The sequence below is a fragment of the Stegodyphus dumicola genome, chromosome 2 (assembly GCF_044657685.1).
Source record: "Stegodyphus dumicola isolate Sdum_Otavi_A_Nest chromosome 2, ASM4465768v1".
Lineage (NCBI taxonomy): Eukaryota > Metazoa > Arthropoda > Arachnida > Araneae > Eresidae > Stegodyphus > Stegodyphus dumicola.
The window spans coordinates 174,534,667-174,678,845 of NC_140769.1; the positions used below are offsets into that span (position 1 = coordinate 174,534,667).

General features: G+C 32.8%; 4 protein-coding genes across 4 annotated transcripts; 2 read left to right on the plus strand and 2 right to left on the minus strand.

Annotated features, from left to right (window-relative positions):
- The first annotated feature begins 14,560 nt into the window (after nucleotides 1-14,560).
- Nucleotides 14,561-36,955, plus strand: LOC118181545 (pancreatic triacylglycerol lipase-like). Its single transcript, XM_035350714.2, has 7 exons — nucleotides 14,561-14,779; nucleotides 18,623-18,894; nucleotides 20,007-20,153; nucleotides 23,975-24,083; nucleotides 29,991-30,107; nucleotides 34,509-34,619; nucleotides 36,571-36,955. The coding sequence occupies exons 1-7, from the start codon at nucleotides 14,659-14,661 to the stop codon at nucleotides 36,840-36,842; spliced, it is 1,149 nt and encodes a 382-aa protein (XP_035206605.2). The 5' UTR covers nucleotides 14,561-14,658; the 3' UTR covers nucleotides 36,843-36,955.
- A 6,583-nt stretch (nucleotides 36,956-43,538) lies between these two features.
- Nucleotides 43,539-58,735, minus strand: LOC118181538 (uncharacterized). Its single transcript, XM_035350708.2, has 4 exons — nucleotides 58,582-58,735; nucleotides 53,892-54,171; nucleotides 51,505-51,787; nucleotides 43,539-45,873 (listed from the first exon to the last, which is right to left on the minus strand). The coding sequence occupies exons 2-4, from the start codon at nucleotides 54,144-54,146 to the stop codon at nucleotides 45,467-45,469; spliced, it is 945 nt and encodes a 314-aa protein (XP_035206599.1). The 5' UTR covers nucleotides 54,147-54,171; nucleotides 58,582-58,735; the 3' UTR covers nucleotides 43,539-45,466.
- On the plus strand, nucleotides 43,542-83,542 carry LOC146998657 (inactive pancreatic lipase-related protein 1-like). Its single transcript, XM_085811458.1, has 7 exons — nucleotides 43,542-44,386; nucleotides 61,113-61,381; nucleotides 62,351-62,497; nucleotides 65,568-65,676; nucleotides 70,340-70,456; nucleotides 72,802-72,912; nucleotides 82,253-83,542. The coding sequence occupies exons 1-7, from the start codon at nucleotides 44,275-44,277 to the stop codon at nucleotides 82,504-82,506; spliced, it is 1,119 nt and encodes a 372-aa protein (XP_085667584.1). The 5' UTR covers nucleotides 43,542-44,274; the 3' UTR covers nucleotides 82,507-83,542.
- An 833-nt stretch (nucleotides 83,543-84,375) lies between these two features.
- Nucleotides 84,376-112,046, minus strand: LOC118181537 (pancreatic triacylglycerol lipase-like). Its single transcript, XM_035350706.2, has 7 exons — nucleotides 111,931-112,046; nucleotides 108,440-108,729; nucleotides 107,001-107,147; nucleotides 104,745-104,853; nucleotides 100,781-100,897; nucleotides 96,730-96,852; nucleotides 84,376-84,666 (listed from the first exon to the last, which is right to left on the minus strand). The coding sequence occupies exons 1-7, from the start codon at nucleotides 111,995-111,997 to the stop codon at nucleotides 84,401-84,403; spliced, it is 1,119 nt and encodes a 372-aa protein (XP_035206597.1). The 5' UTR covers nucleotides 111,998-112,046; the 3' UTR covers nucleotides 84,376-84,400.
- Nucleotides 112,047-144,179: the final 32,133 nt, after the last annotated feature.

A 144,179-nucleotide genomic window follows, 5' to 3' on the forward strand; every position in this document is an offset into this window, starting at 1 on the left:
TTTAATGAAGTTTTCAAAAGGCCAGTTTGCTAATACAAGAAAAGGAGGCATTTCAAGTAACTGGTCTTATACATCACAACAATTATTAAAAACATAATAGACCAGTCAGTTGAAAAGGATTTATTTAATTTTTTATCGTAATGCTTGATTTTCAAATATTGTGGAGACTTTGGTTAGAACAAAATTAGGAGCGGAAATGAAGTGAAGTTTAAATAAGAATGAAACCTTAACATATTAGAATATATGTGATAATAAAAGATAGAATATAAGTATGAAAATTATAATATTAATACATTTTTGTGATTTGTTATAACGTATCGAAATGAGTATTGGTTATGTTAAATTTTTATGTTTGTGGTGTCTTGTGCAAAATAGGCTTCCGTAAATAATCAAAGTAATTATTGTAAATCAGAACGCAAACATTTTTTTTAATTATTTGGATTTAATGTTTGAAATTTCTGTCTGAGTTTTAAGATGACGAACTGCGGGTATTTCAAAAAAAAAAAAAAAAAAAATTCTTACTCAAAATTTATGTCCGGTACTTTTGAAACTATGTCATACTAAATTAAAAGTTTAGATATAATCTGAATTGTTACAGGTTTCATAAAATAGCTTTTATTCCTTATTGCGTTAATGCTTTTCTCTTAAAAATGCGAAATAAAAGCTTAACTTTAATGTGTAATAGCCCTTTATGTCTTCTTTAAGTTTGTTAATTTCTTCGTATCTCTCTGATATATATTATATATACCAGAAGTATGTCAAGTATATATTTTTAAACTGGATCGTTTCAAAACTGGATCGTGTGCGATACTTTCTCGCACACGTTTTCTGTAACGTCAATGACGAAGGTACTTGCATAATGCTTCAACCAAGAATAACGTTAGAATTTGTGGATTAAAACCTATAGCAACCAATCTATTTGGAGTCGAACCGAAACTGAATCAGTCTTAACCAAACTTCTATTGGGAATCTGCAAAATTTCCTCTTAGTTTTTCTAGTTTGCAAATTTGCTGTCCGCTGCTGCTCTTTCTTTCTTCAATTTTACTACAAAAATGTAAAAATTGCTAGAGTAACTATCTAAGAAAAGGCGAGCTTTTTGTGTAAGTTTAGCTGAGTTTGTGTGAAAATGTTTATCGAGAACAAAAGGTGCGTTTAAAGGACCACGTTTACAACTCTTTCCTTAAGGACCAGCTTTCATTGTCAACACATACGTCGTCCCCAAAAATGCGTTCATTACAAATATAATGAAAAATTTCCTGATAACCACCTGCTATAACTGAATACTAGAGAATTCTACTTCTAGAACATTCCTCACAAAACAGAAATATACAATGAAACCTCTCGTGGCAGCAACCATCTGCAAATGATCACATCTGAAATATTTGTACGAGGAGGAAATACACAATGAAATTTTTCGTGGTGACCATCTGCCGCAGGAAGACTACATCTGAAAATAACAAATATTTTTGGCTACATTGCTATTTTATTTACAACATAAATAAAATAACAATGCTCACCATTACCATTCTGTAAAGCAATCACCTCCACAGCAGGCCAAATTCATTTAGAATAGTAGTTGTTGGGCTTGGAGAGATTTCCCTGTAAACTTCATCATATACACATTTGTTTTTATATACACATTTGTGTCATTTTTGTATTAAAGCAAATTAAATCTTAAGTTGAAACAAGAATCAGTATCCTTACAAAAGATCATATACTTGTAAGTATATTTTAGATGCAAATATGCACGTTATACATACATTTTTCTTTTTTTTGGGGGGGGGCAGTTTCATAGTTGAGTAAATAAAATTAAAAAAATTATCAATAAACAGAAAATTAAAAGAACATTGTGTTAACATCACTATTAAATACTTTACAAAAATCTTAAATTAAATAAATCATTGTCTTATAAAGTCTCTTTTCGTTCGTTTTTATACTTAGTGATGATGCTATGAGAGATAAGAATCTCCGCCTCGAAAGGTTTTAAGTGCTTATTCATAATAGCACTAAAGATCAGCTGAACTTTAGGTCAAGAGATTTCTGGGGATAAAAACATTCCATCGATTTAATCATATAATAAATAACTTATTAGTTCATGTTTGAAGGTCATGTGGTCAGTGGGATTTTCCAGACTCAGTATGATAATCAAGACAGAATCGATTGTTGAACCTAAAATTAAGATTATATCAAACATTCAATGTCATATATCAAGTATATACAAATATTTATGTAAACTCACATTTTTTCAACTAATGGTGCATTCTTTTATGCAACTGAAATGTATTAGAATATGTTAACAAAGGGCAGAATTATCTGGGTTGTTTGGTAGGTTGGTGTCACATCCTTTGAGAAGTCAAATGGATCCATGCGTAATTTCTTCATCTGAAGTAATGATTTAATTTTTAGGTAGCCTAAAACGAACGATAACATTTGTACAAATGACAATATTTGAATTCATAGCTTTGTGTTAATAGGAATTACAAAGTAGTGTAAATAATCACACAAAGCTTAAAAAACGTCTTATTGTAACTAGTGGATGAAATGTGGTATAATTAAATGAGAAAATAACGTTTTCTTTGAACTGTAACCGAGATTCTGAATTTGTTCTTTTTATGCTGAAAAAATGGGTTTTAGACATGGATATTAACTTGTAGAGACATTAGATATTTTTTTGAAAGCTGGAGTCGTGAAAAAAGAGAAACGCCTTCGCCGGAACTCGAACTACGGGCCTCTTGAATGCGCGCCGAGCGTGCTGAGCACTTCACCACGAAGGCATGCTAAGAAGGCCGGAGAAATACCTTATATACTCCCCCTTTTAAAGGACGACTGGGGTTAGGAGACCCAATCGCCAAATCCTGGGTGTCGAAAATCATCATCCACTACCGTTTTAGTTCGGGCGCCACCGTAGAGACATTAGGTATTTTCGGAAGTAGGAGTGATGAAAAATGAGCAACGCCCTCTCCGGGAATCGAACCAAGGACGTCTGGAATACGCGCCAAGCGTGCTGACCACTACACTACGAAGGCATGCTAAGAAGGCGGGAGAAATACCTTATAAACTTGGAAAATATTATGGAATAAAATTTATGTAGAAAAAGAAAATCAGTATTCGTAAATGGGCAATAAGGGATAAATTTAAAATTATTGGTAAACATAAAGATTAAATGAGTTTGATGATGGCTATATGAATGCTCGTATTCACGTTACACATGACGAACACCACAAAATCAGGCATGGGCAGTGGTCTTAACTACTCGGCGAATTCGGTAATTTTAATTTTATTTACTCAACTATGAAACTGGCCCCCTCAAAAAAAGTAAAATGTATGTATAACGTGCATATTTGCATCTAAAATATACTTACTTTATATGATACTTACTTTATATGATACTTACTTTATATGATACTTACTTTATACGATAGTTACTTTATATGATACTTTATATGATCTTTTGTAAGGATCACACAAAATCAGGCATGGGCAGTGGTGCTAACTACTCAAAAAAACGCGGACATGAAATGAAGTTATATACTAACATGGAAGCTATATGGAGATGTAATATGAAAAAAAAAAAAAAAAAAAAATACTAAAAAAAGCGTTCGCATCGACAACTGGTTTATTGCCCCCAAAATTTTATTCCTGATAGCATAAACTGATGTTGCAGATTTATGCTCACCTAAAAAAAAAAAAAAAACTTTTTTTATAAATATGAATATGTTATGAATATGTATTTTTGGGTATGAAGCAATTTCGTTTTCATTTTTTCTTTTCTTTTTTTATTTCCATTAAAAACTTTCGACATTCTTTTCTTCGCTATTTGATCGCCGGTGAAACCAGCAGGTACTCAGTTTTCTTCTGATACACATAAACTTTATACTTCCAGTGAAAAAAAAAAAAAAATCGTATTACTGTCTGTTAATTTCGAATGCTGTAAAAATTGGTACTTACGTAATATCCCGTCGAATGTGAACAATCAATCAATATTCGACATTTAGCCCTACTCTCCTACTCAAAAATAAGCGACAAAATCAAAACACGGAATAAAACAAAAACTGTTTAGTGTATATGCGTGAAACTTGTAGGGTTTATATTTATTTTAACTAACATTTATTTTAAGTTTAAACTATCTTTCCTGTCAAGCCTTACTTTCCCCTGGAATTGCCAATGCCAGAGTATGTAAATTTTAGTAGAACGCGCAAAAAATTCAAAGTTGTCAGCGGAAGTATTCTGAGTTAAATAGAAGGGAAACGAGTTCGAAAGTGTGCTTTCTTGCTTCACGAGCGTGGAGGTGGCTAGGTAGAAATTGAAGAACAACGCGTTTCGGCCTGTGTGCTTGCCTCAGTAGATAGTTAAATCTTTCAACGTAATATTCAGAAGTTTGATGAATTGTCAGCGGTATCTTAGAACGTGGTTAGGTTAGTTACGTTTTAGAGAGCCTCGTAGGTAGTCACTTCTTATTATTCATTTTTAGTTTCTTATTTTTATTTTACCGCCGGGTCGGCGTAGTTTGTGAGCGTCAAGAGCACGCATCTGTAATTTCTAAAGTTGAATAAAAAGGGATTTAAACCCTTCTCAAGACTTTGTGTACTTTCCAGTTCATAGCAGTCACCACTATTGTTGCGTGCAGGTTGGGAGCGCACAACATTACAAACTGATCAAAAAGCTTGATGTGGCATTATTAGATCACATAGCAAACAATAAAGCAAAAACATATAAAAATACATATATTACGACCATCGCGAAAGACCAAATGGATCGGATGAATGTGTAATGGAAACATCACGCTAATAACGGGTATGATATCCTCTAGCTGAAATGCAAGTTTTACAACGGCATGACAAGCTGGCAATAGTGTCGTTGATCGCTTGTTGTGTCATTAGCGCCCATCCCTGAATAATGCATATCGGAGGCACACTAAGAACTGCTATCCGTCGTCCTAACATGTCCCCCACATGCTCTATAAGATTCAGGTCCAGTGCTCTAGCAGGCCACGGCAGATGTTGAATTCTTTCTCGCTTCAAATAACTTAGCATCACTGGATCTGTGTGCTGGCGACGTTATCGTCCATAAATTTCTCAGAAATACCCATTGCAGCTGTAAAAGGACGTACAGGAGGGTGTAGAATTTAGTCGGAATAGCAGACAACTGTGACGGAATCACCAGGAATCACGTAGGTGCGGCTATTCATTGCTATCCCAGCCCATACAAGTAAACCCGTCCTCTACAATGGTCTCTTTCGAAGATTTTTGGAGCCTTTTAGCTTGTCGTTGTCTCTCATCATGTCATTTATATTCAGGAATCGTTCTGAATCAGTCGAGACTCATCCGTAAAGAGTACGTGGTCCCATTCCTCTGGTGTTCAAATGCGATTTTCTTGGACCCAATTCAACCGCTCTCTGACATACGATTGATACAGAGGAACACAAAACACAGGTCATCGGGTATACAGTCCACCTTTATGCAGTCAACGCACTACAGTTTGGCGGGATATGGACCTTTCTTCAGCAGAAGAGAAATGCGACGCCAGTTGTCGTGCTATTAGTGATCTAAGGGTCTTGCACTTAGCAATAAGAAACGATCGTCTACGTTTGTGGTAATCCTCCGGCATCCAGAGATTTGATTCCTTTCGAAACGATTCCACAGCCTATTTATGACACTACAATGTACATTCAGTTCTCTCACAACAGCGGATTGCCTTGCACCATCCCGAAATCCTTCTAACGCATTTCCTCTTGCAGATTTTGTCTTCAGCTGATGTTTTCCGCTTTGGCTATCTTGGAATTACACGGAACTATCGCTGCTTGCGAACTGACGCATACGTTCCAGTATCTTCCTTTTAAGACCTTGTACTGTGACTACGAGATTGCGTTTCACGCTAAGTTTGGTTTCCTTTTTGCATTTGGCGATGCATCTTCTACATCATATGTAAATTGTACGTTTTAATTTACTTTTTTACATTTGAATCTCTTCTTTTAGTGTTTGTTGCTTAATTTTGGAGCATGAATGCATTTTGGTAGCCATATTTAGCTAACCATAACGTATTCATTAATACTTATTTTTTATGGTAAGATCTCATAACTTTGAAAATAATCCAGGGTTTGCTGTTCTGTACAAGTCAAATTAAAATTTTAATTATTTTTCAATGCAAGGAAAAATAGAGCAATAAAATTTAATTTATATGAAACATATAAAATATATGTCTTAGTTATTTTAATAAACAAAGAACAAACTAAAACAGCAAGAGAAATTAAAAACTTTTAAAAACTTTTTCTTGACAATACTTTCTGTGAAAATAAGAATACATTTATAAGAAAAAGGAACAATACCCTTTAATTTAAGGTAGCTAACAAACAACGTTAGCGCATGCATCTTTCTGTATAAAAGATCGAAATGATCTGCTGGTTAACATATATATTATATATGAGAAAAATCATTTGATATTCTGGAGCATAAATGTAGCCAAAATACGGTGAATAATGCTAAAAGAAGAAGTAAACCTATCTGCCTGTAATGAATCAAACGCCCTTGTATAAAGTAAGAAATGTTGCAGAAAATTTACCAAAACTGTCGTTCTTTGAAAGCTTAGCAAGCAAGAATTGGTTAGTTGAATCATTGATTGCTGCAAAGCACATAAGGATTATGAGCCTAAAAGCAGAGTTGCCTTTGTGCAAAAATAATTCGAATTCATATCATACATTAAAAAATTTTTGAAACTTTTCATATATCCAGGTCTTGTGATGGGATTTCAAACTGGAGTCACATTTTCAGTATTAATTCTTACTGTATTACCTGTGTGCCTAACAGCGGGATAACTCATACATAAACTGAGAAATCAAAGCATTGAGTTTTACGATATTTAGGAAAATTTGTAGTAAAACAGTTTTTAATTTTAACAAGTGTCATGAGTTGCTCAGATTATAAAAGTTCACTGACAGTACTTGAAAGAATATGACATGCGTTCAGAGATTGCTTCATAAAATGGATCAAGGGTAAGATTTATTGTTTCCCCTTCTATTAGCTGAAATTATATGAAAAAATTGTTGCGTGCGTCCTACAGGTTCGTAATAGATTGAATGTCCGATAAATGATTAATAAAATTTATTCCTATCAAAAGAAATATAACACAACGCTGGAATTTTCCTCAGAGATATTCGTACAATATCACAATATCATGCAATATAATAAGTAGTTATACTTTAAACTACTAAAAATGTTAAAATAGAACTCAGCACAAAGAGAAAGCTAATCCGATTTCACGCTGAACTCTTAAAAAAAAAAAAAAAAAAAAAAAAAAAAAAAAAAACAGCAGCTAACTAAACAACTACTGAGATGAGATGGATCTTGGAATCATATGTTTGCTTCTGGCTTCAACTACTAAGAGTTCTTTTTAAAGAGAATTTTTAAAACCTAGACGTGCGTGTAATAAAATACACCACGCCCGAAGGCGAGAAGACTTGGGTAAACTCAGTAAATAAGCATTTGAAGGCATAATTAAGCAATTGATGGTAAGTCGAGGATAGCAAGCTTATGTCAATAGACAAGTAATGTTTGGCGATGCATGAGCAGAAGAAAAGCAACCTTCATCTATGGCAGCAGCAGTCAAAATTAGTGGAGGCATTGACAAAGAATCTCTAAGGACTCCTTAGAGATTCTTTGGCATTGAGGCTGGAGATATGTGACTAGCTCGAGCTATGTGATTTGTCAGAGCATTATTACGCGTGAGATAATCTTGAAGTACAAATTTGCATTTAAAAATAATAATTTTCCCTGTAACTTGTAAATAACTGTCATTTTAAAGTGAGAATTAAGTCCTAGGTCTTGTAAAGCACAGTAATTCATGTTCTCAGGCGAATTCAATAAACAAATAAATGATTTCAAATACAGTAATTGAATTTAGCACCACGTGATGGACGGCAGCCTATGAGGAGATGATGATATAATTTCTGAAGTTGCAGGAGTATCCGCGAACTAATTTTTACACACACTAAGAATATAACAAAGTCCTAAAGCTTTGCAAGAATACACAAGGTCCTTCCTTTGTAAGTAATTGAAAATTAAAGTCGAAAAATAGTAATAATAAATATGTACAGAACAAAGTCCATAAGCTTTGTCAGTAAAACAAAGTCCTATCTTGCAAGGTAAAGTAACACTGAAATACAATTCTACTGAGATGAGATTTATTTATTTATTTATTTCTTATTCACCGCAGATATACAACTACATTGAGTTTTGACCTGTTCAATCTGTGCAGCCTATGAAGGCCATTCACGGTTTTTAGTACATTAAGGTGCTACTGCACCTCGCCCGGGGGCGTGACATTAGAACAAGGTGCAATCATTCCGTGGCGAAGTCAAGCTGAATATACGAAAATTGGGAAATTAGTACTTGGAAAACAAAATCATCCAGCATTCAAGTCCATGCATGATGCATTCGGTCAGGATAGTGTGGTGATGGCGATAAGGAGCGCGCCTTGCGCCCTCCGATAAGTGTGGCAACCCTAGAGGAGAAATTTCTTACGAGTAGCGAGCATAGCGAAACAGGCAGGCTGTCGGGCAGTGTGCGCGAAGTTCCTAAATAAAGCTTAATTTTTATTGTGCACTATGTCTTGTTAATATTATATTAATGCAGTAAGAACATAATCTGTGATATGGAATTCGAGGATTGGTGGTAAAAACATAACCGGAAATCACCATAATGGTAACCTGGACTGTGTTAAATCGTATGAACAGTTCTCAAGCACTTTCGGTTTTGACTACAAGCCATCACTCAAGATCTCCAAATCAGAAGTAATGGATTACATCGGTTTTCGTCCTCCGGATCACAGATGAGTAGTAATTATAGATCATTTTATAATTCTGTTTTCTACTTATCATTTAATTTCATTTTCTTTAGTTAATTTTTTCCTTTTATTTTGGCTTAAAAACCTTGCACAATGTCTGATGTTTATGCCGTCCAAATTCCGGTTTATAACCGATCAGACCCATCTTTATGGTTTATTATGTGTGAAAGTACCTTTGCTCTTGCCACCCCCAAACCTATCACAGAATCCATTACTAAATATAATTATGTAGTTGCTCATCTTCCTCCAGATATTGCTTCAATAGTACGGAATTTACTTATGAAACCAGACCCTATTGATCCATATGCAAAGCTTAAAACTGAGTTAATAAATCGTTCAGGAGAATCTTCTCAGCAAGAAATTCGCCAATTATTATCTGGAGAAGAATTAGGTTCTCGAAAACCTTCCGATTTGCTTAGAAATATGAAACGTCGAGCAGAATCTTTAAATGTTCCTGATAACTTAATGTTAGAATTATTCCTTCAACGTTTGCCTTCGACTGTTCAGTCTATTTTGGCAGCGGTTTCCAATTTAACTGTAGATAAAGCTGCAGAAATTGCCGACAGAATTTTAGAAGTAAATCCAACCCCAGGGACTTGTGCCGTTTCTCGCACAGTCGATCAGTCTCTTGAGGATAAATTATTTAAACAAATAGAAAAATTAAACAAACGTATTGATCGCATTTCTCTTTCTCGTGGTCGCTCGCCAAATCGCGGAGATCGCAATAAGGAAAGAAGCAATTCCAAAAGGAGAGATTATTCTGTTTGCTGGTATCATAGACGTTTTGGGAAAAAGTGTAGAGATGACAAATGTACAAAACCTTGTTCATGGCAGGGAAACGAAACCAGCAAAGAATAGAGGCGACTTATTCTTTGCCTCAAGTTTCACGTCGCCTGTTCGTTCGTGACCGTAGAACAAACCTTTCATTCTTGGTCGATACCGGCTCTGACGTGTCCTTACTTCCAGCAAATAATTCTCAAAAACGGAATTCGTCCCAACAAACACTTTTCGCTGCTAATTCTTCTACTATTCATGTTTATGGTCAAAAAACACTTTCTTTGGATTTCAAATTAAGACGACAGTTTACATGGACTTTTCTTATAGCAAATGTTAGTACACCCATTCTTGGAGCAGATTTTCTCCATTTCTTTGAATTGGTGCCTGATCTCAGAAACAAATGTCTCAAAGATTTAAAAACGCATTTTAAAACCGTCGGTTGCGTGAAAAATGCAAGCATTTATTCAGTAAAAACTGTATTTAATGATACACCATATCACAAAATTTTAAAAGAATTTCCTTCAGTTACTAGATTACCAGATCCTAACCAACCTGTTAAACACAACACCGTTCATTATATCATAACTAAAGGTCCACCTGTGGTTGCAAAACCTCGTCGGTTAGCTCCAGATCGCTTAAAAATAGCAAAACAAGAATTTCAAACTATGATGCAATTGGGGCATTTGAGACCTTCGAGCAGCAATTATGCATCCCCACTTCACATGGTTCCAAAAAAGGGAAGTCTGGAATGGAGACCTGTAGGAGATTATCGAGCATTGAACGCTCAAACAATAAAAGACAAATACCCTATTCCATGTTTAGCCGATTTTACTGCTGCATTGCACGGTACTAAAATTTTTAGTCATGTCGACCTGATTAAGGCATACCATCAAATACCAATTAACCCAGCCGACATCCACAAAACCGCCATATGCACACCATTCGGTTTATTCGAAAGTATCCGTATGCAATTCGGCTTATGCAATGCATCTGCGACTTTTCAACGTTTTATAGATGAAGTCACGCGGGATTTAGAAGGCGTTTACGCTTTTGTCGATGACTTGCTCATAGCCTCTAAAGATTCTGAGGAACATTGCAGGCATTTGAAAGCTTTATTTTCCAAACTTCAGGAATATGGACTTTGCATAAATGTTTCAAAATGCACCTTTGGTCAAACATCTATTGATTTCTTAGGTTTTCACCTTAGTGAAAACGGAATTGAACGGAACGAAAACGGAACATCTATTGAACCTCTTCCTGACAAAGTCAAATGTATTTTAGATTTTCCTCAACCTACCACTCTCACTCAGCTTCGCCGATTTTTAGCCATGTTTAACTTTTATAGATGTTTCATACCTAAAGCAGCACATATTCTTTCTCCTTTAATAAAATTGTTAGAAGGCTATATTAATAAAAAGAAATCTCGTTCTCGTGTTCAGGATTCATCCCCACAATTAAATTGGAACGAGAATGCTGAACAAGCCTTTATTGCTGCCAAAAATGCCATTGCTCAGGCTACCCTTTTGAGACACCCTATTCCCGGAGCCCAGCTAAGCATCTGGGTAGATGCCTCAGACGTCGCAATCGGCGGCACACTTATGCAGTTGTCTCAACAAACATGGGAACCTATAGCATTTTTCTCTATGAAACTCAGTAAAAGTCAACAGAAATGGTCCGCGTACGATAGGGAATTATTTTCTATTTATTCTGCAATTAAGAAATTCCGACACATGTTAGAGGGCAGAAATTTTATAATTTATACGGATCAAAAACCGTTAATATACGCTTTTAAACAGAACCCTCATAAATGTTCACCTCGACAATTGCGCCATTTAGATTTTATTTCTCAGTACTCTACTGATATTAGGCATGTGCAAGGTTCAAAAAACGTCGTTGCTGACGCTCTTTCAAGAATCGAAATTGATTCCATAACAAAATCTCCATTTTTGGATTTTAAAAAATTTTCGGAAGCTCAACGGCATGATCCGGAGGTACAAGACCTTCTCAAAAACAACACATCATCTTTGAAACTGGAATTTAAACCGTGCCAATATTCTGATGGTAATATTCTTTGTGACATATCAACAGACATTCCTCGTCCATTTGTTCCGAATTCCTTTCGCAGACTCATCTTTAATCATCTGCATAATCTGTCACATCCAGGAATTGCAGCTACTACGAAGCTTATTTGTTCTCGATATGTATGGCCCGATATGAAACGTCATATCAAAAATTGGGTGAAATCCTGTGAATCTTGCCAAAAATCGAAAATTACTAGGCATACTAAAGCACCACTGGGCACATTCTCTCTTCCTGATGCACGTTTTTCAGAAATCCATATGGATATCGTCGGACCGTTACCTCCATCAGAAGGCAATGTGTACCTTTTGACTCTAATAGATAGATTCTCCAAATGGCCTGAAGCCATTCCCATCCCGGATATGAAAACGGAAACCATTTGCAGAGCCATCTTCAACTGTTGGATATCTCATTTTGGCTGCCCATCGATCATAACAACAGACCAAGGTTCTCAAATGAGATCCGCACTTTTTGCAGAATTCACGCGCATTTTGGGTACGAACAGAATCACAACAACAGCCTATCATCCAATGTCAAACGGCATTGTTGAACGATTTCATCGACATTTAAAATCTTCTCTCAAGGCTCACGAGACCAATAACTGGACTGAAACACTACCAGTTGTTATGCTTGGTATTCGGACAGCCGTAAAGGAAGATCTACAGTCATCTTGTGCTGAACTGGTGTACGGCACAACTCTCAAGCTGCCTAGTGATATGATAACGTCATCTAAGATATCTCCGTATGACACACAATTTATCACGAATCTTCGGCATAGAATGCAACAGTTGAATCCAATAGCAACATCTGCACATTGCCAAGAAAAATGTTACGTAAGTGCTACCTTAAAGTCGTGTACGCATGTATACTTACGTGTCGATCGAGTAAAGCCACCTCTGTGCCAACCATATACAGGTCCGCATAAAGTTCTTTCTAGAACGGACAAAACTTTCACAATTGATGTTAACGGTCTGAAATCTACTGTGTCTATAGACCGTGTGAAACCAGCCTATTTGCTTTCGGACTCTAATTTGCCTGAACTGAAAACAAATAAAGACTTAAAGACAGTTCAGCAGAATAAATCTGCAAACGAACTCTCTAAGACACAAACTGTCACCAGATCGGGAAGGCATGTTCACTTCCCTAAGAAACTTGCTTCTTACATAACAATTTAAAACATTTTTTTTAAATTCATATCTTAACATATTTCTTGTTATTTCATGTTTATTATATGTGTCAATACCTTGTTATATATTGAATTGCATTTTGATCTTTTCTAATTTTATATTCTAGTTTTGTAATCATAAAAAAAATACCCGACAGCACGGATACTCTGAGATAATTTCATAACCTATTTCGTTCCTTTGAATAGCCATTAAAGGAACTGGGGGGAAACTCTGTGGTGATGGCGATAAGGAGCGCGCCTTGCGCCCTCCGATAAGTGTGGCAACCCTAGAGGAGAAATTTCTTACGAGTAGCGAGCAGAGCGAAACAGGCAGGCTGTCGGGCAGTGTGCGCGAAGTTCCTAAATAAAGCTTAATTTTTATTGTGCACTATGTCTTGTTAATATTATATTAATGCAGTAAGAACATAATCTGTGATATGGAATTCGAGGATTGGTGGTAAAAACATAACCGGAAATCACCATAATAGTAGCGTAAGGTTACTGAGATAGGGTGAGAAGTCCAGCAGCGAATCAGGAGTAGAACCACAGCAGTGGGCGTGGTGAGATCACACAATACACAGTCCTTAACACATATTAATTAATTCAGAGTCTCTAGCCTGCTTCCAGGCAAATAGCCAATTTTGGCAGTAACACAGTACTGGTTAAATAAGGTTAGATAGAGCACAAAACACAACTTCATATGTACACTATTTACATATTTACATCACCACCGCGCATTATGGTGAATTGACCGAGGTCTCTTCACCACGCTGTCCACCGTAGGGTCATAATTACCGAGTTCTCTTAGCGTGTGCACTGGAGAATTAGCCATTTTTTCGAAGAAGTTGTGCGCCTCCATGAGGATTTGTTCAGGAACGGGCTTTATTTTCAAGTCTGCATGAATGATGCTATTTCGTACAAACCAGGGCGCGTTAGTGATGGCTCTCAAAATTTTGTTTTGAAGGACTTCTAGTTTTCTCCTATCCGTCTTATTGGCAATTGCCCACGCTGGGGCGGCGTAGAGCATAACTGGCCTAATCATAGTGAGATAGATCATGCGGTTAGCTTTTAAGCTCAATTTCGATTTTCTACCTATAACAGTATAAAGTGAGATGAGATGTTCTCTGTTTGGCGTTTTATAGCTTTAAATTGGTCGCGAGAGATTTTAGTAACTTCTGCTTCTTGAGATTTCTAGAAAGCAAAAGAGTAGAATTACGGTTACAGCATAGTAGTCAATTACATTTATGAAAATTAAGTATAAATTACCGAGATAAACTTTTATTCAAAGTTAAATGCACGTGCTTCTGTAATTTTACTTTTCGGGCATAGCTTTCTCTTAAAACTCACCTCGCGCTGCATTGCACGCAGAAGTAAAATAATTCTAATTATAATTCTATTAACTTTAGCTATCTAAATAAAAAATTCGTAACAATATTAATAATTTTTAACACAGCTACTTAAATGAAAATGAAGGTTAAAAATATTCTAAACACCAAGAAGCTAGTTTTGATAATAATTGTTTTGTATTTTAAGAATAACCAAAAAAAGTAATTGGGGAAAAAAAAAAAAAAAAGACAGGAAGGAAATGAAAAAAGAAAAAATGTGTATTCCTGACTTAACTCTCTTTGCTTCTCAATGTCAAAAGTAAAAAATAAAAAAGTCCAGCTCTCGTTAGTATTTAAAGGCGAGGTTTCATCCAATATGAAGCAGAAACGTGCTCGATACCGGCTGAGTTTACATAAGTTGTAGAACAAGCTGTTTATTGTTTTCTAAGTATTCCTAATTTTCATATAGAAAAAATGTTATTAGAAACGAGACGCACAATTCTTCTGTTAAGTGCTTTATTTGGCTTTGGCTACGCAATAATACCAGGACTGGAGACTATTGCTAAAGTGGCAGATAATTTAAATCCTCTAAATCGTAAGTGAAACAAAGTATATCATTATCGTATTTTGTTACCTCTGTTTTAAATAGGTTAGCGTAGTATCAACCAAAAAATACTGTAATAAAATATTCACAATATTTGAAATTGATATTACTTAAATTTATGATTTTTAGTTAAAATTTAGAAATATCCTTTAAACGCGGAATTTTATTTTGAAGTAATTGGATTTTAATATTCATTTGATATTCAAAATTGTATTATGACTTGTGATCAAAACGAAAGTGTAGAGATCAAAACAAAAAAACTTAACTTGGACGTCTAACAATTAAATCAAAATTTCCGATTTCTTCATAAACGTACTGACTTTATTTAAAATTTTACGTTGATTTTCGCATTTTAATGAAATTTAACGGTCATGTAATTGCATAGTTGTCAACTTCAGATTTAAGTTATCAAAATCATTGCGGAATGAATTTTTAAGATTTAAAATCAGTTATTGAAAATATAAAGTTCTGGATATTCGGTTTATTATGTAACTGTTCATCAAAAATTTTCAATGAAATGATTTTACTGATGGAAAATCTCTATTGTTTTCATACGAGCCCAAATTTAATAAAATAATATTCAGCCCCTTTGCAAAAGCTTTACAGTATCATATATTGCATAACTGCATATTGTTGCTAATAACGGACTTATGGTATGTCTTGCTGCAATTAAAGTTTCCGGCACTTAGTAACTGTTCGGAAATGATCTTTATTCATTATAAGTCTGTAATTTTATTTCGTTGATTAAAATGTCCATCAAGGTTTAATCACATCCCTTATTTCGAAGAACTTTCATAATGGATCTTTATTAATATGGATGGATATAATCTATAGTTTTAAAAGATGCTTATAAGAATTACATTCGAAACATTTTATTTAAATTTCAATTCAAATTTTAACTAATTTAAAAATTTTTCTGGAGTTTTTCATTTTTTATATTTGACACACATATTTCTTGGGTTTTAAACATTTGTGCGTGTTTATATGAAATTTGGAAAAAAAAAATTCAGTTTTCTCACAAGCTAGTATACTATACTAATAACTTTTGAAAACTCAACTCAGACTTTGTAGTTGAATAAATTAATATTAGACGAGTGATAATTTGTTAATTTTTAGACCTGATGTAATAGATTTTCTCTAAAAAAGCATTAACGTCAAAAACGATAAAAGATGCTGCAAAATATTATTGATAATAAACGGATGAATTATTATAATAAAACATATTTTTTTTAAAACAAATATTTGCAACGATTGATTAGTAACCTATGCTAAAAGATTCGCGCAGTAGGGATGTCTTCCACAGTCGCTTTCTAAGAAAACAGTTTTATATTTATGTTAACATGAGGGAAACCTTAAGACTCCTTACAAACTGCGATGTTCAAATATTAATGAAGGATTCATTGTTATAAATTATTTTTAGAGTAATTTCATAACTTTACATTCTGCGATAACCGTAGCTTTTCCAGCATTAGCATCACATACTGGAGATACTGAAGTAATAAAAATCAGCCCTGATTCTTGTTGTTTCAATATCTTCAAAATTTTTTCTTCGGTTTGTTAGTTTAATTAATATTAGAATCAGAGTTCTTAATGAATTCCATCTTTAAGCCATCCGCTTATTTAATTGCTTAAAAGTATTCGAAATTTGAGGCAAGATTCTGCAGATTACTGCAGTATTTGAATATAAGAAAAAAGTTTGATAAGATGTTCTGTAAAAAAGCCAAACGCCGTCTTCCACGCTGTCAAATGGAAGTGCCCTTTTTTATGCATCATTGTTTCTAAGTTACAACTCGATGGGCCACATGTTTCAAATTCTTCTCCAGTTCTTAACAGCACATTTTAGACAAGGCGAGGGAAAGTGGATCTCTGCCGAATCGTTTATTACTCTTACGTTAAAAAAAATAAGTTCCTTTATTTTTCTCCGAATTATTCAGAATTGTTATTATTTCTTACATTATCTCCTCTAATATACAAGAATAGAGAAAATTTTCGAAAAAGTTGAATCATTCTTGTCTTTTTGAGCATACACTAAATGTTCCACTATTTGTTTTATCAAGATTACTTGAATATGGTTTAAAAATATTCTTATCGTAAGAGAATACGTTCTGAAATTTTGGCATTTAATTAATGCTTGCTGTCTGGTACGAAATTACGCACTGTTTTCTTAACGCAGTGCTTGTTTGGATTTAATTTGCAGTTTTTTATTTATTTATTTATTTATTTTTTTTTTTGGCAATATACACAAAATGTTGCACTTGTCTTAATGCTATGACCTATAATCACTATAATCAAAACCTAGATTGTCCTTGTTTTTTTTTTTCTGTGCTCTTAATGCATCGTTGTTTTAATGGTGAAGTAGCTGAAACTTTATTTCTTCTTAATTTTTATGTGTAGGTGTGAATAAAAAATAAACTTTTAATTACACTTTGAAATAATCATTATTTTCTGGTTACAGGTCAGTCAGACTTGAACGAGCAAGAACGGGTTTGAGTTGCTGTTTCCAGTATTTAAAATAAATTATTAAAGTAAAAACATTTTAACAGAAGATACAGTAACTTATAAACTAATTCAGAGAAGGTTGCATACTGAGAACTATACGCGAAATGTGCTAAAGATTGATAAAGGGGTATTGATAAAAGAAAAATTATATGTTATCACAAATGTAATTATACTTTAAGACAGTTTTATGAAGAAATTAATTTAAAGTATAATTTAAAGGAGAATTTTTTTAGAAAAACACTGAAAATTTCAAAAATGAATACTGACTAATATATAATTTAGTTCAATTATATAATAGTTTGACCATATACTTATTTGAATTTCGGCAGTAATTTTTTTTAATTATTTCCATATGAATTTGCATTACCCGAAATTCCCTGTAAAATGTCAGTTGCCTTAAATAATTAAATCAGGTGATATTAAAATTATACTTTTTTTTTGTTTTTATTGCAACACTTGAATGTTTGCTGATTAGGTACTCGATGGAATTGGCCAAACAATTGGTCATTTGTCTGAACACAACGAATGTAACTTTGATTCCATTCTTAGAGATATATGGTGATGTCCCGAGTTTCGTTTCAGCTGCTGCTAAAAGTCGTCCTTACATACTTTAATACCCTTTACCTGTTATCAAATTATTCTTATTAAGAGTACCGATTTCATGTTTTGTATGTCGTTCCCTTCTATCTAGATAAAAGTTGTATAAGAGACAATTTAATGTTGTCAAACTAAGAATACATTTGGGTCTCTGTGAAATAAATTTATTAAGTTGGAAAACTTCTTATTGGTTTTACTATATATTTGATGTTTAAACTTGCAGCAATCTCTGCTATAAAGCTGTTCGATATGCTCTTGAGTATTATATTAAAAGGTACTGTATAAAATCAGATGCAAATGTCCCTAACACAGAATAACGCTCCTAGAAACAAAAAAGAGATTCTTCAAAAACCGAAATCTTTCCTCATAACGAAACGTCTCAAAATAACATCCCAGCATCCAAAACAGATAACATACTTACAAAAGAATGTCACTGTGAGTAAGTTGTAAATATATGCACAAGAAAAAATTAATTTTAAAGAAATCAAAAAAGCAAACTAACAACTAAAACTTTGAAGGTTTTTTAATATTTGCATAAATACTGAATAATTATGTTCAACGTATAAAAATAAAAATGTGTGATAAAATGTACATATGAAATTTGAACGATATAAAACTTGCTTTATATGTACATACACAATGATATTAATTTGACGAAATTCATTTACCGAAACGATCAAAAAGGATTTTTAAGTATAATATATAAATACTTACATAAATTATTTAATTTTCTTTCAGTTTTGTTTCAAAACAAGTGCATTGAAAATCTGGATTGCTTCTGCACTGGCCCCCCTTTCTACGATCCCATAAATAGACCAATCAGCCTTGCTCCAACAGACGATTTGCAAACCATATTCCATCTTTTCACTCCAGCGAATCCTGAGAACTATACTCTTCTTCAACCAACTGTGGAATCCATAGAAAATTCATCTTTTGATCCGAATCTGGAAACGAAGGTTTTGATTCATGGTTATCGCTCAGATTTGGAGGATGAACAGGACGTGAGATTCGTAAGAATTATTATTAAGAATTTTGTTAGCTGGTATTTTTATAAATGTGCTTTTAATGCAATTAAATTGCTAATCCTTTCCGTCACGTGGCAAACTATTTTCCATCCAATGTTGCATACAGGGCAGGGCAGGAAAAGCTCATGATATTTAAAATAAAATAATACACTAAGTATAAAAAAGCTATTTTTGTTCCTGCTGTAGATTTACTGTTTAATATATGTCACTAATAAAAAATCAAAATTAAACTAATTCTGAAAATGGCATTCTTCAAATGCCTTCCAATGTCGGCCAAGTTCTGTTTGCCATAATTTTCTATGACTCTACCAAAGCCACATTTCAATATCTTCGGATTTTAGAAATTCTGTCACCATTAACGCTAAAGTAATATAGTTTTCTTAAGGAGGAACACTTTAGAAGACAGTTACCGACATAAAAATGGTATTAAATTAACACCATACATGTCTTCATTTTTGCAAATCTTCGTTTTCATTCTCAGTGACATATACTAAGGTAAAATGAGAAACAAAATTAGAAAATGAAAATCTCACGAACTTTTTCGTTGATTTAAGATTAAAAAGAAATTTGCACATTCAGTTCTTTTTCTCCTTACCACCATCTTTTTAAATTTCTGCTAATGAGAATGACATTTTGTTCGTGGTGAAAAGAGAACATTGAGATTACTTTTAATTGAAATAATCCCAGCAAAACTTTAATTTTAACATTAATTTAATTATGAGTGTATTTAATTTATTTGCTATTTTAAAGAGAAATATTTCACACAAGTACTTAGTTTTCAAATGAGTCATGAAAATATGATTCTCTATATTTTAAAAGCAATCAAAATGCTGTCTTCGTTCGTTGATCTCAAACTTAAAGGATCTGCACATTTCTAGAGAATATCTGAATAAATGTTTGTAGGAAGAAAGATTGTGTTAGATTGCCCTGCATTTGCCATTTTGCTTGAAGCAAATACTAATTAACATGGTGATTATTAAATTTAAAGTAATGATGTATGTTTTACATCTAAAAAGACTCCATATGTTTTTGTATAATTGCATTAAAAATAATTCTAATAAATCATTTTTAAACATTTTATGGTACACATTTTCTAGCAAATGAAAGATGAAATTTTGAAAGAAGGCCCTTATAACGTCATTGTTGTGAACTGGACGTACAATAATGGCCCTCCTTATCTTCAGGCGGTAGCAAACGCAAGAGCTGTCGCTTTGCAAGTAGCGAATTTGCTGAACGGGATCATAGTAAGTATAATAAATTTTGTTTTTCAAATTTTTCATAGCAATGAATTAAATCAGCTCGCACCAGTTTTTCACGCACTGACGATTTTTCAAATAATTTCACTTTTGCCTTTAAAATAAGTTAAACCAGATCTTTCTTTCAAATTTATTAAATAAATTCAGAATGACCTTATAAATGGAAATCCGTTTCTAGAAATAACCGATCCAACACTCTTATGACAAGAAAATGTTTTACGACTAAATCACACTTTTACCATGAATCATGAATCTATAATAATAAAATAGTTTGTCTATGCGTATGTGCGTATCTCAAAGCATACAGATGAAGAGATCCAGGGTTATTAAATTTGGTCAACACGTTGTTTGGACGGTGAATTTATAAGGTATTTCTCCCACCTTCTTAGCGTGCCTTCGTGGTGTAGTGGTCTGCATGCTGGACGCGTATTCCAGAGGTCCGCGGTTCGATTCCCGGCAAAGGCGTAGCTCATTTTCCATCTTGCCTGCTTCCAAAAATACCTAATGTCTCTACAAATTAAATGTAGAAAGACTGTCGAATAATCTATCGTCCTGCCTGATTTCACAGTTAGATTTAGGGCAACAAAAGTATAGGTCAAATAAAAGTATATATTAACATGTTCGACCTGATGCTTACACGAAGTGAAAATTAAAAGGAACAGAGTTCCCCTAATTTGCCGGTAGACTAACAGCTTTCCAGCGTAAGTTCATATTAAATCAAATGTAATATATAATATTAACAATGCCTAGCTTAAGCCTTGGTTTTCCTTTACTAATCACTCACAAAGAATCAGAGCAATCAAATATTTCCCGAAAAGCTAATAGTAGCAAAGGAATTTTATTTAAACGAAACTGGCAACGTAAGCTGCGAAATGCTCTCTGATAAACTTTGAAACTTGAGATTTATTTATGCTTTAAGCTAATTTACATTCTGATGGAGGTCGACGAAAGTAGAAATACCCGAAAACCAAAAGGATAAGAGAACCCAATAATTAAAATAAAACTTTGAAAATTTAATCTTTTTTGTTAGAAGATGAAATGATTTTTTGCGGTTATTTTGCATATCGTTTTAAGAACGAATAAAAAGCGCAGAAATTCATTGTTAGCACCATGGGATAGAGTGGAACAAAATCGTTTGAATGATATTTATTCCTACTACAGTTTGCCGTTTTGGGAATTTTTTAAGCATTTATCGGTTGTTTATGATGATTGGATTTCCGTTATTTTAAAATTCTAACATAAAAATGAAAAGTATATGTTGTAAATTTTTGGCATTTTTATGGATTATGAAGCAAATCTTTAAAAAGGAATCTCTTAAAAGCAAGAATTGTAAAACATTTTCCCAAATACGCGGCATTGTGAACTAAAAATGAGAGAAATGTTTTCTTCTCATATATGTGTATGATGCTAATCGCAAACAGTCAGTTTCCAAGCTGCATTTAATTTCTTTTCATCTAATTTTTTTTTATTTTGTTATTATAAGTAACATCTTTCTTTTCTTTTTATATGGTAGATTTTTTCTTTTAACGTTTAACTTCGTTTTATTAAAACCGTTCTCTCTTTATGAATTTTTTATTTCCGATTGTATATTTCGGAATTTTTGTCTATGGAATTTCACTTGCTATTCTTTTACAATAAGTGTGTATATTTTATCATGTTACGATGTATCTTGCCTTAAATTATTTAGTAACTAGTAATTAGTATTAGGTAATTTAGTGCGATATATCTTCCTGAACTGCCGTTCTGAAATGTACGTTCAACTGCATTTACTTAATTCAAACAAACTGCAAGTTTGACGTTTTTATTAAATATAATTTGTTTATACAGTTTGCTTACACGAAGTGATGATGAACAAGAACTGGTGAACGTCTGTAAAGAACTAATATAAATTATCACTGACGTATGTAAATCTCAGACAATCTGATTATAACTTGAATTCAAAATAGAAATTTCAAATTTGATGAAATTTTAGCATTATTTTACTTAGCAAGCCATCAGAAAAAAGTAGTACTTTAAGTGTGCTATATATTGTCAAAATTTTTGTCTTTAGAGATAAAGTTTTGCACCTAGGCATAAGTTCTTGGCGATAAATTCTTGGCTGAACCTTTGAACTTTTGTGCTATACTCGAGAAGAAAGGCTATTATTAACAATTGTTGGAGACAGGGACAGGGAAACGTGGATGCAGCACTAGAACTTCGTCAGTGACTTTTACAGGTATTTCTCCACCGCACTACTGTACCCGCTGGGCGTTCGGTTGGCCCGTATCGGATGTCAGCCTAACAAGACATTTACATAAAAATTTTACATTAATTCTAGACTTACGTATTGAATATTACAAAGACACAGTATACAATTATTATAAAGAAATTGTGGATTATAGCAGATTAATATAATATAATTACTTCTAACATACATCATACAATTCATTGTACATCGGACATTATACATTGTTCTTCATAAAACAATATATTTACATTAGTATATCTAATTACTTCGAATTACATTAAACACCTTTTTAAAGAAATAATTAGTGAAGAATTTTTTGTGCGTCTCCTAGTACTTTGTCGTATTCCTAAGGCAAATCATCTTGTTAATACATTTCCTTTCATTTTTTTTAAATTTGTTACACACAATTGCATCAGCACTGAAGTCTTACATTATTTTTGTAAATTAATGTATCACAAATACAGAAAATATACATTAGAAAATTACATAACATATAATTAATATACGACTTGATTAGATATATTAATGAAAGTTTCATTAATATATCTAATTAAGTCGTATATTAATTAATTTATTTAATTAATGATTCTATTATTACAAGATTTTTCCCCTCATTTCCTAATACAGTACAAATTCTTATTTTGTAAAAACAATTCATACCATATTTAGCCTGTTTCAGACATTTGCAATATTTCTAAAATATTGCATTATTTTTGTAAGTTATGGAATATTTAAGTCAAGAAATAACTAATAACTAATAATTAATAATATTTTTGTAAGTTATGGAAATTTTGCATTATTTTTGTAAGATATGGAATTCTTGAAGACAGCTACCGACACACTCATAGTATCGTAGTACAGGTCCTGGTACTGCTATTAATTTCAAGGGTAACAGGAAGGACCAAACGGCTGTGGCTCAGTTGACTTCAGGATATTTAAGGACACTCAGATATTACTGTGGTACTAAGGCTTTCCCAACTTGCGCCAAATGTAAAAATAATTAAACTAATTCTGAAAGGAATTATTATTAATAATAATTAATTTAATTACTGCGCAACATCTACTTAGTTGTCTTGCCTTGGTGCGTGAAATTTTGATGAAAAGACCTAATTTCGTAAAGGAAGTTATGAAGGCGTGTGAACTTATGAATCTGATCTGATTCAGATCAGAGGAATTAGTAAGAAGAAGATTTTTTTCATGTCATTTTTATAAGTAGAGCAGTTTATTTTGGCTTACAAGAATTTTTATGCATTTGTAAAATTAGCCTTACTTTTAGAGCCCTTTAAGTTTCAAGATTGAAAATTTAAGGTAATAAATAATAATGTTAATAAATGTGTTTCAGTTTCCTTTTTGTAAGATTCTCTTTATTTGAATCATTTTTGCTTGATAGCTTCAGTTATTACGTGTTCATCATTACTGTTTTTTTCTCACCTTCTTTTTAAATTAATTTTCTTCAAATTAAAGCGAAATAATTTTATTGCTATTGAATGAGATGCAAAGATAGCTTTACTTGGTGCATTTTTTAATAATATGATAAATAATTTTGAATTCTCTTCTAAACGCGTTATAATTTTTATCACAGGAAGCCATGGATATCAACGCAGAAAGTATTCACATTATAGGACACAGCTTAGGTGGACAAATGGCTGGCTGGATTGGAGAAAGGGTACATAAATTAGGGCGAATCACAGGTAGTTCATCAGTACCTTGCTTCTTAAATTTCTATCAATATTTCTGAACAACAAAAAGTTGTTTCTTATTTCTAGTAATTTTTTACTTAAGCTGGGAGAATATTTAAATGTGATCTCTTCCGCGATACCATGAAAGTGCTGCCTAGATTACCGACTGTTTGCTTGAAGTATGTGGCATTTTGAAATTATTTTGGATCCAATTAATATTTGGATTTCATTGGTTAAAATAAACAATGATAACGGGTTAATAAAGCATAAGTTTTGTTACTTAAATGTTCCTCCAAGCATCTGAGAATATAGTACGAAACTGCGTCCAGTCAAATTGATACACACAGCTTCAAGTACATCTGCGAAAGAAATAAAAAATAATGACATGCATATTAGTCGATTAGATATGTGTTATCTACTGAAGAGATAAGGTGTGTTTGCAACATGATTATTTGGAACCCTTGGATGTAATATGTATGAAACAAACCTGAAAAAACAATTACATGACACTTTCATTGCTATGTTTTGATAGCAGCATTAAAAGTACACTGAATAAGGTAACTCCATATACTCTTCACAAGGTTTTTCAAAATTATATACCCTTGCCTGCGGCAAAAAATACTAGGCTAAATAATTCGGTTATGTCCAGTTTCAGGCTTTCCCAGTTGAGTTTTTTTTTTTTTAACTATTTCATTTCAGCCTCTCTGGATAGGACTGGTAAAAACGTTCCCATTTCCGCCTTTTTATTTGGATTCAAAATATAATCTGAAAGCGCAATAGGAGGTCACGTGACTGTCAAAAATGTTCAGTAATATAATAGCAATGTAAGTGATATCATAATGATGCTTTAGCCTTACTTAAACTTAATTTAGGCACTGCTTAGATAAACTATTAATGAGATTGGTTATTAATAAAAAGAGATGTTTCTAAAATTTGATTACAATTCAATGTTATTATTTTGAAAGAGGATCAGTTCGATTGTTAAAGAATAATTGCGACTAAAATATTTTGCGAATTTTACATCTTGAAAATTGAAACATTGAGAGAAAATATTGAAACAACGAAAGCGAAATGTGTAAAATTTTGAGGATTTGGATAGCATTAAATATGTATTAAGAGTACAAAACTCAGTGAAAATCATCACTAATATTGCTATCACAATTTTTAATAAAATAGATTGATTATTTTATAGATTTTTAAAAATGTGACTTTTATCACATAAAAGAATTTTACGATGCAGACAGGAAAATGGACATTTTACAGCGATCTGCCTAATGGAGTTACTATATGGTACAAAAAGCTAGGAATATTTATTTTTTCTTTTTGATTGAAATAATTGTTCCTTATGCACTTTAAGAAGTCTCCTTTTTCAGTTTTCTCTCTTTTGCTTTCATTCCGAAGTATCTTAAAATATTCGTATGAGACGGCATGGACGCTTTCGTAGCTTTCTTCATGTGTAACTTATATACAAAGCAATTTCCCTTTGAAAGTCCTTCGTGAAGGCATCCCTCCTTTTATGCAGTTAGCCCTTGAGTGTTTTGCCATAATCAACTAAACCAAACACTTGGAAAGTGCGACTTTGCATTTATAAAATATTTCTCTAATAAGATCAGAATAAATTACATATTTTTCAAATATATTTTAAATAATTGAATTAATTTTGATAAATTTTAGGTTTTGTTAACACCTGCCAAAGAAAAAATAAATAATTATCATTAAACATGCTATTTGGCTGTAAAATAAAAATTTAAAAAATTAGCAATTTCGTTTTCCACTCGAAAGGAGATCATGCTTCTAAACCACCAGAAACATTTATCAATTAATTTCATTAAATATTAAATGTGCCTGTAAATTATTAATTCATTAATATGTACATTTATTAATTTATTAATATGTAATATTGTATAATATAATTTGATAATATGTAATATAATATATCTTATTAATTTAATTCTAAAGGGGTTAAAAATAATTTTTTATAACACTGGAATGTACAGCTCTCAAGTGCAAACTCACGTTGATATTTCATACTTCAAGTACGGAGATGACATTTTGCTTGAGACTAAAATTGAAACCCTATAATAAATTAAGATGAATAATTTGTAAAGAGACTTTTTTTTATTGCGCAGCAAAGAAAACGTGTTATATCCTCAAGAAATAAAAAATATATATATATTGCTTAAATTATCATTACATTTTCTATTAAAGTGTTTGATACAGCTTTTAGACTTATGAACCTTTAGGCTCGTGCTGCCATCTAGTGGTAAATGTATCTGTTAAATACCGTATTTGGCGGCGTATAAGACGCACTTTCTTTATTTCAAAATAGGTCTGCAAAATGGATAGCGTCTTATACGTCGATATATAGTTTCTGATTACCTTTATTTCTGGAAATTTCCACTGTTCGGAGTTATGCGATGTTTTCTTGTTTCCTGCGAAGTGTATTACAGTTACGGAGAGTTCAGTGAATGCACATGCGTTGTCATCGACGACGTGCTGGGTTCGTTTAAACCAGGGCTGTCAAACTCATAGGTACACTTACTTGGGCCAAACAAACAAGGTTTAACTTTAGGCGGGCCGGAAAAAAAAATCAATATTCATAGAAACGTAGATTTATTTCGAATAATACAATAATAAACATATATATATATTTATATAGTAAAGAACAAGAAAAATTTAATGTTTACGTCCTGATACTTGACATCTCTTCTCTGCTATTATCTTTCCTATTTCGGGAGAAATTTTGTTTGCAGTGATAACTTTCAACGCTGACCCAAGGTGAGCATCATTAATACGGTTTCTAATAGGAGACTTATTACCTTTCATGACTGAAAATAACTGCTCGCACCGATAAGTGCTACCAAACATGGAAATAATTTCATATGCGAATTTTCGAGTATTTTCAAACCTGGTTGGTAAACATTTGTAAAATTCAGGCACGCCCACTTCAATGAATTTTGCTTTCAAATTTGAGTTGCATTGAATCTCGATCACCTCCATTTGCATATGGCTGTGTACTGAATCAATACTTATTGAGAAAATCGAAGAAAACAAAAAAAAAAAAAATTGTCTTCGAGGGAACTAAAATCATTAAACCTCGTTTCAAATTCAGTTGTTAAATTTGCAATTTTTTCTACGTATTTTTGATACGAACAAGCATCATCTAAATTTGATTTGTTCATGCTGCACGTCGGGAAGTGCGTCAAATCTTCATTTTTAAGTTGTTTTTACCAAAGAACTAGTTGACATTTGAATGCTTTAATTATGTCAAACATGTTCGTAATGATATGATCTTTTCCTTGTAACGATAAATTTAAATCCGTTAAGTGTTTGGTTATATCAACCAAGAAAGATAAATCTTGTATCCATATTGGATCGTAAAACAAACTTACGTCTTGATTTTTCGTTTTTAAAAACTGACATATTTCTTCTTTCAAATCCCAGAATTGTTTGAGAATCTTGGAGCAAGATAACCAACGTACCTCGGTATAGTAGGACAAACCCGAATATTCACTATCTAACTCACTTAAGAAAGCAGTGAATTGATGCTGATTTAAACCTCGAGATCTTATAAAACTTATAACTTTTTTATATATGACAAAACATTCTCCATATTTATTACTTTCGTGCATAGAACTTCTACTTCTTGATGTATAATACAATGCATATGATGAATGTATGAACTGTGAATTTCACTAAGTTTTTTTCTTAGTAATGCTACGAAGCCCTTGTTTTTCCCGGTCATTGATGGAGCGCCATCTGTAGCTACAGAATTTAATTTTGCCAAAGGTAGATTGTATTTCTGCAGAAGTCCAAAAACACAAGTAAATATATCTTCTTCTGTGGTAGTACCAGGCATCGGTATTAGTTCCAGTAATTCCTAAAAAATGTTAAACTTCTTGTCACAAGAACGAAGAAACACTGCTAATTGAGCTTTGCTACTAATGTCCGTGCTCTCGTCACAGGCAATGGAGAAACTTTCGAAACTAGATGATTTTGCTTTGATCTGATCACTTAAATTCGTGGCTAAATCAGTAACTCTTTCCGCAATTGTATTTCGAGACAATGAAATTGATTGAAAAGCCTTCACATTTACAGGACAAACAATTTCTCCAGCTTTCATTAGGCATTCCTTGATGAAATCACCGTCAGTAAAAGGCTTCGAATGTTTAGCTATCAACTCTGACAAGACGTAGCTTGCATGTACCGCCGCTTCACTTTCTTGCAATACTTTACTAAACATGGACTGTTGCTTTTTCACTCCTAACTTGAGCTCTTTCAACTTTTCTTCTCTCATTAATCCTTCGTAATTGTTATATTTCGATTTGTGTTGTTCGTAATGACGTTTAATATTATATAACTTTGATACATTAATATTATTATTACATATCAAGCAGATTATTTTATCTTTTATTTCACAGCAAAAATATTCTAATTCCCATTTTACTTGGAATATTCTATGTTCGTCAGCGATTTTTCGTTTAATTTTACTACCACTTGGTTTTGATATAGACATATGCATATAAAGTTTTGATTTTTGGCTACGGGTTTTTACTGGGATTTTGTTTATGGTGCCTACAGTTCTACAAGTTTCTACAGAGATTTGGCCTACTCGTATCCGTACAGTCGTACGGGTTTCTGTTTACAGGTTTTTTTACGGGTATTTGGCCTACAGGTACCTATACAGCCGTGCAGGTTTCTTTCTATGGCTTTTTACGGGTATTCGGCCTATGGGTACCCGTACAACCGTACGGGTTTCTTTTTATGGGTTTTTACGGGAATTTGGCCTACGAGTACCCGTACAAACGTACGGGTTTCTTTTTATGGGTTTTTACGGGTATTTGGCCTACGGGTACCCGTACAATTGTACGGGTTTCTTTCTATGGGTTTTTACGGGGAATTGGCCTACAGGTACCCGTACAACCGTACGGGTTTCTTTCTATGGGTTTTTACGGGGATTTGGCCTACGGGTACCCGTACAGTTGTTCGGGTTTTTGTCTATGGGTTTTTACGGGGATTTGGCCTACGGGTACCCGCAGAGCTGTACGGGTACCCGTAGGCCAATTCCCCGTAAAAAATTTTTATGGGTTTCTACGGGGCATTTTTAGCAGGGATATAAGCTACGTCTGATGGCGTATGCTAAAGAACATGGAAACAGGGCTGCAGAGAGGCATTTCGGGCCACTTCCAACTGAGAAAATGATAAGAACTTGGCGGAATCAGGAAGAGGATCTAAAAAATGCAACTCACAACTCACAGTAAACATACGAAGGGGAACTACGAAGGGGAACTGCACAATGGCCTGAACTTGAGGCAGAGCTGAAAACTTGGATTTTAGACCACTGAAAAGAAAGACTTTAAGTCTCTACAAAATGATTATTCATCAAGTGAAAGCGAAAGTGACTGATAGAGAGATTGCAGATTTTACTGGATCAACATCATGGTGTTCAAGATTCATGAAGAGAAACCAGCTATACATGCGGACTAAAACAAAAATATCGCAAAAGATGCCAGAAGAATATGAAGAAAAAATTATTTAATTGATTCGTCGTTAATGTACGAAAACGAGAATATTTTGAACTTGCACAAATAGGAAACATGAACGAAAAAATTCGTCTGACTTTTGATGTGCCCTCAAACAAAACTGTAGATTCCAAAGGTACAAAAAGTGTTACTGTTAAAACTTCGGGGCACGAAAAAATTCACTAATCCATTTTATCCTGCTGTGAAAAGGGAACAAAAGTGCCCCACTATTGATTTTTTAAATGAAGACACTAACCTTTTATCCTTCAAAAATATGAATAAGAAAGAGGGATGAGTCTTATAGGCCGGTGCGTCTTATACGCTGACAAATACAGTAATATTTATGAAGAAGAGTATTAAATTTTAACAACATATTTTATTTCTTTTATTTGGGTAGGACTTGACCCAGCTGGACCCTATTTCCAAGGTGCTCCGAAAGAAGTTCGTCTTGACACCTCTGATGCACATTTTGTTGATGTCATTCATACAGACGGAGGAGAAAATTTTGTTACAGGTAATGTGAAAATACGAAATTTTTATTAAATCATTTCACTTAATACATTTTTTAATGCCCACAAGATATGAAATATTTTTAGAAGATTTTTAAAGATTAGCAAGAGCTTTTTAAAAATCTGTAATATATAGTGACGTTTCTAAAAAATGAGATGACAAATGTAAAATTGTATCTTATGGTGTTTATGTCAACGAAAGTTTTAAAGATTAAAACATTTTTTGGAAGCTGTGAGAAAATTATAAATAAATTGGCATTCTTTTCTAAAATATTAAATATAACTATACATAAAACATATATTCCAAATAAAGTTATCCATCGACATTCCTGAAGGCAGGATTGGGATGTCGTTGAGTAGAACCTTATAATCGTAAGAATGATGTAACCAAGCAGTGTGGTCAGCCCAGACACAAAGCGCCTTTGCATTCAGCTTCTCCTTTCTTATTAATAAGAAGGTGAATGGGCTTTAAATCCTAAAATTTCTGCTAAGTATTGAATCTATTAAATGAAGATGCAAATCCAAGGCCAATACATATTTATTGAAAATAATTTTAGATGTAAATTATTTAATTTCACTTCAGTTTACTTTCTAGTTTTGCGCTATTGGATCTTAAAATTCTCGAAAATTAATTTTTCCAAAGATTAAGATTTTCCTAGATAGTTTATATAACACTTTGGAGATGGATAATGTATTCAAATGCTTTTCATTTTACTTCCAGTAATTTCATATTCAGTTCCAATCCATCGCAACAAAATGAATATCGCAATAAAACTAGACATATGAATATTTAGCTTCTCAGTGCATGCAGGGAGATACTAGATGCATGCTTCTCAGTGCAAATACTGCAATTTAGTAATCAATACGGCTGTATAAATTGCTTTTACTTGAGGACAATTAACACATAAATTTTCTTTTGATCAAATTTAATTCCTTTTATCACATTTTCGACAGATGTAAATCAAATGATTTAGGCAGACAGGGCAGAAATAAGGAATTCCCTGAGAATAATTCTGAAAAAGACTCACGACATTTTATTGCCAGTATGTTAAACTGGTCATGGAATATCATTGACGCATTGAGCACTCATTATGGTCGTTTGAAATTTTGTCGCCTATGTCCAACTGTTGGAAGCAATAGCACTCCGCACAAAATTATCCCTTGTTGGTGAGAACTGACTGGCACAAATATATTCTTCATGTTAGTTATTCCGTTAGCTTCCGTATGTTTACAACGAGCATTTTGCATTAAATAAAATATACCTTATCAAAGAATATGATGTTTTGCTAATGAGTCTGCCACGTATGATGTTCTGTGCGTGCACCACAGCACAGTTGCGAGTGTCAAGAATAATTCGAGAAGTGCTGCAGAGAGTAATTAACAGTTCTTTTTATTCTTTGATAGAGGGCGTTTGTGCATTGCTATTGATCGCTAATGCTGCTTTAACACTGTCGATGACTCAGAACGATTAGCCAAAGACATTTTAATATCTCTGTATACATCTCTATACATCTCTTTGTACCTTTGCATTATACACATCCAAAATTTCCTTTCTTCTTACGGTCTTCTTTGAATCAATTTATGCATGTTTTTTAACACGCAGAAACACTCCCTCTACTCGCCAGATAGTATCGTAGAAGGAACTGAATTCTTTCATGCCATTAAAGTATCATATGTCAGAGTAGTTGACGTAATTGCATAGATGCCTTACGTGACGCAGATGCATTCTTACTCACTGCTGAACAAAGATTAACATTTCTATCGAGCCACGATGTTCTTGTAAAAGTATCGAAGCTAATTTATGTATGACTGTCTTTTGAAATTTCATTTTCATAACCTGAGAATGTATGGTCCAATGAAAATATAATGCTAATAATTTATTCTATATTGCCTATATTACATATTCTGAAAAATAAAGTTTTAGCCATATGTTTTTTAGGAAGTCTTGTTTTAAGAACAGCAAGATATGAACACAAAGCAATCTGAAATGTACTCTTCATTTCTAACCACAACGTTTTTGCCGTTTTATTAACGTGTTGAGCGTTATGTCAGTCACCGGTGATTAATGCTTAACTTTCCATTCGGACCGGGGCAATTACTGATGACTGAAAGTATATTTTTTACTCAGGCCACGTGAGACTTGTTGATGATTACCTAAATTTTAAAAAATATTTTCTTCTAGCACTTCCATACAGATCTCCAGCCTCCATTATAATCGCGATTTCGAACACTGCGAACTAAACCAAAAGGAAGACAAAACAAACGAAGCACCCAACTTATTAACAATTAGATGCTTTTCCGAAATATATATATATATATATATATATATATATATATATATATATATATATATATATATATATATATATTCTTATACTCAAAGGAGTGAGTAAGTGTTCGTTTGACATAATCTCGATAATTAAGTCTAAAAGGTTTTTTGAGCTAAATGCCTGAAAATGCTATAGCCGCTAATGTCTGGAGCATTTGCAGGACTAAGCAGTGCCTCTTTGATCTTGCACAAGGCCACCAGCTGAGCGTTTCGCTTCCTTTAACAGTAAGAGATCCTGCTAAATATTTTAGCAAATTGTCGAGTTAACACCAGTAGATTTCGACAATGACACTCATGTTGTTTAGCAGATGAATAAACAAGAGTTCACTAATTCAATCAAACGGACAGAACATCGGTAAATGCAAATCTTTCTTAGAAGCCAAGACTATCTTTTATCCTGTGTTCAACTACTGTTTTAAGAAGCTATCTTTCTGCAAAGAAACTTCTTTTTCATTGTATAGACTTAAGATGCATGCTACGGTGCAGTCCAAGAAGAGTTCACTGAGTCATTTTCATAATATTTTACAGTGCAGTCTATGAATGGTTCATGTTTTTGTAACATGAATATTCGGAAATGCATGTGCAGGTAGGCGATTTGTTTTCTGTTCAACTATGAGATAATTATGCCGCAAAAATCTCCCTCTTTTTAACTTATAAATGGGTCCCCCTTATATTTGGGTCTCCACTAACATTTTCAGTGTATCCATATCCAGTGTGTTGCACATTTTGAAGAAATATGCGATAGATCGAAAATTACCTTTCAAAATCATTCGTAAAAAAACATAACTTATTTAAAACAACTCTAATGATGAGCTATGGCATTAGGAAACGCACTGATAATATTTCTTATAACATGTGTTTGCTACCCTGCCAAACCTCAGACCATCCGATGACTGACGTACTCCTTGTTCACTTTGAAATTGGATGAAGCTTCAGCTCTTTATCTTGTTAAGTATCACGACTGATTTTTATTTAAATAATTTATTACTACTTTACGGAAATTTCCTATGCATCATTTTAGTCAATACGCGCAATGAACAGCACACGTTTTCTCATGTAATATTACTTTCCTTTCATCCTATTAATAATTTTATAACAAAGCATGCCATCGTATACCTATTATCGCGTATTTATTCTGATATAACAACGAAAAATGTTTGAAAAATTTTGAGAATTATCATAAAGTGGCTCAGAGATTCGAAGCGACCAAATGTGGATGGCAGAAATGTGATGACCAAAATCTGTGATCTGTAAAAAAGTGCAATTTATATAGGAAACACAATACAACAGACAGCAACTAAACCTTTTTGTCTGTAAGGAAGAAGAGTATGTAATTTATTTAGGGTGAGTGAGAAAATCAGTTTGAAGAACTGATTCAATGCCTAAAAATATCAATCAATTTATTTTATTGCTTTTCCCATGGACTGTTTTGGCACAAAATAATATTTAGCAGACGTGCCTGGTACCTGACAAACTCAACCAGAAGAAGAAGATGGGCTATTTAGTAAACGCTTCCAACAGTCGTTATTGAAACTGCTATATTAGTGTTAGTGTGATTCTTTTAGAAAGTTTACCTTGATATCTCTTGTTATAAACAGTTGTTTTCTCTTCTTTCAATAATGCTACGTTAATACGTAATAATTGATAATAATGCTACGTTAAAATAACTTATCGCCAGTTTCACTGCCTGACGATCATTCTAATACACATTCACACACCCTGCGTTTGTAATTGTTGCTGAGTGTTCAGCACTATTTTGACTGATGATGTAAGCACATAACTTTTATTTCAAATAAATACATAAAGTTTCAAGTTTCGTACACCATTTACGATTTTCCTCTATAATACACATTAGCGTACTTCATTTATTTCAGATACGCGGACATATTGCAAATTCCTCGTTTATTTTCAAGTTAATAAAATGTTATTTTTATAGGCATTTTGAAGGTGAACAAGCAGCAGTTTATTCGTGCATGGGATTAAAAACTATTCAATATAATGTAAATTTTATGCCCATTATAACGCAATTCATATTTTATATGTGTTCTCTAAAAATAATTATTTTTGGCTGTTTCAGGCCTAGGAATAAGTGAACCCATAGGCCATATGGATTTTTATCCAAATGGTGGAAGAACTCAACCTGCCTGTGAAAGTGAAAGTAGTTTAGTTGTTGGAAGATTTGTTAATGGTAAGTAGTTCTCATTCACAATCTATCGATAGAGTCCTAACATTCTGTACATATTCTTATTTTTTATTATAAATATTATTTTATCGTATATGTTCCATAAAATGTATAATTTCGTCAACGATAATCCACTTAATTTAAGGTTTAAACTTAATTTTATAAGCAGATTCTACTTATGAAAGGTTTAAGGTTAGAAAATATTTCCCGCCATTAAAAATTCAAATAATATTTATTGCAGTTTAAAGGAATAAAACATTTTATCACACGCACCGAATATGTGTGAAATTTTACTTTGTAATAAAAGTGTATGCATACTCCATGATGCTTTTAGTAAAACAAAGCCTATTTAAATATTCCATGGCATTTACGTAAGAGAAAACATATTTATATATCCCATGATATTCACTAAACTAACATGGGATAGTTACTGAAAGAATACTCCACATACACAGTCACGATATTTAGATTTTAAAAAGAAATTACACTTAGATGTAATGTTGATTTAATCGGGAGTAATTTTGTATTCTATTTTTATGATATTTGGGTGGAAAGAGTAAATTTCTTATCTCAAGAGCATATGGAATGTGGTGTATTGGAATAATCAGAAATGACAGGAAGTTAATGATTGCAAATCCTTAAAAAAAGGAAGAAAGAAACATATTAAAACATATAAATCTAATAAATAATACAGTGAAAAAGAAAATACGAAAAAGAAAATGCGAATATTATCATAAATTGTAATAAAGGCTAAGTATTGGGTCATCCCAAAAGTCTTACGATCTTTCATATCGAAGCGCGTTTCTTTCTAATTTCACTCGAGCTAGAAAATCAGCAACAAAGGTTAAAAGAAAGGGTGCGAACGTAAAAAGGAGAATTAAAACGTACAGTTTACATATGAGGTAGATGTTTCATCGTCAATGCAAATAGGTAACCAAAATTAGCATAAAAACGCAATCTCACGATCATACCACAACTCCTTAAAAATGGGCATGCCGGACCTATGCGTCAGTTCGCAGGCAGAGATAGTTCCTTCTAACCTGAGATAGCCAAAGTGGAAAGCATGAGCCGTAAACACCATTTGCAGGATGAAATACATTAGAAGGCTGTTAGGGTGTCGCAAGGTGGTGCAAGAAAATCTTGCGGTTGCGGGAGAGCTGAATGTGCTTCGTAGTGTCATCAACAGGCTTTGGAATCGTTACAGAAGTGATCAAAACCCCTGCAAAAGACGTTTATCTGGACGCCAGAGAATTACCACAGCAGCAGATGATCGCTTCCTATTGCTATGTACAAGACGCCGTAGATCACTAACAACACGACAGCTGGCGTTACATCTCTTTGCTGCTGCCAGACGGGCCATGTCCCTCCAAACTGTGTCGCGTCGACTGCATGAAGATGGATTGTATCCCTGCGAACTGTGGTTTGTGTTGCTTTGTCCCAATCGTATGTCAGAAGTGGTTGAATTGAGCCAGTTCACGTAGTAGCTGGACACCAGCTCAGTGTCCATGGAACCACATACTCTTTAAGGATGAGTCTATAATATGCATTGCCGTTCCTAGCATTACCTTTTCATACTAGATATCTTATACTCAAAATTTGGATAACTAACCTCTTTTTCATGAATGCTTCCGAGATGGATCGTGTACGCTTTTTGAGGATATCATATTTCCTATCAGGTTGACAAGCGTGAACACATTTTTATACATGAAATTAAAAGAATACCAAAGTCAAATATCTAGTGTACTAAAATCTGTTTTATTATTTAAATCTTTATTGCCATAATTTATTTTCTGGCTCTGTCAGGTGTCTGAATTTGTTTATAGCAATGAAGATTAGTTTCAATAAAATGACATTTTTAAGAGAAAAATTTCGGTTTTCCTCTCAATTATTTGCGCCATATTTCTTTATAAAAACATAAGCCTTGAAAGAGAAATGAGTAATTCTTTTCTTTTTGTAGAAGCCTCAAAGAAGATTTTGAATTCCTGTTCTCACAACATGGTAAACAAGTACTTCCTGGAATCCATAAACAGAAAAAGCTGCCGCTTTTATGCCGTTCATTGCACCAGTTACGATAGTTACCGACTAGGCGAATGTACACCAGCGAATGTTGAAGTGGCAGAAATGGGTTTCCATGCCAAGAAGATTCCAAAGTTGCCAGTGAGATCAAAATTCTTCTTGAAAACCAATAGCACTTCACCATATTGCATTGACGAATTTTCAGAATATTAATTGCCATTTTTATGTGCACTCAAGGTACATAGGAAAAAAGACCAAGAACTCAGGGAAAAACGGGGCATTTTATTGTTTGTTTTAATGAGGAAAATAAAAATGTTTGATTATCACTTCGTCTTTATTTATTATATAAGATTAAATATTTTATAATGCATAAGGCATGTTGTTTGCACCATAATTTTAATTGTTTATTAAATTATTATTTTCCATTACTTAAAATAAATAAAAAACTGAAGGTTTTAAGTGAATTAACAATAAGTTCTACTTCGCGAAAAATTTCATCAAACTATAGAACAAATTTTTATTTGTTTATTATATTTATGGCCATATAAATAATAGTAAAGACATTCAGATAAGTAAAAACTTTCAGATTTTCTCTTCGAATCGTTTACATATAAGAAGGCAACTAAGGGGATGAGAGAGTTATTGCATTTTTAAAAGTAAAGTTCTTCCTTTCTTAGTCTTGTATTTATAAGATTAAATGGTGAAACACTTAATCCTATAGTAAACTCACATTAATGTGAATTTTCCATAAAATGTGAGTTGTTAGTGCACAAATTAGCCTTTTATATAATTAAGTATGATAATGATTTTTACATATTAATCATAAAGAAGAATACTCTGCCTTTTAATGTTTTATCAAAATTGACAGAAATAATGAATAATAGCAAGTTTTTAAGGTCTGTTTGAATTGTGTCCCGCGATAGATTTTACATTAAATGCAGTGAAAACAACTAGGCTTTTAAAGGCATTCTGCCTTTTTAAAAATTATATTTCATCAATGACAGAAACGAGTATCAAGTTGAAAGGAATAATATTCAAAATTTTGCACTTTTTTCGGCTCAGCTCATTGAAAGCAAAAATTCTGAGCAGTTTAAAATTATTTTTGTTTCCTGGATTGGAGAAATCTACCGTATTTGACGGCATATAAGACGCAATTTTTCCTAAATTTGGTCTCAAAAAAGTTACCTGCGTTGTATACGTGAAGGACACAGTCTTATACGTGAAGGTAATTGCATTCAATGATTGTTTATTTGGCTTTTACGAAACGTGAGAACTAAAAGAAACCACGCTATTGAAACTTTTTTTCCTTGTGTGTGGCCGTCTAAATAAGGGTGCGTCTTATATGCCGTCAAATACGGTAATCAGAAGGCAGTGCAATATATAAATATACAGATATACAATAAACAGATTATAACAATCCAAGTTTCTAAACCTAGTTTTAAAGAAAGTTACATACTAGTTTTAAAGAAAGACAAAAACTTTCGTTTCTATTCTGTAAAGAATAAAATAAAAATATAGTTTTAATGGTACGCTTGGTCATATTTTCCTGCACATTTCAGTTACACATATTCTTGAGCGGTTTTTAAAGATACAAAAATAAGTGATCTCAAAAATGCATTTGCTATATATTCTAATAGCATTGTATAAGAAAGGATTGTGTATTACTGATTTTAATAAATGATTAACTTCCTTTGAGGAAAAACAAGATCATGCATCTGTCATTAATATGTTTAAAAGGTACATGATCTGTGCAAGGCCTTAGCATTTATTACAGAAGTACGCTAACCGAAACTTTAAGCCCTATTTCGTGTTATGGATTCATGAGTTTAACATCAAATTACGAAGTGAAATAATAATAAAAGTTACTTTGAAAAATTGCATATTTAGCTCAGTTGATCAATGTAATATTTACTTTCCTCTAGACATTGTACGGGAATCTTTTTCAATAGCATGGAGTTCTATTTTAAATTCAATTTTAAGTGCTTTCAGCATGCATTTTTGTAGCTCGGAAAGTATTGGTACATACGGAATTTTCAAGCATTCACTGATAAAAATTCTGCAGTTTTTCCAAGCACAGATATTTTAACATTTATTTGTATCTAAATAGCATGTTAAATCTATTATGATGAATAAAATTTAATAAAACTATTAAATAAACAAGATACTTAAAATATCTTCTCCTTCAAAATGAAATTAAACATAAATTGGATATTGCGGTCACTTATTTGTTAAAAATTTTTTAAATCTGAGAGACAAATAAGTGGACCATTGAATGTAGCATAATATAATTTCGAAATACACGACGTCCAAGGCATTTTATTGAACCCGAAAGAATGCTGGATCGTTAGAAATATTATTTGTAACTCTACTACAAATGCAGTCAAACGGACTTTACAAACCCAACGAAAGTTTAAAACGTCTGGTAGCGTACTAAGCTGTTAGGAATGTTTGAAGAAAATATAACTTCCACTATTGAACAGCTACAAAAATCTATTCCTCAGTAAACTCAGTTAAGTGAAGCGAAGGAATTACAATTCATTAAACCTGTGTTAAAAAGTTTTAAAAAATGTTTGGAATTCAGTTATACGTATTTGTAAATGAAGGTAAATTTAATACTTTGCGGATGACGGAAAGCAGAGGGTAAGGAACCCAATACTGAACTTCAAATGAAGACTATTATTTCTTCGGAAAAACATGGGAGGTAAAACAGTTGGTCTGGAGATATGTAAGAGCTTGCTGCAGTCTGTGATTTAGTTATAACAAGATGGGTAAACTTGTGCATTAAAATATTTTAAATCAAAATCTGAAACAGAGCGTTAAATTGTACCTATTGTTGCACTAAAAACGTGTTCCATTACAAACTGTGGTATTTCTATGAATGTCCAAATAAAAATAAAAAAGCCTGAGCAGAGTTTAGATTTAATTCCTATTGAATGCTTTAAGAATCACTTGTAAGACAGAATTAAAAAATTTAAAATTTGCAACAGGAAAAAGTGGAAACAAACCACACCATAATGGGGAAAAACAGAAGCAAATTTCTTTCAAAATCTTGTAAAATAAGTGCCTAGAAAATGCAATGAAGTCATAGAAAAGAAAGAAGTATCAACGCATTAATAAAATAGCTTTTTAAGAATAAAAAAGTGTATATTTATGTACTCCGCAACACTTTTGACATTTTGTACGTAAGAAATGTTTAATATTTATTTAACATTATTTTTAATTAATTAACGAAAGTTTCAGTTTTTTTTAACACAAAGATAAGAAACACAAGAAAAGTATTTCGTTTAGCTACTTAATTATTCTTTCAAAAATCTTAGAGAGCTTGTCATGCCTCAATATAGCTTTATGATTCACTCTACGACGTTTAGAACTGTTTTTATTTACTAGCCGCGTAAATCATGATTTACTGACCTGATGAAAGTTAAGGCAGCAATGGTATCTAAGAACAAACTAGAGCTGAAATGTTTACGTTTCCGATCATGGATTAGCAGTTAAATTATTTTGAAGCTTAAAACTTACTGCATAAAATTGAAATAGAGCTCTCAAGGAGGCTTAAAAAATTTGCGAATCATTTTTTGGGCTTCGACTCAGCCGAAGGGATTCTAACTGAAGCTCCCGCCAGACTAAAATCTGAAGTTCATGGATCACGATTGCCCAGTATTCCAGTGTGGGCAGGTACCCACTGGAGTTCAGGCCTATAGTATTTAGGTGTTCTTAGTAAGAGTTTTTGTATGGCCCTGACGAGTGGATTTTTACCACATGTGTCTTGGATTGCCTGGAGGCTAGAGGCTGAGTCTGAATATATACTGGAATAGTTATTTTCCAGTGCGTAGACAAGTGCAGCTTTTAATGCAATCATTTCAGCCTGAAAAACTGAGTTGTGGTGCTTAAGCTTTCTTTCCCAGGTCTTTAAGATCTGGTTCCCAAGTAGAACACAGTATCCGCTACCGGTGCCACATTCTCCTTTGGAACCATCGGTGTAGATTGCAGTGACGTTGAACCACGTTGGTGACCTGCAGTTAATCGAGATGTTGAATTTGGGCGCGTGGCTCGGGAATGCTTTGCTCATAGTCAGTATAAACATAAGTCCTGTCCCATAAACTTATTGTCTCTTTGAGGCGGAGCACTCGCACTATTGCACTTTAGCGCTGAGCTCAGAGATGCAGAGGCGGTAGTCCTGAAATCACGTTTAGAGCATTAGTGGGCGAGGTTTTATATCCTCGGGTAATGCTCAGGAATGGTCTTTGTGCTGAGCGTAGCAGATTCACCATTTTAGTAGTGATCGTTATGCCCCACATGGAGGCCCCATACAGTGCAATACGTTCAGCAACTACAGAGTACCACGTCTTAAGCATCCTCGAAGAAACTCCCCATGTTGGTGCTGCTGTTCTGAGCATGGAATGAAATATCCTGTGAAGTCGTGCTTTGACCTCCTTTAAACGTGGCATCCAAGTCAATGTGTCGTCAATTATAACTCGAAGGTACCTCAAGTTTCTGACTATTTTAATATTTTTCCCATGAAGGTTGATGCACGGGGTTCTTCGATGGCGCTTACCTGGGCAAATAAGGATACCTTGGGTTTTTGAGTTGGCAATAATTAACTTATGGTCATTGGCACATTTGGCCATCTTGTCCATTGCTTGTTGCGCCCTAGTCTCATATGCGTTGCGGCTGTGCCCTTTGGTTACCAGCAAAAAGTCATCGGCATAAGCCAGTATTTCCGTGTGAGGATCTGTGTTAAAGAGAGTCAGCGCTGTGTCCGCTACAAGATTCCAGAGCAGTGGACCCAGACAGGATCCTTGAGGACAGCCTCTATTGATGGAACGTGAGTGCACTACTGCGTCCATAGTGGCTTGTAAGCGGCGATCACTTAGGTAGCTGTAAATAAGGTCAAAGAGAATCTTAGGGCTACCCATGTCCTGTAATCTCTTCAGTACATCGGGCCACCACAACGAGTCGAAAGCGCCCTGTATGTCCACAGAGATAATGAGACTATGTTGGTTATTTCTTCTGTTATTTGCTATTAATTTTCGTAGGTGCTGCAACGCGTGATCCACCGATCTGCCAGGAATGAAGCCGCATTGTTTGTCATTTATGCTTTGTCCAGACAGGATATAGTGTTTAAGTCTTTGAAGAACGACTCTTTCTAGTATTTTACCCAATGCAGGAAGAAGGCAAATAGGCCGGTAAGACGTTGGTACACTAGGAGTGTAGTGGGACTATACTTACATTACTTATGGTAAACATTGGGTGTCCCACTACATTTCCATCTGAACCTGAACCTGTTAGAATCTTGATAGCTTCGGCTATATCTTTTTAGTTAAGATTAATTTCTTAGCTCCTGAGCTCAAGCACGAGTGGAGGCTTTTCTGTAAAGCTTCAATAAGGAGTTCTGTGAACATAATTTAGAATAATAAAAGGTATTTAATTCTTTCCAAGTTTAATTTTCTTAAGTTTAATCTTAAGTTAATTCTTCCCAAGTAATTCTTCCCAACTAATTCTTCCCAAGTTTTATTTTCTGTCTCACGAACTCAAGTGATTATTCGCTTAGCAGTTTTTAAGATTCTTGAACTTTAATTGTAACTTAAAAGTACACAGGTCAGAATCTTACAGTCTGCAAAGTAAGATCTCCTTGGTTGAACTTACCTATATCATAACTGAATTTTCAAAGACATACAGATTCTTAATAAGGAAGTATATAAGCTATTTGCAAATATAATATTTTACGCTGCTTGTGACACAATGTCTTATTAATTATATAAATGACTGAAATTTGTTTTCTAAGAATGTTTCTAATGAAACGCATGATCAAATACTCCTTGAAAGAATCCTCCTAGATTCAAGACTTCAATTAAAGAAGCGAATGAAATAAACTGTCTACAAATATGACAGATTTCCAGATTCATAGTTTATTAATTAAAGAATACATAGCTTTAAAACCAGATATCGCAGAAAAAACGTCGAATAAGAAAACGTATTTCAAGTATATTTTGAATAAATTATGCAAAAAGATCGTTTTCCTACAGTATCAAAATTAGCCACGATAGCATAAACAAAACTGTTTCAGGAGCCTGTGCAAATGCTGTCACAGATTATTTTAAAGTAGCAATTATGTTGAATCTTCGAATGCGGATTTGTGAAAAATTTGTTTTGCTATAGAAAAACATTAATTGAGAAAATCTGGTTTCAGCTGCCATTTGTAGAAATGCTAAAATCCGAGATTCAGTTTTTATTGTTTTAGAACTAATTCTGTACATTGAAAATCGATTTTTATCATGTAAGATATTGAATAGGTTAAAGCAACTAACTTGCTTGAAGCTTTAGTTTAGCTAATTCTCATAAAAATCTTAATTTTCATAGTTTTATAAAGGATGCCATGTGATCCAAATCATTATATTGGATAATGATACCTTATTTTGTTCATTTCTTAATGTAGAACCATGGATCTATGACCAACAGTTCAACAGGTATTTAGTCTTATAAATACCTTGTGCAACCGCATATGTTTGTTCGTTACTATGAAAGGTGTATTTAAAACAGGAGATAGCAGTAATTAAAAGATACTACGTTAGGAACTATACTTTTAAATAGTTCTTAGTGACACAACGACAATGCAATAAACTGTCTGACAGGCCACGGTTAAGATTAAACTCCTATTTATAATCTATTCCATTTCCTGGTTCAATGAACACTGAGACATGAGTGAAGAAGGATAGGATATGGTTTAAATCAAATTTACCTCTTAGTTTTAAGCTGAATAGTAACTGTTACAATTGATATTAATTATAATAAATATGTGAAAAATTTGCAATACAACTTTTTCACATGATTATTTGGTTCCTTCAGGAAGTTATTACTTTATGAAGTATTAGCTAAATTTACTGCAATAGTAATGTAATAATCAGATCCTTTCGAGTTAAAATTTTATTTATTTACATTATTAAATATACATTTTTAAAATCATATAAATCTGTTTTAGGTAATTTCTTTGAAGCATGAAAGAGGCTGAACATCTAAACTTTCGGATGAAAAGAACATTATTGATTAAAAGAGTCTATACGCAATTTAAACAGAGTAAGCTACATATTTTTGCTGAAATGCAAATAGATTCCAATATTACTTATCACATGAATCAAGTAAAGCTGTACAGACATTAGGATTTTTTTTAGAAGCAAGAGAGATGAAAAATATGCAATCCGCCTTCGCCGGGAATCGAACCACGGACCTCTGAAATAGCAGCTCAGTGCTGACCACTACACGAAGGCATGCTAGGAAAGCGGGAGAAATACCTTATAAAGTCAAAATATTCCAGTTCTCACAAAGTTATATTTTCAATACTGAGTAAAGCGTTATTCGTAGTCCCATTAGACGTTTCATTCAACTGAGACTTAAGTTTTTTGCTTTAAAAATTGTAACATAAAACTGTTTTCACAATTGTTGTTGTAAAATAAGAAAAAGTTTTAAACTATTAATTCTTTGTAACATATTCAATTGACTGTGTTATCTTTTCGGTTTTATCTGATATAATATATGACGGAACCCGTATAATTCATAAGGGCTAAAATATTGACACTGATAAATTGGGCAAGATGGCTTTCAGTTCCATATATAAACTTGTGTTGTGAAAATTTGTTTTGCCCTCAAAATGCGGCATCTTTTCATGCTGGTACCTCTGTTCTTTTGCTTCGCCGATGCAAAGCTGGAAGGAAAAGAAGAAATTTCTTCACATGCACAAGCTATAAGCGAACCACTAAATGGTAAAATGTTTTTGCCTTGTTTGTTGTAAGCTTTAAAATTCAACTAAAAAAACTGTAATGATCTTTATTCCATTATGTAATGCTATATCCATTTATATAAATTTTGAGAAATAAGTATTGAAATTATCAGAGAATAACAAAATTTCCCAAAATTCAGACATATATATCTTCTTCTTCCAATCGTAATGGTTAGACATATATGTCTAACTATTACATATAATTCATTATGCAACATGGATATATATATATATATATATATATATATATTGGAATATTTGCCTTTCGAAATATAAAAGATTTATTAGGTTCATGAAACTCGCATATGTATACATACATTGAGATTCACAGGAATTAATATATACTCACATTGTAGAAATTCTTGCGCATAACCGTTAAAATTGCAAATTTCGCGATAAGGAAGGGATTCTTTCGTAACTAGAATTGTATATACGAGGATATAATATCCTTATTTGCCTATTTATATGTGTATATAAGAAATACTATAACGATATCCGTAACTATAGGAACATATTCTCAATGAAATGCAAACATGATTGCAAAAAAAAAAAAAAAAAAAAGTATTAATTGATATACCTCATTTATTTTAGCCAAATGCGACTCAGTTTATCGTCCAGAGATATTGTCATTGTATTCATGTATATTTCCTATTAAAATATGAGTTTCGTAATAAGAAAAAGCGTCTGTAGTAAGAACATTGCCGTCTGTACAATCAATGGTTAAATTCCGACGTCTTGCCTTCTTCTTCTTGTCCTATAAATGTATTATTAAACAGTTCGCTATTAAATTCACATTTGGCCTAAGCTATATTTATCATTTACGTTAGTTACTATTGTTTAGTTCTTGTATTGAATACCCATTGTCTACCAAATTGATGTAAAAGCCTTACATTACGTTTTAATAATACTTGACAGTGTTATCTGAAAAGAAGAAAACTGATTAAAAACATTATTTAAATTATACAAATACTATTATACAAATACTTCAAGACCTATTGAAATTAAAGAATTATACAAATATTTCAAACAAATCTTATATTTTTGGTAATTCAATATCCCACTCTTAAATTTTATGCTGTTTTTCAAGTTTTAGTATTAATCTATCAAGTTGATGTAAAAGTCTTTTATCGCATTTTATTACTTGACTATATTGCTTCCGATAGTCATTAGAACTCTGTTCTAAAATATTTTTCATTCTTGTAAGCTGCTGAAGTAAGGAACTGGTATCAGAAGTGAACTTGCGCATCAGAGTCAAAGGTTTATTCTTATATTTAGCCTTACTGAGAAACTTAGCTAACTGCTCTACAGTTAGAGGTCCTGAAGCTTTAGAGATTGCTTTCTTTGCATTTTCAGTTAGGCCTTGAATGCCTAGATTAGAACTAAGTGGTTTATTCGTAACTTTGATCCCCGGAAACTTGTTTATTTCCATACCAGAGGATGACGTTTCTTGTTCATTTTGAGCCTGGCTACCTGATGAGGAGAAAGCATACATTAATATTGTTGAAATTAAATAGGGACATACATTTACTACTTATGAAAGATAAGTACTAAATCGTACATAAGAATGTGTGTGTGTGATTACGGCAAAGCCTCGAGGGCTATCTGCCTAAAGGGAGGGATGCCTTCGTGGAGGACTTTCTAAGGGAAACTGGCTCGTATACACGTTACACATGGAGAAAACCACGAAAATGCCCATACAGCCAGCCCGTTCGCGGGATTCGAACCTCGGACCGAACTACCAGTGTTCAGCGACTTTACCGCTTGGCCGCTGGTGGGCTTTCGTACATAAGAATGAATCTGAAATGTATTCAATTACTTCAGGCTTGCATAAAGGAAAATTTCTGTGCTAAGTGCTTTGAGCACTGCAGTGGATTGAGCAAAAGTGGCCTTTTCTTGCACATTTTTATTTTGAAATTTTTAATATGCGCACACATTTCATATTTAAAGAAGTCTATACTTAATTGAAATATTTGTTTAGTTATTAAAATAATCTATCAAACGGAAAACCAGTTAACCAGTGTTATTATTTGATAAAGTTCGTTTTGTATCTGAAATGTTTCAAAATGGGAAAATAAGAAAACTGTTGCAGATATCCGAATTTTTATGTGCATCTACATAAATAACTCAATAAAGGATATATTTTGTAATTTATAAAAATGAGTAAATCATACGTAAGGGCAAGTGAGGTAGATGTAAGCTGGATTTGGTAAAATCGGAATTTAAACCTGTGTATTTTCAATCTGGTATGTATATCTTGAGTGCTGTCGGTATCAAACGCTTTGCACAGTTATTAATGTTTAATTAATATTAACTAAGATTCTAAGCTTCCTTGTAGACCCTGTAAATTCTAAGCTTTCCTGTAGACATTGTACATTGTTGAACATAGATATAACTTTGCTATTCCTCACTTGTTTTAATTTCTTTGTCTACGAAGTACACTTATGTACAACATGTGCAGCTGGACAAGAGCGGTATTATTAATAAGTTTGTTATAAAATGTTTCTTTGATTTGGGCGAGGAATACAGGTTCATTCTTAAGCGACATCTATGTCGAATAGCTCATGTTAACTTGTAGTAAATTACTACCCACTAGGTAGAGTAATTTCACTCATATTATAATAAAAATAGCGGATATATTCAATTGTCCTGTTTATAAACTTAACTCACTCCACTTTACATGTAAATTTGTTTGCTTTCTTAACATAATTAAGTAGATACATATGTACAGCAATATGTGTAAAGACTATTAGCTAACAATTGCTTGCACTACGCATACTAATAATATGTTTTTATAACATTAATAGTGTATGCATATTAATATATACGAATATAAATAATACGTTTAAATTTTATAAAACTGCAGCAAAAATTAGAACTTTACAAAAAATGTTATAGAAATAGAAAAATTGCAACTGTGCAATTTAGACAATGCAATCAAATAAATTATAAAACAACTTCTTTGTAATATTATTAATAAAACGTCAATAATATAATTTTCCAGCACTGGCGTTATCTCTCATCGGTGGTTGCTGAAGAGAGTTCAGGAGGCGTAGCTGATGTAAGGGAAGTGAGGGGCATTAAGAAGCCAGAGTGCAGTTAAGAATACAATCGGAAATATGGATACTTTTAAAATAGGCATTTGAACATTCTCTTGATGTTATAAATATTAAAAACACACTTGATGTTATAAATATACAAACAATCGTACCAAAATTCGCCAGTCAATACTTCACACAAATTGCACGTGGTTTCGTTTTTTTTTTTTTTTTTTTTTTTTTTAAGTTTACTGGAATAAAGCACAAAAGGGCTAACTCCCTAAGAAAAATTATACTTTTGTTGAGGGCTTTTTAAAGAAAATTAAATTGTATTCACATTACAGACAAAAAAAAAAAAAAAAAAAAAAACTGCAAAGACCAGCCATGCAGCCAGCTCGTTCACTTGGGATCGAACCCATATCGAGCTCAAAATAATCAGAGGTCTTAAGCGCTTGGCCGCAGATAAAGCTTTTCAATTTTTTTTTCTACTACAAGGGATCAGTTTACAAACTAATAGAAAAATATTCCAAAACATAAGCACAAACCCTTATTCACAATGATACTCAATGCGCTTGATAAGTAACTGGACTACTGGACATGTTTCGCAGGTTCATTAATATAATCATAATTTCTCAAATTAACCTTCAAGAAATGTTTACGTCACATCCCCATTCTGTTTCTGTACTTCATGATGAGTTGTATTTAACAATTAGATTCTGGCAAATGCAATAAATATTTAAAACTTTATATACTTCCTAGTCGGAACCCACAAATTGTTATGAACAGACATATGGTACACCACTGCTGCAAGGGAGGGACTGTTGAACGAACTCAGTGCTGAAAAAGGGATTGACTGTCATCGAAAAAATTATAAACTATGATTTACCATACAGCTATGGTTTTGAAAAACGTTTGGCGTATGATTTGGAGACTGCAAGTATAAGAGAGAAACATAGAGAAAACACATAATCATTATATTTGAGTAATAATATGTTACTCGTTTTAATCACTTAAGAAGAAGTATGCATTGACACAAGTTTCGAAAAGATGTCTGCTCGAGTAATCCAATAATTTTATAACAGTATTTTTCAGCAAACTACTGCAAGAAATGCATGATTTTTATATCTGCAAGATATATTACTATTAACCCTTTTGCATCGAAAGAGGCTAAACTCTGTTCTCCTCAAACATCTGAAATGTTCGTAAATACAACTTCTGTTGGAATGGATTTATTTCCTCCCCTGCCTAGTAGACTATCACAGCGTTAACAATAACCTACTTAAGTGACTACTCTCATTTTAGTGATCTTTGTGCGGTTGCACCCACTGTGTTCAGTTTCCCCTTAGGACAGGATTGCAGCTGCGAGCAGTAATAGCTAAACGTTGACGTTAAACCAAGGAGAGGAAAAGGGCACAAGAGAGCTACTTCTGTCCCTTGAAAGAAAAATTGGCGTGTCATTTAACAACTCCCGAAACCAGTGAGCCATACGCTAAAGTGATGGGGAAGAGTACTAGTTAGAAAATGGATGTAAGCGTTTTGACAACCTGCCGATGGGAGAATGCACGGGCGTTACAGGCGACTTCGCTGTGAAAAATATGACAAGTAACCCTGAAAATATCACAGTTTTTGATATTAAATCATTGCATTTAACTTAGCAATTCAACAGAAACAGATAAACCTCTTGCATTAGGGTTCTAGAATACTTCAAGAAACCTTTTTCTCTGAATATACTTGGTTCAAAAATTCAAGATGAAAGTTTACTTTTGCAAAAGGAAATGGACATTAGAAGCAATTCATTGACGTTAGTCTTCCGCTCGTTTGAAATGCTTAGATAGCACAGAAAAATACATTGCGTTTAAATGAATGAATATTATAAAAGTCTATCTAAAACACAGTGTGTATTTTGGTCTCAAAATCAAAGGAAAAAGAAGAAATCAACTTTTAATGGAATAGCAGCAAAACAATTTAAATTCAAAATTAATCAAAATTCACCCTTAGATTGACCTTGTTTTTATAAATTAAATTATATGCATTTCGAAATAAGCCTTGTCTTCCTCAAAATATAGAATTTTTCCATAAAAGCCTTTTAAAATTATTTTAAGTTTTACGAACACACTTTACAAATAATATTCATCACGGCTAAGAACTTGTTTGTAACCCTATATTGAACGATATTTTTTCACAGCATCTGAGAGAATATAAATTTCAGTGATAAAAATATTTGCAATTTTAATTTCCGATAACTATCTTCGAAAAGAAATGCTTAAAGTACATGATTCATTGTAGTACGAGTATTATTCACACAGAAATTTGCACACAGAAAAAACGCAGAAAAATATTTTTATTAATCCTTGTCCTTCTACGTAGCAACTCACATGGCTCGAGTAATTAACATAATAAGTTACCGTTCATCGCGGGATTTAACGGAACAAAAATGCTAGTGCAAAGGTTAAGACACGGAAATGTCAATTAAAATGGCGAAGTACTACTACAGGCTTTGGCTGATGTCCTTTAATCGCATGAGTAAAAGACGACTAGCAAAAGTTAAATTTGATTTAAATAATGCTAGAAACTAAGCAAAAGTAATACGGAGAAGATCAGGGATCACTGTCACAAAATCTTAACCTCCACTTTCATCACTTTCATAAAATAAGAATTCTGTTTTTATACACGTTAACTTAATTTACGTTTTGGTTGGAGCCAACAGAAGTATAAGTGATAGTAAATACAAAAATAATAAGATAATAGGTTAATAAAACATAAGCTGTTGCTATAGCTTGAAAGCATATATAATAGTTGTTTCTTTCTCGCAAGTAAAGTAGAGTTCTACAGAAGTGGAAAGTTATTTCTGTAGAGGAGGTTAATACAATTAGTGAAAGCAACTTTAATATGGATTTTGGAAAAGTATCCTCAGTACACATTGCATGAAAATTAGTTTATAACACTTTGCAAGAATTAATCCATTAGCTGATGAAAAAGTTTGCAAACTTTTATTTATTTATTTACTTTACGTCGTGCAATTCGAATAAATCAAATCAGCCGCACGCTTTGATTTCGATTCAAAAAAGAGGAAAATTGAGATAAATATCGCTGCGCTGTTACAAACACATTGTTCTGATTCAATTTCTAAATTCACTTACCGCGTTTCTCCTATTCATTTCCCTCCATTTTGTATCTATCCACTTATTACACCTAAATTAAGCATTAATGTGAAATCTATGAATTTCCCTTTAGACCTCTCGTCCGAATAATCGAAAAATGAAATCTTTACTTACTGTTCTGAAGTTGACTGATAAAATTTCTGTTTATTAAAAGACATATAACTCAAATTCTGTACTTATGAACTTCCAAATTTTAATAGAGGTTGAGTTTCTTTTCAGTTGACAGTCTCTCAAATTCCAAAATAAACATTCGAAGAAGCATGTTAAAAAAATTTTTACGTAAAAAGAATAATATTTTTTTTTGGGGGGGGGGAATATCACGGGTAAACCTTTAGACATTTTATAGTATTCTAAGTTTCAATAACTTCTTTTATTTCATCATGGGTACTTTATATGCCGGTGTTTGTTGCTTTTGTAACCATAAGAGAAAGAAATTAAATAATAAATATTAAGCTCTGCTGAAACTCTCTTCATACATTATCAATTAAAGTAAAAAGTATTTTCTCCTTCCTTCCAACAGACCTTTGCGGTGTAACTGTAGCACACTCGGCGCCTATTCGAGAGGTACAGGCTCGAGACCCGGCGAGGGCACAGCACATTTTTCCTGCTCTTCTGCCTCAAAATTACCTAATGACTCTACACAGGTGACATAACTAAAAGGTGGTGCACAATAATTCTTTACCACCAGGATTTGGCGACTGGGTGCTATAATACCCAATCGCCCTTTTAAAAGTGGGAGTATATAAGGCATTGTAGCCCTCCTTCCAGTATGCCTTTGTAACGGTAACACACTCGGGGCTTATTCGAGAGGTCCAGATTTTTCATGTATTGCTGCTTCAAAAAATCCTAACGACTGTATAAATGAAGTATCAAATAATAGTTTAAAAATATTAAAGGTCTCTTACTATTGTCCATATATTTAGTACTCCACAGTAGAAGTTTATTTTCATTTTCCCATCTGCGTTCTAGCTCAGAGAGGTGTTGCCGTTCTTCCTTTTGTAGTTTCTTCATTGACTTCGTCAAATTTTCGATGACACTGAAATCTTTGTCCACTTTATTAAACAAGAATGCCATTAGATTTTGTATCCTTTCTATGTGAAACCGATCTGTTTCCTCTGAATTTTGTTCTGTTTCTTGGATGCTATTATGAGATTCCATTGGAGTGTTTTCGCAGTTTTCAGAGGGATCCTATATTAAATAAAAAATTATATTTTTTAATTGGTTGGCTTTAGTAATTAAAATATATTTATTATCTTATCCTGCATCTAAAAGGAATACAGAAAACAGAGCGTGATGTTATATTGCAATACATTTTCAGTTATAATGGTCAAAATACTATAAAAATATAAATTTTTAAAATTTTTAAATCAACAGGATTAACGGGAAGCATTACTACATTCTTAAGCTCACATTTGAATTTTTGAATAAGGTATGAGATCTTGAGATATCGCTTTTGAACGCTGGGAATTTCTTAACCCTCTGCTCATTGTAATACATTTTGGAAGCGTTCTTAGTGAAGTAGAGCTCGAAACTTTTGGTGAAAAGAAATTCCTAGTTTGGGTTGAAAAGGGGTTAAGCATCACCAGTTTGATGGAGGTTTGATAACAGACCTTGCATAAACTGATAAATATCTTTTTACTTGCAATTCATTAAAATATTCAATATTGATGGAATATAAAACCTCGCACGCCTTCTAATTTCATCAAGGAAAAGGAAAGAAGAGAATATTATGATATTTAGCAATTCAATATGAAAACATTGAAAAGTTTTTCTGTTTTGAGAAAGCAAATACTTATATTGAGAGAAAAAACGTTGCACACCGGGCTAACAAAAGCAAAAATTCAAAACAGGTCTAAGCGATTTCTTTCATGTTCGCTTAGACGTGTGCTGTTGCAATTAATTCTTGAGTTCGCAAGCTAATCCAGGTATTATTTTAATGGTTTCAAGTATTCACAATAAAGCAATGTTGCATTAACCCTTGTTCCTGCGTCTTATCATCATAATTAGAACTAGAATGGAACTTTATAGCATTAAGATCGAGTAAATCTACAAACGCTGCGTAATGCATGGAAGATTCATCTCTTGCGATGCAATATGTAGCAAAACGTTTTGAACATTTTGAATACCATTAATATCTATGCTAACATATACGCATAATATCTATGCATTAATAAAAACGATACCTCTTCATTTTAAGGTTATTTCCCATAAAATAGTACATTCATTGAACATCAGCGGTGTAGTGTTGCTGGCACTTGAGGACAGCACATTTTCGGAAACATTTACTTTAAAGAATTTCCAATTAGCCGAGGCAAAAAATACATTTAATATGCATATTTTCTGTTAATGCTTAAATTTATAGTTTCATGAAGAATGAAAAAATATTTTTATTAATTAATTTAATATTTACTGTTTCGTAATAAATATTATAAGGAGTTTTCTTCTTCCTTTCAGCAAGCCTTCGTGGTATAATGGTAAAATACTCTGCGCGTATTCGAGAGGTCTAAGTCCTAGGAGGATATTGCTCATTTTTCACGTCTCATGTTTCAAAATAATCCAATGGCTCTAAAATAGCGCCCGAACTAAAACTTGGTGGATAATAATTTGTCACCAACAAGACTTGGCGGCCGGGTCTGCTAATCCCTGGTCGCTCTTTAAAAGAAGAAGTATACAAGATATTTTTTCCTCCCTCCAGCAAGCCTTCGTGGTGTAACGGTAACACATTCGGGGCGTGTTGTTTAGTTTTAAGTGCTAGATTTCGAAAAGCGTGGATTGGAGTTTTCGACACACGTTTTCTTGAGAGCTTTTGCTTGATTAGTTTAGACAATGATTTGCTTTACGTGAAAGTATTTCAGATTGACTAAATATGTACCTTAGATATAAAAGCAGTTGGGCTTACTTTGAATATGGGTCGATTCATTGATTCAGATAGAAATGAAATCTCCACGTTCATGTGAAGAATAATGTAAATTTTTTCATATGTGGCTGCTTAATGTTTTACTCGTACTTCATGTTGATAATTTACATTCATGCTTGCTCTTTTATCCTAAAATTTCCACTGAATAATTTTACCGTTAGTAGCCTTTCCTTTTTTATCATATCAGTTTATGAATTGGAGCATTCTCTTTGAATTATTATTATATTATCAAGTTGTTTTATTATTGGAATGAAAATAAAATATATCATATGTATTCAACGCAGACTGTAGTGGCAATTTTATTTTTATTTTGCAACGACGATATTCTTTACAATTAATCAAATATATCGATTAAATATTAAAAACGTTTCTTACCTTTAATAAGGTATTCGCTTTCTTCTCTGATGGTTTAACTGGAGTATAGTAAGTTGAAATGAAGTACTGGATTGTTTTAATGTCGGATTTAAGTTCTTCACACATTTTGTTCTGTGATTTGTGTTTATTTATGCTTCTATCATGTACATTAGTAATACTTTTTATGCTTTCACTGATTTTCTGCGAAAAGCTGCTTTTCGAAAGTTCCAAATTTTTGACGTCTTCAGAATGGCATTCAGAGTTTATGTCATGCATGCTCGTATAGTTCTTGAAGTAGAAACTAAAATAAAAAAAAAATGAATGGTTTATAAGCACATATGCATTGCAGTATTATAAAGCAATCTTAAAGCTAAAATACTAAAAACACACATTTCTTAAAACTGGAAATGAAGATTTATTTCCTATTTTTTCCAAAACAATTATCATATATATCTATTTCCATTACTTATAAATTATTGTTATAATTGTGAAAGAAATAATTTGTTTAGTGCCAAGTGAGAAAATTGGAAAATTCAGTTCACAAATGGCGTTATTTGCGAAAGAAGTTCAATGGAAACTACTTTTTAAATAGAAAGAAATTAAATAATTATTATTAAAATAAAGAAAAATTGTTTGACGATGAACATCTATTTTTAAATTAAACGTCAATGGCTTTAGTATTTTAGAACTATTCCAATATAATAAAGGTTATCTGAGGGATCTAGAGGAATAACTTAATCGTGGACACTTTTGAGAAAAAGGCTCATAGATCAAACTTGTAATAAAATATAGGGAAAATACCAGTACACTCTTATTTATCAATACATATAATAACAATGCCTTATATCTTTCATACCATACAGAAAAACTACTAGCTAACGCAGAAAATACAATGTTGATATAGACTTAAAAAGTTGATTAGTTTGTAAAACAGAGGGAAATCTCGGTTCAAAATTTAGTTTATTCTTGAAGGTCTTTCGCCATTTGAAAGTTTGTAAACCGAAATTATTTTCCCGTAAGTGTTAATGTAAATTTATTAATCCATTTCCGCACCAGAGATGATCATTTATTTAAAATTCACAACCGTGCACAGGTACATCTCAGAAAAATAATGGAAATTATTAAATCTAAGATAAAACGTTAATAAAATGATACATATAAAACAAATGCAAATTTAATATAATTCTACAGTACGCGTTCAAATACGAGTAAATGGCATAAATGGAAAGTGATGATTTCGAGGAAAAAAAAAAGAGATGTTATTGTTTGGATGAGAATTTTCTTTCATAAACATGTAACATAACTATCTTTCTGAGGATCTTCTTTTATCTTTTCTTTGTCTCGTATCGCCCCTCCACTCTACCTGAGACTTATGCGGCACTCAAAACTAGTTCAGTGTAATTTGTTATTGTATATGCTTTAAAATATGTCTAAAGTGAGACATAGAATTGTCATTGAAAATGCTTTGCTGTGAGTTAATTTTACTGAATCAGAGTATATGCATGAAACTTTGCGCTTTATAATATAATTTGCAAACTTTTCGAAAATCAAATAACTAGGTTTATCTCGCTTTTCGTTCATCTTCCTCTGATGACACATCCTTCACAGTTATTTCTGAAAATGTTTCAGTTTTTTCTTGTTGAATTAATTTTTATAGCCCTCCTGAAACCCTTAAGGCCTTTATAGTTAATTTCCAAGGCATGGATTTCCTTGGAGACGCCACATAATACGTAGGTAAGTTGAAAAATAAGTTTCCCTGTCGACTGTGGTCAGAGTTGTGTATGAAAGTCAAAAAATAGAATGAGACATTAAAGATATGACATACCTTTATTTTTCCACATAGGTACCAAGTACATTGAGATATTTGTCATATCGCTTGATAAGCTTCAAAAAGTCCTCCAAGAAAAATTCCCTCTTTGCATATGGAAGAAGCGTTGAACGGCTATGGGCGAAAAGCGACACAACAGGAAAACGCGCAAGTCACCGATACACCATTGGGTAGAGGTCGCTGCAAATCAAGCAGATGGCGCTGTTGCAGTGCCTACGCAAAGCCGAGACCAGCCTCTCATTTGATCCCCGGTAGGTATGGACAGAAGGTGCGTTTTGAATTCGTGGTCAAAGGAGGAAGTGAGAGTGGTTATCCGCTATGAATGGGTACGTGGAGTATCAGGAACAGAAATTCATAACCGCCTCGTGGAAGTCTATGGGCCAGGTGTGATGTCGAAGCAAATGGTGCGGAGATGGTGTCGCACATTCAGTGATGGACGTCAGCAAGTGGAGGACATACCGAGAGCTGGACGGACGTGCACGGCCACTACAGATGCAAATGTCAGGAAGGTGGATGACATGATTAGAGCGAACTGGCGTATCATCATCGATGAAGTAGTGGAAGAACTTGGAATCTCACATGAGCGAGCTCAAAACATCATCCACGACATTCTTCGACACAGAAAAGCGTCAGAACGATGGGTGCCCCGACAATTGACCTCGACACACAAGGAACAATGCATGGGGGTCAGCCTGGAACATCTCGTGCGTTACCATGAAGATGGCAATGACTTTCTGTTTCGGATTGTGACGGGGGATGAAACGTGGGTCCACCATTTCACACCAGAATCGAAGGCCGCATCTATGGAGTGGAAACATCCGTCATCACCTGTCCGAAAGAAGTTCAAGACAACTCCCTCTGCAGGTAAAGTGCTCCTCACAGTTTTCTGGGACGCCCAAGGAGTTTTGTTGCTGGCGATTCAGAAAAAGCGGTTTGGCCTTCTCACATCTGGCGTTCTGCTGTTGGATGACAATGCCAGACCACATTCGGCGACGGCAACGCAAAAGCATATTGCAACTCTTGGTTGGGAGCGCCTACACCATCCGCCATACAGTCCTGATCTCGCACAAAGCGACTTCCATCTGTTTCCGGCTTTGAAGAAAAATCTCGGGGGAAGGCGCTTTGGAAGCAATACTGAAGTGCAACAAGCCGTTCAACTCTTCTTCCATATGCAAAGTCCTGATATTTTCCTGGAGGGGTTTTTGAAGCTTATCAAGCGATATGACAAATGTCTCAATGTATTTGGTACCTATGTGGAAAAATAAAGGTATGTCATATCTTTAATGTCTAATTCTATTTTTTGACTTTCATACACAACTCTGACCACAGTCGACAGGGGAAACTTATTTTTCAACTTACCCTCGTAGATAATAGTCAAAGCCCTGAAAATTTCTGTTTGCAACACATCTAGCCTTGATTTACTCTAGGCTAAATTCATAGCACAATAAGTTACTTGCTGTGGAGTGTTAAACAATGGAAAATATTAAAATGATGTTCTAGAATTCTATCAGTATTAATTCCGTGTTTCAAATAACCTCAAATCTCCTTTGAAAATTATTGATGTCGACTTGAGTGTTACTAACTCGATACAGTAGTCGTCATGAGAGGTGTTTTTGTTCGCGTGTTTTTTTCTAGTAGAAAAGCATTCGTCAACCGAGGTTCCACTGTTACAATGATCAAAATTATAAAATAATACAAAACATAACATTTATTCAGTTTCGGTTAAATCAACAAAATACCTTACTCCATACTAACTTAATTGAGAAGCGTTCATAGCTGGGCTAATATTAGGTTTGTAACTTCAAATCACAAAGTATTATATTATATTTATATATTATTAAAATTCTGTTGCATTGATCATGAAAGTAATAAAAGCGACATTTCTTTTCACAAATAAAAATTATTAGTCTTCAACGTTTAGAGATACATAAGATACAAAATAAATCAGGGGCTCGAAATACTACTATAGTTAATAAAAAAGGAATAGAGTGAAATCGAAACTTTAGCTTACTATAATTCGAATTTGAAATGAGGCTTTGGACCATGAGGATTGTTAAGTAATTAAACAAACAAACAGATAAGTGAAATAGAAATAAGCCTGACTAAAAACCTTATAAAGAATATAAAAAATGAGGTAAATATAGTTCTATACTACTGTTTAGAAAATAAAATACTGAACAACCTTTGTTATATTGGAAATTTTAGTCCGTCCTTTCTAAAAAATCGCAGGCCCACGAGGTGCCGAGCCGTAAAGTCGCTGACCACTGGTAGTTCGGTTCAGGGCTCGTATTCCGACGAACGAGCTGCCTGCACTGGCGTTTCAGTACTTTTTTCCATGTGTAATGTGTATACAATTCAGTTGCAAATGCATGCGTCCCCTTAGGCAGATAACTCTTGAGTTTTTTACCATTAATAAATAAACCAAATTTAAATATTCACATCTTATTTATTGTGGACTACAACTGCATTGACAGGGATTACGTTGGCTGGATTGCATTAGATAGCCTGTTGAGTAACCGCTAACACATGATATTAATTTAAAAATTAAAACGTATCATGAAATACGTAAATTAAACGTATTCTAAGAGAACATTTTGGTCAGAATGCACAGATCATCACATTGAATGTTTAGCCTATATTAGCAGAATTAACATAAAATCATGAACACATTTAAAGTACAATAATACGTATTACATGATAAATCATTTTAAATATGAAAAAGACATTTTTTTCTTTTCTGATTATTGTTAATAGAATTCAAATTAAGTCGTATCTTTACAGACTTACTCTGCACTTATCAAAATCTTAGATTTTCCTGTAGAAGCGTAAAATAAGCAGTTTATTTGAAATATTGGAAAGGTTAAATAAAGAAACAATAATTACCTGTGGGCACAAATATCTCGACAGGTTTGTAAGGAAAGTTCAAAAATACGTTTAAAGCAGGTAAACTTCGAAAGGCATAAAAAGCGTTATAGTTATCAGTTCTGTATGTCACAATTATACTGAAACGCAGATAATTCTTTTCTGATATGGTAGCGGTAGAGATAGTGATATACACATTGATAGGATCACCGTCATAAGCCTTTTATTTGTTTCATTTTTTGATCGCTTTTTAAATTCTGATAAAATGTACTTCAAAGCTTAAAGAAATCATATTATGTTACACATCTGTTCTGATTTTAAAGTGATAATTCAAATACTAACATTTTAGGATAAAAAATTTTATGGAGTCCAAGCGTGATTTCATGACGTTATCTTTAACAACATAAGCTTTAAATCGTTTAAGAATTGTTTCAAAAACGGAATTTAAGTGAAACTTAAAAGGGGAATTAGGAATATACTGTTATGGTTTTTGTATTTATTTAGCTATTTTTAGTAGAATTTGTTATTAAAAGTGTTTTACATTCCCGTGCAATGCAGCACGAGACTTATTTGAAAAGAAAGCTACGCCGAAAAATTAAAAATACAGGAGCACGCGCATTTAATAAATAGATATATCGTAATTGTACGCTTTTGCTTTCCGGAAAAATCGAAAAATACCAGAATATTCTCGTGCACATTTCAAAAGCTTATAAAAGCGGTAGGAAAACATCTCAATTTAGTTGCTGTGAAATTAGATTAGCCTTCTTTGTTTTGAATTAAGTTCTGTTGAATGTTTTAGTAGTTTAAAAGACTACTGTGAGATATTGCGATATTGTACGAATATCTCTAAGGAAATTAAAGCATTTCGTATTTATTCTTGGGATACGAATAAATTTGATTCACTTTTCATCGGACTTGTGCATTCAATTTATTACGAACCCGTACGCACGCAACAATACTTTTCTTAAACATTTATGCAATAAAATACTTAATATATGTCTTGCTATATATGTTCGCTAAATCTGCACTCCTCAAATTAATTTTTGAATTAAATTTAAATTGCTACAACGAAAAGCAGATTTATGCTGCAATTTATTTTCAATCTAAAAGTTTATCTAAGATTACTGCAATGGTTCTTATCGGTGGCCAATAAATTCAATAAGTTTCAAGATATAGGTGACCGCTGACCAATGTCATTGAAAGTTGCCTCTGATCAACAGTTTTGATGAATATCGCTGTATTCCAGATAAATTTTAATTAAAATATATTTATTTTATGCACTACCCCAGATAATGACTTATGGATTGAACCCAAATAAAATTCAACTTGTTGGTCACTGGCGACCAGTACCCTTGAAATGCACAGATAAGTTCAGATTTAATTTTAATTTAAACATTTATCTAAACTTTATGACTGCAGCATATCGGTGACCTGCTGATTGACTTCATGCGACCCTCAACGTGTATGTCGCCAGTGACTGGCAATTAGAGACCAAAACCTTAATGGGCATTTGTGATATTGAGTTCCTTAATTTATTTCTGTGTTCCATAGCAGTGACCTATAGGTGACCTATAGTGACCTTCAAAGTCACTGGTGATCAACAGTTTGAAAGGTAAAAAAAAAAAAAAAAAAACCTCTTTACTGTTAATTTAAAAATGTATTTGAACTACCGACTTCTTCTGACCGGTGGGTTAGAAGATGTCTATCAGTGAGTTTTAATTTGTAGGTCACGGTAACCAATAACAATGAATGGAACTAGAGACCATTTCGATTTAAGTTGCAAAAGTCGTTTCTCTTTTTTCGCCAACAAAAGAGGGAATCTTCAAAAATCTACTTCTAGTGATTTTTGAATCTACTTCTAGTGGAATTTTTCTTATTTCCTAAATTTATTATAACTTCCTTCAAGTTTGGAATTCAGGTTTTGCTGAAATTAAAAATATTTTAGTTATTAAATGCATTTGTGAAAGATTAATTATTTTATCTCGTTAATTATTTGTGCTAAAATAATTAAAGCTCAGTTTAATTTGTCTCAATTAACCCTTTTTTATTAAATAAGATAGAATTATATGTTTTAAAGTTCTCAAGATTTGATTGATATTATTAGTACGATATATGACTCTTCTAAAATATTTGCTTTAACTTGTAACATTTCGTTAAGTAAGATCTGTTTTCTTCGAGTCTATAATCCTTACAGAGCTTGAAGGAGTATCAGCAACCCCCTATATCGACAAAGTTAAATTGGCCATTTTCGATGTTCCTTTTCTCAAATTCTGCAGTAGATACACGCTTGAAATTTTTTGTGTAATTAAAGTATACCTATCTGATTATACTGAAATGAGCTTTTGGAACATTTTGAATTTTAGAGTAATTTACAGAATATTTTGTTTTCAAATATTATATTTCATATTACAGTTTTTTTCAACGCAATATCTGAAAATTTCTCTAAGTATTGGAATTAACGTTTCCCGTTTATATAAAATTGTAATTGAAGATACACCTAGTGATTAATGGAAATTTCAAGATAATTCCATATTTCCTTCTTATCATTTCAGGGCTTTTCCAGACAAAATGTATTGAAAACCTTGACTGCTTTTACACAGGTCCACCTTTCTATCACCCATTATATCGCCCGATAAGTTTTGCACCAACTTCCAATTTGGGTACAAAGTTCCTACTTTATACTCCTTTTAATACTACAGATCCTGAAATGGTGCAACTAACTGAAGATTCAGTTCGAAATTCAACATTTGATTCTCAACTGTCTACTAAGATTCTGATACACGGATACACCGTTGAACTTAAAGAGAATGACATCAGATTCGTAAGTTTTCATTTCCCTTGGAGTTTAAAAATTTAAATAGTTATATTGATGTTGTGTCTTGTATACTTTTTCCTTTATGGTGGTAGTTAACGTATTCTGTCTAGCTCTGGCACCAAGGCGGATTATTGTTCTAAGTCTGCAAATTTAATCAGAAAATGATTGCAGTAAAGCTAATCGCATTGCGTGAATTAATATTTACACAAAGAACTTTCTTGAAATGAAATTTGATTCTTTGCAAATATGCAAGATTGTTGATTAGAAAAATGCTCTTAACTTTACTACGTATTTTGACATTTAATTTTGCCACAGATTTAAGCCAAAAACCATCACTTTGAATTTTATACTCAGATTTCAGTGAGCGTTGCCAAATCAGTTCTTCGAATTCTATTAGAAATGACAAATTGTACAAAATATACTTTCTATATGTTACAACAAACTCTATAAATACAGCTGAAATAGAATTAGAACTACGAAAATCTCATATATAGATTATTTCAACTAAAAGGAACAAAAAATTCAACCGCAAAGGTCAAACATTTTAAGCTTTGTATATTAAAGTTATAGTAGGCCGCCTATTTAAAGAAACAAACAAGGCCTAAAAAACAAGGTTGAAAAGTACTACTTTGTAATTTTTCTTTTTTGCTTGTGCTTTTAAAATGCGAAAACGGAACCGGGAAATACAATCAAAAAGTTAGCAATATACTATGAGACATATTCATATTTAACATTCAATTAACATGTAATCTTGATTTCACAACGCCTCATATTAGCAGAATTTTAATTATCGCTTGAAAATCACTAAATCGAGATTCAGTTAAAATATGCATCCGTTGAATACATATTTAAATGTCTTTATTAGCCATGCATTACTTTATTAGCATTACTAATTTAATATTCCTTTTTATTTTTTGATAGTTTTGTTATTTAAGATATGACTTCTAATAAAGTTGGTTATACCGATTCTCTTAGGCGATGAAGGACGAACTGTTGAAGGAAGGATTATACAATGTCATTATCGTCAACTGGAGTGATTCCAATCAATTCCCTTACCCCCAAGCAGTGGCAAATGCTAGAGCTGTTGGCGCACAAGTAGCGAAACTTATAAAAATATTTATGGTACAATTTTACATTTCTATCCTCAAAACATATCTAGTTAGTAATTATTTGTTCTTCACAAGTCACGTAAGTTAATTTTTAAATGCAAAGAGAATAAAAAAAATTAAAAGGACTTCAGATGAACTATGTTTTTTACTATGTATGTTATGTATGAACTAATGTATGTTATGTATGAACATTTAGAACTCAAAACCTTTAAAATATTTTGTACACACATTTATGATCGTAACTACCTCATCAAAATTTAACCGATAATAATATTATATCCTATGCTATTAATTTTAACAAATACTGAATTTTATCAATTCTAAGAAAAATAAACTTAATATTAAAATTTTGAACAATAAATATGTGTGAAAGGGAAGCTGTAGAAAGTTTTAACTTTAAATAGTGGTGCTAAAATTTCGCTTCCAAAGAAATTTCAGCTTGATTGATTATTAAAGGAAAGAAGAAGTTATCCCAGCTGAAATTTTAATAATAATTCTGCTAAAATGATTATGAGGCAAAATACTTTACCGTGTCAGATTACAAAATGCTTCGTTTGCGTTTCTATAGTTCGAATATTCATTTACGTAAAGGTGAGTCTCTGTATTTTTATTTAATATTCACTAACGCATTTCTAATCTTGCTAGATTTGCTTGCGACTTTACTATGTTTTACGAAATATTGTAGGGTATCCCTTAGTTTAAATAACCAGTTTTCTTTTCTGAATTCCTCAACTTCCCCTCGCATTTTCTCGCCAGATTGCAAATTAAAGTTAAGTGAAGAAAGTGTAAAAGCAGAAGAAACTAGAAGTTTATTCAGATTCCATACTGCTACAGTTTATTAGAGTTTATTCCTTACTGCTGTTACTCTGAGTTGCTGGTATGCCTTTTTGCCATTACGCCAAGTCTATCGCCGGATAAATTGTTGAGTCAGCCTAGTTAGCCTTAAACTAAATTGTTAACCCATCACTACTAATTATCTTTGAATTTATTCCGAAATTATTCTCAAGTTCCCAGCACAAGTAGTCGGTGTTATTGTAAACGCGAAGTACGTGCATTTGTGTTCGGAGTTTGACGAATAATAAAAGGTTTGTTCTACCCTTCTTCTCTGGTGGTATTATTCACGACTCTGCGAGTAGTCGCTAGGTTTCCTAGCAAGATCACTTTAACTGTATGATAGCAAAGAAGGTGAGATCTTAAAATATGATGCCACATTTCTTCATGAAAGTTTAATCAATAAACATATTTAACAGAGATTTATCACTTTGTCTAAACATGAAAAAGTATTTTGACAGCTTTATTCAGAAAATGTATTTTAGAGGAAATTAGAATGACATGAATTATATATTCGCAAGCTTTATGCATGTATTAAAGCACACAAAATTTTTTGCAAAAGAAAATTATTTTTCATTTTGTGTAACATGAGACTTGAATTGAAAATTTCAATAGCAAACGAGACAAAAGCTCTCTTTCTGTGATCTAACTTGTTATGGAAAAAAGAATTAGTTTTTTTTTTTTTTTTCTTTTTTAAAATTTGTGATACTATGCTGTAAGATAAATTTAGTGATTCAAAGAGAACATTTACTCTACAATCCCAATACAATATTCATTTAGAGCTTTCATTCGTATAATTGTATTATTTATTATGTATTAAATATTTAATGCCTTCATTTGTATCAAAGAAAAAGTAAAACACTGATGTTGTTTAGAACCTAAATTATCTGACCTCTTACTTACTCTGAAATACATTTAAACATCTAAAGCAAAAATTATTCTATTTCACAGTCATATTTTGAAATTTTTGATATTTATAAGATGGAATAAGGTATTTGATATGATAAAGAAGAAATAGATGCAGATTTGGACTTAAGGGGTGTTGGAAACTCCTATACCGACAATGTTAAATTGGCCATTTTCGATTTACTTTTTCTTAAACTATGCTGTAGATACAAGCTTGAAATTTTTTGTGTAATTAGAGTATACCTATCTAATTATACTGAAATGAGCTTTTGAAAGATTTTGAATTTCAGAGTAATTTACATATATTTTTTTAGGCATAGTAAAATTTAGTACTTTTCTCACACAAAAAAATTAAAACATTTTTTTCTTAGTTTACCACAAAAAGCTCATTTCAGTAACTATTACTAAACATAATAAATAAGCCATAAAAATTTTAGATACCTGTGAGCAGTAGTTCTTGAGAAAAGGTACATCGAGTAAAAAAAAAATCGCGTTTAGAGAAAAACACGTTATTTTTTATGCAAAAGTCCTCATTTATCAAAGCATTTAAGGACAAATTAAAACTAGATTTTTTGAAGTTCTAATTTTCATCGAGATTAAAAAGCGGTGTTTTTAGAAAGGTAGAAAGGTGTAGAGAATTTGAAAATGCAAAAATTCTAAATCAACATTTTTTGAAGATTTTCGCTTTCAACACGTAACTACGTTATGTAAAACGTTATGTAGAATGCTAGGAAATCTACATAACACTGTAAACGGAAGATCGCAACAGTAAATGCTTAATATCTCATTATTTTTAAAGAAATGGAAAAGCAAAATAGCAAAGTGTAAATAATTATACCAATAATGTGTATATTGTAAGGAGGTAGCATTATGATAGTTAAACGGTAATTTAATGTTATTTTTTAATTATTTTTGTTAGAATGCAAATCACAATTAAGTGCAATTTAAAATGACTATATAGACATTTTCATTGAAAGCGAAGTCATTTTCCATGACCCTCTTTTCACACTTTGCCTAAATATTACTTACCATTCTGTATAATACATTGACAAATGTAAAATAATACCGAGATCTCACACTTAATAACATAAGCTTTCTACTAAATTCAATACAAGGTTTGTTTTCACACGTTGAAGGAAGTATGCACCTTTTTAGTAAATCAAGCTGTATTATTAAAGGAACTAGAGTAATTTTTGTAATGTTACACTATAGTAACAGCACTCTTTAAGTTAGGTAGTTTTAATTGCTTTGTTCTACTAATTATTACCTGAATTTTCTCGACATTTAAGATGCTATTTCTTTTGATCTTTTGTTAGTGACAGCTAATTTTTATATTCTTCAATCAGAGTGAAAAGGGTATCAGTCCTCAAAGTGTCCATGTTATTGGACACAGTCTGGGCGGTCAAATGGCTGGTTGGGTTGGTGAAAGAGTTCCAGGATTAGGAAGAATTACAGGTAGTATGAGCTTTGAAACGTGAAATAAATGTTGTAAAATTCATTTAAGATTTCATATGTAAATTCCTTATAATATTTGTTCTAAATCAAGTAAAAGCACGAGAAAAACTTCAAATGCAAATTCCTTTCTTTGAAACATTGCTAATCGAAACGCTATACAAGACATGGGAAAATAAATACATAAAATTTGTAACTTATTGTAGCCATAATGATCATGAAATAGAACAAAGAGAATTTGATAACAGTGTTTAATTTAGTAAAATATTTACATAAATTAATTTTGCGCTTTTTAGCCTAAAGGGGCGATATCCTAGAAGGGCTATTAATCACAAAATGGTATTTTCTTGCGTTTCGCTATAAACGACTAAACCCTTTTTAAGTTGTGGCCACCAAATCTAATTTTCCTGTATTATATTAAAAAAATAAATGAATGCATGTATGTTTCTCGCGTTGCGAAAAAATGACTGTACCTAGAGTCATTAAATAACGTAATCCTCCACCGGAACATGGACACTTAAAAGCGCAAAATTTTAATTTCGAATTTGATTTATTATCTATTTCATATTTTGTAAAACTTTAACGGATTTTGGATTAACAAATTCAACGATTTCAAAGCGAGCAATGGCAACACTGTACGGAAAAACATTTTTATCTCCAGCGCGGGAAACTGTCTGCTGGAAATTCTAAAGATATGATGTTTTTAAATATTTTGTAACATTGCTGTTGAAGTGAATTTTATGGGGTTTAAGTGCAAAGAACATGATAGTTGATAAAAACGTAACACACAAAACGTTAAAGAAAGTTTCTTTGGGCGCTATATGAAATCTGAAAGCTTGCGTACTATTATTATTATTTTTTTTTAAGCTAACGCAAATTAACTGCTTTTTGTTTGAATGTTATACCTTCAAAATCAAGAACCATGTTTTTTAAAAGGGAACGGAAACATATTGAATGTTTTCAGTAGAAAATGCTTTTTCTCAATAAAAATAATAATAATCTGAAACTGAAAGATTTTAACTATCTTTTTCTTTTTAGTTATTATATGTACATTTACGATAACATGGTGAGAAAAATGTAGCATGGTTACGCAAAAAAAAAAGCATGTGAACTCTGACTTACATACGTAGATATCGAAAATTAAAAAAAAAAAAAAAAAAAAGGGAAGAATAAACGTAAATAAGCTCGATTTATTCTGCAATGAAGATGCATAGCGTGGGCAGAAACTCATGTAAATAAACGCCTTAGCATATTGCAGAACTATAATTCTTATTCCGTTGATATACGTAACTATACAATGTTTTTGGCATAATGTTGCAATTTCCAGTGTTTAGGATATTTTTTCATAATGCTGCAGTATCCACTGTACATTCGTAAATAATCATATATGAGAGTGAAAGTAGTACAAGCAATAAACTCGAATACAAATCTCATTTGCAAATGCCTTGCATTAAAATTTAGAAACAAAACTTAACAAAGTTTAAAGTGTTAAAGTATTTAAAATTAATTAAACTCAATTAAATTTAACAAAGCAGTCACATTTTAAAATTACATCATTTATAGTAAAAATGCAATTGATAATTTTTAAGCTACTTATTGAATATATATATATTAATTAGAGATATCTAATGAAGTAATTTGTAATATCATTTAAATACAAGGTAACGTTACTTTTGTGATGAGTAATTAGTGAATGTGAGTTGCAAAGTAATTGACCAACTTATCCTGACCTAAAATCACGTAGTGGTTAAAAAAAAAAAAAAAAAAAAAAAAAAAAAAAAAGGACCTTTCTCATTAATTTTGTTAAAAATCTTTCACATTTAGGTTATCTACGTGGTTTCTGCATTTTATTTGACATTATCAAGAATAACGGTTCGTTTGATTTAAATGAATAGAGAAGTATACCTTTTTGCCGTTGCCTCACTCAACAACTTTATTGATTTTTAATAGAATAAATTGAAATATCTATTTTTATAAATTTTTTTTTATGCAAAATGAAACCATTTGTGATTCATAGATTCAATAAATGAAAAATTATCCTTAAATAATATCTGTTTTTCAGTATATCTACACAATATAACTTAACAGTAGTTTAAGTTCCACTAAGCACAACGACGCCGCCATTTGTTTCAATTTGAAACTTAGTAGCTTTCAATAAAGAAATATTTCCTCAGTTGTCATCCAGAGATCAAGGAGAAAATTAATGATCTTTTCGTTCAAATTAAAACAAGAAGAATGGATTTCATTTTTAAATGATTAGACAAAGATTGAACTGTAACAATTTTGGTTAAAGTCATTAAGAAATATTTAATGTTTTTTCTTATAAGATTTCATGAAGTTTCAAAATAAATTTTCTTTTTATACATGTTTGTTTCCTTTAAGAGAATTTTAAAACAAAGGTTAAATTATTTTGGAACAGCATCCCCGCTAATTTTAGCCACGAGCCGCCACTGATCTAAAATCAATAAAAATTATAAAATTTTATGAAAAACTAAAAAATTATATTTCAAATGTGTCATTCAACTAAATTCAACAATAAACATGATCAAAATATTTTCTGATATGAATTAAACTTCGCTTTAAATACTGATTAAATAAAATTAAATTTTCACTCTTTTCTGCTTAGAACTTCTGCTGCCATCTGTTAGTAAACGGAAAAACTATGCCTAAAAATCAAAACATTGGGAGTGCTGCCATCTGTTAGTAAAATGGAAAACTATTTCTAAAAGTCCAAACATCGGGCTTTTGATGATACCGTTAACATGTGCGAAACTTTCAAAAGAGCTTTCCTGGAATGACTACATCCTTAAATTTGTTGATTAAAGAAAGTAAATTAACCTTACTATTATTTACTTACATACTGAAAATATGAAACTGATTTTTATCACACACACACACACATATAAAAAATAAATAAATAAATAAATAATTAAAAAAAACAGCATTAAGATTTGTCCCTATCCCGGCACATTCGTAATCGAATCACGAACCTATCCTTAAAATATTTACTGTCACAGAACAATAACCAGGATCCATTTACATCAATTTCATGGATGCCATCACTGGAATAAGAAACAGAGTCCTTTCGTTATTACATTTTAAGAGGTTTAATATGTTATATGTATCAAAATAAAAAGACGCAAGGAGCACACAGGCTCGTACAATGGTGGTACAAAGCATACTTCATTCATCCACTCCGATATACCAAGCAACACTTTTCCAATAAGAATTAAAAGTGAGTTAGTCTTAGGAAAAATTGTAAATGTGATGGTTTCATTTGGAATCACTTCATATGGAAAGTAAAATTTTACCAATACGTTCAAAAATATAAAGTATATATCTCCGTTTAATATTGTGAATGAGTGCCTTATAAAAATCATTGTGAAGAAATAAAGAATCGACTGCCCTGAAAGACAAATCAAATCGAACAGATTTAAGTTAAAAACATATTTAAAAAAAAAAATAGCTTTTATTAGCAAAAAGGGCGTTAGCCCGGAAGGGCTATTAATTTTGTTTTGGCATTTTGCGTTGATTCACTTTTCAAACCGTTGCCACCAAATATTACAGCTCTGTATTATATTTAAAGAAAATAAATAATAAAGAAGCTGCATAAATGTATGTATATGTTTTTCGCATTGTGATAAAGCAACGGTGCCTAGAGCCATCCAATTTTGAAAAACGTTATTCTCCACCGAATATGGGCATCTGGAAGCCCTAATTTGGAATTTGTTTAGAATTTGTTTTAATATCGGTTTCATATTTTGTCAGACATTTAAGAACATTTTAACAAACTCAAGGATTTCAAAGCGAGCGATGGCAGAGTTGTACACAAAAAACCTTTTTCTCTCCAGCGCGTGACTCTGTGTATCGGAAGTTCTAAAGATATGCTCATTTAAAAATTATTTTGCGGTATTGCTGTTGAAATAAATTTTATGGATTAAGTGCGAAGAACATGATATTTAATAAATAAAGATAACACACAAAACGTTAAAAAAGGCCCCTTTGGGAGTAATGTAAAATCTGAAAACTTTCAGACCTTCTTTTTTTTTTTTTTTTTTTTTTCTTTTTGGTAATAAAACATTCATTAATCGTGAATAATTATTTATTATATCCATCAGAATAGCAACAAACAAACATACGAGCATTGCCATCAACGCTACGAATCTTCGCTAGTATCGGGAGGGTATAAATTTTCATCAGTATCCGTTAGACCGGAAAAATGTAATATTACAAGTTTTGGTTACAAATGTAACATTTTGAGGAAAAATGCTTTTTAAAATATTATTTTAAAGGTATTACTATTTTGCTTAAAATGTTTCAAAAACAGAATTAAAATTCGGAACAATATTTACTAATTCTATCAAAATATTTTTGATTGAACATCAAGTAAATTGAAGTTACAATAGTTTGAAAATAATTTAGTCTACTCTCACAAAACTGATAAATAATATTTGCAGTTATTCTGTTTTAAAATGTGATTACGCACAATACTTTATTACAATTGCCTCTTTCTATTTTTTCATTTGTTAGCTACAGAATGGGTGTCATATACCCGTACATATTTACAAGATTCTTAAGTATAAAAAATATTAATTGTGTTTAATATAATTAATATTTTTTACTAGTGTTAAGTTACAAAAATTTTAATGTTAGTTTCATATAACAGGTTTGGATCCAGCAGGTCCTTATTTTCAAGAAGCTGAAAACGAGGTTCGACTAGATAGTACTGATGCTAATTTCGTCGATGTCATTCACTCAAATGCAGCCAACATTTTTATAGGCGGTAATGTTTCGATTTTATTGTGCATTAAAATTCCGACATCATGTGCTTGTAATGACCTTTATTGCTACTAAATTCTGCCATCGTCATAAAAGTGCGCCAGTCTTTAAAACCTAAAACAGTAAAAAAGTTATTTTTTCATATACTTCTAAAATATATACTGTATTGTTGTTAAGGAGTTTTAAGTGTCATTCTCATGTAGCTTTATCATCTACTTGAAGAAGCAAGAATACTTCACAGCTGATATTTACATGACCCTCGAAAAATGTAATTTGAAGTAACTTGCAATTTATTCTAACTTATAGTTTGACTTTAACTACAGAACTATCCCTCATGTAATAAAAATTAGTATATTATTATATACTATTTATATATCTGTATCTTTAAATTTCTTTTGACTTAATTTAGACTCAGTTTTATTACCATTTAAGAATTACGTAATGTACAATATTTAAGAAAACCATTAAACGCATTTCATTTTATTACATTTAAATTTAATCATGTATATATGATATCCTATTTTTGAGAATTGAATAAATATTGTGGAGTTGCCTTTTTTAGTGAAAGTTACTTGAGCTCCGATGGGCTCGGGTTTGAATCCTGTATTATTTGTTGCATGCTCCGTCTTTCGCCCTACAGAGGTAAGGGGGGATGCACCGTAGAAGAATTTTTACGGGAAACTGTTTTGTATCCACGTTACGCATGGAGGAAATCACGAAAACGGCAATGCAGCCAGCCTTTGTTCACAGGGACTCCCCGGACAGAACTACTAGTATTCAGCGGCTTTTGGTTTCGGCTTTGCCACTGGTGGGCGTTGTATTCTCGATTAAAAGCAGACATTTGTGTATGTATATTTGTGAATGTAAGTGCTTAAAATTTGTTTAAAATATCCTTTCCACAAATGGACGAGCGGTTAAGACTACTGAACATTAGTAATTCGACTCGAGTTTGAACGTTGGTGCATGTAAGTGTTTAAAATATCTTTCTCACCAATGGACGAGCGTTTAAGACTGCCATTAGTAATTCGACCCGGGTTCGAGCGTTGGCGCATTTAAAAAAGCTTTTCCATTAATGGAAGAGCCTTTAAGACTGCTGAATATTAGTACTTCAACCCAGGTTCGAACGCTGGCGCATGTGCTAAATTCGTGGGTATTTGCGTGGTACCTTCCATATATAATACGTAGAAATCAGCCAGTGGAAATCCTTTAGAAAGATTTTAAAGACGGTATCATTTTCCTTGGACAAGCAGTCTTCATGTGCTTTACCATAATCAAATAACCTACATATACAGGTTGATTCAAAATTCATCAGCAATATTTGGTGGGGAGGTAGGGAAAAGAAGGAGATTTCACATAGGAATGCATGGGAGCATATGCCATGTAGTAGGCCAAAATGACCCCAGTTGAATGATGGAAAGAACGCATAAGAAAGAAGTAGTAAGGAAAAAACATTTATTATCTTACATGCAACATTTCTTTGCATCGGTTTTACAGACTTACAAGAGGGGCTCGAACTGCTGACCATGTGCTAGAATGCATAACTCACAACGGCATTGCATGGACAACCGAACTTTCTGGAATATGCTTAGCATTTACATGCATATCTGCAAGTTCATTCCACGTATACCGGTTCATGTTACTTCTGCAAAGTCACCTAGTCGAATGACGACTGGCTTCACACATCAAAAAGCTGTGCTTATGTATGGAAGTTGTGTACACACAGCGCTTTCTACACCACCGTGCGTTCGTCTGCGCCCATACTTTCGTATGTGAAACCTCCTTATTTTCCTATTCCCTACCTCCCCACCAAATATTGATAATGAATTCTGAATCACTCTGTAGATAAGAAATGCTCTCTAAAAGCTTTGTGGTAAGTGAAATAAGACCCTCGGATTCTATCACTTGAGATAGTGTTGATCGAATATGGAATGGATCTATGCACATAGCCCTAAAACGCCTTGCTTTAAAATAATCCAGTTTGAATAATATGCTTGAAAATAATTCAGTCAAATTCAATTCTTTCTTTTCAAAAAGTAATAGATGAAAACATTGAATTTTTTACGCTTTTTCCTCCAACTGTGTTTCCATATTTATACTTGTATTTCCTGTGTGATACATCGTACTTTGCGAGCAAATTTATTATTTTTACGCATTGATTTAAAAATTACTCTAATGGTAGTATTGATTGTGACTATATTTAGTCACTCGAAAATTTCTAATTGTAGTTCAAATACTTGTTTACGTAATATTAAAAGTATTTGATGCAATAATTATTCACAGTGCTTAAGGTACTTATCAGCATGCTAATGACTAAGCACCAACAACAATTTTTTTTTTAAAATTCTGTAGGCTTGGGTCTTCAGACTCCAATGGGTCACATGGATTTTTATCCAAACGGTGGAAATAAACAGCCAGGGTGCAATTCAAGGGATCAAATCAGAACAGCTGATGAAATAACAAGTAAGTCACCATAACTTAAGTAAGTTTCGAGCACATTAATAAATATGCAGCAATGAAACCACTTCGGCACCTAACTATTTTGTCTAAAAATTAATCAAACTTATAAAAGTGTAAAGTTTAGGTTCCGAATGTGCTTAGTCTTCTGATTCAAAATGTTTATTATTGGAAATATAATTAGGACTCGTACACGCAATACAATTGCTCCATTATTTTCTATAAAGCTGTAGTCCCTAGCATTGCAGAAAACTAAAGGTCTTCGAAATGAGAACAGAGACTTCTTTATTAATTTGTTACCCCCAAAAAGCAAATTACAGACTGTAACACTGTATATCACTTGTGAAAGCTAACTAACATCATATAAAAAATGCAAAACAGCAAAATAAATTTATATCCAACAAATGCATATTATATGAATAGTTTTCAAAAATCTGTCCATGCACTGACCGTTGGAATTTCTATTATAAATAAAAAAAAGCTGAATTATTGATCCTTCTAAATGTGGAGGATGCTCGTAATTAGAAAATTATCAGTAGAATATGATTTCTATGAACAAAGATAGTTTACGCAGTGTTCAATTTCTCTGAGGAACAAACGTTCTTTTATTCCCTGTCATTATAATGTGATTACCAGTGCCAGTTTCCATAAGAAAATCTTTCACGAAGTTAGCCCATTCCGAGGATCTTATTCTTAAGATAGTCTAGTGTGTTTTGAATAATCGACTGAACAAAAATTAATTGGTATCTGGTTATTTTATATAATTATTCGTAATTGTCCATTAGCTGCACAGAGAAAAATTTTGTAATGCTCAAAAGCAGAGAACATGCTAAATTTCCAAATGTGGCACACTTTTTAGACGAATTTGCTTTGCTATAGAAAACAAAATCGCCTATATGAATATGAAAAAAAAAATAACTGCAGCTAAAATTTTTGAAAGTATATGTTATCATCTGCTGTTTGACAATTTGTTTTTATGCAAAATGGCGTTTTTAAAAAAGCAATGGACGAAAGGCTATGTTTGTGCTCTTTCCGAAAAAAATTATTCCTATTTAGTCCCAACTGTGATGTGAAATGCTGGATGCTGTGAAAGCCGTGATTTTTCGATATCTAAAGCTATGGCAGATAATATTGTCAGTAAGAAAGGAAACAAGTGTCAAAATTTGGCTTCAAGGAAAAACACTGTTCATAATACATATCCAAGGAAAAAAGGGAACGTTTCGAATGTCGCAAAGGTTAGAAATTTAATGTTAAAAGAAATCATCGAAGTCAAATAACAGTGTTGCATAATCCTTAAAATGCTCAGTGTCAACTGTAAACAAAGTGATTAATGCCGATTTGAATCTGAAAAAGGTGAAAAAACTAAATTTACATCGTCTTTCTCCAAGACGCATCACCGAAACCAGAACGCTCTGCCGAGTTCTCTATAAGAAACTATTGTTCGGATAAAAATGGAAAATTGTTGTCACAACTGGTGAATCTTGGGTATATTTAAATAACAGCAATACAAAGAAATCCGTTTATTATCATCATAGAGAAGAAATAAAAATGTTACAGCATGTTTCAAAGAAAATGAAGAAAGTTTTTCAAAGGGATTTATGATTCTTGTTGGTTTTTGATATAACGAAAAATAAAAATTAAAGAGACTGCAGAAAACTCTTAAGATCAACCCCACATATTATCAGAAACATATTTTATACCCAACATTTAAATATGAAATACCTTATTTCCAAATATCCGCAGTACCATCAATCAATAGAATTACATCAAGGCAAAGCAAGCAGCCGCACATCAAAATCAACTGTTAATTTTCTGAATAAAGTGGAACAAAAAACGTATATCTAGGCCATTATCCTTCATTCATATCCCTACTAAATCTCCTGATGTGTCATCCACGGATTTTTGCGCTTTTGGACTTTTAAAAAAGTCGACCTACAACCCTCCTTGGACTTTTGAAATCTGTTCAAGAAGCAAGGGATCAAATACTTCTTCCGCCACTAAAAAAGGCTTTATTGTCTTGGAAATTACAGCATAGAAAGATAGTGAAAAATAAGGGTTATCAAATGGAACATTTAAAACACAAATATTTTAGGTAAAATGTAATACAATGAAATTCGTATAAATATGTACGAACAGAGTCTGTAAAGCTAAATAAGTAAGACATTAAGTTTCGGCAGCTGGTCAAGGACCGATCTCTGAATCTATAGAACTGCAGTCATCACTGACTATGAGGTTCACAAATCTAGTTGCTCCTAACTCTATTGTAGAGATTTTCAAAAACTAGAATGTTACTTCCTTTATTAAATGAGCAGATTAAAACAAAGAGTATTTGTTAAATTGCGTGTAAATACCAAAATATTCATTGCTATAGTGGAAGCAGCTAGCTTTTTTTTTTTAAACTAAAATAAACAAGCTTTTGTAAATTTTATGTTGTTGCTATTTTTTCATCCTTTTTCATTTGTTGTATAATGTTTCCTTTTGAATTCAGTCACTTCTTTATTGAGAATCGCTGATCTTACTATATGTTGTCAAATGTTAAACAAATCAAAGCTAAAGTGGGATTGATATGGTGATGTTGTAACAAAATGGGAAATGGCGGAGTCGGATAGTATAGAATAGACAGAACATAGACAAATCAATGTTTCAGGATTACGAGACCAGTACAATGTAGAGGTGTCCGCCGATAACATCGCGGCAAAAACATCGCGGACGAAAACGTCGCGGAGAAAACAAGGCAAGGCGAAAACGTCGTGCTGCAAACATCGTGAGAGAAAACATCGTAGTCCTAAAACATCGTGGTACAAAACATCGTCGCCGAAAATAAAGTGGTTCAAAAACTTCGCAGTTTAAAAACATCGTCGTCGAAAATATCGTGGTAAAAAATAAAGTATCTACAAATCATCGCATGACGATAACATCGCAAACATGCTTTTTTCATACATGTTTTTCGCAAACATGCTTTTTTCATACATGTTTTTCGCAAACATGATTTAATAACTGTAAATGAATATTCCCATAATGATTTGTGAGCGCAAGATGGAAAGAAGGATAATTTTTACTTTCACATTTTTACTTCCTTAAATGGAAGTATTGTAATCGCGAAAAGTTTCAGGCAGCATATTTCAACGAAAATATACATTTTGACCGCTATCGAATGCAATTTAACTATGTTTTTGCGTGATATCTGTACGTAAGGACAGAATAAAATACTCTTTTTCTTCAAAAAAATTATAAAACTGCTTTAAAATTAATTCTGAAGAGAATTTTTCGTGGCGTCTGTACGAATGTATGTACGTACGTGCGTACGTACGTATCTCGCATAACTCAAAAACGAGTAGCCTCAGGACGTTGAAATTTTGTATATAGGACTGCTATAACATGTAGATGTGCACCTCGTATTCTGGTTGCAATCGGCCGCACAAAACGTATATAAATATATTTATATATATATCCACTCTGTTTCCCTTCTCAGTGATCTCAGTTTCTTTACTCTTATATGTTTGTAAATTGTACATTTTTTGCTTTAAAAATGATTGTATTATGTTGTTTTTATATTCCGGTTAAAGTTTTTATGCCTTTAGTAAATCTGTATGCAATATTTTTAGAATTATCAACAATTTTAAAGTTGTCTAAGTGCCGCTAAGCCTTTTTTTAATGGCGGCCGTTGATGTTTACATTTGAAACAGGAGACTAGTGGATTTGTTACCAATCTAGAGAAACTTAGCTTCGCAACAACAAAGATAACGCATTCATTTATTATTGCCATTTAAATCATGTTTAATTCTTTCTGGAATTTTTTCGAGGAAATAAGTGTTTGATATTTACTTCCTAATTTTTAATATAGATATTTTGAGTTTTTATTTATTTTTGCCTTCTCGCGAAGTGAGAACTGAATTAATTAAATGAGAAATACTCAATTGTCTGTGAAAAACTGTTTCTTTTTCGTTTTGTTTGCTTAATTTCTTTTATACATCATTCTAGCTTTATTATAGTATTTGAATAGAACATGTGGCAACGATTAGATAATTCTGTTCTTTAAATGATATAAATGTTGTGCATTATGAATTATAATATGAACGAAATATAAAAGTTAACTTTTAAATAATTATTGGATTATATAAAAGTTAACTTAGTTCCCGTTATATAATTGTTATTAAAGTTAACTGTTATATAATTATTAATACTGTTAAGTGAATCTAGCGCCAGAGTGTTGCTATGGTAAACAAATACTACAGTGAATTTTAACGAATGCATTTATTCTATTGTTGTTTATGCGCTGTCGGCGAAGTAGATTTAATTCAATCCAATAAGTTTAAATGAAATGCAAGAAAAAATGCGTATAATTTAATATTCCGTACAAGGAAGTCATGTGGTGTACACATCAGATTTTTTTATTAACTAATAAATTTTTTCTGAAAAAGTAAGAAGGAAACTTAAGCATAGAAAATTAAAGGCAACTTATAGTTTATACTTTTCATGAAAAATTACCAGTAAAAACTTCATAAAAATGATTTATTAATGGCCTTTGTTAGTTAACTATGTCGGTTTAAAATTCTATTAATTCCATAAGTTGCATTAATTTGCTATGCTTAAGTTTCCTTCTTACTTTTCAGAAAAAAATATTAGTTAATAAAAAAAATGTGAAAGTAAAAATTAACCTTCTTTCCATCTTGCGCTCACAAATCGTTATGGGAATAACCATTTACAGTTATTAAAGCATGTTTGCGAAAAGCATGTATGAAAAAAGCATGTCTGCGATGTTATCGTCATGCGATGATTTGCAGATACTTTACTTTTTACCACGATATTTTCGACAACGATGTTTTTAAATTGCGAAGTTTTTGAACCGCTTTATTTTCGACGACGACGTTTTGTACCACGATGTTTTAGGACTGCGATGTTTTCTCTTTGCGATGTTTTCTCCCACGATGTTTTGTAGCACAACGTTTTCGCCTTGCGTTGTTTTCTCCGCGACGTTTTCGTCCGCGATGTTTTCGGCTGTAAACATTGTAGATAATGCCTAGTAAAATGACTGAGGTTTGAACGATGGTAAAACACACTAGAGCTATCTGCTTAAAAGGAAGGTTGCTTTTGTGAAAGACGTATTACACGAACTTAGATCGTGTTCACATGAGAAAAATACCGAAAAAGAGGCATTAAGTTAGTCTGTTAGCTGTAATCTGAACCTGTATGCACTGTACAAGTATGCAGTGATCTTATTCACTTCACGACTGAAGTGCCCTACTCTGAGGGTTCCAGAGACAATGTCGTACATTATTCGCTATCTTACTATACGTTGTCAAGTGTTAAAGTGTAAAGTGTGTCAAGTATTAAGTCTTTGGAGAATTCAAATGGAGGACTATTTATAATATTATATAATAATAAAATAACGTAAAATGTCAAATCTTTGAAGGTCAAAAGATGAATGGAGGAACAATCGGAACACATTTGCGACATAATAAAAACAAGGAATTCAATCCATTGGATTGGTATTGAAAGGCCCAGAAATCCAATACCATTATTGGAATAAAATATTTATCTGCTTGTGAAAGATTATCGCTTTTTTAATTGTATCCTATGTGTGGCTTAATATCAAAGTCTTGAGATAAAACAAACCAGTATTAAGGACAATGTGAAATCTCCAAAATAAAATGATACATTCCTCTGATACTGTGGTTATGATGATTAATATCACTTAATTTAAAAGTATGGTTTCCTATCAAATACCAGACATTAAATCGAGGATCAATGAATACTGTAGTGAAATTTATTTCTTGCTTGAACAAAATTAACAAGGTAAGTTTCAAGCAAAAGGATAGTGGAATAAAAGAGGCATAAAAATTATTTTATGAAAAAAAAAAAAAAAATCTGTCTTTATATTTATGACTCAGGATGTAACTCATAAACCTTTAAAAATGTTAGCACAGCATTCTTTGGAGAATATTATGCTTTTTGCAAGAATATTCAATATGCAGTTTTGAAATTCTGATCCTAGAATTACAAAGAAGCGCAAAACTGCTTAAGCTGACTATGCGTTTTGAAACTGCAATTGGTCATTTTGCAACACAGTCTAATTCGAAAATGCGCATATAGTATTTGGCTTCCCTAAACCTCAACTACTGAAGGCCTACGATTAGCTAGAAATCATAAAATAATGAATTTAACTAATATTTTTATACCACATACTTTGTGTAATGTAGAATTATGATAAAGCTGTTAGAAAAATAAGGAAAAAGAAACACGTTTAAATTATATAATGCTTTGTATTTATTGTTATTTAAGTCTACGTTTCTTGTTTAGAAAATATGGATTATTTGAAATTTATTAATTATGAATTTCAATTTTTGGTCTATGTGAAAAATTAGTTCTAAATTTCTTTATGTCTTTACTGATATATATATATATATAGATAGATATTGAAGCGTATTAAGCAAAATATATGTAAGTCTCTAATAATCAGACTGGATCGAATGTAAAGTAATAAACAGACAGCGTTATTTCACACAACGTTTATTGACACCAAAGACGAACTGACACATATAAATAACTATGACATCACAGTTTCTATTGGCAATCTAAGGATATACAGTCATAAACGCCGCAGGCAGTTAAGACTGGAAAGCGAAGTCAGGAGATATTATTAGCAAGGTGGAAGCTAAGAAAAGAGTGACACAGTTTATCTCCGAGTGGTATTTATACAAAGTACATGTAGAAAGTACTCTAAGTTATGATTGGTTAATTTGAGGTTGTTATATAGTCATGGAAGTTTCTCGAATTTGGGAGAGCAGATGAACGTAGGGGGAGAGCACCAAATTTATAACGTTAATTTTGAGGTCGCCAATTATATAATTATACTTTTAAAGCAGCCATCATATTTTGTTATATCTTACATATATATATATATATATACGTGATTTTATATAAAGTTGGAGTGATAGAAAATGGTTTGGAGTCTCAAGGGATTCAGGGGAACGAAACATGTTTTCGACACTCATTAATCAACTTGGTTTTGAGGCTTCAAAACACTTTTCCCTTGACAAGTTCTGCTTGAAGCGTTAAACAAAATTTATTAAAACTTTTATTGTTTTTTTGTTTTGTTATGTACAAATTTCCTAAATTTTTTTATGAGTTTACTCCTTGCAATGATCGTTATTTGATTCCAATTTTGTAAGTTTCTTTAATTTTCATTCTACCAGATTTTAATGTAACCCGGAGAAATTAGGCTGGACCTTTAAAATTTTTAATACTGAATTTTATTCTTTTCCGTTCCAATTTTTATTTTTTATTTTTTTCATTTATCAATATATACGTACTGCTAGACAACTGCTAAGGACGAACAACTCTATCACTAAAAAGAGACACAAAATAGAAAAAAGTAAAATGGGGGAAATACGTGCGGGATACAGAAAATAGAGGTATATATATGCAAATTTTCATTTCCTTACCAGTTCATTAAGCGATAAATCTGATAAACGATTTAAAGGATGTGATGTATGCGAACAATTGTGGTATGTAGTGAAAGTTTTACTAGAGAAATTGAATTGGCGATCTTGAATGTTTCTCTACATCTTCCCTGCATCACTTCGATGATTTTATGCTTACACTGGAAAGATCGAAGAAGGGAAAAAAAAAAAAAAAAAAAAAAAAAAAAAAAAAAAAAAAAAAAACAGATATTGACAGGGCGCCTAACATCGCCCACAGACCACAGAGTTATTTCACTGATGTGGAAATCATTTAAAACAATTAGATTGGTGAAGCCAATGTCACGGGAGAGATTGTGTTAGATATACTACTTCTACAAGAAACAAGAACATTGTCCTATTGGGATAAAGAAATCGGAGCCACCACAGTTCGGCAGGATGTGAATGAGTTCTTGTTGCCACAGGATAGCGAATTTCCCAAAAATCTATAACTTGACGTTTAGGAAAATGAGACCTGTATGCCGGCAGACCTATTGTGTGTGCCCTTTTATCCAGAAAACTAAGCACCGCCCGTGTGCAATTGTTTCGAGATCTTGGCAATGGATTGAACAGGACTGGGTTTGCATACTGTTCTCAGATGAAAGCAGTTTCAGTTTGCTATCGGATTGTAGACGCTAACTGCTCTTGTGTGAGAATGGAACTGCTTATCATCCAGAAAAGGGATACATCCGAGATGCAGTATCATGGTGTGAGCCGGCATCATGATGAATGACTGCACGTTTCTAAATGTGGTTGCAACTGAGATCATAAGCGGTCAGTGATAAATTGATGACGTTCTACAGTCTCCTGTTCGCCTTTTCCGTGATGCTTTCAGTGATAATATTTTTCCATGGACGACAGTACACCAAGTTATCGAACACTCTCTAATCCCATTTGTCTAGACAGCGAGAATATTCAACACCTCATATGGCCAGCACGTTCTTCAGATCTAAATTCCATTGAAAATGTTTGGCGGAGGGACTTGTTCCCCGAAAATGTCCCCCAACGAATAAGAAGACCTTCATTCATGCACTGATAAAGGAGTGGGATCAAATGTCTCAACAGCTGCTGGATAAGGTTGCGCAAAGCATGATACGACGTGAGGAAAGTTGCATCTTTCTCCACGGTGGACATATTGCGTACTAACACCATTCTCAAAGATGCCTGGTATCATTTATATGCATTATTCCATTTCACCGTACACGGCATCAAAAGAACACTTTTTTCTTTTAGATATTTCAAAGCTTTCCGTAGTTTTCTGAACAATATATATTCTTTCTCCACTATCTGAAAAATGTGGCAACAATACTTTATCCTACTTAGCCTCCACCTCCGAGCAATTTTATGCTACACTGCACTTTAAGATCCGTGTTTAGCAACTATCCATCATTGTATATATGAATATTTATAATATTTGGTATCAAATCAAAACGAGTTTTCGAACAAATTTGCCCATATGGCAGCAAATCACACATTAAACTAATATACATTTAGATTTCATATATTTATGGCAAATTCAATTTTTTTAGATGTTTCCTACATTTAAACTTTCGCAGCCTATTTGGAAGATTTTAAACATCAGAAATCTACAAAACATAATATAGTTTATCTAATCAGGAAATATTCAGTCTGTGGAAGAGGTGAAGCGTTGGTATTTAAACCCGTTTATTCAAAGGTCAGCTCTAGAGTCACAATTTTGCATTCAAACACTATGATAGTTGAATTTTTAAGTTCATCTCAGTTTAAATATTTATACATAAATAATTCTTTAAATGTTACTTAATATTTTAAATAAATATTTCTAGGTTAGTCACATAATTTGGAATGATGTAGGTGTGTTTAAATTTTATAATTATATATGATTTTATAATTACTTTTAAATATAGGTTTCGATCAATTAATTGCTAACTCTTGTGACCATGGAAGAGCCAATGCCTATTTTCTGAATTCTATCAACAATTGTCGATTTATTGCAGTACAGTGCAGCAGTTACGAGAGCTTTGAAAATGGTAACTGTACAAAAGAGACTTCTGTAGTCGCTGAAATGGGATTTCATGCGCAAAAACTTCCAAGTCTGAATGAGCAAACAAAGTTTTTCCTCAAGACAACAGATGCATCTCCTTTCTGTATTGAAGACTGAAACCTAACTCTCTGAAACTTATACAACTGTCTAGATGTATGGTACGCATCTAAACAGTTATTCATGCTGCACATCTAAACAGAGCATCATTGAAAAATATGAAGGGGAACTGTTATCATAACCGATTTGAAAGTACTAATTCTAAATGAAGTTTTATATTTAAAAAATGTGCAATGAGTAATTAGTAACAAACCTTTCCATTTACTAAAAGAATTTTAAATACCATTTCTTTTATAGTTTAGTAATCATTCTTTTATTTAATGCTAAAAAGAGCTCCTCTTTTCAATTAATTTGAGCTGAATTTAGTAATTACTTATCATTGTAAAACCAAAACCATTAAATGTAACCTCAAATTAATTTAATTCATACTTTTTAACTTTCAGCTATATGGCATGTTTTATGTAAGCATTGAAATATATCAAACACAGTGATTTACCTTCAGTACTTGCATAACAGAAAATTAAATTATTAAAGCTTCCAAATTCTGCATTGTTTGTACGCGAATAAAAGAATGATTACTATGCAATAATGTGTTGTTAATTCTTAAATAAATTTTTATCTGTTTTATTCATTTTAACAAACTAATTCAGTAAGTTTTATTCCATTAATTATCTGATTTACTAAACCCAAAATTTTAAGTTTCCACAAATTTGAAATGAAATGTTTTATCCTAAGTTCAGATTTCAGGTGTAAAGGGGTTGCTAGATGCAACAACATTTTTTAATTTCAAAGTATTTTTTAACTTAAATTCTCGTTATTTAAAATGACGCATTAATTTTTTACAGTTAAATTTTCTTGATTCTTAATATATTTTGCCCTAACGAATGCAATGATAACTTTTTTCTTTACTAATGTTATAAAATACTTCTGAGCTTGAAAATCTACAAAGTAAATGCAAATATCTTAGAAGTAAATTCAGTTATTCATGTGTAAATGTTATGATGGATTTATTATATATTGTAATTAATTACCTTACTTTTATTTGTTAAAATAAAAATCATTTGTCACAATTATTCCTGTCATTCATTTTTATAAATTTCTTTGTGTTTTGTTGTATCGTAAATCTATAAACCGATAACGCACTTGCGAGAAGGGGACAAAAATGCACACTAACAATACAGCCGTACGCAGAAATTGAATTCGCAACTTAGATTTTAGAACAGCAGTCAACCTCTGCTAATCACTATACCGTCTAGAATGACAATTTAACAGAAGTAGAAATTCATAAGTATATTTCACTAAAAAGTATTTTGGATCTGCAATATTATTCTTTATTAGAAAAATCTAAAATATGTATATTGTAAAAAAGATATAAAACAAGTTTAAAATGCTTTAACTAATATGCAATGCTAATGCCTTGTTTTGTCTGATATCTGATGCTGGTTTTATTACATATAGCTCTTATTATTTCACTTTGAAATTTGTGTAATCAATTTGTCAAGTTTTTCCTGTCATTTATTTTTATTAATTAAGTATTTGTTATGCAATATAAGAGCACAGAATTCATAATTTTAAGTGTGTGGTAGGTGTGTTTTTGTTTCAAAATGCGGTCATTTTCGTTTCAAATGTTCACTGTGATTTGACACTTAAGCTAAATTTCAGCACTAGCATATAATGTACATTAAACAAAAGAATTAATTTAGAAAACTGATTTGTTGCAGTTAAATTGAGTTTTAAACTATATTTTTTTCTGTTATCCATATAAAACAATAGAATTATCAATGTGACAGTGTTAAGAATTGTTCGTTATGTTTTCAAAAGTATTTTAACGCAATCCTACTCACCACCCGCTGGAATAAAATAGAAAGCCTCGGTTAGAATTAAACTAAAAAGTTCAAAAATAACTTATTAAGGAGTCAGTCCAAAAAATTACCGAACAAGAATAAATATTTTATTATACGCAGTACGGTTCAGAATCTGTAGTGTTTAGATAAAAATTGAGAGAACGTTTTGGATTGGCATATCTAGAGAAATGCTCAAGATGTAATCCCATCGGCAAGGAAAAGGCACCATCTGAACATGTTCCACATTTTCCAGAATTAAAACTATCCCAACTATCACATAAAACTCCCATTAGCTCACAGTGGCCAGTAATACTTGATTTGAAGAGTTCAATGGCCCGACGGTGATTGCATTGTAGGTCACTTAGCCCAACTTCATCTGTAAAAGAAAGTTTGATTATATAAACAGACTTATCAACGCTTATTTGTCTAGCTGCAGTATAAAACATATGACATTGAAGTCAGTTATGATATAAAAAATTTTGACAAGCATGCATCAATTTGTTCTAAAATGTGTCATCTCACAAGTAAATTTTCTCTCCTTTGATACGGCCCACCCGCTGCCGAGCGGTAAAGTCTCTGAACACTGGTAGTTCGGTCCGAGGTTCGAATCCCGCGAACGGGCTGGATGCATGGGTGTTTTCGTGGTTTTCTCCCTGTGTAACGTGTATACGAGCCAGTTTCCCTTAGAAAGTCCTCCACGAAGGCATCCCTCCCTTTAGGCAGATAGCCCTAGTGTGCTTTGCCATAATTAAATACACACACATACACTCTCCTTTGATACCGGTTTTCCGGAAACCCATATATTTTCTGAAAGCTTATATCACAAGTAGAAAAACTGTGAAGTCTTAGGGGCAGAGGGACAAGCGTTTAGGAGCCACAAAGTATTATTGAAGTCTGTATGAATGGACATATTAACGTAATGGCTTTTCTAATCTTATATATTCATGCAATGTCTGCTTCCGAAGTACCTGAAAGTAAAGGCCTATAAAAAGAACTGGTACCTGAAAGATTTACGGGAAAGATCGAGCCTCTAGATCAGGGGTCGGCAACCTGTTTGTCCTTAAGGGCGCAATACTAAATTTGAAAATCACCGAGGGCGCATATTTTACAGATAATCAACAGGTATAAATAGGCATTAAAAAAACAGATTTTTTATAACTTTATTTTGTTGGTGTCATACATAATGATACATACAGTGGATGGACAAAAATATGGAAACACCTTGTGAAATGCATGTTTGAAAAGAAAGATTGATTTTAATGAAATATGTAGGTGGCGCTGGCGTTTTTGACTACTGACGCCACCTATACAACTTCGTAAATGTGCTAAACAGTTCAGTTGTTGTCGGAGTACTGTTATGTGAGGTTGTCATTGCATTATGTCAGAGTTAACAGACTTCGAGCGTGGGCAAATTGTTGGAGCACGTATGGTAGGTGCTTCCGTAAGCAAGGTAGCCGAGGTGTTTAGTGTTTCAAGAGGTACTGTATTGAAGATTTATTCCGCATATTTGAAAAGCGGAAAAACATCATCTGCTAAATCACAGCGCGGACGAAATTGTGTCCTGAGTGATCGTGACAGACGATCATTAAGGGCAATTGTGACGAAAAATAAGAAGACCACAGCTGCAAAAGTTACTGCTGAAATGAATGTTGTATTACCGAACCCTGTGAGTACCAAAACAATTAGAAGGGAGCTTCATAAACAGGAAATTGCTGGCCGTGCTGCAATTGAGAAGCCACTCATCAGTGATGCTAATGCCCGTAACAGGAAAAGGTGGTGTTTAAGTCATAAAGCCTGGACTATAGAGCAGTGGAAGCAAGTAATATGGTCTGACGAGTCTTCTTTCACATTGATTCCCACTTCTGGCCGAGTTTATGTCTGGAGAACGCCATCTCAAGCCTATAATACAGACTGCTTGTTGCCAAGAGTGAAACATGGCGGGGGTTCTGTTATGGTTTGGGCAGCCACATCGTGGTTCTCTGTTAGCCCCATGATAACTGTGTCAGGGCACATGACTGCCAAGACTTATGTGAACATTTTGGCCGATCAAGTTCATCCCATGGTACAAACTTTGTTGCCCGATGGTGATGGTGTCTTCCAAGACGACAAAGCCCTTGTTCACACAGCTCACATTGTCCAGGACTGGTTTTCTGAGCACGACGATGAGTTGTCCCATCTCCCCTGGCCACCACAGTCACCAGACCTGAATATTATCGAACCTTTGTGGTCTACATTGAAACGGAAAGTGCGTTCTCGTTATCCACCGCCAACATCGTTATCTGAACTTGCCACCGTTTTGCAGGAAGAATGGTATAATATTCCCTTGGCAAACATACAGGAACTGTATTTATCCATTCCGAGAAGACTACAAGCTGTTTTGGATGCCAACGGGTTTCCTACACCATATTAAGCAAAGAAAAATGTTTTTTTTTAAAGGTGTTTCCATATTTTTGTCCAACCCCTGTATAATTCAGTGTGAAACTTGGGTGTCCATATTTTCAGCTAATTTCTTATAATTGGGGATATATTTAGAGTTCCCGGTCTTTAAACAATTATCTAAATGTGAGTCATTAAGCTTTCAATTATCTAAATGTGAGTCATTCGGTATTTTGATTTCAAATATTTCATAATTGAGAACAAAGACTCGCAATTGTATGTTGTTGCACAATATGAATAAATTTTTAGCGCACATTTCCTTAAAATAGGATACTTAATTTCATCGACTAAGTTCCAAAACATTTTATTATTACTATGCGCTTTTAAAATAATATCACTTTGGAAGTTTATTATTTCTAATTCTAGGTCTTCGATATTATGAAGCTCGAAATACACTGAAACTATTTCAAAGACATCATCTTCAGTAACATTGAATGGATTAGTGAAAAATCTTAGAACGGGTTCTAATGCTGCAAAATCTTCAAATCTAGAAGAAAACTCTTCTATTAGATTATCTATTATTTCTAAATATGATATAGCAGTAAAATTTTCATTATTCAAATTTAAACTCTCAACAGTATATTTTATATTTGGGAAATGGGATAATGATTTTTTCAATAGATGGGATTTCAACAACACTAACTTGCATTTGAATGCATTTACTGCACTAATCATGTCAGCAATATGCTGATTTTTACCTTGTATTTTAAAATTTAATTCATTCAACTTTGCCGTTATATCTGTCAGAAATCCGAGGTCGATTAGCCAATCCTTATTTTCTAATTGCTCGTAAAATTCGCCTCTTGATGCAATATATTCCTTTATTTGTGGCAAAAGCATGATAAACCGCTCAAGTATTTTACCTCCGCTCAGCCACCTCACTTCAGTATGTAAAAGAAGATCTGTGAACGGAACGTCCTCATCTTCTAAAAGTAATTTAAACAATCTGTGTTGCATAGCTCCCGATCTTATGGAATTAATAATTTTTGTTACTATCGTTGTAAGGATCTTAAGTTTTACTAACGTTTATTTTATTTTAAATCTTTACTATCACTTCTTATTTTCTACTTGCGGCCAGAATTAAAAGCTTTAACTTATTTATGCAAATTTGTCTTGCGAACGCCAAGTACTTAAGTTGTGGCTTTTTGCCAAGCAAGAGAGAGGAAGGAGTGATTAGGAGCAGGCCGCTTGCCATAGCAGTTTTACTCGGTTGCTGGTTGCCTTCAAAGCCAGAGGTTTAATCCTCTTGATAATTTTAAACGTATCGTAGTGTTAACAGTTCTCTGTACTACATACGGCCTTTCTGTTAATATACGGCCAATCTTCAAGTAGACACTTGTTTATTAATCCAAAGTTAGTTTAGTTAGAATTTAGTTAATATTTTTATATTCTTACGTTCAGACCTCAAGTGGTTGGTCTCTGTATTCCGAAGTCAGGAAATCTTATTATCGTAATTACGTGTTGAAAACCGATTGTTTTTGTGCATAACATTTCCTGATGTATGAGGCAATGATAAGAAATAAATTTCGGGAATAAGGAATCCTGTCTACATAAGGCAATAAATCCTTTTTTCTTACCAGTCATCGCTGGTGCCCCGTCTGTTGTAATTGCGATAACTTTTGTACAGGTAATTTTACATCTGTTATATACTTTTTAAACGTAGAAAAGATATCTTCTCCTCTGGTGCTTCCCTTTAATGGCAGAACTTTAAGGAACTCTTCTTTTGTTGTAAAAACAGAAAATACCATTTTTACGAAAATTGCTAATTGTGATATATTTGTCACGTCTGCCGATCTGTAGTGAAAAGAAAATACAATTTTCCATATCATTTGCTAATTCTGCCTCCAAATTCTCCGCAATTATTTCAATTCTTCTAGTAACAGTTCGTGCTAATAATTGCAACGGGTTTATAGCTGAAACTATTTCCTTTTTATTTTTAAATTCTTCAAAAAATGAATCAGTAGCTTCTAACATGGCTTCTTTCACTAATTCTCCATCTGTAAATAGTTTTTTATTCTTAGCTAGCAAATGGGATATTTTATATGACGCGATCGTTGCTGCTTTATGTTGTTGCAGTGGTTTAGTAAAAAAACTTTGCTGGTTAGTTATTGAAGATTTTAAAGAAATATTTTCTTTTTCTTCTAATTTCAGAGTTCATTGGATAGTCACTATCAAAATTGGTATGAACGGTCTTAAAATGTAGTTCAATATTACTTTTCTTGGGAATCGTAACACTATTATTACACAACAAACAAATACACTTCCCTTTGTAATCAACGAAACAATATAGATGTTCCCATTCATCGTTAAAATAATATGTTCTTTTTCTTTTACATTTATCCATGAAGGGTTTTGAAAGAAAATAATTATTTCGGATTACTTGGTAGTTTTAAATGCACGGTCTACGCGTGGTCTATTCGAAATACGATCACACACTAACAAAAAATACGTGCGTGATACGCTCAAGGTTAGCAAACTGCTAATCTATGCACAATCCTAAACTCAACTGGCTACTGTCTAACCACGCTAGCGAGAGCAGTTTGGCTGAGGGCCAAGATGGGTCAGTTTCATGGAGGTAGGAAAGGAACTTCCTACCTCCATGGTCAGTTTAATTGAAGGGGTGTGTGGGCGAAAAGCGCGGGTATTTTTCCCTCTCGAAGGTCGAAGGCGTGGGGGAAATCGAAGGTCGGGGGACATTTAGTGTCTCCCGGGCTACTGCACTTACCCCTACATAACTGATAGATGTGCCCACTTCCGCCCCAAACCGGATGTTTACATAGATCTGGAATACATGGTCAGACAGTACTTGCTGTATATCGCCGTTTGACAAGAGTAAGTAAATCGCTCTGCCTATCATACATTTACATTAGTCCAGCAAGGGCGCATTAAAAATCGATCGGGTGCGCCATGGCGCCCGCGGGCACCGTGTTGCCTACCCCTGCTCTAGATATTCATTTTTTTTTTTACACAACAAATCTTTTGTTCGTTACATAACGGGCAGAATCATTTTTCTCGAGACACAGGAGCACATTTGGCATCGCGATAGTTTTATGGCTCTGAAGTCCTTTTTTACTAAATCAATTCAGCGCTTCTCGTTTTGAGAACTTGATTAAGTATGTTTTTTATAAGGGCAGATACTTGAACGACGAACCTTGAATGTGGATTGCGTCAATGGATCGCTGCTTCGATTCATTGACAAATGATGAGTGGGAAAGGTGTGAGGCTATCGCTTTTGTAAAATGTGCCCATTGTGAACTGTCTTTCTTGCCTGTCTCACTGTTTATTTGATTACTTGCATTGACTCTTGTAATAGATTTTGTTTCAAGTCAATAACAAGTCACATTTTCAGCATCCCAACGTATAATGTTTCTTTTCAACGAGCTGTTTCTTCCTTCATATTGAGATCTCCACCTTCTTACCATATTATTAGTTCATATAAACACGAGTTGAAACGAACATTTTAGCGACTTTTGGTGTCATGTTTCCAACACCTTTATGATACTTTGTGGTTCCTATAGCTCCTAAACGCTTGTCCCTCTGCCCCTAAAATTTCTCAGTTTTTCTGCCTGTGACATAAGCTTTTAGAAAATATATGGTTTACCAGGAAACCGGTATCAAAGGAGAGAAGATTTACTTGTTAGATGATAGTTTTGACTGATGTTTAAAAAATGATCTAATAAATATTTCCAAAGAAAATGTCATGTTGGCGTTTGTCTTTAAGAATCAGTAAATTTCGTACTTTTCCAGTTACAGCGTCTGTAATGTAAATCGATATGAGGCTAAATTTTATGAGCAAATTTTAAGAGTCACTGGAAAAAAATGCGGTTTGGGCTATAGAGTTTTATAAAAGTTTGGACGGAATGAACTTTGGAATGAGGATGATGACATTAGTAGATTTGAATGAACTGAAGAGAAAAAGAAATATAAATAATTAGTGTACAGGAGGCAGGTGACAGCAGACGAAGACATCATCACTCTACCAAGAGTTTAGGTCTTATTGTCTCGCGTCTCAGCATATCTAGCATTAGGAGGTATACTGTCCAAAAAAAAAAAAAAAAAAGTACTATGTCTACGGGGTCGAAAAGCCCCGTTCTACTGGGTCGATTGACGAAATTCAAATTGCGTTTTTCATGTCTCGAAAGCGCGACTTAGGATATATATTAGATTTATATATAGCATTGTTCTAATACAGGTATTTTGACACAAAATCAGAATTTTTCTGAAATGACATGCTAATTTTTTTCAATATTTTAATTCTACGACTCCAATTGTGTTGTTAAATTTCGCACCAAATATTGCAAATATGTATTAGTATTTGGTGCGAAATTTGAGGATAAATTCAAAAATTTATCTCGGAGCAAACTGAAAAAATGAGAATTTATTTATTTCGCGAAATTTCTAATTTATAGCAACCTATTTTCCTTTCCTTATTTTCATTGTATACGAGCGGCAGAAAAGTCATCTTTCATATTTTCAAACATTTTTAGTAATTTAGAGTTATTATTAAAAAAAAAACGATGTCAATTTCAAAACGCCCCAGTATGTAAACTTATGTACTTTAATTAAACTTAGGAGATAATATATTCAATTAATCAATATTGTTTAGGAAATAAATTATTATTTTAATACATAAATTTACATACTGGCTAGTATAAAAATTTTGAATAAAGAAACTCTTAAAATTTTGCAGATATGCCTAGAAATACATCTTTAAGATAATGTTAAAAGTGTTATAGGTAATAAATAACACAAGCGTTTTTTTTTTCGAAAAATTCATAAAAATATTTAAAATAAATTATGAAAAATGTGCGAATTGCATTTGGATTAACCCTAAATTTTGGAAGCAGCAATCAAGGAAATTGTAGAGACATTAGGATTTTTTGAAGTGAAAAAGGAGCAATGTCTTCGCCGAGACTCGAACTGCGATTCTCTCGAATACGCGTGGAACGTGCTGACCATTACACCACGAAAGCATGCTCGGAGGCGGAGAAATACCTTATAAGTTTAATAAAAGAATATATATTAATAAATATATATTGAATTCAATCAACATTGAGGAGCTAAAACTTTGAGAGCTAATGTTTTAAAAACTACTCATGTGATTTTCACAAAACTTGGCAGTTTGGCATAGTTTGAGTCGTAAAGTCGAACTATGGAAAAATTTGGCATGTCATTTGAGAAAAAGTACGATTTTTTGTCAAAATATGCGACTTTTGTGTCAAAATACCTCTATTAACCTTTAACTGCTGTGCGCGGTCTCTCAGACCGCGTGCCATTTTCCATTAAATGTTTCCACCCCTTAGAATAATTAATGGGCATTGCCCTTCCTAGTACCTTCCTAAAACAGTTGTCCAAGGTCACATACCAAGTGCCATTTGTCTAGCTCTATTTCTTTTTATTTTAATTTTATTTTTTCCTTCTCAGCGGTCTGTGGGACCGATCACAGCAGATGCGATTCAAATTTCGGCCGATAAAGTTTATTTTTCGTTGTTGTTACTTATTTCGCTTTTTTTATAAATATTCTTGAAATGGCTTCAAATGCTTCGTGCAGGAAACTTTCTAAATATCTAACCCAAGACCAAATTGAAGAAATTGTTCGAAATTGGTCTGATTTAGAGTTCTCTGATGAAAGTTTTCATGATGAAATTATTGAAAGCGAGCACGATACAATTTCAGAAATATCTGCCGATGAAAATGAAGATCCATGTTCTCCTTCTACAAGCGATTTTTTTATTGGAAAAAATGAATTCAAATAGTCTATTCAAGAGCCTAACAAGGCTGTTCGAACTCGTAGTCACAATATTATTTTTCATTTACCAGGTTTGAAAAGTGCTGCAAGAATAGGTCCTAAAGCCGACCCTGAAGGAGCTTGGAATTTACTTTTTGATGAAAGTATTTTAAGAATTACTGTAAAATGGAATAATGTCAAAATTAATGAAATCAGAATGAAATATTCTGATTCTAAAAGACATGAACTAATCGATACTGATGAAACTGAAATCAAGGCATTTTTCGGACTTTTACTATATTCAGCAGTATTCAAATCAAATCGGGAAGATATTGATAGTTTATTTGCAACAGATGGTACAGGGCGTGAAATATTTCGATGCGTTAGGACCAAAGTAAGGTTTTTGTTTTTACTCTATTCTTTACGATTTGATAATCATGAGATAAGAAAGCAACGTATGGCAAATGATAAAACAGCAGCCATTTCAGAAATATTCAATACAGTCATAAAGAATTGTCAAAGAACTTATTCCATTGGAGAATACGCCTGTATTGATGAGATGTTAGTGAAATTTAGAGGACGATGTAAATATAAAATGTACATGCCAAAAAACCCGCCAAATATGGCATAAAAATTATGTGCCTTTGTGATGTAAGAAATAACTACCTGTATAATGCATATATCTACTGTGGAAAAGATTCAGATGGAGAAGCGCTGTCTGAAGATGAAAAGCAATTGAAGAAACCGACACAGGCAGTTCTTCACCTCGTGGAACCAATAAAAAAAAACTAATAGAAACATTACAGCGGTTTTCATCCATTGAACTTGTAAAAATCTTGGAAGAAAAAGGACTTACATTTTTTAACTCTGAAAAGAGATAGAAAGGAAATCCCTAAGGAATTTCAAGCCAATAAGTCAAGAAAAATGGGTAGTTCTCTGTATGGTTTTACGAAAGACATGACACTTATTTCATATGTACCAAAAGAAAGAAAAGCTGTTATTTTAATATCATCAATGCACCATTCTTGTGAAAACGATGAATCTTCAGGAAAACCTGAAATCATAGCCATGTACAACTTGACCAAAGGTGGTGTGGATGAATTTGACAAGAAATGTTCAATCTATTCAACTACTTGTCGAACCCGACGTTGGCCTATGACAATATTCTTCAGAATCTTGGATATCTGTGCAATAAATGCATTCGTATTATTTCAATCTTATCCAATAGCTCCGAAAATGAAACGAAAAGATTTCATGATTTCATTAGCAAATCAGTTGGTGCAGTCTCATGTAAAACGGAGGATAACCTCATCATTTTTACCTGAAGAGCTCAAACTTACAATAAGAAGAGTTTTCGGAATAAATGATGATGAAGGAAACATTGCAATCGAAGATAATAAATTAGATAAAAAGAGGACGTGCTATATTTGTCCTCCGAGCAAAAAAAGAAAAACAGCTTACAAATGTATAGCATGCAGAGAACCAGTGTGTCTACAATGCAGTAGAAAAGTATGTATAAAATGCAGCTCGAATTATAATTTTTAAAGTAAAAAGTAATTTTCTATATTCTTATTAAAGCATTCTTATCGCAAATTTTAATGTAAAATAAAAAAGTTGAATTTTAAAATTCCCCTCTACCATTAAGATACGTAAACAAAGAAAATTAAATGAAGGAATTATTATGCATAGTATATATTTCATTTTAATGAACTAATTTAAGTATAAAAATTGCTTTATATCTTCATAAAAAGTCAAATATTTGAAATTACATAACATTTATTCGAATAAGAAAAGTAAAACAATATCTTATTTTGTTTTTAGCAGAAGCGGTCTGAGAAACCGCTCACAGTAGTTATGCGACAATTTAAGTCACAGTAGTTAAAGGTTAAAACAATGCTATATATAAATCTAATACATATCCTAAATCGCTCGTTCTATACGTGGAAAACGCCAGCTTAATTTTGTCAATCGGTCCAGTAGAACTGGCCTTTTTTTTCACAGTGTACATCAAATAACATTGTAAGACATTGTTGCCGTTGTAGCTCGGGACTTAATTACATAATTATTACATTATTTCAGATACTCAAATTACTTTGCAGCAGAATATACATTACAATAGTACATTTTACAAATGTACTTTACAAAGACACCAGTTTACAGACTTTACAGAAATTTACAAATGTATATTGCGGTACATCCAAACATAACAGTAGTACAGAGAATTGAATTTCTAGAAACAAACTGAGTGAATATTAAATTCTTACTCTAGGCGCTCTACCTATTAATTCCCCCCAAAACCTCAAAAAGGAAGGATTAAATAATCAAAAAAATTGTATAACGGGGCATAAATCGGATACGAGTTTTGCAAACTTTTCAATAATCTGAGCATTCATCCTTGCCTCCAGATGACGTTGTTTTACCATAAACTCGCAGAAGGCTTGTGTAGTGTTACGGGGTATTTTAAGATGGTGTTCTTTGATTAGTGGGCAAATGATGGGATAATGGCTTGGGGTACCACTTTCTCCACAGGCACAGCATTCGGTGTGGCTGATGCCGTGTCTATTAAAATATTCAAGATGGAAACTATATTAAATATTGTAATAAATACTGGTAATTGCAGAAAAGTAATGTTTGGTTTGTGTTCTTGTGAGATGAGTTACCAGCACAGGCCAGAAGGACAGTAATATTTAGTGCCTTTAGTTACCTTTAGTTGGAGAGTTACTGCGTCTCCAACAACATTTGAATTTTTGGAGAAAATGCCCTTGACGAAGGTTACTAGCCAAACAACGTTAGGGTCTTTGCAACACGTACTTCACTTACAAGTGGGAAAAATGAAGATGAACGAAAGAAGATGCTTTTGAGCAGACTAAGAATAAGACCTTACAAGAGTAAACCTCGTAGTACCTTGCCCTTGACAAGGATTTGTACATTTGCGTTTCATTTCAGTATTAAATAAATGATAAAATTCCTGAAAAATTCTTTTTAACCTTCAAGATAACATAAAAAAGTAAATGGTTATTAGTGGAATAGAAACTAGCAGTATGCAAAATTTGTTGAGCGCCTTTTTTGGTGTAATTAAACTATAATGTTTTTAGACAGGACAAATAATTTAAGATATCAGGAGTCTAGAACATTTCAAATAAAGAAAGTTATATCAAAATATTTTATTTAAAATTATTGTTACCATAACACAGAAAAAGCCTTAACATTTGTCATAGATTGTTGAATAAATTGTACTCACTGATTAAGAAATAACTGAAGTAAATATCAATCTAAGTTTGAATCTGAATAATTTTATATACACTATAGGTAAACTGAACTTGAATTTGAATAATTTTATATATACATTAAGATAAACAGAACTTGAATTTGACTAGTTGTATATACGCATCTGCCATAACTCTGATGTGCACCTATAAAAACATGTATGCAAATTTTGCAAAAGCTTATTACCTATATTATGTAAGCATAAGTGTATACTGCTGAAAATTCTCAGATTTCAAATGTAAGTTTTATGCATTGTATTTAAGAGCTATAGCCCTTTAAAAGACTTACTACATACCTTTAATTTTTGTTTTTGTTTAAAATTATAAATTTAATTTACACCGTTAAATCGTATAATTTTTATTTCCTCTAAATTATGGAAATAGAGCAAAATTAAGCTTCAGGTTTGCTACTGAAGACCTGTAAAACGATAAAAACTTTAGTTATACAATACAAATTTCTTGATTTTAGAGGAAAAACAACATTTTACGGATTAAAGACATCCGTCGTTTTCCGAAGTGATATCGAATGACTTTGTAATTGGAAAACGAAAAGTGATAGGTAATGAAAGGCTAATGCTTAAGTGGATAAGAGAAGAAATTATCTTATTTGAATTATCTTTAGAAAATTTAGTTGGGTCTAATGATTGACTAATAATATTATCATAAATATCTAAGAATACTTTTAATATATTGGTGAATACCTTTAGAATAATTATTGTATATTATATTTATTTTACTCATCGAAATTGCTTTTAAATACATTTGGATTTCAACTTTTTCTGAATTTTTAGAAACACTTCAGATTAATTTGTTAGTTACGAAAGTTAAAATCATAATCGATTTTAAGGTGCAAATATGAAATGCCGTTTCTTACAGTACCTTTACCAATATAAAAATTTCATCAGAATTTAGGCTCTAAATACAAGTTTTTCTGATCTCTTCCTGCTTATATAAACTTAATACATGTATACATTTTTTACCTGAAGAGAATTGCCTCTAAATTACTTACCAAAAGTAGGATGCTTCGTGATGAAAGATAATATAGCATGTCCCATATCTTGGCAACCTGGTTGTAGATGTCCACCGTTCGGGAAGAAATCAAAATGACCAATGCTTTCGGTAAGACCAAAGCCTAAAAGTTAAATTTTGCATGAAAGTTGAAAACTGTACACAATTTCACATGATGTAGTATTTCTATAAAAGCGCGCCATTAGTTTCAATTTATAAAATCAAGTAAAGGAAGATTTGAATACCGGATATCTTAATCAATTAATTAGAATCTGGATTTATTAATTTATTAAAAAAGCACGCATGCTTTGAATACTGCCTTTACTTAAGCAGTGCATGTTCTCTTATCTTAATTTAATTCAAACTAATTTTTTTAGTTTTCTATTTGTATATTGCATATAGTCACAGGATATGTATTAAAAGTTTTCTTTAGAATTTTAATGATTAAATTACAATAAATAATCGTTACAAATTATTAAAGTCACAAATCGGTTTTTAATGATATTTATATTAAGCTGCGTCCAAGAGATCTTACTGTTAGAAATAAAAATGTAAACAAAGCTATTTGATTACGATTAGTTTCATTATTCACATGATTTGCTTATTTGTTAAGCGCGCGCAAATTTACCTTGCTATCCTGTACCTGATACTTCACGACACTATAAGAAATAAACTAAATTCTGATAAATAATAAGCGTCAAAGTTTAAAACGATATTAATAATTAATACAACAATTAATAAATAATCTGTGCTTAGAAAAATAAGTTCTACGTTGCGTTCTACGGGTTCGTATATTTTGAGTAATTGATGGTAATAGTTGATGAAGAATCAAAACACAATTAATTCTTCAGTATTACACAGGACAATTCCAAAGACGAGTTACTATCATCGAAAAATTACCACAAACACTCTGAAAAAATCAGCAACACAGCCTTCAGGCTATCAGGCTATAACGGTGAAGACAGCTTCACGGCAAACCACTAAAGTACAGTTACCTACTCGGCCCATCGCTCTCAAGCTATGCTCTGAACTCAAATCACTGCTACTACTGTCCCCAGGACCGGCACGGTGTATATAGCTTTAATCTACCTTCGAGAATATTCCCGAGAATAGCGCTAAGAATGCGCTGTAGAATGTTCTCGCTCCATCTGTAACATGTCCCCAATTCTACCGTCAAATATCGCCAAACGGACGATTTCGTGCCAAATCTGGCAAGCCTGCCTTTTCCTCCCACTTTCTGGAAACCCTAATCTCGCTTTGCAGGAAAGCTGTCTCACTGCAGCTGGGCATTTTGCAACAGTATTATAACAGGAAGAATACAAAGCGAACAGATTTTTCTTATCAGCATAGCAAATCTCAGAATTTTTCTTTACTTTGCAAAGAATATATTTAAGGATAAGTGTGTCTTGTATTTCTTAAATGTCATTCCAACCAATGTTAATGAGGTTTCTAGCTCTTTTTTAAAATTCTTACGTAAATGTTCCATTACTACTTAATTTTTAAATGTTTCTTTAAACACGTAAAATCTGTTAGGTTATTTAGACTAGGAAATCAACAAAAACCTCATAAAGATTTAAGCCACGGGCCTTTCAGTTGTTAGTTGGCCGTATTACACAACGTGCAACTCGACAGCGTATACAAAGAAATGTGATAAGTTCTTATGTCCGTTTTTACCGACCAAGAAAAAGCAAGAGAACCAGTGTATAAAATTCACGTCCAGAAGTATTATTCATCATATTTCAGTTCAACTGCCATTGTAGTGATATATAATGTTTTTTGGATCAGGAAACGAGAGAAACCAGCAATGCCTTTCTTCGGGATTCGAACAGTGTCTTTTTCGATTCTTAGAGGGATGTATTACCATTTAAAACAGTATAGATGGGAGAAGGCAATAATTCCTTATAAACAAAGTTTAACTTTACATAGCAACTGAGATAATCTTCGGAATATTCTAATACAATTTTGATTAAAATATTTCGAAGTACATTTCGTATACAAGTAACTTCAACTAACAATAAGCTGTATAAAAGTAACTTGAAATTGTACTTGCAAATACAAGTTATTTTTATACATTTTTATTTTAATATTTTCAGGTACAGACTTATGAATACCTTATATTATATAATCTATTATGCAGAAGTATGCAGTCTTGGTGATATTTTCTCCTTTTCTAAATTACATAATATATACTTTCTCAAAATGCATGCAGAAAATATTAATATTCTGGTAATGCTTTTAGGTGAAATTTCCTGAATATGTACATTCTGATAATGTATACTCGTATCATCCTAACTAGATAATATATCCTTAGTAAACGCACCAAAATACGCACCGCTTCTTGCATCATCATTATGACACACTCTTTAAAATGCACTTTTGAGTACAAACGTAAAGAAAGCCTGTCCGGAAGTACTTATCGCATTATTAACCAATTCTTTCTTTATTTTCTACTTTCCGGGAGGTATCGGTCTCGGACAGAGAAACGTTTTATGTGTTTCCAATCAAACGTTAATTCTCACTTGAAGATGATGCACAAATTGCTGAGTTTTACAACGATAAACTCTATACTTTCGTTTCTTAATATATTTCTTACTTTGATAGATTAAAGTTTGTTATTCTATGAAACTTCATTTCGATCTGCTATGTGAAAAAGAAATTTATAAGAATATTTAATAAAATAAACGTATACGGAAACAAACTAATTCAGTGCTTACCTATCGCTCCATGTAGACAAGAATACAACCTATCATCCCGTTTTATACTTCTGGTGAAATAACATAGAATTCAGAACAGAGTTTAAAATAAACCTTTTTTAGTTTTTCAGTTTAATAAAATTACACCGCTCGTGAAGTAACAGAACAAGTATCCGCTTCTTTTGGAGACAAAACACTCAGCTTAAGATAAACTTAAACAATGAAAGTACTGTTGCGTTCTATGGATGTGGAGTGTCTGATGACACGTAATGAAGAATCAAAACACAATTTATTCTTCAGTATTTCACATGACAGTTCCAAAGACGCGTTACAGTCATAAAAAAATTACGACAAACACGCTGAAACAATCAGTAAAACAGCCTTCAGGCTATCAGGCTATAACGGTGAAGACAGCTTCACGGCAAAGCTTCCAATTCGGCCGATCGCGCTCGAGTTAATATCTGAACTCAACACATTACTACTGAACTCAACATACTACTGAAGATACTCTCCTCCACGTACAGGCAGGGTATATATAACTTTATTCTACCTTCGAGAATATTCCTAAGCAAAACCGCCAAGAATGCTTTCTAGAATCTAGAATATTACGCGAATGTATGGCATACCGCCAGTTTTGTCGCAAAATGTTGCCAAATGGGCGATTTCGCGCCAAATCTGGCCGCCCTGAACTTGCTTAGCGGGGAAGCTATCTTACCGCAGCTGGGTTTTTCGTAACAGTACCAGTGTACAAGGCAAAGTCCTCTGTAAGATTCAGACCTCGAATCACGAACCTGTAAGGTTTGGCCTGTTCGGCCCTGAAGTCACTTGAACAAACACTGCTAGATAAAGCTAAAGTTCAATTAATGAAAATCTAGAAGCTGTGCGAAAATAGTTCGGAGATGAGTTGCTGTCAGAAATACTGTGTTATCTTCAAGAACTCTGTTCTTATATACGTTAACTAACTTTTATCCTCGAAAAAAGGAGTTATTACTTTTATATTTACTTTTATTTGTACAAAGTAAAAATAAAAGTAAAGATAAAAAAAATAACAAGTTTACGGATTAACAAACGTGATGCCCTACAAATAAAGTATTGCTTGAGCATATAATCACGTAATGTGTTAAAACGATTAAAATACATTATTTAATACACATGAGGAATAACTAATTCATTTATTTTTATGGCTGAGAATAAAATATAATATTTTAAATATTCGTAGTGGCACAGTTGTGAGTATTCAGTTTCATAGTTATAGTATCATCTCAACATAATACTGTATTTAGAATTTTAAAAATTAGACTTTAACTTAAAAATATATGATATAGTTTCAAGTTTATAATGTAATAACAATTTTCTTACCTTGGAACCGGGTAGCTGCAGCATTTGTGTGTATTGCATCTACCAGCAAAGCATCTGCTCTGTCCAGTCGTACTATGGGATCCACGTTTGTAAAGTAAGGACCAGCTGGATCCATAGCTAGCGGGAAAAAATGTAAATCACATAAATAATGAATTATGTTGCAATTATACTGACTCTAGCTTGAAACTTCGGGAGTACTTTACAATTACAGATATTTATGAAACTTGGTATATATATGAAGTTTAAATTATAGGGAAGAGACTGGCAAAGAAAAAGAACGTAACTCAAATTTTCACAAACAGATGGTTTTTCTGAGGATGCATCTTGCGAAAATTAGGGAACGAAATATTTTTTCTATAGAAAATAAAGATTTAGTTTGCGAAACAATTCTGCACTATGCATCTTGCTTTCAGGTAAGTAAACACCTGATGTTCAGAAATGGAGTCAAAGCCATTATTGTTATCCACGTGAAGTGTCCAAATGTCACGTGAAGTATCAATATGAAGAAAAAAAAAATAATACGATGAATTTCAAACCATGTAACCTCTGAAAGCAAGAAGCAAAGAGAAGGTATCTGATTGCGGTAAAAGTAATTCATGAACTGGCTGCCTGAAATTCTTCCTTAAGTGTTCGAGTAGTGATACGTGAATCTCCTATTCCTTGTTCATCATAGTGTTACGAATTTGGTATTTAAAAAGCTAATGTTAGTTCAATTATAAATTAAATGGTTTTATTTCTCGCGCAGTGCAGCGCGTGACGAATATTAAAAGAAAGCTAAGCCGGAAAAATTAAAAATACAAGAGCGCGTGCGTTAAATAAATAAATATCTCTTTTTGATTTCGAGAAAGTACTGGAAAATTCTAGCGCGTGATTTTAAAATCTTATAAAAGGAGGAAAACATCTCAGTTAGTAGTTGCTTGCTTAGTTTGTTGTTGTTTAGAAAACTGCTCTTGTTGATTGTAGCGAATTCGCGGATTAGCGTTCTTTAGCTGTTTTGAATTACGTTCTATTGGATATTTGAGTAGTTAAAAGATAACTACTGTGAGATATTGTAATACTGCATGATAATTTGAGAAAATTTAAGCATTTTTGTTGTGATAATAATAAATTTTTGTTCATTTTTCATCGGACTTGTGCATTCATTTCATAACGAACCCGTACGCACGCAACAATAGTGTTCCTTGTTCACCAAATATCTACTTGTGCAACATTTAATACGCGAAGAACAATTTAAAATAGTTTCCTTAAACGATGCAAATGGTTCAACATTTAAATTACAAGATCTGTCAAGGAATCACATGTGACTCTCGATAATATTTTGGGCATCAGACAAGGAATGTTGTTGTTTATAGTGCAATTAACATTCAGAACTTTCGCGTTGGGATTCTTTTCACACTCACATGGTTCAAACTGTATTTACATTTTAGTCACGTTGTCTCTTACCAGGAACTCAACGTTGTTGAGTCCTTCAGTGAACGATTCCGAGTGAATGTTACATCTTCCTATTTACAAGACCGAGGTTCGAAATCAAACAAATAAGTAACTTTAATTTGGACAAGATTTTGAATAAAATTCTATCTAAGGAGATCAGACTCAGGTCTCTTTTCATCAGCAGCAAAGATGTTTATGTCCCTTAAGAAGAGGGACTTATATCCGTTATCCCTCAAAATTGATAGATCTGTATTCAAAATATAAATTTTGCATTGATGGGTTTCTCTTCTAATCTGAAGATTGATGTTGGCTGGATTCTACTGTCTCAATATAGCTGCAATGTAAAACAATCTATCATACCACTTCCTGGGTAACTAGATTTATTCATGCTAAATTAAGCGAATATCGTATTGCTTTCCATAGTTTATAAACTCTTTTACACTCCTTTTTGCAACTTTTAAGTATCCTGATGTGTCTTTGGGTTCTAAGGATTAATGGAAGATCATGACTGTCAGTTAGGATTTTTACTCTATATCTGAATTATAGGTCAGTTCAGTACGACATATCTCTTTTATTCCTTATATTTAAAAATATTTAAAAAAAACTTACAACCTTTGTTTAGAGTAGTTATTTCTTCAAAATGTCATTTCTTCCTCCCTTGGTGAAGCCGTGAAACATTCTTATTCATTTAATGCACATTTTCCGCGTAACTCTTTTATTTTGGGAGATACTACTAAATTCAAATTTAGAGGCTCTGTCATCGGCATTACTTAGTATAATGTAGCCACGTTACTACATTTCATCAATTCAGATTTAGCTCCAATTTTTTCAAATTTAGGAGTTTAATTACCATCAACTGGTACAACAGCTTGATAACAGTAAATAGAAAAGCACATTCTGTAACGCATGCGAGAATTAACCGAATTTTGCAACAATTAAAGCTCAGTAATTTATTGCAAATAATTTATTAGTTAACATCCATAGAAAGCAGTTCTTGGAAATAGATTTTAATATATTTTTTAAAATAGCATTGATGAATGATAAATATGTTCCATTGCACGCACAGAACATCAGGAAATATTTTAGTGATCATAGCAAATTCCTTGCAATAGGTTTTAAAGAACGCAATACTGTAATTAATGCATCAAATAATAATACACAATTTTATTACAATTTTTTCAAATTAATTTTGATGCTTTTATTACAATGAGTATATAAATTTATAAGTAACGTAAATTCACAGAATGATTTTTATTTCTTGAATATTGCAGATCGAGATTGTGAAAAGTTGCAAGGAAAAATAGCATTGCGTTTTAGTTACAGTCAAATTAATTCCAGAATTTACGCAGCATTTACGAAAGGAAATTTTTGCATTAAGTTTCAAGAACAGGCCTACAATCTGACTTAATTAGCTGCATTGCATTTTCACATTGCATTTCATGAACTATAATAAATTCGAATTATTTTAGTTTGAAAGAAGACACTAATAACTATTGACCAAGAATCCAGTATCGTTAAACTCAGTTGCAGGTATTCTGTTTCATATATATATACAAGGTGTCCAAAATTTATTAACCAGGTAAAGATATGTTTTTAATAATACAGAAAAAGGAATATGAAAAAAAAAGACTGACTAAATTTATTCAGCACTTCAAAGAATTTTATATTAATACACTTCAACATGAGCACCATTAAGAGAACCATTACTCGGGCACCATTACACAGAGAATATTCTCGATTTCCCTCCCTTGATGAAGCATTTGTTAGTTGCTTTTGTGTTGATTTTAATTCATAGATGCTGCGAATATATGCAGCATAAACCTGACTCTTCAAGTATCCCCAGAATACAAAATCGAGTGATGTGATGTCTGGAGAACAGGGTGGCTATAGAATTGGTCTATCTCTACCAATTCAACGATATAGAAGTGTTTCTTCAAGGAAATCATGCACATGTGTAGCCCAATGACAGGGGTACAATTTTCAGAAGAAATTTATCGTCATTACTGATACGGCCAAGAATGTCTATGGAAAATTCCTTACAAACTACTCGATCATTAAATTGCAGATTGTTGACAAATCTGCAATTTATACGCTGTCAGTTTAAAGCATTCATGAATAATTTATGAACACTGGAGCTGGGAATTTCTGTTTGTCCTTTATGCAGATTATGTCCGGTGTGTCGTAATTTATGAATTTTGTTCTAATCATCTTTTAAATGATTGTTCCATTGGTAGAGGTTTATTAGATTCAAGTCCGAACCGCTTCTGTTGTATTTTTTGGAGATTTCGTACCAGAGAGTGCACATTATTTTTTCACCATATGACGCCATTTTGTCTGTAAATAAACAAGTTCTCTGTTGCCATTCAGAAAAACTAAAACAAATGAAATTTCTTGAACTAAAGATTATATAGATCTAAATTATTCACAGTTACTTCGTAAAATTATGTTTCAATTTAATTTTGTTATCCGACGATTAAATTATGAACACCCTTCCTCCACTGTATTTGAAGTCCATGAGATTTGAAGAACTCACCTGTAATTCTGCCTAAGCGTTTGAGTCTTTTACCAGCGTAGCCGGCAATATGGGATCCCAAACTGTGTCCAATAATATGTATAGATTCTGGTTGTATTCCTAAGTTCTTCTGGGAAAAAAAAATCATTCAATGAACAAAAAAAAATATGAAATTTATTTCAGTTACTTAGCAAAACGATAAATCAAATTAAGCTCTATTAGAAAGAAAAGTTGCAAAGGGATAGTAAAAAAATTAATACGAGAATTAAGAATATTTTAAACATTACGTATTCTGCATCAGGCAAAGGTTATATGACATTAAAACATCTCTTATTAATAAAAACTATGCTCCAAAAATAATAAAAACTGCTGTTGCATTCATTTTAAATTATGTGTATTTAACTATCTTTTAGGTAGCTTATTAAATGAAAATCAAACCGAAGATAACCGTCAAGGACATTAGTCATTGGTTACCTACAAGCCGGATAGTGTTTTACGGTCAACAATTGAATCAGTCGGTTGGACCAGTGCACTGACCGTATACAGAATCTTAATTTAAAATTCAACACTACTTCATCTGCAAAGAGCAAAAATGTTGGTCAGACTGAGTGTCACTGGTAATTAACTATATCAGTGCAGCAGAACAACAAAGCAAATTTTAACAAATATTGAAATGAAAAAGTATTATTTCTATCAAAGGTGATATCTGAGCTACAGGTTTACGGTCATTATGACAAATTTATAGGTCACCAATATGATTTAAAATTTTTAATAGAGCTTTGTAAAGCAAAATTAAATTGCTTGATACTGGAAGTTAAAAAGGACCACTAGCTAATTATAATAGTGTTAACTATATTATATTAATTAATAACACTTTAAATAGATTCTTTACCTACTACACAGTCATATATTCTTTTCTATCATACACAGATGATATCCTGCATATGGTTATGATATATGAAATCTCTATTTAGAAATCAATAACAAACACACATTACTCTGAATAATTATGTATTGTAGCATAGTTTTCTGCCATTTTTCTCATATTTGACTGCCCCATACGCGTTTGCTTCTTGATTTATTTAATGATTTATATTCGGAATCAGCCATGCAATTTTAACCTATAATGGAATTTAAGTAAATGGTAGCAGACATAGACACCATTTATTTATCGATGCTGAGCAGCTATAATCATACACACATACACATACAGGTTATCCTCTCAGAAGCTCCAGCTGAGTTCTTATTGTTACACGCTTCTTATTCAGAATGCTTTTGGGTCTAATTATTCCTTTGAGAGCTGAAGTCTAGTTGCTTAAGAACACTTGTTCATGGTTTTCATATATAAATTGATACATACTATATATACAGATGATCCAAAAGTCGCACACATCAAATTTTCAAAGATTGCAGAAACTCTTAAATGGATATTTATGGCAAGTTGTTTCCACAGATGATACTCCTGTAAACAGTATATTGTATGGAATTTTAATTGAAATTTATACTGTTAGCTTTTAAAAACTTTTTGTTTGCTGTAAGATGGCTATACAGTTTTCCAAGCAGAACGAATTAATATGATTCAGCGTTACTTAAGGAAAAGGCATTCTTACGGGGAAATTATTAATGTGCTTAAAGCGACCTTCCCAAATATTCCTGAGATTCACAAGACATTGATTTCCCACTTGACAATGTGACTTTTAGAAACTGGAAGCTTTTACCATGAGAAATGAGGTGGTGGCTCGTCTCTTGTGGGTTCACACAAAATGAGCTAAAGAATAAAATATTGGAATCGCCAGCAAAGAGTGGGAGAAATATGACATTGCAATCGACTTTTCAAGTTGATTTTAACAAATACGTTTACATCTAGCAGCATGAATTGCAGCTGAAACTTCAAGTGATATATTTCATATAACAGTTTAGAAGTAATTTGCCATTACTAAAATCTCCACAATATGTGGAAGGTTAGCGTGAGTAACGTTTTAACTAACCTGTGGAATATATTAACAGAGTGCATTATTATGAAATGAGTTACAGCATTCTGAGTAGCAAATATTTGAACTACGTACGCATTTTTCACGCTACAGAATTCTGCGAATTTTAAGAACCTGTGAAACATTTTAGGTTGTACAAATGCTGAATTAATATATACTTTTTAGCTCGTATAGTAGCTCGTATAGTAGCTCGTAGTCGGAAGTATAGTATAATACACACGACGATTTCTACCAAATTTTAATTATTCTTTTTAAAAAAAACTAGGAAAAAGGAAAAACGTCTTACTTGCAAAGTTTTAATAAAAAGTGCAAGTTCAGCACCAACGACCCTGGTATTGGCAACAGCTTGCTCGTAAAGTGGTCCATCTCCTCCAGACCAGTCAACAAGAAATACATTACAATCTTCAGTAAACAAGAGGGCGTCTTTAAGTGGCTATGAAATGTAAACATATACAAAAACAATTAAGAAAAGACAAAATTACTATCGGTCTTAGCTTAAAAAGAAAGAAAACAGTCGGAAATTTATTAATCACACACACCCACACATAAAAAGAACATGAAAAAGGAAAATAAAATTTTTAACATTTAATTCAAATATAAGGTTTTATTTTTAACTTCTAAATTACAAAAAAGGGTTTTTAAATCATAAACTGAGAAATTGTTAATGATCGAAATAATATTTACAGTATAATGTTTAACAAACAGCTTATCTGTTCCAGCAAAAGTCAACGCTCATGGAAATACATACTACTACCGTATTAAATTATTAATTTAAATAACTATCTGTTAGAAGGGTATTAGGGCAAAGGTATTTTGAAATGCATGTAAGAAACGTTAATACTCCGCATGGAGATTATCACATCTGGCGACAGTCCTTGCTAGACGAGACTTTTCTAAGAAACAAGTTTCTGGTAGCACTGGGAGGATTCCTAGAAAAAAGAGCCCCGCTGGAAGCGAAGCTCCGCCTAGCTACGGAAACGATATTGCGGTTATGCGGGATTTTTTCAAACCTCGCCGGAAATGTGTCGGCTGGAGCTCTATCCCGGGTACAGATCAACCAATCAGACGAAAATTCTGCTTCTGAAGGATCACGTGATCCCAGTCTGAGCGATAATCGATAACTGTTTGGCTTTCAAGTCTTTGTAGCAAGTGAAAATGGTAACCTAGCTACATCGGTTTCCTGGAAATGTGCGGGTTCTGAGAATTGTCCTTGTCATGCGTAGACGAACCCTAATGTGATTGGGACCTAACATGCTAAGAAATTATATGTTATTTTTTACAATACTCTCGAGTAATTTAATAACGGAAAATAATATATGAATAGTAATCGGTGGAGAACAGTGGTAAATTAATGTGTATTTAAGTGCTATAACCTGCATAACAGATTTGGTGAAGAAAACTAGAGACAGATAACCTAGGTTAAAAAAGTTGCATGAGATGACAAAACGGTTGGCTACTCTCGTGCCACTTCAAGACTGTTTCAAGATACCCATGGAATACTACATTTCTAGTTGCTGCAAATCCATTTACCTTATATATTATTCCATGAGCTTGGAATTTTGAATGATCTTAGAAATATTCCATTAACTTAAAATTTGAATGTCGTTCTCAGTCGTCCTTCATAAAAGTTCTATATCTTTAAAAAGTAACCTAAAATTTATCAGTTAACGTGTTAAATTTCAAATTAGCATGTTGATGTTAAAATGGAAGAAATATCTTATTTACTATTTTCCACTGTTCTGATGTCCTGCTTATGTAACCAGGAACAATAAACTTGGTTCTAGCGTTTGGACTGAACATGCTCAAATGCAAATCATCTGTGCTGAAATCCATGTTGCTGAAATTTCTCGGTGTGTCGTGGTTACTCCTAGTGTAAAGGAAAAACTTCGTGTTAATGGATTCTCTATCCTCTGGCAACAAACTCAAAGGTCTCTCAATCAAATCAAAAAAGGGAGGACCAGCGTTAAAGCATCCCAAGTCAGTCATGCATTTGTTCCTAGTCAGGTGGCTAATAACTGAAAGAAACCCAGAGGAAAAAAATAATGTAATTAATTACTTCAAAAATGATGTATTTTAATAAATAATTGATTTAAAATTTCATATTAAACAACTTTTGAAAAAAATGCACATAAAAGAAGTAGAGAAAAAAAATCCGAAAGGGTTTAGATTTTAACGGATTTAGATTTAATTTTTAGATTTAATTTAATTTTTTTTCCACGCGTTCTTGCTGAGCTCGTAGACTACCTGTCTACTGTTGCCCGCATTCCTGCTAACCCATTTCTTTTTATCAGTTTAGTTTTATTACAAAGCATCATTTTCTTCGCACTTAAGCCATATGCAGTTCAACAGCAAAATTACAAAAATTTTAAAAGCAGCATAGGTTTCGAATTCCGGATGCAGTGTTTTTGGCATAATTTAAAAAATATCTTCAGTCTTTTCTCAGTTCTTTATAACGATGTCCATTTTTCAATAAGATGGCTTGCAAAACGTTTCGTTTTTTATTATTAAAGTATAGCGTTTTAATATTATTAATTAAATATCCTGTTCTTCGCACTTACGCCACAAGAAATTCAAGAGCAAAATCACAAAATATTTAAAAAGCGAATATCTTTAGAATTTCCGATAAAATAAATTTCTTGAGCTAAAATATTTTATCCGTAGTGTCGCCGCTGTCTGCTTTCAAATCACTCAATTTGTTAATTCATTTAAATTTTATAAAATTCGAAATAAGACATTCGTGCTTCCGGATGCATATGCTTGGTGGGGGGGGGAGGACTACGCTATTCAAAATTTGATGGCTCCAGGTACCGTCGTTTTTTCACAAAGCGAAGAAAATATACACATATATGCAGACGCTTCATTATTTAATTTCGTTAAAAACAATACAGGGGGATAATATTTGGTGGCAACAATATTAAAAGTGCTACAGCCGTTTATAGTGGAAGATGCAGAATCCTGTTTCGAGAGTAGTAGCTCATTCCGGGTAATGCCATTTTGGACTAATATGTTTAGATTTAGAAAAGAAGTTTTGTTATGAATACTTAGCTTTTCACAAGCAAAATTCTTTCCGTATTTGTACTTTTACTTAAATTGGTTTATTCTTTTAGAATATTATGATTTCTTGTACGAATTAAGCTGCAAGCATTATTTATTGATTCATGAAATATTCACAGACATATGGAGTGATGAATTTACAACATATTGCATTCATAACATTTGCAAATGAATTTAACAAATGAAAACCTTTTACTTTTTTTTATTCTATTGACTGAAGTTTATTACCTTTCCTCGGCAAAATATGCAAAGTAACATATAGAGTCTTATGCGAGTAACAAATAGTTCTCAGTATTTTTTCCTTTCAATATAACAAATATGACACTACAACTTATTATGACCTGAAAAGAATATGTGTGAGTAATTTAATGAATTATTAATACATATTGTTGCTTATATCCCTGAGATGACAAATATAGACTGTAGAATATATTAAGGTTTCATAAGAAACCAGAACACTTTGTATTAAAATTCAAATTATGTAATTAAATTAAATAAATAAGTAAAAGAATAAACACTGAACAGGTAAATACATTGTAACACCCGTTTTTATAAAAACATATAAAATTTGAAACAAAAGAATTAAACTTCATAAGATAAGAGGTTTTCATATACATGTTGGAATAATTTAGGATATCGCAAGTATTGTCCTCTGGAGATATACGAAATCATATACATTACCATTAAAGTGAAAATAAGTTTAGTGAAGCTAGTGCATGCTTGTGAGAGCTGTTTTTATAAGACTGAGATTTTTTTAAAACGCAAGACATTTTCGATTTTAAGATAAAAAAGTGCTTAGCTATGAAAAAATTAATAATGAATATCGAAGTCATTTATAAAGGTATACTGGCATACAGCAGTAGTAAATAATTATCTTCAAAATCTAAAATCCATTTACCCTAGATAATCAAGACGATTGCGTTTTTCTAAATGTATTATTTCCAATACAGCAGGTGTAAAGCCTTTATCCATGGGCAGAAACACATAACGAAATATACAATACAAAATATAGAATTAAGTATATGCACACAGAAGTTCTATAGCTTGTCAATAATGGGAGAAAACAGAGGAATCGCAAAGCACCGGGCGCTTAAGAAAGTGGTAAGCATCTATCAGTTCAGCATCACGGCATAGTGGGCATAGGGACTACTCAGGATATTGATTCGGTGAAAATGAGCGGAAAGACAATTATGGCCTGTCGCGAGTTAGCTGATATTCTGGGCGTTCCGGTAACCAGAGAATAAAAAAATGCCATGGTTTTAGCCAATTTTTTTTTTTTTTTGTTTGTTTTCAATTCAAGCCTCTGAAGATCTATAGTCAACTGATCTGCAGCTGATCTCTAGTCAACTGTACTCTACGAGGCTTGGGTGATATTAATGGCTCTCTTTGTCAATTCATCCGCCATCTCGTTACCATAAATGCTACAATGGGAGGAAATCCACTGGAGAACAATATTCTTGGCTATCCCATAAAATGTCGACAGTGCGTAATAAGACTGGAAGTTCGCTTTTGGTCAAAGTTCACAGTTGGAATAAGATGAATTATTTTCCCAAACACAACTGCATGTTTCACTTCCCACTATGTTTTGAATTTCTTATTTGAGAGCAAACCAGTGTTGTAACTAAATATATTCAAAATTTTGTAATTAAAAGCAACTAGTTTGTTTCTAGTTGACAAAATGTGCTTACATATTTTGTCAACAGAAATGTGTAACAATTAAGAAGAAAGCAAACTTCTGGTACTATGTTTTAGCATTCTGTAGCGGAACTGTGTAGGAAACAATCTGATGTTTATCTATTTATGCCTAATTTTCGTTTGCTGGAATTTGCGACGGGTAATAACATAAACTTTGCTGTACACTCAAACAGAAATTGTGTGTTGATCTCCGGCTTTGTTCCCAAGAAAATCACAATAAATTTAGATCAGAAATTCAACGAGTTAACATAACTTTAAAAAAATAAAATATCACGAAATTGTGTTTTACACGCTTATTTTATTCTCACAATCATAATGTAATTTGATTCTAAATTTCAAATCAATCGAAAAATAGATGAAATTCAAATAATCTGAGGGTTGCTGCAGTGACTCAGAAACACGTTTCAAGATAAATTGCATTAGAAGACTGATTAGAATTACAAATAGAAAACTCATACGTTCCTTACCATCAAAATCTCCTGAAGCGAGATAAACCAATGAAGCTGCAAGGGTCAGAAAAAATAAGCACGCCATTTTTATAATAGCAGATGCTGATGCGGAGAAGAGAAAAGGTAGTTTCTCATCCCTGTTATACTTTTATACAGTAAATCCGATAAGAACTTCTTAAGATAGTCGATAATATTTATCAAATATGGAAGATAATTATGTCAAGGTCAAACTGTTATCATATTACTGAAAATATTATCAGAGTAATACTTCATTATTTAGAGTTTTACAATAAGTCTTCTTTTAAAGAGAAATAAATGATCACTGTTTAAATATTATGCTTCTTAAAACAGTATTGTTATGAGCATATTCTGCATCTGTTGCCACATCTTTCGGTGTTGTAATATATGTCTTTTTTTGCTGCAAGTTAAAATATATAACATTTCGGAAGAATATTTTAATAGATGATGATGTATTTTAGCTGGAACGTTATTTCATTCAATAGTATGCGATGCTAATATTTCTAAAACATATTTCAAACCAAGAAAAATGCACCTGTTACAAAAACAAAACACTTTTTAGTTCAGATTTTTTTATCATTATTAAACAATTTTATTTTTTCATGAAAAAGGTCAGTGCATTTAAAAGGTTAGAAAGAAGGCAATTTATACACATTTTGTTTCAACTTTCCAATATAGTAATTCATAAACATATTCTTGCGGGCTTGCGGGTTCATAATAGATTTAATGACTACAGAACCGATGATAAAATTTATTTTTACCAAAAGGAACACTTCACAGTTCTGCATCTTCCCACAAAAATAGTCTTACGACTCGACTATCACAGAGTAAAATCAGTAGTTATACTTCAAACTACTAAAAACGTCAAACACAACCCAATGCAAAGCGCATCTAAAGAGCGAAGGTAACACGAAGATATCTCAGTATACTAACTCAAGCTGAACTAACAACAAATAGCAATTAAGAAAATTCTGCTCTGTCCGATATTATATATTTTTCATTCGGCCGACGAGATATTTCTAGTACTTTTTGCTTCTCGAAATCACTGGAAGGTATATGAGGGCCGAGTACGGTTACATTTACACAGAACGTGAATTACCGGAATTAAGTTACAATATCTATTATGGTGATACAAGAACCGACCAAAATGTCGACTACTCCCCGGATTTGCCGACAAAATTTAGTAGCCAAACCATCGCCAGCTTCGTGATATCTCGCCAATTTAGCGAGATAGTCATTTAGTCAATCTTAAATAGACTTGCCCTATATTCTTATTCCTCCGGCAGTAGCATTGTCTCTTTACATTTTCCTGTTACATCATGGGAAAAAATTCACGTATAATTTCACTAAAATTATTTGTCTATGTAATTATGCTGAAAGATTTCTATATTGTTACAAAGTACGTAACAATTTAGAAGTCTTTCAGCCAAATACACACGTGGTTAAACAGAAATAAATCAGTCGTCAAAGTTACGTATAAATATAATCTAACTAAAAGTAATATAACATATATTGAAAAAATCTATTACGCCGAAAGGGGCGTTTTCTTACCGTTTCGTGTGTTACCTTTACTTATTAAATGCCATGTTTTTCACCCTGAAACCACAAAATTCGATTCAACAGCAATATGACAGAATATTTAAAAAGAGCATATCATTAGAATTTCTGATATACAGTCTCTCAAGCTGGAGATAAAAATACTTTTTACCGTACAGTATTGCCATGGCACACTTTGAAATCTTCGAGTTTGTTAATCAGAAATTCGTCAAGATTTTACAAAATGTGAAACAGCTAATAATACATGTTCCAAATTTGAGCTTCCAGATGCCTATATTCCAGTGGAGGACTACGTTGTTCAAAATTTGATGTCTTTGGGTACCGCAGTATTTTTTACAATGGGAGAAACATACATACGTTCATGCAGATTATACATTATTCAATTTCTTTAAATATAATGCAGGGATCTAATATTTGGTGAGAACAATTTGAAAAGTGAAGCGCAGTTTTATAGTGAACGACGCAAAATGCCAAAAACGAAATTAATAGCCCATCTGGGCAAATTGGCCCTTTGGGATAAAAAAAAGAAAAGAGATTATTTCGATTGCATTAATAGGCAGATACGTAATAGAAAATGAAAATTTAATTAGAACAATAACCAAGTGATTCCGTACGGAAATACGTAATGTATGATGATAGAAATAGTTTTTGACAATATTTCTTATTTAAAATTATTTTATTATTCACTATTGTTATTTAAAACGCTTTCGTAAATTTTCAAAATAACGTAAATACACATATAATATCATATCATATGTTATAAATTAAATGTACTTATAATTAAACGTACTCTGTGTTAGCTATATGCATGAATAAAATATAAAAGAAATTAAGAGCTGCGATAATTGCTTTGGAAATATTAGTTTCACGGTAATGCAGTTAAAGTTTAGATTTAAATTAACTTAAAATCACACTACCTGGCAGTAAAGAATTTGTCTGTTCGACTCGGGTTTGAACTCCGGCAGCATGTGGTTCCATGGGTAGTTTCTTGTTTGTCCCTTATTTGTAAGGTAAACACAAGTCTTTTAAAACTTCGTTCACGAAGCCGTTCTTACCCTTAAGCAAGTAGTCCTTGCCTGCTTTTCCGTAACCAAAAGCAATGGGAATAATTGCTATGTTTCGTAGATGATAAATTATATGCTTGCGCAAGTTAATGTGACAGCCTCCCAAACGTCTGGAAAAACTCTTTGAAAAAGATATCTAACTTCAAAAAAGTAAAGTTTGTAGCTAATAAAGCCGTTGGTTAGTCAGAAGGTCTCCCGACTCTTGACTTTTGGTCCCAATAGTATCTACAAAGTTCTTAATTGACTTTTGGTCCCAAGCATCTACCAAGTTCTTAATTGACTTTTGGTCATCTACCAAAAGTCAAGTGAGAACTGAAAAAAGAAGGCTTGCCGTTACGATGGATGCTATATCTGAACAAAGCGTAATATAAGACTAATATTGATAAAAAATCAGTATACAGAGGAAATTAAGTCTTCATATTCTGAAATTCTACCGAGCTTCTTTGAAATTCTGGTTGCAAGTAATAAAGCCAAAGCTTTCATGGATATTTATTTAGTGTTATGGCTGACACATCTGCTGAGGAATGCTGAGCTTGAGTATAAGAAAAATCCCGATTTTATTTCTCACTACAAAGATTCAGCAGCTTCTTTAGGAGAAAGAAAAACATAAGATTTTAACATTGTCTGTGAGACAAAATTATGCTAATAAATTTCCAGTAGATAATGCATGTACTAGGTATATTAAATGAATGCTTATAGGATTAGATGCGTTATGAGCAGACATGTATAGTTTTTCTAATTCTTAAGATCTTTTATAGAGATCCCTTTATTCTTTGCTTACTATATAGTATGTATTTAGAAATCATGGAGTTTTTGCAAGTATTTCTGTCTCGATTTTGAGATGGGACTGTTAAATGAATTACTGTCGCTCCACTTGTGCATTTAACTTTGATTGTGTTACACTGCATGGAGATAAATTAATGGAAGGTATTAAGTTACGACGTACCTTAAGAAGAATGGGTCTCCACTAATTTATATAATGGAAAATAAATCAGGCCTTTTGTAGAGCTGCGAGAGAAAAGTATCATAATTCAAAATATTCAGTCATTAACACAGAGTCCTGCCTGAGTTTTTATAAAAATTATCAACATTTGTGAGAATATCAATACATATACCTGTGATAATAAAATTTAGTTTGGCAGTCGGGAACTTTTGAAGAATCACAAAAATCACTTGATATTCCAAATATACCTTTATTACTTGAGGCACTTCACAGTGGGAGGGGCAATCTGCACCCCACAATTTTGATGATGGTGCATTACATTTTAAACAAAAGCATTAAAGCAAGAGACGTCCTTCAGCCAGCAAGCACAAACAGAGAAAGAGGGTGAGGGAGGATTGCAACAATATTTATAGTAAAATTTTTCGTTAATCTAATTGGCTAAAACTTATAGGCATTGCAGAAGTTTCAAGATGACATAATGCGGAATACGTTTTCAGATATGACGCAGTTTAGAGAAAGTTATTACTAGAGACAAAGAACCCAAATTAAAAATGAGCAATTAAGAGGCATTTTAAATTATAATGCTGATTTGCATTTTTTTTTATCTTACATACAGATGTGATGCTATATTTAGTTATAACCTGATATTAGATGACAGCTTGTCAGGACTTGTGTGTCTCTTGATTTGCATTAGAAACATGAATGATCCTGAATAGGAACAGGGAGCTTACTCAAGCTATGTTCAAGAAGGTATGAAGTAGACAACACAAGCAGGAAGAGTATACGAAACCCTTTATTTTCAATCTTCTACAGGCACTTCCGAACTTCGGAATACAGAGACCAACCACTTGTGGTCTGAACATAAGAATATAAAAACTACTAACTAAAACTCTAACTAAAAAGCTAACTTTAAATTAGTATACAAATGCCTAGCACTAAGACTGGCCTTTATATAAAAAAGGTACGTATGTAGTACGCCGAGCTGCTGAAACTACGATACGTCTGCAAATATCAAGAGGGCTAAACCTCTGGCCTTCAAGGCAATCAGCAACCGAGTGAAAACTCGTAAAACTTCAGTGGCAAGCGGTTTGCTTCCTAAAACTCCTTCTCTCTCCGGCTTGGCAAAAAGTCACAACTTAAGTACTTGGGCGTTAGCAAGACAATTTGCATTAACAAGTTAAAGCATTTAATTCTGGCCGGAAGTAGAAAATAAGAAGTGATAGTACAGTTTTAAAATAAAATAAATGTTAGTAAAACTTAGGACCTTACAAGCTTGACTACAATCCAGGTTTTCATCATGGCTGAAAAAACTGCGGCGTAGATAAATGGAATTTTTACTTAACAAAATTAGCTTAATTCTTAAGACATCCTTTTATTTGCAGAACATAAAAAATTCTTTGGAAGTATATCCTTCAGACATCACGTAGCACAGTGAGTTCAATCTGCAGCCTATAATACAATGTAAAATGGAGGCGCATTTTAGAATACTAGAAAATACTACGGAGCAGCGAACATGAGTTATACAGACTGCGGGAAGGCAGAAAATAAAGAGTAGTAAGTAGGTGGCAGTAAAAGGCTTGGATCCTATGTTTCAGTCCTGAGCAGCGATTGGGTAAGCGCTTTTGCACTGCAGAGAAATGATGACGTAAATATGATACAATGCGGATTACTGGAAAGAATATAAAATTAAACTGAAAGGTAGAATATAAAGGGCCATAGTCAATTAAGTTAGCAACTTGTTCCAATTAAACTTAATTTATTAACAATTTTCCTTCATATACCTTACACATACATATATGATTATTACGGCTGCCATGAATATTGAAAATAATACATAGCGCTTCATTTTGCTAGAAGTGCAACAGATGTCTATTTATCTTTTCTCTTGCCATTGCAATCCTAGTAGTAGACAGCATGCACAAGCTTAGACATCTGGATACGTCATTTTTATACATATATGACAGTTCCATGAATGCGAGCTCTTCTATGCTCACGCAAAAGAATGTATGATATCCGTGACAGTGAAATTTACGAAATGTATTCCATTAAAGAAAAGTCAGAGGCAGACACAAAATGAACTGGTAAACGATACGCGTTACCCGCAACACTGACTGCTCGATATTTCTCAACATATGTTTCAAAAATAAAATATATTCTAACGGTGTTAAGGTTAATACTTTTGCCATACATATTGCGGAACATTCCACTCCCAACGAACGCCGCAGCCTACTTCGTAAAGATTTGTTTCATTTGTTTGGCTATGAAATGAGATTAAAAAAAACATAGCTATAGAGTGTATGCAATGATGAGCTATAGGGGACTGTTGCGGTTCCTCTGTTAAATTGGCCTCTTATTTGCGATCTTCTTGTTCTTTATATTTACGTCCTTGTTTACTCCATGCAAAATACATGTCTTGTGTGTCAAAATCATGTTTACATTAGTTTTCCTCTATCCAAAGCTCTCATCTGGTTTCGTTTAAGTTCAGTCAAACGCAATTTTAGATATCTAAAATTTAAACAGATGCTGAAAATTGCCTTCTCTGCTGGAATGAGGTTCTGGAAAATGCCCAAGTTTTGCAATCAAAGTTATTTGTGGCTTTAACAACACAACCTCTAGAGGCCGACGCAATTTTTGCAATGCAAAAATTGTAGCATAAAAGACGAGACAAATTCAAAACGACTAAGAAATAATAGACAAATTAAAAAAAAAATGAGTAGATCGAGTCCTAAAAAATAATATTTCAACACTTGAAAAAACAAAAACAATATGCAGATTTTTCAATTCAAACTTGGGAAAACAAAACTAAATGCAACTTTTTAAAAACATTTTTTGGTTTATGTAGATGCTATAAGGTATTGCTCCCGCCTACTTAGCGTGCCGTCGTAGTGTAGTCGTCTACACGCGGAGCGCGCATTCCAGAGGTACATAGTTCAATTCCCGGCTAGGGCGTTGCTCATTTTTCATCTTGCCTGCTTCCAAAAAAATACTTAATGTCTCTACAATACATATGCACATAGTACACTTACAATATATATATATATATATATGTATATATATATATATATATACATATATTAGAAATTGTAGAAAGCTCACCTAAAAGTTACCAGGAGCTGTGGCTCCAAGAAAAGTTCAACACATTTTTTAAAAAAAACTATGTCATTGAAGGGTGAGAAATTATGCTACACGAGAAATTAATCACAGTAAAATACTAAGCGTTGGAAACTAGTAATGGCAAAAAATACAGTAAAATACCTATGGATGTGACACTTGAAAAGTTAAAACATATGAAAATCAAACGATGGAACAAGTTAAAACATAAAACAAACATAATCATATAAAGATATAAAGCGGAAAATGGTAAATTAGCTGAATTCGAAGTCCAATCTGGCTTTTCAAGGGAAATTTCTAATTGAACGTCGAATCGAGCTAACTCCATTACGCGTTTCGCCGAAACAGACAATTGAAACTTTTGCGCTACAAAATTTTTAATTTAATAGACAAAGTGTCTTAGAAAATTTATTAGTCTCAATTCTCTGTTCCAATTTCGCGACACGTCTGAAAAAAATGACACATTAAGGTGTCAAAATATGTACAAACAATTCCGATTACATCAAAAATCAAGATAAAAATAAAAATAAAAATAAATAACAGTCTGCTAATAGTCCTAATATACAATAACTTACGGGCTGGACCTGCAAGCTTAAAGAATTATACCTTTATAAAATTTAGAAATCTGCAATAAAATTTAAATGAAAACACACACAGTGGGTCTTGCTAAGACCAAGAAAAAAGTTGTTAGAAAAAGAAACAGAAAAAATATACCTGTGGCTATGCAGAGCTCTCCCTCGTAAAACTAAGTTGAAAAGGGGTTTTAATTCCCTTCTGTGTCCTTCAGTGTCATCCCACTCGTCGTGTGACGTAAGTAGGGGGGGAACAATGTCTTTGGGCATCAGCCAATAAGATTAGACTGTCCGTTAGCTGTAACTCGTCCCTAATTTTCGAAGAGGGTCGGAAAACTCGGAAAAACGTGGAAAGATTTCAAAATGGCGTCAGTCAAGTTGTTTGAAGAAAAAATTGTTTCTAAAAGTAAAAGTGGCTAATTCAGCTAAAACTACTCAACATGGCCACAAAAGTAAGAGTAAAAAGGAAAAAAAAAAGTCATTTTGTTAATAAAAAGTCGTAATTCTTCAAGCTAGAGGGCGATCAAGCTTATGAAAAACGAAAAGGCCCGATTTGTTAATAAAAGTAGTAAAATTGGCCATCAAAGTAATTTAGAACTATTTAAACAATAGTATTAAAAGTATTGTGCCAAAACGTTTTGGAGGAAAGAAAATGTAGTAACAAGAATTATCTGTACATTTTTACATTATATATATATAACATCTACTTATAACAGTTATATATATAATATCCGATTATAACAGTAAGAAATAAAAAATAGACTCTGTATCAACAAGAGTTTAAATCGTTACGATAAACAACCAACAACCAGTTTGATAGCATAGAAAGAAAAGCTCTAGAGCCTTCTAGTTTTACACTTCGTATTTGAAAGCTCCTCAATACTGGCTTGCAGTACGTCGACATTTGAGATTTATTAAAAATTATGCGCAAAGTAGACTTGTGAAAAGTAGTTGTAGAGCATTTTAAATGCACATTTTCGGATATACAAGTTTATATCGCATTTGAAATTGAGAATTACTTCAGATTTCCAGTATTTTTTTCCTGTGTGTCTGAAACCTTTTCTTTGGGAACTGCTACATATATTCTGAATCAAACCTTATTTTAAAAATGTGCTTATATACGTCCAACTTTAACAACTTTTTTGTCAACTTGTAAGGTATATCCTAATTTTATAACAGTTATTTTTAATTTATACGACTTTCCTATCTCTTCTAGCTTCAGTTTATAATTCCTTACCAGAATGAGATTTTAGAATCTCGTTAAATGCAAATGAGAATTAGAGAATATTTAAGTCAAAGTTCACTGACTTCGGGAGAGAGAATTAGGATTTCCGAATAGCGCGCATTTTCCTTTTGACTACGTCTCTCTAAAGCTGATACTACGCGTGCCCTAGCTCACGTTCGTATTACGTGCCCCTGATAGCTTCGCTAGCTAATTTAATATTACGGGCCAACTACTAGTTTAGAAATTGTGTTAGCTTCGGCTAAATCTCTTCAGTTAGTCATTAGTTAAGTTCTTATTTCTTACATTTTTGAGTGTAAGTTGTACGTCCTGAGAAAAGGGCTATCTGTGAATCTTTATTTTGAGCAATAAAGGGTAATTAACCCGTCTTGAGTTTACGTTTCTGTTTTTGGACTTAAGCGGTTATTCGCTGAGTTGTTCACTAGGTTCCTCAACACTTAGTTAATGGAGATAAAAGTGAGGATCCCTACAGATTATAATTAGGATTCAATAAGAACAATATGAAAAAAAAAATAACTAGGCAGTGTAAAAACAGTTAGGAATACACAGATAATTATGATGCCACCTAAATTTGGTTTCTTCAGAATAACGATGTGAAATTCATTAAAATACGATTATGTAAGTGATATAACGCATTGCTTTTATTTCTTTTATGTTTATCAGGTTTATCAATCAACTTCACGGACAGAAGGAGAGAAAATGGAGAAACACATCTTGAGGTCTCTCACGCTATTGCGTGATAAGCTAGAGCGAAAATTTTCTACTTCATTTATTTAAATTTTAGAATTGAGGGTGAAATTTATCTTTGCAAATTCTTTTTGTGATACGCATTTTTTACAAAGTAAAACTATAATATTTCAAGCTAAATTCTTTTATTGACTTAATTCATTAAAATATTTAAGTGAGTGTTGCCGAAAATTTCTCAAGCAGCCCTAGATTTCCATAAATTAAAATGGAGGTCGACCATAAACTAGACATTGGTTTTTGTGTAGTTTAAAGCGAAGGCTCAAAATTATTCCTTTATGTGAATTTGACGACGAATTCGGTTTGAAATCCTTATATAACAGAGAGTAATTAAGCATTTATAGCCCATATGTGTAGGCCTGGTTTTGTTGCCATTTGAAACACACCTTCTAAAAGTGTTTTACCGTCTAAACGTTTCCTCATACATTTATTCTAGAAAAAGAATTATTAAATCCAAATACTAAAGAAAACAAGGAAAATGAATTGAAGATAAATAGTTCTTTTAAATACGATAATCATATTTTTAAAATTATGCCTTAAGATTTTTAAATTTTTAAATTACTGTAAAAGTCAACATTGCAATTCTTCTATATCCACAAAATCTTATAATTTGATGACCTGGATATTTATAATAACTGAGGAACTTACTAAAGGTACTGTCTCTAAAGATTTTATTCACACTACATTATTAATTTTTACATCGAAGTCATCAACCATATTTTTGTTTTGGTAACATCATGCGGCGGATGAATATTGTGCTACAGTCATGAATATGCGCTGAAAATGTATTCCATTCCTTTCCAAACTTGATTCGCTATGAACATTTCGTTTGTAACTACCTTAGAAACAGAACTTAGAGTGATGCCACAAATTCTTTCAAGAAACTAAAATTAGCAGTTTTATTGACTGAATTTATAATTCCTAATATAAAGAATTAGATTTGAGAAAGTTTCACAAACTTCCATTGCAATAGAGACGCGTAATGCTACAGAAATTCGTAATATATTATTACTATACATTAAGATTTGTATATTTCTTATACATTTATACATAACTAATTAAAATTTTGGAAAATGTACGCATTAAAATTCGGTTATAAATTTATTCATATCTAATTAAAATTTATTGATTCCTTATGAAATTGCAGCAACCATGCAACGAACTTTTAAATTAAATGTTAACCGTTTGTCATTTTCATGTATAGCATATTAAATATTTAAATATCGTAATGATATTTAATATGAGTTAGTCTTTCTCGTGCCTGTGCTGTTCTCGCTAGTGTGCAGAAACGCAGCGTGATATGTTTTGGTAGCACGCTCTTTTCTTTCGATTTGTAATTCAAAATAAATAAATGTCATTAATTGAATAAGTTTAGCTTATTTATGAATATGAAGAACCAACCTGCCGTAAACATTTCACGTGGAACTACATTAAAAACAGAACTTAGAGTGATGCCACAAATTCTTTCAAGAAATTAAAATTAGCAGTTGTTTTATTGACTAAATTTATAATTCCTAATATAAAGAATTAGACTTGAGAAAGTTTCACACACTTCCGTCGCAACTAGAGATGCATAATGCTACAAAACTGCTAATATTTTATTACTATACATTACAATTTGTATATTTCTTATAAATTCACATTTAACTAAATAAAATTTTGGATAATTTAAACATTAAAATTCGTTCATAAATTTTAAGTTTCATTTCGCTTAAATATTTTACAGTTTTTTAATGCAGTCTTTTTCTTTTTATATTACTATACAGGGTGCTTCATAGATCATGGAACAAACTTGGAGGGATGGTGAAGCGTACTAAAACAGGCATTTTTTGTATAGGGTCTAAAGTGACGGGTTAAGCAGGAACGAAAAAAAAAAAAAAAAAAAAAAAAAAAAAAAAAAAAAAAAAACCGACACGAGAGGAAAATGTATTTATGTACAAAATCAACGCAAAGTGCTTCTTTGCAGCAATACAGTATTCGCAATAAATGTTCAAAAAGGGAATACTAACAGTAATAGGTACGGTGACCATATTTTTTCGGAGAAAATAAAGGACACTTGTAACGTGACATGAGGGGGGGGGGTTATGGTAATTTAAATTCGTGTTCAAAAATTTTGTGTTAGGGGTGGGGGTTTGTGCGTTCGTGTGACGTCACAAATGTTAATTTGGGGTCTTCCAAGGTGTGACAAATTGTGACATGGGGATTGGGGATGGGCAGGGTCAAAATTATCCCAAATATTGCGATGATTTATGGACGCCTCCTGATAAAAAAAAAACTCCAAAATACTTAGTAATTCAAAAGGTTTATTAAAACAATAGAAGCAGACATTAATATGTTCAACGAGTTTTAAATAATGTAATATGTAAATATAGGATATTAAATAATTTATTGCTCATACTTTCCAGATGTATGGATTTTTCGCAAAAGTGCCGGTTCACGCTTCAAAAAGTCGTGAAATTCAAGGCAATTCATTTCAAAGTTAAATTTTACAGCTATGCAGGCTTGTAATGTACTAACACTTAATTGGGTTTTGTCACTGGTCCACATATTATTTACTAATGAAAATATTCTTTCGACGGGAGCATTAGTTCCAGGTAGACATAAAGCAAACTCAATGAGTTTACAAGTATTGTTGAAGGCAATATGATTCGCTTTAAAGTGATTAAATATCTCCACCCACCTTAGGTGGCAGGATTTGCTGTTTTGCCTCCATTCGTCAATTTTTTCATTGGTAATGTAATGTTTTACGAGGGTAATTTCGTCAAATAATTCACCGTCGGGTATTTCGACCGAACATTGTTCTGATATGAAAATGTAACTTGCCTCCACCTTCGACCACACAGGGACTTCTCGCAAAGTGATCCATTCAAAAACTTCTGCTTCATTGAAACACATGTCCCAATTGCTTAGATATTCAATGCATGTTTGATAAAACGTGCAAGCTTCAGAGATAAACTGTGTAGATTGCATATCTTGCACTTTTGATAACGTTTTCTTTATCACTATTGGAACAAACTTCTCATTTTTTCTTGAATTTAGCTTAGTTTTTAATTCCTTAACAAGTAACGATGTTTCACACATTGAAATATTAATAATAAATAATATTAATAATAAAATAATATGACCTTCAGCCTTCAAAATATATTGATGAAACATTGACGCTTGATTATGAACAAAAAATAACCATTCCTCTGATAATTCCCCATTGAAAAAAGTTTTAAGTATTGTTGGGCATTTATCCCGATTTAAAAAGTAAGCCTTTAAGGGATCAAATAGTTGTAAAACTCTCTCCAGTGCTGGCAGAAGAGTTAACCATCTTGTTTTACTGTAGCCAAGTAGCTTTTTGTATTGGACCTCTGCCTCATCACAAAATTGTTTCAATATTTCTACTCGTATTGTGTAAATATAGAAATGTGAGTAAATTTTTACCAATACCACTTCAATATCTATCGGAAGGCAATCGACCGCAGTGCTGATGCAATTATTGAATATGTGGGCTGCACAATTAACCCCAATCAATTTCGTTTTGCTCGATTGTTGCATTTTGTATAAAACATTGTTTTTTCCTCTTCTTTGAGAACCACCAAAATTAACATTTGTATTATCCGCGCACAAGGCTACCAATTTCTTGGTGGCCCCAAATTTCTCCAGCGATTCATTGATACAATTTGTCAAAATATCGGAATTTTCACCGGGAAGCTGTTTTATATTCAAAACTTTTACTCTAACTCCAAAATTGGGTAAAAAATATCTGACGAGAATTGTACATAATTTGGTGTTGCCATGATTCGAACAATCAGAATAAATGGTGATATAATTTGTTTCGCTTAGGTCACTTTTGATCGCTTCAAATGAATATGGGGCGAAGACATTGCAAATAACTGATTCCGTTTTTGTTCTTGCGCAAGAATATTTTTCTTCGAAACACTTCTTAATTACTGATTCAGAAGTCAAACAACAAAAATCAGCGTTAATTCACAAAATTTTGTGAATTAACGCTGATTTTTGTTGTTTGACTTCTGAATCAGTATTTATTCGGCGTGTTATTGTGTCTTAATTACTTCTTAATTAGTTTGGAGGAGCAGTCACTAGATCTAAATGAATAATTGTGTTGAACTGAATGATAACACCACGATGCTTCTTTTAGGGCTAACGCGTTTTGGGTGTTATTATCTCTTTTATTAACAAAAAATTCATTTAAAGATTTGCTCTCGAAGCCTGCCTATCCGCATCTTTGTGTTTTGAAGTTTGAAGATGCTGATTAATTGCTGATCTGCCGCTATTTGCAATGTTGAAAGTGGCTAAACATTTACTGCATCTGACATCGCTATCCGATTTTCCTTTTTTTATGAAAGGAAATTCTTCCTGCAATGCTTGGTTGAAGGTGCACTTTCTTTTAGGCGCCATGAATGGTAAAAGTCAAGATTTCTATAACATTTAGTTAGATAATACCGAAATATCAAAACTGAAAATACAAAGCAAACTTACCTAGGAGCTAGGACCAGGGTAAGTCATAAATTGATTACCGTTGAGTAAACTAAAAGCTGTAAAATACAATATTTGGGTAACATTGAACGAAGGACGTGCCGCGCGCACAAACCGTAGAAGGAGAATGAACACAAATATTAAAGAAACTAAGCAGTCCCTAGTTATGTGGTGGTGGTACTAACGCGAGAAGCAAGCATTGCTCCTGCCCGACTGCGTATTTGTCAGCGTACGGCTCGACTGGCATTTAGAAAAATACGTTGCGGGTGCTCCGATCTAGAGTTGCAGAAAACCAATTTGAGAAATTTGATTTTGCGACGATTTCTCAAAATAAAGGACAATATGCTTATTTCAGGAAATAAATAAAGTTAGAGGACAGAGCCTTCAAATAAAGGACTGTCCTCTGAAATAAAGAACGTCTGGTCACCGTAGTAATAGGAAGTACCGTAGTAATAGGAAAAAGCTTCCCGGTGAAAATTCCGATATTTTGACAAATTGTATCAATGAACCGCTGGAGAAATTTGGGGCCACCAAGAAATTGGTATCCTTGTGCGCGGATAATACAAATGTTAATTTTGGTGGTTCTCAAAGAAGAGGAAAAAACAATGTTTTATACAAAATGCAACAATCGAGCAAAAAGAAATTGATTGGGGTTAATTGTGCAGCCCACATATTCAATAATTGCATCAGCACTGCGGTCGATTGCCTTCCGATAGATATTGAAGTGGTATTGGTAAAAATTTACTCACATTTCTATATTTACACAATACTGTGATTCGCTGGCAATGCAGCGGTAGAGGGCGGTAGTGAACCGGACAAACCACAATCCGATGCATCAGAGGATCATTCGCAACTCTGATGTCGAGCGTGATGGGTGAGTTTACGCACAGGAAAAAAGCTGACATGCATCTCATGTTTGGTGCTACTAATGGGAACGGCAGAGCAGCGCTACGGTAGTACCAGGAACGGTTTCCGAACAGGCTTATTCCGAAACACTCAATGTTCGAGAGGTTGCATCGGTCTCTGTGTGAAAACGGGTCATTTGAAGTCACCTCTGACGCTATGAGTGGAAGAAGAAGTGCACGAAAACCTCGCATTGAAGAATCCATCCTTGAACATTGTGCATGAATCACCTCAGACAAGTACAAGAGCTATTGCACGTTGTCTGCAGCTCCTGAGTCATTCCACCGTTTGGAGAGTATTGCATGAAAATGGTTTGCACTCATACCATTTGCAGAGTCGAAGCTTTGGAAGAGACAGATTTCCCTCTTTGAGTTCATTTTTGTCATTTGTTTTTGCAGCAGTGTGCGGCGCAGGCGGATTTTCCATCGGATATGCTATTCACGGACCAGGCACCTTTCTCACAGGACGTCATCTTCAATAGCCACAACATGCACGTGTGGGCAACTCATAATCCACACGGCACAATGTCCACATGCATTCCAAATCCGCTCCTCCGTAAATGTGTGGGCTGGTATTGTTAACGACTACCTCATAGGCCCATACCTCTTACCTGCACGTACAAATGGCTTATGCTATCATATTTTTCTGCAAGATGTGCTACCGGAATTGCTGCAGGATGTTCCGGCCGTCCTTAGTGATCTCATGTGGTTCCAGCATGATGGTGCACCAGCCCATAACCACGTGCGGGTCCACAACTACTTGGATGGGACATTTCCGGGCCGATGGATTGGCCGTGGTGGACCCGTTCGATGGCCAGCCCGTTCGCCAGATTTATCCGGCTTGGAATTTTTTTATGGGGGCCATTTGAAGAGCGTCATTTACGAGACTCCCGTTGACTCACTGGAGGACCTCGTGGCACGACTATCCATTGCGGCTGCAAGCGTGCGCGAAATGCTTCTCGTTTTTCAAAATGTATGTATGTCGCAAAAAATGTTTCAAAAAATGTATGTTTCAAAAAATGTCGCAGAATCCCTTCTGCGACGTTACCAAGCATGTATTACTGCTGGTGGTTGCAATTTTGAACATTTATTGTGATACAGATAAGTATACAGTAGTATAAGATCTTAATAAGATAGTGCAGTTGGACAATACCCACATTACCTATGGTTAAACATTGGGTGTCCGCTGCACTACAACCTGAACCTGAACATTTATTGTGAATACTGTATTGCTACAAAGAAGCACTTTGCTTGATTTTGTACATAAACACATTTTCCTCTCGTGTCGTTATTTTGCTTTCCTGCCTTAACCCGTCACTTTAGACCCTACATTCCTATAAAAAATGCATGTTTTAGTACGCTCCACCACCCCTCCAAGTTTGTCCCATGATCTATGAAACACTCTGCATATGAACCCTATTAAGAGAAAATTCTATATCGAATTAAGCAAGCTGCCATTTATGCTTTCTAATACTTGTCGTCTAGTATTTGTTAAATAATAGTTTAAAGAGAAGTCAACAGCTGAAGATATGAAACTGAAAACGTAATATAATAACTAAAATATTTACATGAAATCACTCCAGTATTCTGTTTAACAACTGGTGATGAAAGAAATTCTAACCCTCAGAAATAATTAAAATATGTTCAACACGCAATCTTAAAATGACTTAATGGAAGTAATTGAAATTTTTAATTAAAAAACTTGTTAGAAACTTACTACTTAAAACTGTGTTGCTATAGCAATAATTATCGGAAGTCCATAATATATCAAAGTGTGAAAAATTGCATTTTGTTTTAAAACAGATTTTTTCGTAGAACATGAGATCCTTCAGGAGTTATATGCAAAGATTAATGCAATTGGTCTGAAAAATTAGTAGATGAAGTTCTCTGAAATGCCATATAATAACCCATATTAGTCATAAAATATGTATTTGAGATAATGAATTCATAGTAGCAAGGAAAGGTTTTCTTTTTACGTTTTTCCATGACAAACTTTTATCAGAAAAAATGGTAATTTATTACAGGAATTAGAGGAAGAATGTGTCATGTTGAATATTAAAGTACTGTATGAATGTTTCTCTTAATGCCTGTTTAATGTTCTGGATTGGTTTAAAAATTCAATGGTTTTATAGAATATTATGACGAATTGGTATTAGAGAATATTGTTGCGTGCGTACGTGTTCGTAATAAATTGAATGCACAAGTCCGATGAAAAGTGAATAAAATTTATTATTATTTTTAAATAAAACAAAATATTTAAATTTCTTCAGAGATATTTTTAAAATATCGCAATATCTTACAGGAGTTATATTTTAAACTACTAAAACGTTTTACAGAACACAATTCAAAGTAGAGAAATCTAATCCGATCTCATCGCGAATTCGCTACAGTCAACAGCAACAGTTTTCTAAACAACTACTGAATTGAAATGTTTTACTCCCGATTTCATAAGCTTTTTAATCAGCACCAGAATATTCTGGCATTTTTTAATCAGCACCAGAATATTTTGGTATTTTTCCGGAAAGCAAAAACGTACAATAACGAGATATCTATTTATTAAATGCGCTTGCTCCTGTATTTTTAGTTTTGCTGGCGTAGCTTTCTCTTCAAATAAGTCTCGTGTGCATTGCACGGTAATAAAAAACAATTTTAATTATTTCTAGTTAAAAATATGTAAATAAATACAAAAACCGTAACAATATTATGATGAATCTATACAATACCGATGATTAATATATATTTTCAGAAATAATAGTTAGAGGTATTCATCGGAAAATGTTTCACTGTATTTCAGTAAATTCTTTTTTAACAAAACTGTGTATTGCCAGTACGTGACAATTTACTAAAAGCATATAATCAATTTCGCTTTGATGACAATCTTTTTTAGAACGGCAAAATCCATGCGCAAATTTTCATTAGATTACTTATTTAAGGTTATAAGGTATTTCTCCAGCTTTCTAAGCATGCTTTCGTGGTGTAGCGATCAGCACGATTGGCGCGTATTCGAGAGGTCTGTGGTTCGAGTCCCGGCGAGGGCATTGCACATTTTTAATCTCTCCTGCTTCAAAATAATCCTAATTCCTCTACAGGGTAAATCACAGAAGCTCTTAAATTTCTTCTCATTTTTGACGAAAAAGTTTTCGCGATTGTACTCGAGTTTTCCCTTTTCTCTTCCCTTCACTTTCATAAAGCTTACATGTTGAAGAGAATAAAGTGCTGAAATCATCCTTAAAAGTGCATCAGAAGATTAGGTTATTCGACTACGGCAATGCACTCGAATATTATCAGCGTAAAAGGAAGGATACTTTCGTAAGCGACTCTCTAATCCTCTCGTGTGGTTTGGTGGAAGGGCAAACCCTCGGACCCGTACACCCAGCTTGTTTTTCATTAATATTGGGGGCAGAACTGAGCTAAATCGCAATGCCATCTGAAAGACCCTCAAGGCCGTTGCCAACGCCAAGCGTAATCTAGCTCTCTTTGCCACGAGGAATACGTTCTAAGGGACACTGTTCCTCTTCGCGTAAACATATCGAACATGCAGCTAACCCGTTAACCCAGTTTGAATTCTCAATGTTCAACGGCCTTCATCCGTCGGCCATTAAAGAGGCTGCGCTTGATAAAAAACTTTTTACAAAAAATTTACAAGAGTTTTAAAGTAGAGTACATCGCTCCAAATTCAGTGACATTTCAATTTAATGTTTACGAGAAATCCGCAAAGAAAAATATAAAAAGTTAATCAGCAATCTTCTTCGATAAATATTCTCATTTTATAAAAGTTTTAATTTCGGCTTTTTACTTTATGAGCAAAGTAAATTTTTTCTTCTTTTTTTTTAAAATTGCGATTTAATACCTTTATTTTTTTCAAACTTTTCTTCAATCTGGTAGCCTTTATAATTTTCTGAATAAGTCATGCATATTAATTTCCACATAAAAAATCTTTATATTATTCAATTACATTTATATTTCTCAAGAAAGATATTACATTTCAGTGCAATTTAACCGATGTAACAGTTTTTCCTATGCATTATACTGATGCGAGTACCTTGAATTACAATTATATTCATCGATTTTTTTAGATGAAGAATTTAAAGTGCTCTAGTATTGTATGATATATATAGCTTTTGACAAATGATGACTTGGATATCAAGTTTAGAATCTAAGTGAATGCATTAAGAAAATAAATGGCCATCTGGATTAAAGAATGACTAAATATTTTCTTTGATTCGTCATTTGGCAGCTGGTGACATTCTTTAGTGTATGAGATTTGACATGAAATATTTAATATTTTCTTCATATTTTCTTCATATATAGCAAACAGTTTATTAGGATTTTTATATAATTATAACATTAGTTTTTATATTAATTTAAAAATTTACGAAAATTAGTTAAAACGAGCGAAATAACAAAATAAGCGAAAGAGATCTGCATTCAGAAACAATGCATTCTTTTTATCTGTTATAAGGAATACTATTTTTATCTTGAAATATATATTTTTGTCTTGAAAGAGGGAAAGTCACAAAATCCTCACACAGCTAGTCAAGTTTTAGTTAGTTCACACAGCTAGTCAAGTTTAGTTAGTTTTAGTTAGTTAGTTTAGTTAGTTCTTCGGAAATTAAACCCGAAGCTAACCCTTAGTGAAATTAATTTTTTTTGATACTCAGTTACTAGTGAGACTATTCATAAAACTCTCAGGATGATTCGAGAGAAAATTCTTTTTAAAATGAAATGGAAATAACAAAGGTATCAGAGACACAGTACATACTTTATTATCTAAGCAGCCGAGATCGATGACATATTATCATTATTAAACCTGAATTGTTTGCTATCACTGTGTTCAAATAATCCAAAATCTGTATAGAAAGTGATACTATATTGAAATCACTGTTTCAAATGGTGACTGAACGACGTTATTCCGTTTACAAAACAGCATTATTATATCACTGAATTACGCCGTCTGTGGTCTACATTTGAATTTAGGCAGAAATTTTCCAAAGCACTGTTTAATTCTGTGATGGACTAGTCTATAAATCAGACTATACGCCAGAGCTCATACTATCAGGTATATGCAGAGGTAAAAGTCACAGACTGATGTAAGATCTGGAGAACATTTCTGCCATGAAATGTCCGTGATGTTAAGTTATAAGGTATTTCTCCCGTCTTTTTGGCATGCCTTCTCTGCACTTTGGGCGCGTATTCCACAGATCCGTGGTTCGATTCCCGGGCGAAGACGTTGCACATTTTTCACTTCTTCCTGTTTCAAAAATAACCTAATGTCTCGACAGTGGCGCCCTAACCAAAAGAGTGGTGGATGATGATTCTCCTCACTCAGAATTTGGCGATTGGGTCCCCTGAAAACCCCAGTCACCCTTTAAAAGGGGAAGTATTTAAGGTATTTCTTCCGCCTTTTTCATCTTTCCTGCTTCCAAATAACCCAATGTCTCTAAGTCACTTGCTCACAATGCCGCTCCTCAGGTAAATACCTCGGTGAGCACGGGTGCACGGGAACGCCAACGAGTTTCCTTCTTTTTGTTTTCTTATCTTCTACTTTGAGCTTACTTTGTCCTGCCTGCTTTTCTTCTCGGAGACAGCGGCTGAAAATGAGATGCTGTTACGACATGCTATGAGATGCTTTTTCCGTCTTGTCGTGCAAAGAAAATCGCCTACTCGTTTGTCGAATGTGGAAAAGCGTAAAGCCGTAAAGGAGGATCTTGCTAACTGAAAGGCAAGATACTATCCTCAAACGCTGCTTTGATCCCTTAATAATTCAAAGTGAAATGGAAGGCATCTGGCTGCCTTAGCTAGTGTCAAGTGGCTGGTATATAAAAAGAACTACTGCGTTCTGTTTCCTTTTTAATTGAAAATGTGTCTCAGCTCGAAAATGTGTCTCAGCGCATAAACATCAATTACTGCCATATAGTAATTTCAAAAGTGTATCTTCTTATTTCTAAAGCGTAATTTGTCTCTGAATTTCCATAACAAAATTCCTGTGCTGCCAGACCACATATTTCAAACCTAATGTTATGTTATCAGTTTCAGAGTTTCAGTCATTCTACCTTTGTATGAAAGCCCTATGTATTCTCAGTAGTGAAAATAAATTCACTTTATAGCCAAAAATGGGCTGCCTCCGCAAAAATACCAGGACAACACAAACAAAAAGAAGAAAGAAAATAAAGAAAAGTAGCATGAAATAAGGAATTCTCTGAAATAAAAGAAAGAAGGAGGGGGAACATATAATCGCAAGCAAGCGCACATCACACCCACAAAATCAAAAAAAAAAAAAAAAAAAAAAAAAAAAAGAAAGTAAGAGCGAGTCCCTTAATTTTGAATTTCGATACTATCTTTACTGATATTTATAATTTTCGTAATGTTCTGTGAAATTCTTATATTTCTATTGGAGTAATAATCACAATCTTTGGTAATTTTAAAATCATCTCTGAGATCAACCAATATCACCAATCCCATCAACAAGATTATTGGTATTGGTAAAATAAGTGAGACACAACGTCAAAAATTAAACATTTTCTTGAATCCACCAAGCCCTTCAATTCCAAAGGCAGCTTATCTTTATCAGGATTCTTATTCAACCCTATGACTTTGAAAGGCAGAACTTTCTCTATCTCGCCGTCGTTAAGTCCGTTTTCTATCCACAGTTTTTCTAATTCTTTATCGTTCAACCTCAGTTTCCTCAAATTAAAGCCACCACTTTTTAATTTTGATACAGCATCCGGTGACAGCTTAAATGACTCACTCGCACTGCTTTCAGCATAATATAACTCGTCTACCTAAAGGTGCTGAATTCAACATTTCAAATGGCATAGGTTTATTTCTCTTTAAAATTTTGTTATATGATGCTTCATCGTAGCACTCAAAATGAAAGGGCAATTTTCACATCTAAATGGTAGTATTTTCATTCTCATGATTTTATATTCTTCACTAGGGTTATCTGAATACCAAAGAAATTTTAAGACCTTTCTATCTCTTTCAGAAATTTTTATCATTAAAAAAGCCTTCTTTATATCACCACTGAAGTCTATTTTGTAATTATGAAATTTTAGAATCACATCACGAATATTTCGATTTACATTTGGGCCAGTTTCCAAGGAATCGTTCAGAGAAGGATTACCTTTAGATTTTGAACTATAGTTAAAGCCTATTCGAATTTTGGTTGTTTCATTATCTTTCCAAACAATTGCTCTTCGAGGTAATACATACATTGGGGGTACACTCAGACTCTCCTGGCCACGAAGTGGCCTCATGCTCAAAAAAAAAAAAAAAAAAAGAAAGAGTGACACAATACTCATGCACATCTCTCTCACATTCCTGAATAACTCAATTACGTTTTTGGTCATATATTATTTTCCTATACGTAAGAGCAACCCAATCATTTTTAGAAAAATCCTTTCCTAACTCATTAAACCGCTTTTTAGCTAAAAAATAATTGTTTCTTAATTCATCGTATCTATAAAATTCCATAATAGATCAATTTCATATCTCTCATTCACGAATTATTTTTTTCAAACTCATCTATCAAAGCTTTATCAACTACATTTGATAAAGATATACAACTTTTTCTTCAATTCTTAAAGCATCGAGCTCCCATAATGCTTCAACATCGAAAGCAACTACACAATTCGCTGAAACTGCAGTCTTAACATTTGGCTTGTAAACAGCGTGACTTCTCTTAACGCTTTGCGGCACAGTGTGTCCGGTTTGGACACACCTAAAAATTTCCTTCTGTACGCACAGAAAAATTGAATGAAAAAAGATCTATATGTTACTATAGGTTACTGAACATTCTTTATTTATAGTAGATGGCAGTTCAACACAAACCAGTACATATATTTTAGCCATGTTAGTTTCTTAAGACCCTCATTTTTGAAAGAAATCTTCCAGATTTTTTTAGGGTATAAAAGGAACTGTTTGAAAAGAAATTTTTATGTTACGTTTTTGGCTGTATGCTAATCTCATTCTATATTAGTTTAAAATTTTTACCTTGAAATCTTGCCTAAAATCAAACGGCGAACCCTAGGTGTGCCCAGACCGGGCTCACTGATAATCTAGGACAACTGAGAGCCTGTATTCTTAGTTTCGCCGCATCTCATCGGTCAGTTCATTGACAACAATGCTCGTTTCAGCACTCTTTTCGAAGCTCTATTCAATCAGTGTGCCACTTTGGGCACACCCACAGAATCAAAACGATAAGTACTATCTTCACAAAATTTTACTTGTGTACTCCTCTAGGCCTAATTAGATTGAACACCTTTTCTTATCGAAAATCCGATCTTAAAAGGTAGCGTGCCAGAAAGGGTTAAAGCAAACCTGAACATCATTGGCACGAAAATAATTTCTTGGTTTATTTTTTCTTCAACAGAAAAAGCTACAATAATCTGCCCAAAACGCATTCCTTGCGCCGATAAATATATCAATGTTTGCATTATTTTCACAACAGTTGGCTAAAACTAATCCGCTAGGTTGCATAATATTTTATACTTCTTCATTTGCAACTGAAATAGTATCGGTTGCAGGCACTTCAATCTGAATGCACTGATTAGGGGTATATCTACTAGATAATTTTAGTTCTACTACTTCATACAATTTTTTGGTAGGCATTGCTGAGCCAATAGAAAAAAACTGACAACTTTTCTTTTCTAAATGATTTTAATTTTAAGCAGTTTTCAAGGCACTTTGTACACCAATTTCTTTCGGAGCCATTATCGCATGAAATTCAAATTATTTCATTAAATTTTGTTTTATCAACAGAGCTAACGTATACACTACAAGTGAGTAAGAGCACAGATGGCTTATGTATTGCCCTTGAGCTTGCCAAAGAAGAACATTGAGTTTTTGTGGAGTCAGCGTTCTCTGCTTTCGAAAGAGTATTATTTTGCTTAGGAAAATGAATCATAGAATGATGTCTTTCCCACAGAAACTGTTTCTGACTTTCCACTTTTTCGCATTACACACCGAAGGAAAACATTTGAAACAAAGATTATTTTGTTTAATAATTTCAACTCGCTCATTTACTGAAAGCCTTTAAAATTAGGACAACTTTGCAATGAGTGGGGGTTTGATTAGTTTTACACAAAATACATGTTTTAACTTCTGCTCCAGATACATAGACGTTAGATATATATTTATAATTATCATTACGATATTTATTTGCATGATTTCCATCACCACTTTTATTATCGTTACGAGAAAATGATTTCTAAAAGGGGTTCTGGATACTGTTTACCTTTTGATGACAAAAATATATGGCATTCCCGACCTAAAATTTGGGGTTCGAACAATGTCTTACCCTGTTTAACTTCTTTATGGGTCTTTAACTCAAAATCAAGCTCACTGAATATTTTATCCGAAACCATAAGATAACATAACGATATAAAATCTTTTACCTTTATCAATTGACAATAATATTCAAAATTTGCACTTAACTTTGATGCAAATTGTACAAAGTTCTCAGATGACAACAATGAAAATAATTTAAGCTCTTTTGAGGGGTTGGCTGAAATTGCTTTAAAATTATAGACTTGAGTTTAGCATAATTATTAATATTTTCTTCCTTCACACATATCATTAAATTAGTAACCTATTCTCCCAAAATATTTAATAAGATTTCTGATTTTAAATCTTCAGGCACTTGCTCTCAAAGCCCTTTCAGGTGACTGGAAAAAGAGATTATAGGATTCTGCTTTAGTAGGTACCGAAATTGGTAATGTTTTACACTTTTAATTAAATTTTACACGGTGAAAATATGCTTTAACCCACTGCTTGAAAATTGGAAATTTGGCACACTTCATTTTGGCACAATGTTTTGCTTTACGAATGATTGATCGTAGCAACCATAACTGCTTACAATTTAAACTTTGCAGAATAGTGGATTTGTTGCCCATCTAGAGAAACTAAGCTTGACAACAACAAAGTAATGTCTTCTTTAACTATTGCGAATTAAATCATATTTAATTAATTCTAGAATAACCATTTAAATTATTAAATTATCTCGTATATTGACTCAGCGTAGCGTCCACAACAAATTAAGTCAGTTTCTAAGCCTTCAGTGTCTTTTTGCAGAGTGAGACCAAAAATAAGGTGGACAAAACGACATCGAACAAAGAATAAGTATTAAAAAAATGGTACAATTTATTTAAGAAACAATGGTTAAAGTTCAGAATACGCTGCATAAACAACGTTGCGGAGGCTGAGTTACGTGACGTCCATAAATGAGTGGAACTATGCTTCTGACGTCACAATGTATTCTCTATAGACATAGAAATAAGTATAATAAATTGTTTATATTTTAAATTACCATGATACAGTAAGTGAATTCTACCAGTTATTAAAATGATAAACAACGTCGAAGTCTCTCATACTTTTATTTCATGCACCTTCAGTATTTTCAAAGACTTTTAAGCTTTAGCATTTTTACAAATAAAAAAGATTTTTTAAAACATTTAAATTAATATTATAGAACATTTTAATTTTGTCATTTTTACAAATTACCTTAATGTTATGTAACGACACCATCCCTTACATACCAGTAAGTAGACAATCTTTATTCTTTTCTAAAAATTTTAAACTTTACATTAATATAAAACAATTATTGCATGTCATCATCATACACAGCTTTCATATCACTGTTTCTTAAATTTCTAAATTATGTCATATTCTCTGTAGACATACTAGAATTCTACACATTAATAAATAAAAAAATTTTATTTATTCACTTTTATTTTTATCTTTTATTTTATTTTTATCTCCTCCTTTTATTTCTCATAAAGCGAGAAAATAAATATTACACATTTAGAACACGAAGCAATGCCTCACACACATATTATCAATGAACTCTTATTATCAAGTGCAATTACGATAGCAAACACTACGTATTAAAATAATACGGTGAAAGTTTACCGTATTAAAATAATACGGTGAAAGTTTGCAGTTTTGCTACTGCTTAGTAGATCGTGGGACTATCGATATTTATCATCCGTCGGAAAGCATTATCAATACATCAAAACCAAACAATTAAAAATACAATTTAAATATAAAAAAAAACAAAAGATGTCTAAAATATAATTTAAATTTAAACAACAACACAAATTTAAAATACGCAGACAATACATTAAATCATGCATATAAAATACCTTACATCACTGTTCGGCATAACATACAGCCTCGGTTTGCCCATGTGCACAACGACCTGTGTTCACTCAAAAACATCAAAGAATTACAAAAACTCCGTGTCCATGTAGACATCGATCTATTTTCACTCAAAAAAAAAAAAAAAAAAAAAAAAAAAAACAGAGAATTGCACAAACGCGGCATTGCATACCTTGGCTTTGTCCATGTATACATCGACCTAGTTTCACCTAAAAACATCAGAGAATTGTGCAAACAAGGCATAGCGCACAAAACTGGCATTGCGCACTACATTGGCTTTGCACATGTACAGATCGAACTATTTTCACACAAGAAAATCAGAGATTTGCATAAACTCGGCATTGCGCGCTGCCTTGGCTCTGTCCATGTACACATCGATCTACTTAAAAAAAAAAATCAGAGAATTGCACAGACTCGGCATAGCGCATAGCCTCGGCATTGCGCACTATATTGGCTTTACCCATGTAAACATCGATTTATTTTCACTTTAAAAAAATCGGAGAATTCCACAAACTCGGCATCGCGCACTGTCTTGGCTTTCCCTCATCTTCCAGTATTGAGCCAAAAAGATAATAAAATATTAAACATAAGAACATTCAAACGGCAACTGAATTAACTGCTCAAATTAACAAGTAAAGATTTCAAAAAATTGGGAAAAACAGATTTTTCATTACACCCAAAGGTGCGTTTTTTTAACGTTTTGTTTGTTACATTTATTTACAACAAAAGTGTGTATGCACATTAGAATGGAGTGAATAAAGAAATTTTTTCTTGCAAAATAAGTTCATTAACATGAGAAAACGTTGCCGTTTAGTGAATATATTTAAAGTGCAAAATATCTGCTCAATTAAATTTGATTTTTAGTGCCAGAATCTTCCTAAAAATTTTACCAATAATATATCAATTACTGTCTCAGAAATGGCATATTAACACTCTATATACAGGCTACGCAAACTATCAAATTTTTGCGTGTAGATTTGAATTACGCAAAAGATTTTTAAGTGGTACTATTAAAAATCTTTTTTTTTTGGATTTTTCAGTGGTACTCTTAATCTTATACATTTATATAAACCTTCTAGATATAAGGGTTTAGACGGGCGATGCCAGTCTTAATTTTTGACACAGAGCACTGGCTCCTGTCAGCTTATGCTTGTTCTAATCCATTTGTTGTTCTGTGATATAGTGTTAAATCTGCTCCATTTAAAAGAATTTTGTATTTGAAGGTGTGGAGCAGCTTGAGAATACTTTTGGTGAAAAAATTGTTGTTGAAAAAATTATGAAATTTGTTAATACATTTTTCAAAATGTAAAGCAAAAAAAAAATTACTTTTATTTTTATCTCCTCCTTTGGTTCCTCTTATTGCATTTGTACTGAATATTCCAAATTGACTATCAACTGAATTGTCTTTATCTCTCAAATTATTCAGTAAATAAGAATTGAGTACGTAAGAGACTCAATTCTTATTTACTGAATTTTTTATTTTGCAATATGTAAATTGCACGTGCGTAAATCGTGTTTTATTTTGCAATATGTAAATGGATTCCTTATCACTTATAAAGTTTTATTTTGATGTTGGGAATAATATCTAAAATAGAAATACGTGTTTGTCCGAAATCGTGCAATTGAAAATATTCAAGAATCTCAGTATTTTTACAGGCATCTTTCGTTTGTTTATGAAGCAGACTTTTAAATTTTTTAATGTGAGCTCGATGGTTATTAATCCTAATGTTAAGTTTGTTCTTGGTTTGTCCAATATAACTTGAATTACATTTATTACAAGTGATTTTTGTAAATACAATTGAATTATTTTAAGTGTTTGTTGTTGTTTTTTAGTGAGCAGAGAAGAAATGGTATTTAACTAACATATTTTTCAAAGCGAAATTTTACATTCGATTATTTCAATTCAACCGAACTCTGGTATAAAAGTAAAGAGGAAGCTAACTTACTTTACAGAGATATCAAAATTTACGACAAAAGAAAAGATTTTGATTTATGTTTTCGGTTTTTGGTCTCAAATGAATCAGGAGAACAAAAGACGTTTTTGACACATATTAATCGACTTTTATATGAAGCCTTAATTATTTTTCCCCTCACGAGTTTTTAATTGGAGTTTCAAGAAAAGGGGATTAATTTCGTTATAAGAGTTCCATATTGAAAACTTCAAAGTTCTACGACTAATTGTTTTTTTAGTTATGATAGATGGATACGTCATGAAAAAAATCTTTTCTAAATCTATTTTAAAATCATTTTACAATTCATTTCGGAAAAATAAAATCATTTATTCTGTTAGTACGTGCAGATGCCAAAAAAAATCGTTTAAATAATTTTGAGAGCATTCGAAAGGGATACTATAGTTGAAACAGAATCCCCGAAATTTTTTGCGATTACAATAGTCATTTTACTTCTAAATGGAAGTAAAAATGAATGAATGGTATAAGAGAACAATAATTATTAACAAGAGTATTAATGATATTTCTATTCGTATAAATTATCATAATATGAATACTAATATGTTTCTGAATTAAATTTGACTTTCATAAGCTTTGTACCATAATTAGTGAAAATAATTTACAGATTCTCTAATACTTTGCATCTTATAATAACGAATGCGATAACTTAATTAAACGAAGATAAGAGCATATGCATCGGAAACAGCTATATACGTAACTTAAAAGCACTGTCTGGAATACTATATGTATAGAAATAATATTGAGAAATTTGTTTGTTATTTGAGTATTTCCGTTTATAGTTTTTGCTCACACTATGCTTTAAATATGGTCACATTCGTGTTTATAGTTAGATGTTGATACAAGGGTCAAAAGTATGCGGCTGACTTAATTCAATTTAGATTTAAGTTAACTGAAACACTACGTTCACATGATATAGACTATGACAAAGAAACCAAAACTAGATGATATTTTAATGAAATGAAACTAAACGGAAGCGTACAGAGAATGTAATTAAATGTTTATGATCTCGGAAAGAATGATATTAAGCAAAATATGTGAATATTCTGAGAACTTGAATTCTAAATAGCTTTGCATAAAACTCTCTTCCGAAGGTTTTCCAAAAAAAATTTTTAAAATGCGTAATTCTTTTATTATTTAAAAAATATAGGAATAATAATATAATGCTCATCAATATAAATTACGTTCAAGCTCTAAATATTTTTAAGAAGATTAAAATTAGATTCTTAAGAAGATCTTTGGAAGATTAAAGTAACGTTTTTATTTTAGTCTTAAAGTGAACCTAAAGGTATGGCATGCGCTACAGATGAAACTTCCGCTACTTGTGGTATGTACCATAACAATAACCAACGATTCAAACATTGATAATGACCTCTAGCACTATAAATGAAAGAGACTAAAAGTAAGGGCCTTCATTTATTTTACAGGCCCACGATTTAACACATTAGCTAGACATAATGCTCCAGCTGCAATAGCACTTTTACGTTGATAACACACTTAAAGAGCAGTATCACTTTAAGATAGCCGTTACGCGATGAGATGCTTATCTGCGCCGTAGCTACTTGGTGACATACCAATGCGTAAATTCACAAAACGAAATGAAGGAAACAATCTTGATAAAAAGAACTCATTAATTTATTTGGAAACATTCTTGGAGTCCACATCATTCTTGGGTGAGGAATTCATCCCGCAATTTTTGTATAAAAGCAGTTTGCATCTTGACAATGAAACAAAACATAGCGATGCAGAGTACGTTTTCTAGTAACAAGCAAAGCGTGGGGAAAGAAGGCAAAAGAGACCGAGCAGTTAATACCTGCTATATTTATATTAACAATTTCCTTTAATCTAATTAGCTGAGATTTTATCGGATTTTACGCATGATTACATGAACAGAGTAATTTTGATAGGCGCACTCTAGAGAATGTTGTTACAGTTTTTAGAATGGTGAACGGAAATACCCAAATTAAAATAAAGCATAAAAGGACTACTACTATTTCAGTTCTAATTTACATTAATTTTTTTCTCTTACACAGGCACATAAATATGCGATATATAAGATGAAAAACATGTACATGTTGTTATTATTACACACACACACACACATATATATAATAATAACAACAGCAGCATTTCCCATCTTGTGACAAATGCCTAAAATTGTTCTTTGATTTTTTTTTTTTAATCTAGAAAATCAACTGCATTCGAAACTTTTATATGGTACACAATAGTTGCTTAAAAACTGTAACTTAAAGATGCAGTTCTGAAATCGGAAGCTAATCCTATCACGGCAAATGAATTAATTTCTCACCTTCAGAAAGAAAAACACACAAATTTATACCATGTTCTGCCAAAGAATCGCTATACATTCTAAAAGAAAATAATGTTATTCAAGAACAACAATTCTTCTCAAGAGTAGACAATTTTCATAATTGAATATTTAGGTTTGTGGAGAACTAGGTTTGATAATGTTAGTAAAATTTGAATTGATACATTTACGAACTGAAATTTCCCGGTCTAATTCAGAAGAGAGTGCACATGTTGTTAATGAAACTATAAAAGATTCCATAAATACTGATGACGTATTTGGTGAACATACATTTTTGAACCATATAATTCAAAACTAAACGATAGGTTGTAGATCAGGTTCTGAAAAAGTACCAAATACTATTGAAGAGAAGTGAAAGCAGTTTTTAAGGTGATTCGAAAGATATATTTTATGTTACACTATTTTTAAAATGGTTGATTTTGCAATGTCTTTGCCTGAGTTAGCTACTTCAGTTGAGAGAGCTTTTTCAATTATGTGGCTCATTTGGTCTATTGAAAGTGGTAGACTTTCAGTATCTATTGTTAGACGCCTGCTAAACATTTAAATTAATTCAGAACTTTCTTGTTGTGAATTTTATGATGTAATTAAAAAAAGCAAACCATTTCTAGTGAAAAATACTGCTGAATAAATAAAGTTTAATGTTTCAGTAAACTGTTAAGACTTTTCAATAATTTCAAATATGTGTCCTGGTTGGTGGGATATGTGCCAGGACATATTTTAAACATGTCCTGGAATAAAAAATAATAAATACGGTTAGACTAATTTTATATAGACTATCGCATTTCAGATAACGGCGTAGTTAGCAGCAAGATAAAGCAAGAAAAGCGATGAACCACAGAGAGACGTCGAAACAAAAACGAGAGAGACCAAGGATTATGTTTTACGGAGCACCTATGGTTCAAAACCGTGTGCTTCATCATCAGAACATCCTAAAGAGCAGAAATAGGAAAATTAAACATCATGGCTCAAGAAAGATTAGGTATAGGAAAAATCATTGAACATAAATTTTGATTTGTTTACAGGTTTTAAATATTTTTTTTATTTTATAATTTCTCTGCTTTTACGTATTTTTATAGCTTTTTTTATATAGTACAACACTAAAGAAAAAAGCGGTAAAGGCTCCTTGGTCAACGATGCTATATCATAGTGCGATAAAGTAATGGGAGTGAGTGGAAATATCCAAACCAGAAAGAAAAATCTGCGGGCAAGATGTGATTCTTAAGCGAACCGATTGGTAACAATGCAGAGGAGGCTTTTATTCATGATGATAAGTAGTAGTTGAGATAAGCAAACACTTTTATAGGAGAATGGAATGTAAGACAGGTGACAGGTGACGGAGGACGGGGACGCCTGATGTTTAACAGAGGTAAACAGGCATATGTCCCGCGCCCTCCCCTATCCAGTGGCAGCAACTCCTAGGAGCCTCATGAGGCCACCTTGGGAGTTTATTGAAGAATTTTACGTAATTGTACATGGCCATACAGAGGCGTCTCAGGAATACATTAGTTTTGATCGATAGGCGGATGATTTGTTACATCTTCGTTTGTTAGACACTGTTAGACACTAATTACAGCATATACATACACATACAAGTACATACACTTGCACATATAAAGATACATACAAAACACTTGTAGAACACATATAAAACCACATATATAACACATATAAAACATGTAAGCACATTATATAAAAATAGAAATTAGATACTAGTTTGCACACACTTATACAAGTAAAACACATACTTATAATGAAACATATTTAAGCTAATATATAGTATACACTTACACTAAAGACACATTTAGATCACATATCACTTGTAAAATGCGCAAATAAACATACATAAAGCATGCAGGCACACTGTAGAATATTAAATTTTGTTATTAGATGATATAGTAATTACAGATGAAAATGTAAGACAAGATGAGATGGAATGTAAGACATCCATCCTTCAAGACGCGGCTACTGGAACTGAAGAAATGAGTCCAAGTTCCACTATCAAGCTTTCCAAGCTTTTCCCAAGCTGTGCGAAGATATCGCACAGCTGGGGCGACGTGTTCCGAATCCTTGAAATTAGCCCCGACAAGCACTTGACAGTGATAAGTTCGTGATCGTGGATTTCCGGAGAGGTGCAGTGAGGGAAAAAAGGGGAGGGCGCAGATCATCGCAGGCCAAGAG

Excerpts from the sequence above, each read along its gene's own strand:
- LOC118181545 (XM_035350714.2), top strand. The coding sequence starts at position 14,659 with ATGTTATTAGAAACGAGACGCACAATTCTTCTGTTAAGTGCTTTATTT. Across the intron at positions 14,780-18,622 it reads TAATTTAAATCCTCTAAATC|TTTTGTTTCAAAACAAGTGC; the intron begins GTAAGTGAAACA and ends ATTTTCTTTCAG. Across the intron at positions 34,620-36,570 it reads TGTTGGAAGATTTGTTAATG|AAGCCTCAAAGAAGATTTTG; the intron begins GTAAGTAGTTCT and ends TTCTTTTTGTAG.
- LOC146998657 (XM_085811458.1), top strand. The coding sequence starts at position 44,275 with ATGCGGCATCTTTTCATGCTGGTACCTCTGTTCTTTTGCTTCGCCGAT. Across the intron at positions 44,387-61,112 it reads TATAAGCGAACCACTAAATG|GGCTTTTCCAGACAAAATGT; the intron begins GTAAAATGTTTT and ends TTATCATTTCAG. Across the intron at positions 61,382-62,350 it reads AAGAGAATGACATCAGATTC|GCGATGAAGGACGAACTGTT; the intron begins GTAAGTTTTCAT and ends CGATTCTCTTAG.
- LOC118181538 (XM_035350708.2), bottom strand. The coding sequence starts at position 54,146 with ATGCATGACATAAACTCTGAATGCCATTCTGAAGACGTCAAAAATTTG. Across the intron at positions 51,788-53,891 it reads AAGCGAATACCTTATTAAAG|GATCCCTCTGAAAACTGCGA; the intron begins GTAAGAAACGTT and ends TATTTAATATAG. Across the intron at positions 45,874-51,504 it reads TACTAAATATATGGACAATA|GTAGCCAGGCTCAAAATGAA; the intron begins GTAAGAGACCTT and ends TCTCCTCATCAG.
- LOC118181537 (XM_035350706.2), bottom strand. The coding sequence starts at position 111,997 with ATGGCGTGCTTATTTTTTCTGACCCTTGCAGCTTCATTGGTTTATCTC. Across the intron at positions 96,853-100,780 it reads TGCAGCTACCCGGTTCCAAG|GCTTTGGTCTTACCGAAAGC; the intron begins GTAAGAAAATTG and ends TTTAACTTTTAG. Across the intron at positions 84,667-96,729 it reads CACGAAGCATCCTACTTTTG|ATGAAGTTGGGCTAAGTGAC; the intron begins GTAAGTAATTTA and ends TTTCTTTTACAG.